Source organism: Crinia signifera, chromosome 1 (assembly GCF_055691185.1).
Source record: "Crinia signifera chromosome 1, ASM5569118v1, whole genome shotgun sequence".
NCBI classification, from domain to species: domain Eukaryota; kingdom Metazoa; phylum Chordata; class Amphibia; order Anura; family Myobatrachidae; genus Crinia; species Crinia signifera.
In genome coordinates this window covers 426039894-426146360 of record NC_139217.1, presented here as the reverse complement: position 1 = coordinate 426146360, position 106467 = coordinate 426039894, and the positions used below count along the sequence as shown (strand labels likewise).

At 44.4% G+C, this 106467-nt stretch overlaps 1 protein-coding gene across 2 annotated transcripts; it reads left to right on the top strand.

Moving 5' to 3' along the window:
• The first annotated feature begins 3842 nt into the window (after positions 1-3842).
• CERT1 (ceramide transporter 1) lies at positions 3843-105705 on the top strand. Of its 2 annotated transcripts, XM_083151932.1 has the most exons (18): positions 3843-4150; positions 11845-11979; positions 27690-27806; positions 67947-68054; positions 69556-69694; positions 76604-76687; positions 77113-77270; positions 82745-82837; positions 85380-85463; positions 86729-86821; positions 87410-87481; positions 90384-90479; positions 90596-90728; positions 90817-90887; positions 99088-99216; positions 99913-100042; positions 101784-101921; positions 103142-105705. In XM_083151932.1, exons 1-17 carry the CDS (start codon positions 4055-4057, stop codon positions 101909-101911), a joined length of 1866 nt encoding a protein of 621 aa, XP_083008058.1. In that variant the 5' UTR covers positions 3843-4054; the 3' UTR covers positions 101912-101921; positions 103142-105705. The 2 variants fall into 2 exon arrangements, with proteins under 2 accessions (XP_083008058.1, XP_083008059.1); XM_083151933.1 differs by lacking the exon at positions 87410-87481 and having other exon boundaries at positions 3844-4150.
• Positions 105706-106467: the final 762 nt, after the last annotated feature.

Genomic DNA, 106467 nt, shown 5'->3' with positions numbered 1-106467 from the left:
TACAGCTTCCTCCCATATGTAAGTCAAGACTACACATGTCAAATTACCTGACAGCGCCCCACCCTCCAAACAGCATAGGGAATGGCAGTCTCTCTCTCTCTCTCTCTCTCTCTCTCTGGCTAAATGCTGATACACTTCTTATTCCTTAGCAAAAAGCTGGATGCTAAATGGAAAATAACTAGAGAGCAAAGAACTGGAGAGCACTTACAAAGCCTTTCTGTCACCAAACTTTGGCGTTACCTAGTACAAATAGTCAAAATAAAACTGTGATAGTTTTGTATTGGCCATGGCTAAATTCTGGTCTCCCATCCAAATTTGGGGCAAGCATTTATCGTAAATTTACCAAAGTTTCTAAAAAAAAAACCACAAAAACAAAAACAAAGGTGATATTGCCCATAAAATAATTAGGTACTTGTTTAGTTTCACGGCGGCACTTCCCAGCAGATTGTATGTAAATCGTATGCAAATTGCATGTGATATTTGCATACGATTTTCATACAATTTGCATATGATTTGCATACAATTCGATCTGCGATGCGATTTAACACACCCCCACTATCCACGTCAGCCTGAAGCGTGGCGAGCGCAGTGTGCCCCGAGAGGGGACGCGGTACGCATACTCCTGACCTGTTCATACCCCCACTATCCACATCGGTGTGGAGTTGATCTTATAAAGTGTGGTGAGCGCAGCGAGCCACTGAGCCCGAAGCGTGGCGAGCGCAGCGAGCCCCGCGAGGGGACATGGATTACTTGACGTGTATTCTGCATCCCCTCGCGGGGCTCACTGCGCTCGCCACCCTTCGGGCTCACGTGGATAGTGAGGGTGTGCTAAATCGCATAGCGGATAGAATCGTATGAAAAACGCATGCAAATCGCATACAATTTACATGCAATTTGCATACGATGTGATCTGCTGGGAAGTGCCGCCGTGAAACTAAACAAGTACCAATAATTATATTTGCCTATGTGTTAACTGTCTGGAGGTGCAGAGTGAAAGCAGCATCAACTCAAACGCATGCCTCCCAACTTTAGTAAATCGGGACCAGCCACACCAAAGGTGGGACTGACCCGGAAGGAGGTGTGGCTACAAGTCCAGTAGGCATCACCTACAGGACGTGACTATCATCGCCTACTGGGCATCAATGCAAACTAAATAGGTGGTGACTTATTTAGGTATATGGGTTACAGAATGAATCATTTCCCCCACATACCCTAGAACCAGGCACAGTGCGCTCCAAAGGGGTGTGGCATATATTTACACCGTAACGCCCTTTACATGTTATGTCACAATCCGTGAAGCAAATTATACATTATGCCAAACACCGTAATGTCCATTACATATTATTCCACATGCTGTAATGCCAATTACAAATTGCCAATTACAAATAATGCCACAAACCAGAATGCCCATCACAAGTTATACCACACACCATAATGCCCATTACACATTATACAACAAACCGTAAAGCCAATTACATATTATTCCACATAAGTGCAGGTTATCTACAATACATAATCATTGTCAGGTGTTATATGCTTATTGCCAGAGATTTATTCTTCAATGCCAGGGGATACATACTTCTTGCCAGGGGTTAATTCTCGTTGCCAAGGGGGATTATGTGGTCGTTGCCCAGTGGGGATTACATGCTTATTACCATGGGGGAAGTTACATGCTTGTTGCTAGGAGGAGTCACATGCTCATTGCCAGGGAGGATTACATGCTTATTGCCAAAGGGTATTACATTGGATGTCACACACACAGGGATAGGGGTAAGAAGTGATCAGACACCAGGGAAATTGGAGTAGATGGGGTCACAGACACAGAGGGAAGAGGGTAGCAGGGGGCAAGGCGTCACACACAGGTGAAGAGGGTACAGGGGGTCAAACACCAGGGATAAGGGGGGTCACACACACAGGGAGAGTAGTGTACAGAAGGTCACACATACAAAGTAAGGGGGTCACACACATAGAGGGGCTGCTGGGTACAGTGATCCCTGGGCACTCACCAATCTATGGGAGCAGCTGCAGGGTGTCAGGGAGGCCAGAGGATCCAGGGACGGTGCGAAGGGGAGGCCAGAAGCAGAGCGCACCCCAAGAGGCTTCGGCTCTGTACCACAGCACTGCCTGGCATACAACAGGCCTGCTTCCTCTTTGGGGAGGGAGGTGCTGCTTCCAAGTTCCCCTGTGGTGCGGCTGCTGGGCGCCCTGCACTCCTTTACAGACACTAGAGGCCATGCCGACCTTTAGTGTCTGTTTCCTCCAAGGTGGTGTCCATCTTTGGAGTGGCCGTCACGGACAGACACTGCAGCACTGACTCCCTGCTGCTGCCGACACTACAGTCTGTGGAGGAGCAAGCTGGTCATTAGGGGGTGCCTGGGCACCCCCCAACCCCGTGCGCACACCTACTGTATGACCACGACACCAATTTTTTGTCAAGTTGGGGGTGTTCTTAGTGCTCCCTGAAGTGCTGAGCAGCCTCTGGCTCCCTTCCTGCTCTCTAGAGATGCCATGTACATCCGTATGACATCTGTCAACGACCACCGGTTGCTGTGGTGTGCAGTGGTGATTACTGGCTCCCCAAACTGCCCCCACACACTGTTTATGTATGGAAATGGGGGGAAAATCTGAATTTTTGCCTGTTTGTTCTGGCATCAGGCAAAATGGAAGAATTTGGATAATATTATTACCATTGTATAGTACTACCTCCCAAAATGTTGTCACCATTAAGCAAACGTGTCTGTAAAGGGACTTGGCTCGCTTTCATCTCTATTGGCACATTCCCGGTGCTCTCTGAGCTGCTGGCCATGCCCCTTGTCCTTCATGGGCAGATGTGCTAAACTTGAAAAGTGACAAAATGGAGAATGATAAACCATCAGCCAATCAGCTTCTAACTGAAAAAATGATGGGTAGGAGCTGATTGGTTGGTTGTTTAACACTCTACATTTGATCACTTTTCAAGGCTTAGTACATCTCGCCCTCGATGATTATTCTCATCAATTCAGTAAGAGACTGATGAGAGGAGCGATAAAGGAAAAGCTGATGCTTTCACTCGGCGCGTGTTAGTGTTGCTAAGCAATAACATGCCTCCCAACTGTCCCGCTTTCTGCAGGAACGTCACTTTTTTGGGGTACGTTCCTGTGTCCCACCTGGGGCCGACTGTGTCCTGCTGCAGGGTGGGGCAGTTTGGAGTCCCCCCTGTCACTGAATACGCACAGCATCTATTCATGCCGCCACAGCGTCGAAAATGGGGGCGTGGCCTCACAGGAGCGTTGCGAATATAGGCCAATCATAAGCCCCTCTAAGCCATGCCCTCAAATTTCGGAGCTGATATGGTAGGTTTACACCAAATGATTTACATTAATTCGCCATTGACAAAAGGTCGACATTGCAATTGTCGACGCATGACATGTCAACATGAGTTTTTCAAGGTGTTTTTCTTTGTGTTGTACTTTTTCATGCATTGCGATCCACGTGGACTAAAAATGGAAACAATAAAGTGTGCAAAGTGAACAAAGTGAGCCATTCGAGGGTATGTGCTACACTAATTAGGTATCCATGTTGACAGATGTCAACATTGACAGAAAATTATTATTCTAATTACAAAATGTATATATATATATTTTCTAATGATATGTTTTAGTTGCTACAGACATGACATGTGTTTTCCACAGGACACTTTCAAGGTTTCTTCCTGATATGGAAGGAACTGGTGCCAGGACACAATATGGCCGCTCCTGTCCACCTTCCCTAAACTTCCGTGGGCGGAGCCCGCCGACATCTGTGAGGCTCGTTGGGAGCGGTGGGTGTGGTCATGTGTAAATATTCCAGCCCCCCAGATACACGCCTTGCAGACAGGCCAGTGACGTCGGCAGGATAACATGGCTGCTGTGTGAGCTGGACAGTTGGTTGCTGCGATCCGTCGTCTGTGTTTATTTACATCCGGGTACAGTAGGGAATCAATCAGGGAGCGGGCGCAGCAGCAGCAGGTCTCGACGGACAGATCTCTATACCGTCCGTAGCGCTAGGTGTCGTGCGGAGTCTCGGGCTCCCGCTGATGTCGGATAATCAGAGCTGGAACTCCTCGGGCTCGGAGGAAGACCTGGAGACCGAGCCGGGGCCACCCGTGGAGCTCTGCGGGGTCCTATCTAAGGTGGGTACGCTGATGGGAGCCGGGTCTCATTGATGGGGTCTTCGCAGGTGCTCCTCCAGGATGAGTAAAGGTGCCCATACACGTTACAATTATTGTATACAATATTGTATACAATATCGCATCTCATCCGATCTCAGTTTTGCGATGACATCAGATGAGATGAGATCTAGTACAAAAAGTATGTGCAGCACGTACTTTTTGTACTAGATCTTATCTCATCTGATGTCATCGCAAAACCGAGATCGGATGAGATGCGATATTGTATACAATATTGTATACAATAATTGTAACGTGTATGGGCACCTTAACCTGTGACTCTACAGATGCAGGGGGACTGCAAGCCTCGGCTCTCTGGCTGGGCATGATGGGAGTGACTGGTTGTCTATATGGTAGTCTGTATCGCATGATCTACATGTAAATTTCATAGTATACTGTATATTTCAGGGAACACTTGCTGGTCCCATCACCGTGCAAGCCTGGTGGTGTCACTGTACAATGCTGCTAGACTGGAGGCTTGCTCAGGATCTATGGGATATGCATATGCTTCTATTGATTTCCTTGGAATATAAATCCTAAAATGTATTTTTTACCCTATTTTTTTTATTTTTTTTTTTAATTCTGTGCATGGCTCCAGTTTGAATCTATTTTAATAGATCTGATTTGAATGTGAGGACAGGTTGGTCCATCAAGTCTGCCCATTATCATATGGAAGTGGTCATCATGGATGGTGTAATGGTTAGCATTACTGCCTCACAGCGCGGAGGTCATGGGTTCAATTCCCACCATGGCCCTAATTGTGGGTAGTTTGTATATTCTCCTACGTGTTTGCATGGGTTTACTTCAGGTACTCCAGTTTCCACCCGCAATCCAAAAATATACTGGTAGGTCAGTTGGCTTCCAACAAAATTTAACCCTAGAATGGATGTGTGTACATGTGGTAGGAAATATAGACTGTAAGCTCCATTGGGGCAGGGACTGATGTGAATGTTCAACTATACTCTGTAAAGCGCTGTGGAATATGTGTGCGCTATATAAGTAACTGTTAATAAATAAATAAATAAGTGCTTTACACACTAGGGTTCATTTTTGCAAGGAGCCAATTAACCTACACACGTGTGTGTGTGTGTGTGTGTCTAGCATTTTGTTTATTTTTTTTGGATTGTGGGAGGAAATTGGAGGAAACCCATGCAAGTACAGGGAGACCATACAAACTCCACACAAGGCAGTGTGGTAGTAATGCTATCTGAATTTGCTTTGCTGTTCTGTACATACACATTGATTTGCTCTAGCTATCGAATTACGCTGACTATATGATAAGCTCCATTGCAGTTGTTGTTAACGATATTGGTGGTGCCCCCGGATGACTTCTCTAGCGCATACTCTCTGAATTGTATTGTTCCGTGACATCATCCGGCCCCACTGTACGTGTAGTTGCTGACAATATACTCAGATTTGAAAGCATGTTCATATGACAGGAGGGGTTGTTAATGATGTAGTGCGTATCCGCTAGATGATTGGCACCATAATATCTTTAATGATATAGTTGTCCTACTCATTGTTTAAGAATATTGCAGTGTGTACCTAGCTTTACTGTGAAAATAAGGTACCATATATACTCGAGTATAAGCCTACTTTTTCAGAACATTTTTTTTTTATGCTGAAAAAAGCCCCCCTCGGCTTATACTCGAGTGAGGGTCCCACTTGAGTCAATAAGTTTTCCCAGTTTTTTGTTGTCAAATTAGGTGCCTCGGCTTATATTCGGGTCGACTTATACTCGAGTATATACGGTACTTGGTTGCCCCATACTGTGTGACAATATTGTCCTTTTTGTTTTTGGTCTTTCTGATTTAAATAATTAGCCAATATCATCTGTTTGATGAAGTTGATGTAAAGGAACAAGTATGTTATGTCTCTGCAGAATAAATATATCAGATTCTAGCTGCTGTTAACAAATCGCACAAGTACAAATATTTTACAAGACAAAATCATTGATGTGGGAACTCTCAACTGAGGCAGGGTGCAATTTTCTGTTTCAGTCTGGAGAATGGAATCCTATATTTATTGTACTTTATTCTTAACAGAAATAATCATTGTTTTTGTGCGTTCACAATTTGTTGAGAGCGATTTCACTTGGTTTAGTAATAACTGTATGCGTAAAGAGTAGTGAAACACATGCTTTTGTTGCCTTCCTCTTCTACAGTTGGAAAGAATCAATGTTTAATAGAAGTCTTTGGAATTTCTCCAGTACACTTGGGTGTGTCTGTAATAGAAGCTCATTACACAGCTTAGACCCTATCTGAACATCGTGTTAAAATTTTCTACACCTCAGCTAAATGGAATTCTGATAGATTGTGACAGGGATCGCACATTTAATTGACTGATGTATTTTGAGGGAGTTACAGTAATATCGCCTAAACACCCAGGTCTAGCTGTGTATATCCCGATGACTGCTTACCAACTGTCCAGGAATATCGTCGTTTATCGGTAAAGTCAGTTTTGCAAGAAATGCCCTGGCTAGTTAGCATAGTCTTGTTCCAGAGAACTTTGCACAGTGAGTTGGGAAATATTTCCAACATTCATTTTCTATCCAGCGACAAGTTGAGTTGGGGTTTAGTTCTAGTGTGTCATTTACAATGTGCGTTATGAGCTAATAGCGTTGTTACTGGTTTGTTAAACAGTGATTGTGATGTCTCTGACAGGATATTTGTGTGAGGCAGAGGTAGTTGAGGATCCCCAGGAAGTAGTCACTTCCTTCCTGGTTAGTGCCTTGTAGTCTATTCCACCTGATTACTTTCCTAATAATACTGGAAATGTTTACTCAACCTCCAACACTGTATTTGCTAGGTTCAAACTGTAGCATTGTCGTTTTTCTTGTCAGGAGTTTATACTTGTTTTTGACTATTGTAATAACTGATATATTGGTTATTAAACTTGGGGGCACAAAAATGTATTTGAACTCTATCCATGCTTTGATAATATATATTAATATCTGCTGGACTACTGCGATTATTAATACTCCTTTATCGCAGTGGATATTTTAGATTTCTGGCTACGATTCCCACCATGGCCCTAACTGCGGAGTCTGTATATGCTCCCCGTACTTGCGTGTTTTTTTTCCGATTACTCCCGTTTCCTCCCACAATCCTAAAATCTATGGATAGGTTAATTGATTCCCAACAAAACAAACCCTAGAATGAATGTGTGTGTGCATGTGGTAGGGTATATAGTTTTGTCATCTCCACTGGGACTGATGTGAATGTTCAAATATTATCTGTAAAGCGCTGTGGTATATGTGTGCGCTATATAAATAACTGCTAATAAATATGCCCGCAATATAGGGAAACCTGCAGGGACATCAGTAGCAATTACCGCTGTACCTGTGAGTTACTTCCCTGGCATTTTGAAAGAGTTCTTCACATCTTTGAAAACTCATCGGCGGGAGACTGACACTGTGTGCACAATGTCAGTTTTTTGGAATCGGGGCTGGCATCTGACGCAGGCTACAAGAGGGGGTTCGAAATATTATTAGACTATATACCCTCTCTGAAGATGGCACAAACTCATGTGGCCAAACACTGACAGAATCTCTCAAACTGACTCTCAGCTCCCATGCCCCTCCAAGCTACGTGAGACTTGCCTACACTCACTGCATACACTTGATTTACTCGCACAACGTATTGGGCACCTTAAGTCAGGCTTTTGTTCCCAACACTCCAGAGATCGCATTGACCAAGGTAATGAATGATCTGGTTTAGATGTCTTTGCTGCTTTGGACAATGACCACTCTCTTCTCATACAAATGCTACAATCCCTAGTTCTTCAGGACACAATCCTTTATTGGTTCTCCTCTTTCCTGTCTAATCTATCAGTGTTCGTTTCTCTGAATTCCCTACATTGGAGTACAACAGGGTTCAGACTTGAGTACTCCACTTCTATTACTCTATACCACATGGTAGTGTGTGTGGGGGGGCATTGCGCTGTGGGGAGACCCATCGGGGTCACTATTGCGGATGGTCCAGCCACCTCTGTCACTACTGGGGTGTGCCTCAGCTGTTGGCGTCACTGATGAGCGCATAGGTGCTAGACTTTACCTTGTAATGCAAATAGATGTTGTGTGCCGGCAAGGGGGAGAGTGTTATTTAGCAGGGTAACAAGGGGCAGGGAACACTTTAGTCCTTTAAAAATTGGGCAGTGTGCATCACCCTGATGAAACAGCTTAGCGGGAACACTATCACGTTGTTGGGTAAACTGTTCGTTTCCGATTTATCACTCTACGCGGATGACAATCAAATCGACCTATTTTCCCTAGATTTGTCGCAATCTGTATTGGTCCATGTCCCATAATACCTTTCTGCCGTTTCATCTTGTCTGTCCTCTTGCCACTTCAAACTGAATATTTCCAAAATTAATATTTCCCCCTGCCAATTGTAGTTACCAACCTGATACTCAGCCCAAAACCACTGGTGACAATGCTGGGGTTGATGGATAGATTTGAGTATCATCCGCATATAAGTGTTACTGAAATCCGAAAGAGCTGATTAGTTTGCCAAGGGAGGAAGTATAGATTGAGAACAGCAGAGGACCTAAGACTGAGCCTCAGAGTTCCGCAAGGCTCAGTCTTGGGTCTTCTGCTGCCATGTATGTGCTGTCTCCACAATGCTGCCATATATGTGCTGTCTGCTGACTACACATGTGATGTGATGGCCTTCTGCAGTCACTTGCTGGGGTCCCGTAATTATTTTTATTGTCTAATGGGGTCCCAGAGCAAAATAGTTTGAGGACCCCTGCTCTATGGAATTGCCCTCCTACAAGCTGTAAGGGCCTATATACACTTGTTGATTTTGAGCTGAAAGCAGCTCAGTTTTTTTTTTTCTGTTTGTAATGCTTTTAGCTCAAAACTGCCTAATGCGTATAGATGAGCAGTGATGTGCACTCCCGCGTCCTCTCCAGCTGCCGCCATCCGTCCTGTTTCACAAGATGAGAGAACGGTTTTCCATAGTTTTCGACCCCTGTGAAAGTCGCTGTGTGTATGCACTGAGCTATTTTCTGGCCAGCAATTTGCACTTCATCACTGACCAAAAACATTCAATTAGACTCCTCTTCTCTAGTCTCCTACCTTTTCAAGTTTCCCAGAAAGCTCATCTCTTCAGGCCTAGCTTATCCGCTTCCAGAACTGCCCAAATAACCTTCAGATGCTATTCTACCCAATTACATCCCCTCTGTGCAGGCTACGCAACCTCATATTTTCTCTTTTATTCACTTTCACATCCTGCTGACCCCAGGCCAACATTTGCAATCTGACAGAACAATTAAGCAATAGGTAGCACCTATTCCTTGTGTTTCAATGCTTATTTCCCTTTTTATATTGTCAGCTTGCAAGCACGGTCTTCCTGACTATGTCTTTTTTTTTTTTTTTTTTTTTATACTGTTGTAATGTGCAATGGAAGCTAATTTATTGCATGCAAAAATACATATTAAACCATAGTTGCCTACCCTCCTGCATTCTGCAGGAGACTCCCTGATCTAACCGCAATCTCCCTCTCTCCCTCATTAGTCTAGCAATCTCCCTCATTTCACCTAGCCCACATTACACTGTTAAATTTTTTGGGAAAAAAGGAATGAGAGATAGATGCTTACATTGAATCATCAGCACCATTTCCCAGCACTTTACCAAATATAGTATGTCTTATTAACTGCTTTGGGGCTCATCTACATTTGGATATGTAATTTTAAAAGATTCCTCTCAGATGTAGCAGTACACAGCCACGCTTCTAGGTGCCACGTTCACAATTTCTTTTCACAATATTTCCATATGTGGAACTAGACACGCCCTTTGGGTAAGGCATGACATGCCCCCTCAGTGGGGCGCTGTGTAAAATTCTACTACCAACTATAATCTCCCTGAAACTAGTTTTCAAAGTAGGCAAGTCTGTATTAAACCAGTATGCAACTTTACACATACACCAAATTCAAATTGCATAATAACACAGCCAAAATAGATGTATATAGAACATAGGGATAGATGAATTATAACACTTCCTGCTTTGCCTCTTTAATGAGGTGAAGCAGGAAGGGACATTGACGAGATGTATTAACATCTTGTCCGCTGAAGTGGGGGAGCGCAAACAGGCCCACTCCGGTGATGTCTCCTTGAGCGTACCGCGCATCAGCTAACTCTCTCTTCTCTCCTCTACCCCCTTCCGGATCTTCTGGGCATTTGTGAAATCTCTAATCTCGCAAGGTCGCCCGGAGAAGAGGGACACCACTGTCCCTGAGTGGGCATAGGGCATCGCCACCCTGCAGCTGTTGCAGTCGATAGCTGCAGGAGGTGGAGAGGTCAGCAGCACTGACTCTTCATTCATTTGCCCTGCATATTGGCCTGTTATCTTTTAGATGGCAACGTCGGTATGGACAGGGGCACATAGCTCCCCTGTCAATTATCGAATGCCAATCACTTAAAATATGTGGTGGAGAAGCAGTATCAGCGCACATAGCGTACGCTGATACCTCTTCTCCTCCATAACTCATACATCTGCCTCATAGTTTACAATACTTAAGTTGTATCGGGGATAAGTGGTGGTCATGTTAAGAGACATGGGTGCCCGCAATGGAGAGATTACTTGTACATCTATAGACGTGAATATAGCCCTATATGACTATTGCAGTGTTGTCCTCTTGAGCGTTCTTTTGTGTTTTGTATATGTAATTGGTAACCTAAAGGCCCCCATACACTATGCGATTTTGGGACGATTTCATCCGATTTCGGCACTTTGTGCCGATATTTGGATGAAATCGGCCCAAAATCGTAGGTATGTGACATTTGATCCGATGCGCGGTCCCGTGCGCATCGGACCGGATCAGGGAGGTCGGACGGTCTGTACATACGATCACGTCCGACCTCCCTGTATGCATATGCCTGCCACTTGACAGGCATATGCATACAGACACCGGGGGAGTAGTGGGGGCGGCCAGCGGCAGCGGTAGTGGGGGCGGCCAGCGGCAGCAGTGGTGGGGGCGGGCGGTGGGGACGGGCGGCGTGTGCGGTGAGCGCAGTGTACTTACACATAGCAGCAGCGGCGGGGACGGGACGCGCAGTGGCGGCTATTATATTTTTAAAATACTTGTCAAATGACCGGCCGCTCTCTGATTGGCCGGAGAGCTCTCAGCCAATCAGAGAGCGGCCGGTCATTTGACAAGTATTTTAAAAATATAATAGCCGCCACTGCGCGTCCCGTCCCCGCCGCTGCTGCTATGTGTAAGTACACTGCGCTCACCGCAAACGCCGCCCGTCCCCGCCGCCGCTGCCCGTACCCACTACTGCCGCTGCCCATCCCCACTACTGCCGCTGCCCGCCCCCACTACTGCTCACCGCCCTGCAGCTCCCCGGGTTTTTTTTTACATGGGATAAATCGCATGCGATTTATCCCATGTAAAAATGGCACATCAAGTGCCAAATTGTATGTGAGCCTCCCGGGGAGCTGCCGGGCGGGTCGCAGGTAAATTGGGTCCGACTTGTCCCTAGGACAAGTCGGCCTAATGTATGGGGGCCTTAAGATGGCCGATTCGTGGCTACAATCGCTTTGTGCTGTTGAATACAAGCCTCTTTTATTATCCTCCCTAGTAATCTGTTGATCTTTGTATGTGCACACACTTCACTGATTTCTAATTTACATTTTTATTTAATTTGTGTGTAGTGGACCAACTATATACACGGATGGCAGGATAGATGGGTCGTTCTAAAAAACAACACCTTGAGCTACTATAAGTCAGAGGATGAAACTGAATATGGCTGCAGAGGGTCCATCTGTCTCAGCAAGGCTGTTATCACGGTAAGCTTTACTTATCCTAATCTGCATGTATCCGTGTATAATCAGCAGCTTTATGCCTTCTTCTAGTAGGAATTATTACCTGTTCTTTTGTCATAAAAAAAAAAAAAAAAAACCTAGGAATTTGGAGTTTGACAGATCGCTTAACAACGCCTTGTGTGGATCCAGACGTATCTTATTACAAAGATGAATTGATCATGTTACAATGTTGCGTATACAAACAAAGGTCCGCATTTCACAAACACTCGTATTGTTCCCCCTAGGAACTGTATTTGTGTTCTCCTCTAGAACAAGGATTTCTCAACCCCATTCTTCAAGGTCCCCCAACAGTTCTTGCTTTGTGGATTACTTAACTATGTAAGGATGGTTTAATCTATTTTGCTGGGTCAATAATTAGCCCACCTGTTTCCACAGGTAGAAATCCTTCAAACATAGGCCCTTATTCTGGTTCACTCGCAAACGCAAATTCCTTCTCAAATGGACAAAACCATGCGCACTGCTGGGGGGGGGGGGGGGGGTTGAAACAAATCTAAATCCCTAGGCACTAGTTACCCCCCCCCCCCCAAGAAGTGCACATGGTTTTGTTCATTTGATCAGGAATTTGCCTTTGCAAATTAACCAGAATAACTACCATAGTGTGTGTGTGTGTGTAGGGTTGTGGTTGCAAACCTCTGCGCTAGAGGAAAGTGAGGTATTTACATTTATAGTGCTCTTTCCTGAGACGCATACAGTAGCTTCTGATGCTTACTCAGGGTCTGATGATGCTGTGGGGGTGTCTCTGTGAAATATTTTGGTAATTTGAAGGTGTTTAACTTACATATTTGGGTTATATGTGTTTGGATGAAATATTTTTTTTCCCATCCATCAACTATTTTTATTCCTGCTGAAATTGTCTGCGTGTGTTTTGCAAAACTTCTCTTGCACAAAAGCGTCATTTTAAAAGATCCCTAGGAGTTGAATTTGTATTCTACTGGTCTGGTTAGTAAGATCTAATGCAGTTTACTAACCATTAATTTGGCTGCAGTCTTTTTATAAAGGCTTGTTAATGATTTGTATCCCACCTTAGGCTGGGTACACATTGCCAACCTGTCTACTGACACAGCGGCCAATTTGGTAAGCATTCATTAATTGGCTGCTTGAAATATCGCACAGCTAGGTGGGCATTTGAATTCACCCATCTATGATGTCTGTTGCTGCAGCCAGGGTCACATGACAATATATCTTCATTGACAATGCAGTATAACATTGCTGGCCTGCTCCAGGGGCTGCCAATCGTTTCGCTGTGGAGCAAAGCACTCCCACTCTAGCGTTGTGCCTGTGTAGAGGGAACCGACGAGTGGGGAGGCCAACCATGCATCCTAGGATCGGCAGTTGTACTTTTGAAAAGTCTCGCAATAGTGTAACTGACAGCTACTAATTAAGGATCTGATTTCGATTTGATGTAACCATCTTCAGTGAGTCAAAGCTGCACTTAAAACCTGGACCGCTGGACTGCCTTGAGAACTTCTGGGCGAAAATATCTATCTAATCCAGGGGTTCTCAAACTCAGTACCCTATAAAGTTCAGATTTTCCAGGTCACCTGGCAGGTGCACAGGTGCGTTCATTACTCATTGACACATTTTAAAAGATCCACAGGTGGAGCTAATTATCTCACTTGTTCTGTAAGGAGACCTGCAAAACATGCACTGCGTGGGGTCCCGAGGACAGAGTTTGAGAACCTGTGATCTAATCTATCCTAATCACAAAATCTCTAAAATCACAAGGACATCAATTTTGAAACTTGGCAGGTAGCTTCTCCTTAGGTCCCAGATGCTTGCTAAGAACAGCTTTGACAAATGTCACTGTCATCCACAGTAAAAAAATAAAAATCCTGCAAATCATAAATTAGCCGTTTCCTCTCTCATTATACGCCCGAAAAGCTGAGCAGGCTTCTGTCGAGTTCATGCCTCAATCACCGCCTGCCACCTAGAATGCCCGAGCCTGCCGTGAATGCTGACCGTCCACGAACACCGATTAAACTTTAACATTGGTATTCCTGCCCAGTTCAGTTTTAGTTCAGGTGTTCCTGGCTTGGCTACACGTCAGGACAGTAAAGCGTCGAAATGTTTACTTCAGATGGCCTTCTGAGTGTTTATTGAGAGTGCTGGCGCTGTTTGAGAAATATGTATGTGTGTATATACAGGACATGCATGCGCCAGTAGGTCGGCACTCACGTATTCAATATATATAATTTGCAGGTTCCCTCTGTGAAATTGCCACTGTCGAGGTATAAAAGCATACTCCAATTCGGTGGCACGCTGGTCAATAAAGTAGTCTTAAAGTCGTATTGAAGCCATATATATATTGCCTAATATAGATAGCGAGATCCCTCTCCCCTACAAATATTGTCACGTTTGGAACTTTGCAGGCTCACTAGTCGTGCCCTTCAGTTTATTCGCCAGACTATATGTGTCCCACCTAGGTAATCCTGCAAACAAGAAAGAAACCTCTAAACAATTTAACCTGTGCATGACACTCTCATAAGTTGTTATTGATCATCTATAGGTGGGTGGTTACAATTCTGACCAGGACTGTGTGTGTGTGTGGTTGATGAACTTATGTTCTAGAAGAGCCTTAAAGCAGCCCATACACGCTGCGATGCCGGGCTGTCCGTTCTGTGCTTTGAGGTGCGCGCTCCCGCGGTACCTCATCGCACAGTACAAAAAGTATGTGCTTGCACATACTTTTTGTACTTAGGTTTCATCAAATTGCATCGCATTGCATGCACAACGGATGCACATGCAATGCAATGTGAGCCGTGCTATTGAAGCCCACAACGCACGCACGCATCGGGACGTGTATGGGCTGCTTTAGAACTTAAATGATTGTTAAGGTGCCCACACATGCACCGTTGCCGGCGGTGCAATGCTGTACGATGGGGTGCGCGCTCCCGCGGCACCTCATCGTACAGTACAAAAAGTATGTGCTGCACATACTTTTTGTACTAGCTTTTTCTAGCATAGCATCGCATCGCATGCACATTGTATGCACAAGGCATACGATGCGATGCTATGTGTGCTAGTTAAGCCCACAACGCACGCCGGGATCGGTGCGTGTGTGGGCTCCATTAATCTTGTACAGCTGTGACCAATCCCAGTGCACTTCACTTGCATTCTACATCAGTATATAGTAGTAATGATTTGATATTTGGAAGCCAATACCTATATATCTTGGCAACCGTCTTGCAAAAGCTGTTAATGAAGTGCAGGGTTGGTATACAGCAGCTGCCACACTCTCTTGTCTTGGATTCTTTGCTCTGCGCTTTCTCATGACCGCTTCAGTAATACAAATACATCTCTCGCCTTATTTAATAACCTGTCACCATTGTTCCAAGTTTTTCTTTGTTGTTTTTACTGTTTCAATAGCTTGCCATTTCTTTCTCTTCCAACAAAAGTGGGTGGACAGTGCTGTGTTTTATATAGTGATGTCTCTCCATAGCACCATGTCCTGACCTTGAACAGACCACCCATTTCTGCTTTTCTCCTGATTAAATAACATACAGGCTCTCGCTTGAAGGTCCTCCTGCAACATGCTGCCCTAAAGTTACAGACTGTACGGTACTCTTTACCTAGAACGGCGACCATCGAATGCACTAAAAATCGGGTGCGATGCGATGGCCGCGATTTCCCATAGGGACCAATGTTAAAAATGAGATTGGACCCGATTTTAGTGTTCAATGCCCGCGATTTTTACATAGGAAACAATGTTAAATGGGCCACAGAGCCCAAATAGTCACCGTGAACTCTGAAATGGCCCCCATAATTGTTAACGCCACCCCACGATCAACGTCAACCCGAAGCGTGGTGAGCGCAGCGGTACGCGTCCTCCGACCTTTTCATGCCCCACTATCCACGTCGGCGTGGAGTTGAGAATAGAATAGTGTGGCGAGCGCAGCGAGCCACCGAGGCCCGAAGCGTGGCGAGCGGTCGCGGATACCTTCACAGTTATACGCGTCCCCTCGCGGGCTTCACAGGTGTCCGTGGCGACGCGGACACCTGTGAAGCCCGCGAAGGGACGCGTTTACCTGTGAAGGTATCCGCGTCCCCTCGCGGGGCTCGCTGCGCTCGCCACACTATTCTATTCTCAACTCCACGCCGACGTGGATAGTGGGGCATGAAAAGGTCTGAGGACGCGTACCGCCGCCCCTCGCGGGCTCGCTGCGCTCGCCACGCTTCGGGTTGACGTTGATCGTGGGGTGGCGTTAACAATTGTGGGGGCCATTTCAGAGTTAAAGGGCACTATTAGGGCTCTGTGGCCCATTTAACATTGTTTCCTATGGCCAAATCGCGGGCATTGAGGCATTTAACAGTAAAATCGCGGTCAATCACCGTTTTAACATTGTTCCCTACGAGAAAATCGCGGGCATCGCGTCGCACCCGTTTTTTATGTACCCGCGATGGCCGCGATTTTTGACCCCCGACGCCCGCGATTCCAATCGCGGGCGTTGTTCTAGGTAAAGAGTACCGACTGTACTAATTCCCTCCTTTTACCCAGATTGCCCTTTTATCAGGGGTATTCAACCTACGGTCCCACAGCTGCTGTAGAACTACACATCCCAGCATGCCCTGGCCATACTAGCAAAACTGTGGCAGGGCATTATTTATTTATTTATTTATTTATTAACAGTTTCTTATTTAGCTCACACATATTCCGCAGAGCTTTACAGAGTATAGTTGAACATTCACATCAGTCCCTGCCCCAGTGGAGCTTACAATCTATATTCCCTACTACATGTACACGCACACACAGACATTCTAGGGTTAATTTTGTTGGGAGCCAATTAACCTACCAGTATATTTTTGGATTGTGGGAGGAACCCGGAGTACCCGGAGTAAACCCACGCAAGTACGGGGAGAATATACAAACTCCGCACAGTTTGAGACATGGTGGGAATAGAACCCATGACCTCAGCACTGTGAGGCAGTAATGCTAACCACTACACCAACCGTACTGCCCGTAGCGCATGTTGGGATGTGTAGTTCTGCAGTAGATGTAGGTCCATGACAGCACTATGGACTATGAGGGTTATTCTGGCTCACTCGCAAAGGCACAATCACTCTCTAATGGACAAAACCATATGCACTGCAGGTGGGGCAAATGTAACATGCAGAGGGAGTTAAATGGGTGCCAGATGGGGTCCCGACAGTCAGGATCCCGACAGGCATTTACCCGACGTTGGGATCCGGACTGTCAAAACACTGACAGCCGGGTTCTCAACGGCCACCTGCTATTTTCCCTCGTTTGGGTCCACCACCCACATAGAGGGAGAATAGAATAGGTGGCGAGCCACCGTGCTGTCTGAGTCCGGACAGTCGGGATCCCGACTGTCTGACCCCTGTACCACACCCGAGTTAGATTTGGGTGTTTTATTGATTCTGTGCAGGGTAAATACTGGCTGCTTTATATTTACACTGCAATATAGATATCCATTTGAAGTACAAACACCACCTAAATCTAATTCTCTCTGCACATGTTACATCTGCCCCACCTGCAGTGCACATGGTTTTGTCCATTAGAGAGTGATTGTGCCTTTGCAAGTGAACCATAATAACCCCCTAGATTTCATGCTGTGGGTGTGTTCGGATTTTGAAGCCAATTTTTGCCTGTGAAATGTGTATTTTCATTTCCATTCATGGCTAAAGTGTCGTCATGTGACTCCAGTGGGTGGGGACCAATTTTGTTTCCCATTTCTTGGCATTAGTAACAGTAGCAGCCTTAGCTCTCCCTCCCTAATACCCCGTGTGACACAAGTAATGAATGAAGGATGTAACGGGTTGTACTAATGCGTGTATTAATCAAATAAGCCGTTTTTATTCCTCTGTTCAGAAAATTGTCCCTTCCGTAGGAGAGAACTTGGCTGCTCAGATCTATATAATAAAATAATTCTTGGGGTTGTGGAGTGTCACATGAGGACCATCTGACTTAGATCATATTTTAAGATTATCTTTCATAACAAAGATAAGACCCATAAGGACAGCTTATTCCCTTGTGACATTCTTTGCATTTCCAGAATGCTACACTCTCCCATTTGGTTTTTAGTTTTGTGTAATTTACTAAAGCATCTTGGCTAAACCCGCAGCTACGTTGCGTTCTGCTGTTAATCGTACATCGAGCGCAGATTTGCTGACTCCTGTTGACGTCACACGGAAAAGTGTAATTGCACAACTGTGGTAGGGTGGTCTCCTAATTAACATACATCATCTCTGGAATGGTTTAATACAAATTCATAGGCAGGAATCCAATGCTGTGGGGGAGCGGCGACAGTGAGCAGGGCTTCCTGCTCTCTGTCACCACTCACCCTGTCAGTATTCAACGCACCCCCCTCATACGCCAATTCCCCCTCGCTCCGTTTTTTGAGTGAGGGGAATTGGCGTATGCGGCTCCAGAAGCAGCGAGACTCGCGGCTAAATACAGCGAGTTTTCTGCATTAGCCGCGGGTCTCGCTGTTTTGGGGAATTCTCGCCGTCCTGTGCTCGTGGCATATTTCTAGCCATGTGCAGAGCCGTAAGGTGGTGTATAGTCTGTAATTGTCACTGTGCTTTACCCCAGAGACACCTCTACATACATACAGAGTCGCCTAGTATGATTGGTCAGTTGCCTTCTTAAAACAGAATTGTATTCATACTACATCTTCTGTAAACTAGGAACGATAATAAAATACTTGCTAAGGTCTATTCAGTAGGTTGCTCACCCGCTTCTTTGTCACATGATCAAATGTTGATCTCTTCTCACAGGTCCTCAGGCTTGGACTCTGGTCTTTAGTACACTGAAAATTGTCTAAAGCCAGCTATGAGCAAGTAGACTGCTTCTATTCAAGTTTTCTCACTGCATTGTCTTGAACCTACAGTAGTATGCCATGTAAACTAAAAGTTCATTTTTTATTTCCATCGACATAATCTGCATTGTGAAATATGCTGGTTTACGTATGTTTTGATGGCTTAGTTGTGGGGTGTATGTATGTATGTATGTTTTGATTGCTTAGTTGTGGGATGTATGTATGTATGTTTTGATTGCTTAGTTGAGTGGTCTGCGCTAGTGTGTTTGGTGATGCAAATGAATTATGCCAGTTACAAGCAGAAGCCTTAATCTAAACAGCCAGCAGGTTTCCAGTACCCCCTCTGTAGATGGCTCCGGATGATTACTGTGGGTCTTTCTGGTCCCTGAACAGAAGCTTATGGCTATAAGCAGTTCAGGTTGTGCAAAAAAAAAAAAATAAGTGCAGTGATGAATGGTTAACATGTAAATATGTTGTTTGTAGGTGTGACGTGGCTACTAAGCATGGAGCACGAGGCACAATTGCACTGCAGGAAGAAGTTACGACAGTTGCATGCGAGTTAGCTTTGTCACATGTTGTGGGAACCGCGTGGTTTTCACAATTACGGTCATGCTTCCTCTCACACTTGTGAAATACTGTTGAACATGACATAATTTTAGTGTGGTAAGTCTGGGGCTCTTTGGTTCTCTACAAGAGCTTTCCAGCAGCTGGCTACAGGGTACCTGACCATGCATAGTACCTGTTTTGCTGCTCTTCGTAGATCCACTAAGAGCTGATATTGCATAAACTGGTTTTACTTTGGTCCTGGTTTAATATCCCTCAGTTAACCTTGTGATTGTGTCTATAGACTATGGGAGTTCTTCAGACTTGGAGATGTTGTGTGTAGCAAAGTGCTGATGATCCGTACGCTGCGCAGCGCCTGTTATACATAAATGGGTCCTATGATGTAAGAGGCAGGACCCCAGAAGACTGATATTGACCATCTTCTCCCATGTGGGAGGCAATGAGCCTGTGTAGCAATGGCCTAAGTTTCCTAGATTGGAGGGAAGAGGCTGGCATTTTCGTGGCTGCTGTGACTGGCATCTTGTATGACCCCTTGTGGACTGAAAGCCACCCTATTATGTAAGTGATTTTAAACTCTTGTTACCACTGACCTATAAATAAATACATTAAATAAGGTATTTGGAAATACCACATCTCCTCCTGGTACCATACAACAGATTAATAGTAATTAAGAGTAATTCCCGACATTTGGGAAAAACATGAAATGGATTGGGTAATTTCAGTCCTTTTTTTTTAGGTTAGTCACTGCTTACATAATTGCGTGAATGTAGAAGTGCCCCCCCCTCCCCATCCCATCTACCATAAAAGAACGGTTTAATGTTTATCACAGGCTACGGCTCTAATAGGTTAAAGTGCACTGTGCAGATCTGCTTTGGTGGTAGTTATTCTTCAATCTGAAGCAGAGACTCGACTAAGCTGCTCATGTAAATATTTGCTCAGGCAGCTTGGAAGAGAAGTGTTGCTATTGTTGTATTGTGCCCCTGAATGCAATGCTGTAACTGCCGCTTCCAAACCTCTGAAAGCTTGACACCATGCCCTCATTGTGACTTCAAAAGGAAGGCAGCCTGCCAGTTCTGTCATCAGTGTAACTCTAGCATTCATGAGGTCTCATCGGCTGTGCTTTCTGCACAGTACCGAACTGCGAACGGCGTTATTGCCTATTAGCGTTTAACACCTGCAGTGCATGTACACATATTCCGAAGCGCTTTACAGAGAATATTTGAACAATTGCATCATTTCCTGCCCCAGTGGAGCTTACAATCTATATTCCCTACCACATGTACACGAACACAGACATTCTAGGGTTAATTAGTTGGGAGCCAATTAGCCTACCAGTATATTTTTAGGATTGTGGGAGGAAACCCGGAGTAAACCCAGCAAGTACGGGGAGAATATACAAACTCCACACAGTTGGGGCCATGGTGGGAATCAAACCCATGACCTCAGTGTGGTGAGGCAGTAATGCTAAACATTACACCATCCATAGTGCCCTGAAATAAAAAAAATAATGTATATGGCCACAGGATGACACATGGTGTTTGCATAGGTAGTCATTGGCATCTTTTTGGTACCACTACTTTGTAGATCTTCTACCAGCGAGTTTCTGAAGCCCCCCCCCCCCCCCCCCCCCATCCACTATGCAGACAAATCTTAAGCTACAAATATCTTCAGATCTCCCTTGAACTCATTTTTCACTCTATTTACTGATCAATTCCATGTTAAACCCCTGACCGCTTTAGATCAGATGGATCTTTGGTGCAGCACCAGGGATTTTTCATCAGATGCATCTGAGACTCAAGGCCCCCATACATTTAAGGCCCCCATACACTAGGGCGACTTGTCCTTAGGACAAGTCGCCCCCGACTTCCCCCTGAGCTTCCCCGGCTGCTCCCCGGGGGAGCTTGATTAGATTGGCACTTGATGTGCCATTTTTTACATGTGATAAATCGTCTCGATTTATCACATGTAAAAAAACCCGGGGAGCAGGGGGGGGGGGGCTAAGAGGTGGGAGCTGGTGGGAGCAGGGGGGCTGGGGACGCTGCGGGGGACACGTCTGTGTCCCACGCTGCGGGGGACAGCGTCTGTGCGGCGAGAAGGTAGAGGGAGCAGGGGGGGCTGGAGACGCTGCGGGGGACACAGGCTGCATAGAGCCGGGCAGGGGGAGCCGGCCGGGAGCTGTCAGTAATGAATAAAAAAAAAAGCCCATACAATGAATGGGCAGCCTGTGATTGGCTGCTGAGCGCTCTCTCAGCCAATTGCTGACTGGCTGAGAGAGCGCTCAGCCAATCACAGGCCGCCCATTCATTGTATGGGCTTTTTTTTTTTTTATTCATTACTGACAGCTCCCGGCCGGCTCCCCCTGCCCGGCTCTATGCAGCCTGTGTCCCCCGCAGCGTCTCCAGCCCCCCCTGCTCCCTCTACCTTCTCGCCGCACAGACGCTGTCCCCCGCAGCGGGGGACACAGACGTGTCCCCCGCAGCGTCCCCAGCCCCCCCCTGCTCCCTCCATCGCCGCGCCGCCCCACTAGGTCCCAAGTCGGGTGGTCGGACGTGCAGCAGGTCCGACCACCCGACGCAGATCCGATGCGCACGGGACCGCGCATCGGATCTGAGGGGACATCAAAACTAGCCGATTTTGGTCCGATTTCGGCCAGATCCGACTGATCTGGCTGAAATCTGACCAAAATCTGCTAGTGTATGGGGGCCTTTAGTCCAACTTGTCCTAAGAACAAGTTGGACCTGATTTCTCCGGCGGCTCCCCGGGAGGGGTCATACACAAGTTTTGTGTATGATAAATCGCATGTGATTTAATATGTGCAGGGGCGACGGACGCCAGCAAGGGGGAATGGAGAGCCGGGCAAGGGGGAGCAGGGAACTGCAAGTAAAAAAAAAAAGCCCATACGAATGAATAGGAAGCCAGTGATTGGCTGAGAGCTCTCTCGGCCAATCGACAATTGTTTAAGATTCGTATGGGCCCATTCACTCGTATGGGCATCCCCGCCCGGTTCCTCTGTTTCCACTGCCCGCCTCTCTGGTATGATTCGCAGCATTCCCAGCGCGGAGGCTGCACATAAGAGTAACAAATCTTTTATGTGCAGCCGATCATTTGCTTTCGTCCATTGCCAGGTTTTTGTTCCTACCAGACAGATGTGGGGTATTCACTCCCAGACGCTAATTCCGCGGGGTGAAAATAGCGACAATCCAGTGGCCATTTCTGACCATACAGTTTCACCTCCATAGGGAATCTGCAGGTGTGTGGTACAGGGATCCGACAGTCGGGATCCCAACATTCATTATCCCGACGTCGGGATCCCGACTGGCCGGACCCAGACAGCATGGCGAGCGCAACAAACCCCCTTGCGGCAGAATAGCCGGCGGCCGTTGGGAACCCGGCTGTCTGTGTTTTGACAGTCGGGATCCCGACATCGGGTAAATGCCTGTCGGGCACCCATCTGCAGCAGTTGAGTCCTGGCTGGGATTGAATACTGGTTTTATATCTGCTGTCATTCTGTGGTGTGTGTTTGTTTCTAGCCTCCAGACATGTAGTTCTACTAAGTTGCTATTCCATGGTCTTGGAATGGGTTATTGAGACTGTGGTTGTCATTATCTACAGATCCATCCCCCCTTTTTTTTTTTTTTTTACTTCACTCCTAATGGGGCCTACACACAAAATGAGTGTGCTGAGCGATCTGAACTATGCTGGATAGCTCAGGGTACACACACACACAGTGATGTGCTGAGCGCACCGCTTTCGCTGGCCCCTACACACAGCGATGTACTGTAAGGTTGTTTTCTAGTTTAGTGTTCACTCTAGGAGTGACACCGGGCAGGGCGCTGAGGGGCGGACTGGGCCACCGTCATGAAGGGGGCGTGCCCGGGCCGCCGCCGTAATGAAAGAGGCGTGCTTGGGCCGCCATTGTCGTCAAAGGGGGCGGGCTCGGCTGGCACAGTCATCAAAGGGGGCGGGCCCGACCCCTCCGAAGCCACTGTGCTGTCGGGGAAGCACCAGGCATCGCCGTCAACGGCGATGCTAGGGCTTCGCCGTGAGGCTGTTTTAGACGGGCAGGGCGCATTTTACCCTTTAAAAATCGGGCAGGGCGCAAAACAGCCTAGCGGGAACACTATTCTAGTTACAATGTTTCTCCCCCCCCCCCCCCCCGCAAAAAAAAAAAAGAGATCGGCAGGATCGCATGTGATACATTGCATGCGGACCTTTCACAAGGTATGTATCGCATGCGGCCCCCTGTTCCACGCTGTCGGGAAGGGGGTACAAATCAGACTGCAGACTGTGGTCCCATGCATACAGGGCCATGCATCTTACCTGGTGGCATGTCACATGGCATGGTAACATCCTATGTGGGTTGATTTTCTTAACCTGAACCATCAAAAACGGGGGGAAATCGGCCCAAATTGCTAGTGTATGGGGAGCCTTAAGACTTTACTCAAGCACTTCCTTAATGTCCCCTCTATTTCTAAAATAGAAACTACAATCCTTGTAAACTTCTTCAATAGTTTAATACTTGCTTATTTGTAAGAGTGAAATGATTTGTGCATAAAAAGCTTTCAGGATTCAATCTCCCACTTAAAGGCCCTTATTCAGATCTGATCGCAGTACAAATTTGTTTGGAAAATGGGCAAAACCATGTGCACTGCAGATTTGGGTGAGTTATTTTGTTTCTGTGCAGGGTAAATACTGGCTGCATTATTTTTACACTGCAATTTAGATTTCAGTTTCAACACACCCCATCCAAATGTAACAATCTCTGCACATGTTACATCTGCCCCACCTGCAGTGCACATGGTTTTGCCCATTTTCCAAACAAATTTGTACTGCGATCAGATCTGAATAAGGACCAAAGTGATGGGAGATCCACATGGCGATCAAATGTTTGTGTGGTACTTGTTTCCTAGCACAGCGCCCGATTTCAGTACGTACGGTACCATACTGAAATCGGATCGTATTGCATGTCACGTTATAATGGCATGCGATGCGATTTAAGTACCAGTCCCGCTCTCTGTCATTCCCGCCCCCTGTCAGATCCTCTCAGAATCATTCTGAGGTGATTTTCTGACAGGAGTGGAAGCATCCCTCAGAGCTGCTGGTGAACTATTGAAAGTTTATGAAATGGCTGCATCTATTAATATGTTCTTGCCTCAGACGGAGGAGACTATCGAATTCTTCCAACAGCACGATCTCCTTCCGCTGGCGAAGAAATGCGCACCCTATGCACCTCTCAGTGAAGGAGTGTATGTGGCGGTGTCATGTTAAAGCGTGCTGGCTGAAGGTGAGCCTCAGAGCGGCCCACTGGTGTCCAGGGCGCCGCTTATCCTTTGTCACCTTGGTGCGCTTTATCTATTCCTGGGCCCAGGAGCTCACCTCCATTGAATATTGTGGGCAGCAGCTTGATATTTCCAAGAAAACTGCGGTCTCGATAACCGCTGGATGCGGGATGCTTGCGCCATGGGCATTATGGCTCGGTGGAGCCGGCCACATTGTGGAGGTGGATGAAACCTTATTTGTGAAGCGCAAAAGTAACTTTGGGTGGACTTTACCACAGCAGTGGATTTTTGGTGGAATATGTCGGGAAACCGAACATTGTTTCCTTAAAATGGTGGCCAGACATGATGCCACCACATTGATGGAGTCTATAATTGAACATATTGAGCCAGGCACCACTATTTATACGGACTGCTGAAGGGCGTACAGCACTGAACAGCTGGAACTGGCTGGTTATCAGCACTTTAAAGTGAACCATAGGTTCAATTTCATTGACCCGGCCACAAGGGTTCATGCCCAGAATGTGGAGAGACTTTGGGGCGCATGTAAATGGCACAATAAGCGCCAAATAGGCACAGCACGACACGAGCTCCAATCCTATTTACAGGAGTTTATGTGAAGAAAGACATTGGGAGCTGAAAACCCATTTCAACGAATACTCCAAGCACTTAAGCTCTTCCCTAAAGATGATTGACGGATTTGCTTTCATGATTTTTAATAATTAATGTAATGGTTTTAAGTTGATATATTGTTATCATCATTTATTGTAATCAATGTGATTCTTCAATCTAATTATTTAAGTAAATTACAGTTATTCGTTAATACCTGTCGCCATTACTGTGTCAGCTGTATGATATTGCAGGTGTGAATGTGTTTCTAAAACACCACCACTATCCACGCCAACCCGATGCGCGGCGAGCGCAATGGAACACGTACTCCAACCTTTTCATACCCCCACTATCCACATCAGCGTGGAGTTGATCTTATAAAGTGTGGCGAGCCACCGATCCCGAAGCGTGGTGAGCGCACAAGAAAAACATGTCAAGTAATCCGCGTCCCCTCGCCGGACTCACTGCGCTCACCATGCTTCGGGCTCGGTGGATCGCTGCGCTCACCACACTTTATATAAAATCAACTTCACGCCAACGTGGATAGTGGGGTATGGAAAGGTCGCGTTCCGCCACCGCTCACCACGCTTCGGGGTGGCTTGGATAGTGGTGGTGACGCAAAAGAAACTCTTGCCGCTTGTACAATTAAATATCGGATCACATCCACTGTATGGTGGCATGCGATGCAATATTTCATTGTATAAGTACTCCTGTGTACTAAATATGCACATCTGATCATATGTCATAGCATGGGTGCTTATACAATGAAATATCGCATCGCATCGGATCGTACCTTGTCTGGTGCTGTCCTATCTCTAATGCGATATTTCATTGTATAAGCACTCCTGTGCATTTAATATGGACATCGCATCGCACGGCACAATACACGCTGTGCGATCCGATGCGATTTAACTACGGAGAATAGCCCTGTATGCGTACAGGGTACCGTGCGAGGAAACAAGTACCGTTTTTGTTTTTTGGCACAACGTGTGCAAACCCCCCCCCCATTGTCCAGCAACCTAAAGAGTCTACACTAATGGAAGTAATGTGAGGTTTTGGACTCCTAACAGATGACACTGTGCACCTTTCCGCGTTCCACTTCTGAAAGGCAACCATCTGAAATGTGTGGGCCTTCGGCTTTTTATGCCCAAGCAGGACAACAATTGCGTTGCTTTGTCTGGTGCCCCCATAAAATAAATTTAGTTGCCCCATAAATGTGTGGTGCGTCTGTTTTTTTTATTTTTTGAAATTACACTGCCGAACAGTGTACCTAATTCTAGGACACTTGTGCAGAATGCTATGGTATCACTTTGCCTCTGGATATGTAAAATCTATATCCCCCTCTCTCAAACTAATGCTGTGTACACACGGTGAGATTTAACATTAGATTTTGACTATATAGTCAAAATCAAATCGGGATTGCATGCAGGTCGCACAAGTTTTTAACCTTTCCGATCCCGATGCGCCCTCCAGTTCAGCACATATCGAATAGCGAAATAGACAGGGCAGCAATGACTCTGTAGTGCAAATCTAATGTAGATAGTATGAATTGTATGTAAAGAGTACAGGGTTAGCAAAGATTGCATAGCACTCGATTAGCAAGGGAATCTTATGTAGGGTACACACCAGGACGACCCGCTCACGATGCACATCGTGAGGGGGTCGTCAGTGTCTCGTCTGACCCGCTCACGGTGACACGGGGGGGGCACAACCCGCTCACGATGTGCACCGTGAGCGGGTCCGATCCGATGGCGACCCGCACCCGGCTGTATGGTCGTCATTGAGATCCTACCTGCAGCAGGTAGGATCTCAATAACGACCGACCGACCTGCGGGACCGCGCATCGGATCGGTATCGGTCCACACCAGGACCGAAAAGGGCCCAATCAGCACACAATCTACATCCAGTTGGTCGGAATTGGATCTAGATTGAGGGGATCGGGCCCTAGTCGTCCTGGTGTGTACCCAGCATTACTGTGTGTACACAACAATAGTGAGAAGCGCTCCTCCCAAGTGTGTAACATTTTAGCTTAGAGCAGGGGTGGGCAATAAATGTCCCTCCAGCTGTTGATGAACTAACCCTCCCAGCATGCCTTGCATCAGTTTCAGCATGGCCAAATAGCAAAACTAAGGCAAGGCATGCTGGGATGTGTAGTTCATCATCAGCTGGAGGGCCACTTTTTGCCCACCCCTGGCTTAGAGACGACTAATGTAGAAAATATATTCGTGGGACCAGTTCTCAGGTTACTTAGTTTTACAGTTGGAGATATTGGTATGTTTTCCATATATAGTCTAATTACAAGCTTTACAGATGTAAATCTTTCCAGAGTTGGCTGTAATACGATGACCAGCATTGACGGCATTGTATAGATCTGTTTATTTTAGGTTTAAAGTTAACTATTTCTTTTTTATAAAAAATATATATAAATATATATTTTTTGTCTTTTCAGCCGCATGAATTTGACGAATGCCGTTTCGATATCAGTGTTAATGACAGTGTATGGTACCTACGCGCACAGGATCCGGACCACCGGCAGCGATGGATATGTTCTATAGAGCAGCACAAGGTAGAACTGACCTGTTCATTATTTTATACAGAAAGTGATATACTGTATATAACTTTTAACGGCAATAATCTGCTCTTCTGATAAACATGATATTTATGCTTTAAACCAGGCATGTCCAACGTTGGCCCTCCAGATGTTTTGAAACTACACATCCCAGCATGCTTTGCAATAGTTTTAGCATTCTCTAATAGCAAAACTGTGGCAAAGCATGCTGGGATGTGTAGTTTCACAACATCTGGAGGGCCAACGTTGGACATGCCTGCTTTAAACCCTCTCATTTATTTTACTCCCTTTCAAACTAAATGGATTTCTATAAAACTTGCTTTTGGCACGAAGCTACTGCTTAAGTATTCCGTGGTGGTGGTGTTTATGACTGCATTGAAATACCAGTAATGGCACCCATCATTACAACTTATTTTGTCTCATTGTGGATTTTACTTCTTACCCCCAATGGGTGCATGGAAAAACACCATGTTGGGCTACCATAAATATACAGGTGATTTACACACTGTAAATAGCATTTAATTGGATCAACCTTTTACAGTTACATAAAATGACATTTGGGTAAACTTGGTGCATTGCTTGAAATATGTGGTTATTGGAAAGGCTATATTTTAAGCTACTTAGCTGCTGCTCAGCTGGAGAAACAGGATCACTCTCCTCCTATTTGGTAAAAAGAGGATAATGGACATTTTGCTTGCTAATTACAATCCCATTAGAAGCAGGAGCTTAAGTTTCAGCTGTTCACTGAAGTAGAAGTTGTTACAAGGTGTCTTGGGGTTCCCCTACCCACAATTCACTATCATAAGCAGCTTTAAAGTGTAATTGCTTATATTATAACTTTATTTTGTACATGAAGGTAGTGTTTAAATGTCATATTTTATTTATTAGGCATCACAAAGTATCCATAGCGCTGTACAAGTCGCGATGGCACTATTAACCAGGCATGTCCAAACGGGGGCCCTCCAGCTGTTGTGAAACTAAAAGTTCCATCATGCATTGCCACAGTTTGGCCTTTAGGGAACGCTAAAACTATGCAAGGCATGCTGGGATGTGTAGTTTTACAACAGCCGGAGAGCCACAGTTTGGACATGCCTGGTAAAATCGCTTACAGACCTACAGTACACAACAGCCAACCAGACGGAGGTTCCATTAATTTCTTCCAAACAAATACATGGAGCAACTGCTACTTTTTGCTGCACTGGCCCTTATGAACAGAACAACACTCCATATGTGCGCTGGGGCTCCGTATAGAAGTAGGGTTAGATGTTGTAGAAGGAACCAGGATCCATTGGTTTTAGGAAATTGGTAACACAACTAGAAACTATTCCGATTTAGGATTTAGCTTGCAGCTTGCCAAGCTTTCCCCCTTACGGAGTGACCCTGTTCTGGTATTTATAGCATGTTACTATGTGAAGATAGAAAAAATATACATGGGAAAGTCTAGAGTTAAAACGTAACCATGTAGATAATGTTCTAGATCAGATCACAGATATAATTAGTCAGTCGTGTTTTTTTTTTTTTTTTTTCAGTGTGCTTGAGTCTTTCTTGAAGTAAACTTTACAAGTCGCATACAAAAATTCCCTTTTAACTCAGAGTTTTAGGCATTCAGTCTTAAATGAATACCCAGCAATGTAGTTCTGTCCTAACCAGGATTGATCAATCTGTTGCCCTCACTGCCAAGCAATCGGATCACATGTAATACTCCTGCATTGCCAGCTGGCACTTCGCTGTGAAAAACAATTGTGTGCCTCCCCCCCCCCCCCCCAAGTCTTGGTTCGTCTCTCTTCGCTTACTCCCGACCACAAATACTTTGGCACACTGGTGCTAAAACAGACTCCTCATAGTCATGTGCAGATGAAGCATGTGTTCCGGTAATCCGCATTAACACTTTGAGTGCCAACATTGCTTTGGGGATACTCAAAATATCCGCTAAAAAATGCCAGCGTCGCTGACAGCGACTGTTCTTTTTAGTATAAATAAATATGAATATGGCCAAGTCAATTAATTGAAGTTTAGTTAAATATTGCACAAGAATGGTGATGAAAGCTAATTATTGACTTTTTGCACATAATATTTTGAAGAACTGTTAGCTTTCATTTGCAAGTTAACCTGTAACGAGGCCAGAAAACCCACGGCTTTCCAGGTATTTTGAAACTACAAGGATAGATAATTCTAGTGTGTGTGTGTGTGTGTGTGTGTGTGTGGGGGGGGGGGGATAAATGTATCTAACGAGTGGTATGTGAAGTGTTTATGTCCACCCTGTTATATTTATAGATGGAATAGGTAATGGCCACTATTACAGACACACAGAATTTGGACGAGGTGCTGTATACACTAGTAGAAATGTATTTAGTACTTGTTTAGTTTCATGGATCGGAGGCGCCGTGAAACTAAACAAGTACCATGTATTTTAATGGCTTTGTTCCCAAATGGCAAAGCCTTCTAGCTCCAGAATGGTCTTTGGGACATTTTGACATAAGAAATTGATGGCTGTATAATGGAGTCCATAAAGGAAGCACTTTCTATGAAATGGGCACCTGTGTGTTCTGTGTCCGTGTACTCTGCAATAGACAGCAGAACGTATTGGGAGAAACGCTTTGTTGTATATTTAGATGTCCTGCGAAGTACATAGTTCTGTCATTATATTACTGTTTATCGCAAATGGAAAATTTGCTTTAGGGTTTGTTTTTATTTTTGTACCTTTTATTTGGTGCTATTAAACCTCTCTGCATCTGCTTGTATCCCGTGACCACACAAAATAAAGCTGTTTCTTTCCCGGCAGTCTTGCAGCTAGACTTAGGTCACCAAGCTCTGCCTTATGCACACGTGCAGCACTGATGCATAGGAACTGGCCATCTTGCAGCAGTGTGGCTGCACATAACCACAGAAGCAGGTCTAGGTTCAGATGTACGGGTGAGCCATTAGTAGCAGTAGCCTGTGGTTCATGTGAGATGGAATTCCGAAACCAAAATGTGGTAGACACAAGTCCACTCTTGTTGCTCCTGGAAGTGTAGCTTTCTGGACACATATTGCCTGCTGGTATCTCCGTAGGCAAACCTGGCAGGGTGTAGCTTGCGCCTCAGGGGTAAATGTATGAAGCTTGGAGAAGTGGTATCTATCACCATAGATCGATACCACAGAAGTAGATTTATTAAGCTTGGGTAAGTCCTACCTGTTATTTTTCAAACCAAGCCTGTAACTTCATAGTTAGGAGCTGATTGGCCGGTGATACAAACCAGTCACTTTATCACTTCATCAAGCTTAATAAATCTGCCCTTCAGTCAGCTCCTGGCTATTAAGTTACATACTGGGTTTAAAAAGGGACAGTTAGGAGCTGATTGGTTCCCCCTATGTTATGTGCAAGTTGGTCTTGCACCAGCCAATCAGCTGCAATATGTAAATTGACAGTTAGGAGCTGACTGGCTGGAGCATTATCATCTTGCACATAACATTCTTTATGGTGATAGATACTACTTCTCCAAGCTTCATACATTAAATGTCCAAACTATGGCCCTCCAACTGTTGTGAAACTACAAGTCCCATCATGGCTTGCCACAGTTTTGCTATTAGGGAATGCTAAAACTATGGCAAGGCATGCTGGGATGTGTAGTTTCACAACCTCTCACCACAGTTTGGACATGCCTGTATTAAATGAAACAAAAATATAGCAGCAGAGCACATAGGGTTAAATTGGCTACAAATAGAAATCAGACACTCTGCACATCTGCCTATTTTTTATATTTTCTCTGTGGGTTTTGCATTTCTATGCTTTGCAATTTATTGTTGATGTACAACTTGGGTCCTATAGAAGCTGTTTAAAAGTTTATCCAACTGGCGTAGATGGAGAATTTGACCTGTTCTTCTTGTGATTGCTGTTCTTGCACTTTTGCTCTCAAGAAAATAAATAATATATTCAGTTTATTATGGATAACTGTTGCCAGGCATAAAAGGGGAGGCCATGGTTTCCTGGGTGTGCCTTGTTGCTAGCAAACGGTCACGTATTTAATACAATATGTTTGACAGAACCATATCTAACTTTTTCTCCTGAAAACAACATGAGTTCATTGTGGACTTGCAAACTGCATGAGCATGGTGTAAACTTGGGTCTAAGAAGAGCAGTCTTTTGGCACCATTCCCAGGTCTCCGCAAACTGGATGAGCAGGACCGTCTGGTGGGGATTAGGCAGACATGAATAAACTGGTGTTAATAAGAAATGAATGATTTTTAGTTTATTTTCGGGAATCCTATTGTGCCTTCCAGAGATTCATTGTGAACTCGCCTATGCTTGTCAACAAGCGTGTACTAATTTCCCAGCAACTTCCCATTCTATAGAACTGGAGTATTTTATAGTCTTCAAAACGCTTTGTGGGAGATTCATTAAAGGTGATGTTGGGATTTGATTTGCGGATGCTCAGCTCATCATTGCTCTTATAGTACACACCCGTACAGGGTGCATGGTTATACTAGCGGTGTGCTGCCTTTACAACTGCTTTAACGGCACATGGTCACTTTAAGGTCCATACACACTGGGCGATTTTTGCCCAGCGTATATGGACAGCGATGATTGCATTCATCTCTGGGGGGGAAGCCACTCAATGCATACACACGGAGCTGCTTTCTCCCTGCCCGGCGCCGATGGAGGGGGGAGGATGGCTTTGTATAGCGCAGAGCTTATGCAAAGCCGTCCTCAAAGCTGCTGGTTTTACCATCAGATGAGCGGCTTTCCCGGTGATGATAAGGGAGCGCGCAGCAGCGATCACTGCTCATCGCCGGGCCATACACACGGAGCGGCTTTGAGCTGAAAGCCGCTCAAACAGGCTGTTTGAGTCGCCCAGTGTGTATGGGCCTTTAGAGTCTAGAGTCAAATGATTTGACTGTTGCAACAGGTTAGTGAAAGTGCTGTGGAGGATGTCCACAGGCAGAGAATACTCCACATTTGGGCCTTAGAGGCTGCCCCACCCACATTTTTCCAACCCAAAAAGTATTTACTTTTTATATCACTGTATAGTAAAGTTTATTTTCCTAAACGTCCTCTCATTGTCTAATAAAAAGTTTTTAAAGGATAAATAAAATATGCAGGAGTTTAGAAAAGTCATCTGAACATACACCATTACCAAGTGCTTTGTCCGATGTGGAAGCGACAGTTAAGCCAAGCAGCTGATTTACCACTTTTGGCCTTTGGGTGAACAGTACCATTGTTCTTGTACTAAAATTGTTCTTGCTTAAATAATCACCACTCTGCTAGCTTTTAGTCCTAGATGACTGTTTTCGTACTCGTAAACCTTTGTCGACAAATGCTCCATAAAGTTGTGGAAATCGTATCCTAATCAATCCAGTGAATTGATTCCTCCCCTCCCCTTTTGAACCTCTGTACTGTGGGCACCTGTCAGTGTGTAAATCTTTCCGCAGCAGCATTCATTAACTACTAATAATCAATTTGGTGCTTTTTGTTGGCAGTGGGAAGGAGATGACGAAATTAGGAAGAGGAGAGTTTTCACACTCTCCAAACTTTATTTTAAAAAAAAACTGCTGAAATTTTAAATCTAGGTCTTCGTACAGAATTTATGTAGTATGGGATAAGTTTAGTTTTGTGTAAGAAAAAATAATGGTGGCGGGGTATTTTTGTGGGTTTTATATTCCTGGATCCTTCACTGCCCCCCTTTAAATTCATTATTTTATTTTGATCTTGTTCAGACATTCCTATTATAGCCACCTCCCAGACAGCCAGGTCAACCAAACGAGCACGGATAAGGTGGGGGAGCCCAATGTTCAGCTGGAGATACAAAAAGCATGTGATGAAGGGAAAGCAAAAATGAGCACATGCATGTTTTTTCTGATACTGTAAATGAAGCCCTGGGAAAAACGTTATCTACTATTTTTACCCTTCCTGGACAGTAAACCGTACATTGTGCGCTTCATATAGTTTTATTTATATATTATATCTAACCATGTACATATATGGTGAGAAATCTCCACAGACAGAAAAGCTTGTGGCATTCTGATACAGCAAGAGAACCGTTTTCTGGCTGCTGTATGGAGATTGTTTGTTTCTGTTTCCTTAATTTGTAGTTTTTGATACAAACACATGAGCATTATTGATCGGTGAAGTGCAATGTCATCCTGCACCATAAACAGCTGAAAGGTCTATAATGGAACAAATAGCTTCTAAAATGGCAGCAATCAATAGCTTCAGAGCTGCCTGTTGTGATTACATTCTGGCTTGCTAGCAATGAATACAAAGTATTGTGTGACCTGAGCATCCAATATGCATGTACGTACAGACGCAATGGCCCGGCGCACACACACAAAGATCCGTTTTTAGTAGTGTATTGTACACTGGCTGCTGATCTGATGCTAGAAGACCCATGTTGTGTACTGTAGTTCTTGTCTGTAGAGTCATGTTGTGTAGTTCTTGTCTGTAGAGAAGTTGTGCCATTCCACTCGCTCAGTATGTGAAGTGGTGCAGATAAAATAAACAGCAGTGTAAAGATTATCTTTCAGGACTTTTCCACAAGTTGAAGTAAAACAGTCAGCACTTTGCCTTGGGATTTTCCCTCCACCTCAGAATGTTATGTGCAAAGTGCATGACTGGATGGGTGCAGACCTTTGGTCAATAGCATGTGCAATTCTGCCTACCATGTTGTTTCTAGCCCTGACATAAATACTTGTCCATCCTCCCTGTGATAAGGTAGTTTGGATCTTAATTGGCTAATATTATCTATCCTCTCTCTCATTTTATGTGTGCTTGCTAAAAACTGGTTGGTAACTGATTTAACCGCTATTTGGCGATCTTTGCTTGGGTCGGTTGGAAAATTCGGCATGCATTCTACTTCAAACCATTGGGGCCATGTGTACTGTTACCTTGTGCTTCTCTGTCCTTTATCTACCACAGAAACTTTACAGAACTTCCTGTTCAAAATCTTTATTTATTCGTTTGTTAAACTGGCGGTCTTGTGATGTCATTATTCAATTTACAAATGTAGACTAATCAATTCAACTCTATCCTAATCTCTCTAATCTGTATAATCTGCTACAGACACAATTTAATCCCTGTTAGTCACTTCTGCTGAGGCTGCCTGTTTACAGGTTCTGATTATTTTAACAGTATGTGGTGGAAATCCTGAACTCTGGCCCACTCAGCTCCACCGTCTATAGCAGGCATGTCCAACCTGCGGCCCTCCAGCTGTTGTGAAACTACACATCCCAGCATGCCTTGCCATAGTTTTAGCATTCCCTAATAGCAAAATTATGGCAAGGCATGTTGGGATGTGTAGTTTCACAACATCTGGAGGGCCACAGGTTGGACATGCCTGGTCTATAGCATTAAAACCTAAGCATTTTCAAATAATTTTTTTAGATTTCCTTTTAAGAGTGTCCTACATGTAATAAATACATGGGGCCCATGCAGAGTTGCATTGAACTAGAGGTGTACATGTATCGGTATGCAGTCTTCCCCTTAGCCCTGTTCTTCTGCACATCTCTTCATAGCTCACTGTTCGATCAACTCTCCCCCATCTGAGCCCTGCCTGCACGCACCGCTATAGCCCCTTTACACCCATCTGATTGCAGGTGGAGAGGCAGACTGCTGTGTATTGCTGTAGTTCCGTATGCATGGTTAGATTATGTGCTATAAGAAAACTCTCAAGAAGCACCCTGCAAATAGTCTTACTGCATCAACCCCATTTTGTGTGTATACATTTCCACGGCACTATTATTTAATGCTGTCCTGAAAACAACCCCACCGAAAAATTCCACTGAAAGTTATGCTGCCCATACACTTAGGCGATCGGATTCCGAGTGCGATGTCCATCGCATCTTATGGTGCAAAAAGTGCCCCCCTTTCAGCACCCGATGTCGCATGCCATCTTGCAATGGCACATCAAGTGCTGGAAGAGTATGGCGGAGTAGCATAACGCTATGCAGTAGTGCTAGCAGGTGGCCAGGGTCAGCGCGGCAGCAGAATTTTTTAATTTTTAGAACACTGGGCAGTCCTCTGATTGGCTGAGCTCTCTCAGCCAATCAGAGGGCTGCCCAGTGTTTCAAACAATTCTGCCGCCATCGGTGGCCCCGGCCACCCACTAGCGCTCCTTCACAGCGCTAAAGTACCCAGACGGACATCATTCAGCCCAGATCACCCATACACACTGGAGTGATGTTAATGAAGGATGGAATGATCGCTGTCATTAGCGTCATCACAATCAACCACGGGATCGCATATATTGCGCACCATTAGCAATATACTATTCAGATCGTCCTCGATGGCATAATTGTGACCATTATTAATCTTATTTATTATTATTATTCCTGCTGTATCTGTTAGTAGTGTCGGAAAAGCCCAAGTACGCTACCCTCAAATGTTTTGATCTGTTTTCTAATTCTCAGTCTCTGAAGCTCAGGAAACCCCAGATACATTTCCGCAATAGAGGAGTTCCATCAGCCACAGCGTTAATTAGTATTTTGCACTTGCATTTGAAGGACACTGTAACCGCACTGTACTACATAGCTTTTTGCTCGATTACAGATCACACCTCAAAGAGCTTTCTGTGTGGATGAGCTTGTGGGAGTGATAGAGGAACACTGAACAAACTGCTGTGTTTAACGCTTCTGTTTGAAAATATTTATATTAATACTTACTCTAAAATATAGCATTCATAGGCCTATTGCCTTTTTTATGGAACACACATTTCCTCTGTGGGATAATGTCTCTCCTACCACAGCAGAAATATTCAGAAACAGCAGTGATGGTACCCCAGCAGTACAACTCTGCGGAGACTTAGTTCCAGCCCACCAATTGCCTCACCCATGTTGGCTTGTGACATTTTAATACATGGGAATTATTTATAGAGCTGTTGTGTGCTTCTGAACAATACAATAACACTGTACATTCATAGTCTGTATTTCTTTTTCTTTCGTGTTGGCCAGTAGTCTACTTTAAAGGAAATCTCAAAGTTTGGACTGATAGTATGATGAATAGGTCAGAGGCTAGTCAGTGAGTACAGGGATATGTGTTTGCTTTGATATGGAGGTGGGTAGAAAAGCCGGGTTGGAAAGGTTGGTATAGGGACTGGGTCTTTCCATAAACTGTAGTCTTTCTTCTCCAGTAGTCACGCTCACTCTCCGTGACCTGCTGTGACTTTCACAATTGGTCAAATAGCCATACCTGCCCGTCAGCCAGTGTTAATTTCGTCAGGGATATTTAATTTGGTGTTAGTCACTTTCCTAAAATTTGCCGAAATTAAGGGGGGTATTCAATCCACACCGCTATTTCCGACGGGGCAAATAGCGGCTGGCGCCTATTCAATGCTGTCTTGCCGACAGCATTGAAGAGGCAGATCGACAGAAGGCGCCCGACTGTAAAAGCTGTCGGGCCTGTTTTGCAGAGAAAGGCCGTGAATTGTTGCGATCATGGCCGGATCTCGACAATCCACGGCTTTTTGTATGCAGACCCGCCCCCTTTTCCTTGATCGGGCAGGCGGAACATTGAAATCCGTCTGGCGAATTTGCGGTCAAGGAAAATGGGCCAGGGTTATGGCTGTCTAGACAGACCGACAGTCGTGACCCGGGATTGACTACCCCCCTAATTGGCACATATCAGTCACATTTTTTTTATTTTTTATTTCATCTTCAAGTTTTTAGTCAGTGGATCTTAAATGATTTAGTCCTAGCTTTGCAGTTTATTAATAACGTAATGGATTTTGCTGAAGATCATTTCTCTATCATTCCCTTGACTAATTTGTATACCTTTCATTATGTGTTTAGTAATCTAGGTATCAAACAAGTGCAACACAAATGCTATTTCCTTCACAGCAGGTCATTTATTTTCTGAAAATATCAGTTCAAGAATAAAAAATAATCTTTTGCAGTCCAAATTTTTATTTATTTTTAACTTTTTTGCAATTAAAACAGTCTGGTTTAAATTAATTATATATTGGTTTTATTCAAAAAAATGGTCTACATTGAATGTTGAATAATGTTGATGTTCTAATTTTTAAAGTAGCTCACCATTGGATCCGCTACTAGTGCTAGGACTGTTGAACCTGTCCTAGATGTTGAACCTGAAAGGGTTAAAATAATTTAAATAAAAATACAACCTGCCTGAATACAAGTAAGTAGTACAGTACGAGTCTACTGCTAAATCAAATGAAGCTGTAAATATGCATATTATAATATATAGCTATTTAGCTAAAGGTAATGAATTGGCTAGCTACGTAAACTGACAGAGTGATTCTCATGACAAAGATGTTGCTCATCCGCAGCGTGTGTAAGTAAATCTAGGGCCAGAGGGGATGGATACAACTATAAAATACAGTATTAACCAAAGGAGCCCAAAAATCAATCACTAAAAAATGTGATGTCCTGACAAAAATCATACAGCATTTTTGTCTAGTCAATTTTAGGCATGACCATATGGACGAATATTTGGTCAATGTTTTCGTTATTAAAAAAATCCTGTCTTCGTTATCGTCACATTTTAGCCACAGAAAAAACCTTCATCTACAAATAGTTTCTCTTCATTTTTGTCGACGAAATGAACAGTGCCGACAGCCTATTACTGCATGTAATGGCAGACAGTAGTCCTTTCAGAACCAGCAACTTTTTTTATTTTGCGTATCTAAACCCCAAAAGAGGAATGGTGCTTATTCTTAGTTTACTGCTATTGCTTTTGTTGGTGGATACCTTGGATGTATGTCTAGTGACTGCTCGATGCCCCGGTTTATCCTGTGCTGAAGTGGACAGGAGTATAACGGAGTTGCCTACACTTCTGAAATGACTGTGAGGCTCCCTGGAAAGGTGGGCAACTCTCCCGGATACCGGCGGCAGCGTTAATTTCCCACGATGCATGGCTTTTTGGGGGAAGGAGTTGAGGCTAAAGATGCGAATCGCATAATTTAGCCCCACCCCCCTGTCTATGAAATGAGCAACATCTCCACTTAGTACATGTCCCCTCTGCTCTGATGCTGCAGTATCAGTACTGCTTTGTATATGAATATACAGCCAAAGGACACCGAAGCCTGCGTGAATTGGTGGGAAGGAATCCTACGTTCAGATGAGTAACTGCATTCCTGTATTAGTAGTCAGATGACCAGGGACAATTGGATTTATGTTGTTGGATGACTAATGCGAACTTTGTGTGGTATCTGCAAAGGGTGTAGATAAAGAAATCCCCTCTGCTAATCCTACATGCACAGGAGCTCTGTAGTGTGCTCAGTTACATGATTTCCCATCCTGTGACTCATGCTGGACACATGACACCATGCGGTAAGATTGCTCAGCATGTACATGTGCTGTTATTGGTGCAATGTACTTTGCCTTAGCAACGATAGTGAAGCGAGGTGTGGAGGGCGTCTTACAGTCTCAGAACTTCTGTGGTGGATAATGTGAATGGACCTGTAAATGCAGTGGTAAAGCTTGTTTATGTTTTTTCAGTCTTGAAGTATAAATGACATCATCCCATAATGCACCTTCCTCTAATCTGGCATTAGTGCCACCTTTTTCCATTAAGATTCAAGCAGATTGCAACAAGTATGTTGTCTAATGCACACAGCAAGCAGTGAAACTGTAGTTTGACCTTTTTCTATAAACATGGCACATTCTTTTCAGTACTTATGTTAGTGGGCGCCCACTATAGTTAGTACGCTCATACCCCCACTATCCATGTCGGTGTGGAGTTTATTTTATATAGTGTGGCGAGCGCAGAGAGCCACCGAGCCCGAAGCGCGGCGAGCGTAAAACTAATCAAATAGCTTAGTGGGCGACCAACTAACAGAAGTACCTTCTTTTCTTCTCTCTGCTGAGGGCATGTTTCATTATCTGGGTGTAAAGCACAACATAGACTTCCGCCTGTGCTTTTTATTTTATTTATTTATTTGTCCTAATTTAACCCCATACACCTAGCCAAGTCCTTAATGACCTTAAGACCCGCCACTAGGCAACATCTTCAAGCTGTCGTGTTTTGAGAGGATTATTACCCATCAGTAAATTTGACTTTGGACTGAGATAAAGAGATTAAGAGACAGACTAAAAACAAAGTATCTATGCTTACGGCATTCCCTTTAAGTAGAGCCAGTTCTGTTTTTGGTTCGTAAGCTGGTTTATTAAATAAAATATGCCCTTACCCTTGTCTGTCCAAAAAAGAAGCTCCTTCTCCTACACTGGCCCATATTCAATGCAGCTGGTGAGGGGGTTATATGGCGGGGATCGCAGAACACAAGCGATCCTCACTGTTAAACACCCGCTCCGGCCGCTCACTCTTATTTAATGTTCCGGGGAATCCTCGCTTCCCCCAAACAGCGAGGCGCGTGGCTAATGCAGGGAGCCCGCTGCATTTAGCTGTGAGTCTCGCTGTTTCTGCGGCTGCATACAGCGATTTCCCCCTTGCTCCAAAAATGGAGTGAGGGGGAATCGGCTTATGCAGGGGGTCAGCTGAATACTGACAGGGCGAGCTGTGGCAGCGAGCAGGAAGCACTGCTCGCTGTCACAGCTCGCCCCCAGCATTGAATACACCCCACTGAGTGAATGAGCTAAAGCACAACACTCTGAAACATGGGAATAAAGCACTGAACATTATCGAAGTCGAATGCCTGGTACACACCAGAACGATTGAGATTGGGAGCAGATCGGTAGACAATCATCTCGCAATCTGGTGAAGCACACGATCTGCTCCCGATCTGATCCCGATTGGTACCCAGTTGAAGGGGTCATTTTCAAATCCTACCTGCTACGAATTGGATCGGAACTGGCCAAATCGTTCTGGTGTGTACCCTACATAATAAGTGTCGCCTATATTCCTAACCTCATATATTGAGTCGGTTCAGGGCTCTATGATCGTACCGCAGCAAACAAAGGGCTCATCATTCCGAGGGACTAATTCAAATGTTATCTTTGCCGGAAGCGCCCAATGTAGCTATTCAAATGTAGCTTCATTTGGACACTTCCTGTAGCTGGCATTTTAGCTTATGCCGCCCTGAGGTGGTGAGCTGCAATGCATGGTCAGTCGTTTGAGTGGTGAAACTGGACTTATTGCTGCACGCCCATTTGTTTGGTCAAGTTACGCGGTATGTGCAGCTAAACCTGACCTTTTAAAGAATGCAAACAGCATGAGAAAAACTCATCAATTGAAGATCGCAATGCAATCTTCCATCGTTGTAGACAGGAGATCGGGCACAATGTATCAATTTTAATATGGCCTTAAGAGTTAGGATAATAGGTGGGTTTGTATGCATAAAAAATAGTTGAAAGTATTCTTACTGTGGAAAACATGCTTCAAAGGAAGTGTTTTACTAGTTTATTTTTTTATCAATTAACAAAAGGCAAAGTGAATAAACATGATTGCTATGAATCAAATCCGTATTTGATGTGACCACCTTTGAGTCCAAATGTAATGGCCTCCAAGTTCGTAGGCTATTACACTTGGCCGCTTGCCTTTAAAACCATATCAGTCCTTCGTATACTTGAACACAGTTTTTTTTTTTTTTTGAAGGCACTCGACGGGGAGATTGTTCCAAACATTTTGGAGAACTAACCAAAGATCATCTTCTGTGGATGTAGGCTTGCTCAAATTCTGTCTTTCAAGTAATACCAGACAGACTTGTTGTTGAGGTCAGAGCCCTGTGGGGGCCAGATCATAAATTCCAGTCCTTATACATTGATTATAGTTCTTAGTGGCATTGGCTGTATATTTGAGGTCATTGTCCGGCTGTGGAATAAATTTGGAGCTAATCCGACGCCTCCCTGATGGTGTTGCTTGATGGATAAGTACATGCCTGTACTTTTCTACATTTAGGACACCATTAATCCTTATCAAAACCCCAACTCCATTTGTTGAAATGCAGCCCTAAATGTCCACCTTCCTTCATTGTTGCCTGTCCATACATTAGTGTACTGCTCTCCAGCCCTTTGGTGAACAAAATTCCTTCTTTACAGCCAAATATTACACATTTTGACTCCCCAGCCCAGAGAACCTGCTGCCAACTTCTGCACCCCAGATCCTATGTTTGTATGCACAGTTGAGACTCTTGTCGAAACAATGCCATCGTAGGTATGGCTTTTTGGCCGCAATTCTTCTGTGACAGGCATGTCCAAACTAGACTGGTCTGCCAGTTGTGAATGTATGTCACAACCATAGGCGCCGAAACCGTGGGTGCTCTGGGGCCCGAGCACACACGGCCACGGCCGGAGCTCACCCGCTGCTCGCCGTTGGGGATCCTGGCAGCGCCGCATCGGGGTCCCAGCAGCGGATATGCAGTCAGCAGGGGGGGGAGGGGGGGGGGATGGGAACTAGTAGCTGTATTAATATCGCTGCTAGTTCCCATCTGCTGCGGTGCTGCCAGGATCTCCTGCCTACCTCCATCCAGGACTGGGGGGAGGGGGTGGCACCCACCGGCATAAACGTAAGCCGGCGCCCCTGGTCACAACTTTTGATTTTTATGTAGCGTGCCACATAATAGACGCCTTGCCCACTACGGCACCTACAGTCCTCAGCCGTGCACGTTTCTATTGTATTTCCCTCAACAACAAAAAAAGCTTGAACCGTACATCTTGAAACCCCAGTCTGCTTTAAAATCTTTCTCTGGGAAAGACCTTGCTGATAACTGCCTTATGTCTTGTTGCTTTGCTTGCTGTGGTGTATATGACCTGCGATATGAACCGTTCACAATCTCGCCTTTTGTAGCGAAGTTTGGTTTTCTCAGTCAGTTTTACACCTCATATGCAGGTGTTTTGTTTGTTTTAATTCCTGACTTTGCTTTAACCTACGTATGAAAATGATCATGAATCACCTGCTTGAGTGCTTAAACATACATCTGACTATAATCCTACAAATTCTGACTGCCTTCAAACCGGCATCAATGTTTCTACATCCACTTGCAAAGTGTCACACAAAATATTAAATTTAGATTTCTGTTCAATCACGTTGCATTTTGTTAACTATGCCCCTTTCAGACTGCACTAAGAAAACGGTATGTTGCCGATTTTATTTATTTTATTTTTTTTTATTTTTTTTTAAACTGTAATATGTGCAGAGTGATTTTACAGTTTCCCAAAAAAAGGTTTTTGGAAACGGTAAAAAAAGCAGGGTCCCATCCGTGTTTTTTTTTTTTTTTCTATCTGAACGGGTCTGAAACAGTATTTAGGACCCAGCCAATAGTGGTCCGCTCTGTGCATATCTAATGAGCGGACCACTATTGGTCCCCTCCCCACTTGGGCAGCGCAGGAAGGGAATGATTGTGCTGGGGCAGGGGGTCCCTGCAGTGTATGTTAGATCAGTGACGGGGTCCCTAAAGTGGATGGGAACTAGTAGTACTAGTACCCCCTGTCCCCAGCGCGATCATTCCCTTTGCGCTGCGCTACCCAGGTAGGAGAGGGGGGGTGATGGACGGACGGCGAGGCGGCTAAGGAGAAGCGCCAGAGATCTTATGCACTGTATGTGGCATACATTAGATTAGCCGGTGGCTGCTCTGCCCAGGAAGGAGAGGGGGGGAGGGACGGGGGGCGGCTAAGGAGAAGCGCCGGGAGCAGCTGAGCTCGTGGAGACCGGGAGGAAGTTCGGTAACTGCTGGTGGCCGGAGCCCCGTTCAATAGTACCAATGTGGATGGACTGACAGCCCTGCACTAGGTACCCTGCAGCCTATGCTTTCACACTGCAAACCTGCTTTAGACCAGGTATTTACATGCGATGTGAAAGGGGTTTAACTTGCCCTGACCAGTTTTAAAAAACATTTGAAATACCTGGTCTAAGCAGGTTTTGCGGTGTGAAAGCAGCATTAATAACCAGAAACCAGCACTTCTATTTTTCAAAGCATTCTTACTTTGCAGAATTTTTCCTACACCTGCCTAAAACTTTTGCACAGTTTTGTGTGTCCGCCCTATATATACTTACGTACATATAGGGTTCATTGTAGAATCCTGCACCTCTCAAAACATGTGTAGTTTCTTTCCTGCCTTTTGGTGCTTCTAGCACAGACTGATCTGTATTGAGGTACAGACCTGGAAATGCTAGAAGTATCACTAGCAGAAAAACAATCCAGGAAGGGAAGAGGAACTGCACGAGTTTGGACAGGTACGGGGCGCTAGAATGAACAATACATCCATTTAATTGTTTAAGCATTCTGTACTAACAGGGGTTGTTCAACTACCACGATTATCGACAACATAAACATACAGCGGGTAAAATAAGTATTGAACAAGTCAACCTTTTTCTCAGTAAATCTATTTGAAACATTCGCCAAATGTCAGCAACAACTTGTGCAGGCCACACATGCAAAAAAATCAAACCATAGGTAATAACAGCTTTAAGATGCCTCCTGTATGGAAAAATGAGTTGCATGCACTGGCAGCTGCAGCAAAGTTTATATTGGGGTGCTGTAGCCACTGCCATTTCAAACTGCTTCAGTGGCAGTTGGTGTGACTCCCCTATTTGAATTTTGTACTGTACTGCAGCCCCCCTCTGGAGCTGGCACTGGTCACCTGCATTGCTCAGGTGTGATTTTTGGCCCATTCTTCCACACAAACCATCTACAAATCTTGAAGGTTCCGTGAGCCTCTTCTATGAACTCTGACCTTTAGTTCTTTCCATAGGTTTTTCAGTTGGATTCATGTTAGGTGATTAGCTGGGCCATTCTAGTAGCTTTTATTTTATTTCCATGAAAACAGTAGTGTCCTTGGCTGTGTGTTCGGGATCATTGGGCCTGATTGCAGGACAACTTTTTTCTCCAAAATGGGAAAAACTATGTGCACTGCAGGTGGGACAAATCTAATGTGCAGAGAGTAAAGTCCCGTACAATCAAAGCTATTTTTCAAACTGAAATCTAAATTGCGTTGTATAAATGAAGCCTCCACTATATACCCTGCACACAGTCAAAATAGCTCACCCAAATCTAAAGGAACATACATACTGGACGATTTTTCACAGGAGGCTATGGAAAGCTGTTCACCCCATTGCTCATTTGCTGGTGATACCAGCAGATGAGTGGCAGTGGCTGGCGAAGATGCGGGAGAGTGGAGCATTGCGCATTGCTGCCCTGTACATACTGGGTGTGTTCAAGTGGTGGCATTAGGGGAACACCCAGCATTTATGGACGTCCCCATGGAAGCGCTGGGCGTTCCCCCTGGGAATGCAGGTGTGGCGTTTACTGCTCTGGGTGGGCAGATGAAGTCACATGTCAGTTCCCGCCCCATCTTTGGCAATCAGCGGCAGCCATAAACGTCAGTTCTTATTTCCAAAGGGGAGAGAAATCATTTGATGGTCGGAGACATCGGCCGTATTCAAGGGGATATGTTCTCGTACACATTGCATGCTAGTTTAGTAAGGAGATGCTGGTGGGGTGGGGGGTGGCATTAGTCAGGGCTATGATTAGCCACTCGCTACGTTGCTTAGCAGGCAGTTCTGAATCCAGCCCTTTATTCTCCCAGTATTTCACAGGCTTGTCCAAAGCACTAGCAGTCCTCACTTATAAGTGCACATAAAGAGATCACTCAACCTAGTGAGTAGCATGTCATTCATATTCATGATACAAATGTCAATCAACCACTATCTAGTATCCAAGTACAATTTACTAATAAAAGTATTCGGACCTAATCTTGATTATTGGTTCCCCCTTAGATTTAGTCTTTTGTAGCCTTAAACTGCGAAGTGTCAGTTTGTGTAGCGCGTATATTAGCAGTCTTATGTCTGTGTGTGCGTCATTCTTCCATCTGACTATGGCTCTTAATCTGCTTTCCTCCAGAACATCTGATCCTGACTGACTTCCTTTTACCAGATAGATTCACTGTAATCGGAAAGTGCTAATGAACACACCAGCTAGCCAGTGGCTTCCAGCCCTGAGTCATGCCCTCTCTTGGTATACAGTATAAATGTGCGGAGGAATGTGGGGCTACTGTAATCAGGCCGGCTTTATCAGGACCTGGCATAGCATTACATGTGTACAGAGGACTTGTGCTGTTCTGTCTTACTCCCATATCTATGCATTCGTTATAGAGGCCTCTTGCTGCTAATTTTAGTTTACAGTATGTTCTTGCTTGACTCCTATTACTAGTCATAATTTATCATCTGGCTATAGAGCAGATGTGAACACTCCCTTTTATACTGTTTTATCTATGATTCCTTATTAAATACAACATCAACTGAGATACTATGGACTGACGTATCTGCTTTAAATAGGTCTTTTGATATCTTTGCCTCCTGTTTACACAGTGCCAACCATAATGTGCAGTGTATACCGGAACTTTGTAGGGAGTGCACAAATGGGGAGAACATGGAAACTCCACAATGATGGAGTTCTGTACTAATATGTTACATCTATTGAAGATGTTGCTATGGGCAACCAATCAGAATGCACTTATGTGTTAGCACCTTTTAGAAGATAAAGTACATTCTTATTGTTTGCACATAGCAACATCCTATTTTCAATAGAACCCTCATCTTCATAAATAAACCCCTTGCAGTACCTTGTTGGAATCAAGCTCATGGCCCCAGTTTTGTATGGCAGCAGTACTAACCACTGTGCTGCCTCTTATGATGCTTTTCAAGCCCAGCTGCAGCATTCCATTGGAGTCTTAACATTTTTAGAAGCCATCCGTATCCTTTTGAATGACGGTTCTTTTTGTATCTTTTATGTTTGAAATGTTAACTGTAATGCGTTAACTGTTTCCCTGTATTCCATGGGAAACTTTGTCACCTCCTGAAGTTATTTAGAAGTTGGATGCTGCTTTATAGAGAGCTCGTTTTAAGCGTCATATATTACTATACTTTATTGTGCTTACTAGTTTCATCATTTCTTGTATTTTTATGTATTTTAATGGGATTTAGTTAACCTTATTTAAAGAATGATTGGTTGACCTGTAAACCTGTTATGTACTTTGCCAATAAATTAGTCTATATGCCAAACTTTTTGATGGCATTGTGAAATGTTTCAGGTGTACACCACAGAAATAATGGCCACAGCTTTAACTACAACTTCGCTTCATATGGTGCCCACACACGGTAAGATGTGTGCTAGGTGCGATTTGCACTGTATAACTACGTTTGACTACGCTACAATAGTCTATTAAAGGGTGCATGCAATCTAGTTAAAAAATAAATGCACGGTCATACTATTTTGCCTTGCGATATTGACTGACACAGTGCATCACAAAGGCAAATAAACGCGGTACGGATTGAATTTGATGCGATAATCGTACTGTGTGTGGGCACCATTAATCTTATGTGCTGCATAGACTTGATGTCTTCAGGAAGGACTACACTCTCAGTAGCTTTTGTATACTAGGCCGTATGTCTGCGGTCAGTTGAATTAATTCAACAAAGTTGAAACCGGCACAAATTATGTACAGTAGGTGACTGAACTCAAAAGTAAAGCTGTCATATCTTCAGATGTTGGAGTGTGAATAAGATGACTATTGCTAAGGGAGATGCAGTTCTATTACCGGCACATGGGATGCCGGATTAATGTCACAACATCGGCGCCGGAACGTCCACATGGATGAGGAAGCCGGAATCCTGACCGTTGGCATCCTGAACGAAAATATGCTGGGTGGGTTAGGGCCAGGCCAGGAAAGGGGTGGTGGTCAAGGGGGGACTTTAAGATTAGGCTGCGGTGAGAGTTAGGCATTTAGGTATTGGGGGGGGGGGGTTAGATACAAGCTGGGAGGGTTAAGTTGAGGCTACAGTTTAGGCTTAGGCTTTAGGAAGGGTTGGTGGGAGAGGGTTAGGTCAAAGAGCCTTTTGTCACTATTCTCCTTATCAGGATGCTGGGGTCGGTCATTTGACCAGCAGCACCCCGCACCACCAGGATGTTGTATGTATCCCATTTCTGGGCATACCTGTCTCTGCATTGGAGAAAACCCCAACAATTGCTTTGGCAGGCCAATGATGCACTTCTTGGGTAGTGGTTCAGGAAATATATCAATCACGATCACTCATTCTGTTCACATAGAGAAGTATATTCAATGGTTGCTGACTGTTCGATGTCACCGCTCGCACGGTCAGTATTCAACTGACCCCCCCCCCCCCTGCACACGCAGTTTCCCCATCGCTAGGTTTTCGCAGCGACGGGGAAACGGCCACTAAAACAGCTAAATGCAGAGGGCCAGAGAGATTTGCAGTCACTTGCTAAGCAATTTGAGATTTTGATGGCATGCACTAACTTAGCAGGCGATAGCAACGTGCAGTACTGAGCATCGTAGACGCTCGGGGTATACACACGGAGAGATCTGTGCTTACTTCTAAGCAATTTAATCAGAGCACAAAATCGCACCGTGCGTATACCCCTTTACACTTTCAGATGAAAATCGCCTTTCAGCTGTGTTTGTTTTATCACTCGGTTATCTGGGAGCAGCATCAACGATAACCTTTTGGGTATATTGCGAGGGGTGTGTGTATGGTAACCTCTATTTAGATATTTGTTTTGGGGAGAGGGTGATGTGGGGCGTTGCTTGTGCTGCAGGTAAAAGTGAATCACTTGTTTTTATTTTTGAACGTGTTAAATTCAAGCTTTGACCGATAGTACACTTGACTCGGTGTGGCTTTTAGCTTTCTTACTAGTGCCATCTAGTGTTACATACTGGTGTGACATACTAGTAAATCATACTCTCTTTATTTTTATTTTTCCCCCCTTTTGCTGAACCATCTACAGTATGATTATTTTCTGTCAAAAAAAGCATACAATAGTGTGACAAGGAGTCCTGGATCCTGTAGCCATATGCTCCCAACACCTTATTTGTGCTGTTTGTTTTTTTGTTTTAATTTACCCTCCTAATGATGGGTTTTTAGTTTTTACAGTGTGCCTTTTGCCAAGGAAATCCTCCGTGAACAGGGCACTAATTTTTAAGAAATTGATATCTAATTGAATATAGATGATGGCTAATCAAACGAAAATATTTTATTTCTATAGCGGCAGCATATTCTGTTGTAGTTGACGATTAGGAACAGAACTCTAGTACAACAACCCTTTTGGAACGGCATCCGAGAGGTAAAAGGGCCCTTCTTGCAGGAGCGGTATGATCTCCCTGTCATTAGACCGACATCAGACTGCCGGGACTCCGACAGGGAAGGCGAGCACTACGAAGACCCTTGCAGGCTCCCACAAGGGAGAATAGCCCTTGTAGGTCAGGATCCTGACTGTCTGGCTTTAACAGTCAGGATTCCAACATCGGTCTACTGACTGTCAGAATCCGGACTGTCGGGAGGTCACCCGGCACCCCCTGCTTAAAAGTTTACAGTCTATCAGCAGATGGGTGTTTGATACATGAGAGTAGCTCCGTTATGGATAATTTGGTTGACACCAAAAGGTCAACATGCACAAGCTGGACACTGACGAAAGGTCTACACAAGCAAAAGGTGGACATGAGGGTTTCAGGTGTGTGTGTGTTTTTTTTTTTTTTTTTTTTAGATGTCCTTGTCAACACCTGAGAACATGGACCCCTGATTAGTGTATTGTGTATGGCTCTTTTCTCTGTGTACTTTATCGCTCCCAATTTGGAGTCCATAAATAAAAAAATTGAGAGCCATATCCTAGTTCATGTGTCAACCTGAACATTGAAGGCCTATTATACAGATACCTGGTAGCTCATATTGCAAATTAGTCCGGCCAGATTACAAAGGTTTTTTTGAACCAGTCTCACAGCATCAATGTCTTGTTATACAGCCAAACGGATTTCATTTTGGTTTGGGAAAATCTGGCTCGTAAACATTGAAGCTGGCTCCTAGATATTAGCAGTCTCTGACTATGCATAGAATGAGTATTGTTTAATCATATGTGAACTAGTAGAGCCAAGCCAACAATAGATGAGAATTGTCCTGGTTATTCTGTGCTAGCACCATCTGACCACAGCAGGTCTAGACTGTCCTATGCAATCCCTTCATGCCGCTCTCGTCCTATGCAATCCCTCATGCCGCTCTCGACATATGCAATCCCTTCATGCCGCTCTCGACCTATGCAATCCCTTCATGCCGCTCTCGTCCTATGCAATCCCTTCATGCCGCTCTCGTCCTATGCAATCCCTTCATGCCGCTCTCATCCTATGCAATCCCTTCATGCCGCTCTCGACATATGCAATCCCTTCATGCCGCTCTCGACCTATGCAATCCCTTCATGCCGCTCTCGTCCTATGCAATCCCTTCATGCCGCTCTCGTCCTATGCAATCCCTTCATGCCGCTCTCGTCCTATGCAATCTCTTCATGCCGCTCTCGTCCTATGCAATCCCTTCATGCCGCTCTCGTCCTATGCAATCCCTTCATGCCGCTCTCGACCTATGCAATCCCTTCATGCCGCTCTCGTCCTATGCAATCCCTTCATGCCGCTCTCGTCCTATGCAATCCCTTCATGCCGCTCTCGTCCTATGCAATCCCTTCATGCCGCTCTCGTCCTATGCAATCCCTTCATGCCGCTCTCGTCCTATGCAATCTCTTCATGCCGCTCTCGTCCTATGCAATCCCTTCATGCCGCTCTCGTCCTATGCAATCTCTTCATGCCGCTCTCGTCCTATGCAATCCCTTCATGCCGCTCTCGACCTATGCAATCTCTTCATGCCGCTCTCGACATATGCAATCCCTTCATGCCGCTCTCGACCTATGCAATCCCTTCATGCCGCTCTCGTCCTATGCAATCCCTTCATGCCGCTCTCGTCCTATGCAATCCCTTCATGCCGCTCTCGTCCTATGCAATCCCTTCATGCCGCTCTCGTCCTATGCAATCCCTTCATGCCGCTCTCGTCCTATGCAATCTCTTCATGCCGCTCTCGTCCTATGCAATCCCTTCATGCTGCTCTCGACCTATGCAATCTCTTCATGCCGCTCTCGTCCTATGCATTGCCAGATGGAGTAATCTTATTGGGTTTTTACTTACACTCAACTTTTCCCTAAGAGTGTTGTATTGTACAATGTGCGGTGACTGCTAAGATACCCTGGGTGTATCCAGAAAGCTTAAATACAGACCGTAAAACAGTTCGCCATCAGTCCCCCTGTATTATCCTATGAACTACACAGGCAACTTTGTCACTGCGGTTCGGTCTCACACATGGCTCTTGGAGAACACTGTGCTACTTTTGTGTAATTAAATTGTCAGAGATTAACTTCTCACATGGTTAAATTAGCATTTCCTGCTTAATCACTTGGAAAAGAAACCAACAAAAACCACGCAAATGAGTTATTAATCACTCATCACATCCGTCAGTGGATGAAGCTAATCCAGGGAGTTTCACAAAGTTGTACAATTAATATATAAACAGTGCATTTTGATGTGACACTTGGCCTTCATTAGTAAACCTTGATGTGAGGCATAATCCAGTTAGATAGTGGCTACCATGATTTTCCTGTATGCAAGCTCTCAACCGACTGTACTTGCTGGTTTTCTGTAACCTGTGTGCAAGCTCTCGGCCTACGCAATTTGCTGACTTTGTGCGGAGGACATTGGAGGGGATGCTTACGGATATATGTTGGCAGTATAATATTGACCAGCGACATCCCAATTTGGAGAATCTTTGCAGGGGCTCCATGGGCACCCTAACCCTCACTTGTAGCATGCTGTCTTTTATCCTCTCCTCTAGTGCCTAGCCCTAACCAACCCCCCTTCCCATTTCAGCAGTCTAATGATGCTTTCAGACCGCAAAACTGGCTTTGACCAGGTATTTTAAAATGTTTCTAAAAACAGGTCTGCCAGCTAAAACCCTTTTCACACCGCATATCTTTAAACGGTATTTCAGTGCAGGTTTTGTCCCTTCACAACACTGAACCCATTTAAACCCATAGAAAACAGTGGATGAGAAAAAAAAAACGTGTCTGAAGCGTGTAGGACCCTGCTTTATAACCGTTTAGAAATACCAGTTTCATAGAACCAGTAAATTCAGTCTGCACCTTTCAGACTGCACAAATTGCCGTTCTGAAACCGTTAAAAAAAACGGCAAAATACCGGGTAAAAAGTGGTCTGAAAGGGGCATAAAGGTGCCCATAAACGGTACAATTGCTGGGTGCAATGAGATGCTCGCTCCCGTCACACATCTCATCGCACAGCACAAAAAGTATGTGCTGCACATACTTTTTGTACTAGATCTAATTGCATCTCATTTGTATTGCAAAACCTATGAGATGCAATATTGTATCAGGGTTCGCAAATACTCGCTATAGCGAGTATTTTACTCACTTTTGCATAGCGGGGACTCATTTTTCAAAGATGGCTGCGTCCCCTGGGACGCGATCCGCCCGACCCGGCATTTCTGTGGAGGAGTTATCCTCAATAGCTGACTCTGTGGTGATGCGGCAGCGGAGGAGACCATCTTAAAGGCCAACAGCATGCCGCAGGGCGGAGTCAGTGCTGCGCGTGCAAACGTGTTGGGGGTGGAAGCGGCGGAGTATGCCACGCAGGACACCCGCTGCCGCTCCGCCAAGGAGACCCGCTGCTGGGAGAACGGCAAATCTGCTGTATTCCTGCGTGCTGAGCACTTCAGTGTGCGTACCCCCTCCTGGAGCTCCGGGTCCTCTTGACCACCATGACCGGGTATGTACATACCATGTGGGGGCAGGGGCTAATGATGGGAAGCCAGTGACACTATCTGTGCTGTGAAGACTGAGGAGGAGGCATGCTGGGGGGAAGGGAGAGGCCATTGCTTAATGATTGCTGGGATGTGTGGGAGCTTATGGGGTGGAAAGTGAAGTGGTGCCTGTGAGCCTGCGCTGTGAGGCAGCTGCTGGATTTTTGTTGTGGGACTGAGGTCGGCTCAGGTGTTATAGAATGACATGATGTGGGGGACTGACACTGCATAACTACCGGGGATGCAGCGGCTATGGGAACCAAGCTGCCCCCCCCCCGTCACTAGTCACTGCCTTAAACACGCGCCACTTGCACCGGAGACTATCCCCCTGTCTGCCAAAGGCAGCAGCGGCTTGCAGCCCCTGCCAGCCCACCAAGTTCCGCATCCGGATGAAGCACAAAATGTGCTCCCCGGCCCCACTGAAGAAAGCACTACTGCGAACACGCTCCTCGTCCAGGGTCACCCATAGGGCAGACCAGCAAATAGGTACTTCTTCTATTCCTGTTCGTCGATGGGGGAGGCAGGCCTCTGGTCCCTGTATGTGTGTCAGTGTGCCTTTACAATAGTGTGTGTCAGTGTGCCCCTAGACCCTGTACAGTATGTGTGTATGTCAGTGTGCCCCTATACCTTGTACAGTATGTGTGTATGTGAGTGTGCCCCTATACCTTGTACAGTGTGTCAGTGTACCCCTAGACCCAAGTACAGTGTGTGTGTCATTGTGCCCCTAGACCCTGTACAGTATGTGTGTATGTCAGTGTGCCCCTATACCTTGTACAGTGTGTCAGTGTGCCCCTAGACCCTGTATAGTATGTGTGTATGTCAGTGTGCCCCTATACCCTGTACAGTGTGTGTGTGTGCCCCTAGACCCTGTATAGTATGTGTGTATGTCAGTGTGCCCCTATACCCTGTACAGTGTGTCAGTGTGCCCCTAGACCCTGTATAGTATGTGTGTATGTCAGTGTGCCCCTAGACCCTGTACATTATGTGTATGTCAGTGTGCCCCTAGAAGACCCTGTACAGTGTGGGTCCCACAGCGCCTAACCCTAACCTTGCCTACCCTTAGTACCTAAACTCTCCTTCCTCAACCCCAACCTGCCCCAGCATACTCGCATTCAGCATCCTGGCAGTTAGGATCCTGGCGCCTGTATCTACACTGATGCCAGCTCTGATCTCCTGGCAGTAGTCAGGATGCCGGTGTTGGTACTGACGTCATTTTGTCCCCCCAAAGCAGTACTGCTTTACAAAACAGTTTTACCTTTCTTTCTGTTTAAGTTGTTAGATATTTAGAACCTTCATTTCTGTTGGGACCCAGAAAAGGTCCGGTAGGACCCCAGTTTTTATAAGTGAAGGGTCCCAGGGACCCATGTTTTTTGAGGGTTCTCGCGAACACTGTGTATACAATAATTTTTTTTTTTTTTTTTAAACATTTTTATTGATTTGTCACAAATTATTCCACAAACAAGTAATAGTACAAGCTTATCACAAAATTTGAGCATTTTTTTTGTTTCACAGGGGTTCTGGGTATAGGGGTATAAGAGGCTTTGGTATAGTTCATACAGTTCGAGATGTATTGACAGGTATCGGTCTTCTCTTTGTTACTGGCCAATGAAGGCGGTGTGCTGATGCTGGCAAATAAGGAAGCGTTTTTCTTAGTAATTATACATTTCAAAAATAAGGATAAAACATATGCATTTCTCCATTATAACCGCTATTATGTTGTATCTTTCCCCCTTTTCTCCTTGTCCTCGATCGTATAGGCTAAGTAACCGCCTGTCTTCAGAAAGGAGGTCTCCCATTTGCTACCATCTCTAGATCGTACCATGTGGTGTTTTTAAGGCTATTTCTCACCGCCTCTTTCATTTGTAGACTAAGGGTCAGTATATAAGGCAGCCATGTGTTAACAAATTTGCTTGCTAGTTTCTCCTTGTTTGTCATTGTTTCCGTCCAATCCATTGTGAACAAGTGTTGGATTCTAGGGTGTAATAGTGATTGCGGGATACGTGTAGTTTCTACCCATTGTGAAAGAATGGTTTTTTTCCCTGCTGCTGCTATTTTAAGCAATAAATGCCTTGTCCCCTTAGTTAGTGCCTTTTTATCCTGCCTGGTGTAAATATTCCAAAAGGCCCATTCCTTATTTATCTTGAATTGTATATTCAGTTGTAAATTTATGTAAGACTGTGTATCCTCCCAAAAGTCTCTGACAATTGCGCATTCCCAAAGGCAGTGTAACATGTCCGCGTTTGGTTCTTGACATTTAAAGCAGTTAGATGTGTGAGATTCGCCAGTCAGAAATTTTAGCTTAGGTGTATAATACGATCTATGGAGAATTTTTTGGTTCATTTCCATGAATGTGGTGGCCACTAAGAGTTTATTCATTTCTGCATATGATGAGAGGATTTTTTCCATTGTGATGTTGGGAAAATCTGCTTGCCATTTTAAGAGACCTATTGGTGGAGCGGTGACGTCTAGTAATTTTCGGGATTTAGAATATATTTGTGATGTGGTCAGTGTTGTCAGGGTGTGTCTAACTGCTGAGTCTAGGTCATTACTTTTGTCATGGTTCGTTAGTTCTCGTAAGAGTTTGGTGGTATAACTAGCTACCTGTAGATACTGGAATAGCGGGATAATAATATTTGGATATTTTTCTTGTATCTGGGTTCTAGTTAGGAGTTTCCATTGAGCCAGATCCATGAACTGGTATATGTAGCGTAGTCCTTGTCTGTTCCATTCCTGGAAGCATGGGCGTGTGTGGTAGGGGCTGAAGTTGGGGTTTCCATTCAGTGGCAAAAATAAGGACTTGCATGTATTTAATTTCTTGTTGCTTCGAATTGACCTCCAGGCTGTGCATGTTGTATTTATTAGGATGTTCTCTCTTAAATCTTTCTCTAGTGAGTTGGGGTGTGTATGCAGTAACATCACTAGATCTTTATGCGGGCTGAAGGTTTGTTCTCGAGATCTATTGGTGTATATGTTTTTACCTTTGATCCAGTCAATTGCTATTTTATAATTGGCTGCCAGTGCATAGCTTTTTAGGCATGGCAGGTTCACTCCCCCTAGATCTTTAGGCTGTTGGAGTTTGAACAATGATATTCTTGCTTTTTTTCCCCCCCATATGAAAGCGGATAGGGCTTTGTTAACTAGTTTGAGGTCTTGTTTCCTAGGCATTATGGGCAGTGTTTGTATTACGTATAGCAGTCTCGGGAAGGTTATCATCTTATACAGGTGGCACCTGCCTATGTAAGAGAGGGGTAAATTTTTCCATTTTTGAAAATCTTGATAGGCTTTGGTGAATACTTTGGTGTAGTTAAGTTCATATAATTTTTCAGTTTCAGGGTGTATAGTTAAACCTAGGTACTGTATTGTGTTTTCTGCCCAGGTGAATGGGAACGTGTTTCCCCATCCTTGTTTGGATCTCGGTCCTAGGGCTAATGCTATCGTCTTAGTGTAATTTAGTTTAAACCCTGTTACATTTTCCAACCTGTTGAATACTGTTATTAGTGTGGGGATGATTCGTTTGGGATTGGAAAAGTATAATAGGAGGCCGTCCGCAAAGGCTGAGAATTTGATTGTGTCTGTGCCTATCTTGATACCTGTCCAGTCAGGTAAGGAATCAAAGTAACGTAGTATGGGATCTAATGCCAAGTTAAAAAAGAGCGGCGATAGTGGGCACCCTTGTCTCGTCCCTCTAAACAGTGTGAATTGCGTAGAGTTTAAAGAATTTATGGTGAGGGATGCTTTGGGGTCTTTGTATAGTGCGTTAAAAATATGGATAAATTCCGGGCCGAATTCCTGGTGTATGAATACTCGAGTTAGATGAGACCATGAGATTCGGTCAAACGCCTTGTCCGCATCACAACTCAGTATTAATTTGTCTAGTTCCCTTGCCAGTTTGGTGTGCGTCAAGGCTGCGATAAGTGTTCTGATGTTGTTCACCGAATGTCGATTTCTGACAAAACCTGTTTGCGCAGGATGGAGGATGTCTGGGAGAATTAATTGCAATCTTTGTGCCATTATTTTTGAGAATATTTTTAGGTCTTGATTCAATAAAGAGATGGGCCTGTATGAGGAGACTTCTGTTGGGTCTTTGTTTGGTTTAGGGATTAAAATAATTCTGGCGTCATTGAAGCGGTCTGGTGCCATGTTTCCTTTGAGAATGGAATTGTACAAGTTGTGTAAATGCGGTATGAGTATAGGGGAGAGCATTTTGTAGTATGCTGCTGATAGGCCGTCTGGACCTGGGCTTTTCCCTAGTGGTAGGGAGGAGATGGTTGTGGAAATTTCCAGTTCCGTGATAGGAGCTGTCAGTTGTTCCCTGTCTGTGGGTAGTCTCTTTTTAAGCTTGGCCTGAGTCAATAACAGTTCTCCGTCACATGTGTCTTCATAGGGTGTCTCGTATAGGGTTTTGAAATAATTTATAAAGAGCTTCTCTATCTCTTTAGGGTTTGTGGTATTTTTTCCAGTGTGTGTTTTTAATGTTGTGATATGTTTGACATCTTTGGCTGCCTTAGTCATTGTCGCTAGTAGTCTTCCTGGCTTATTTCCCCATCTGAAGTATTTATTTTTTTGGAAATTTATGTCCATTTGGGCTTTCTCTGCACATAATATGTCATATAATGTCTGGGCTTCCTTAAATGAGTTTTTATTCTGGTCATTTGGGGCGTCTATAAGGGTGGAGTAGGCGTTTTTAACCCTATCACTAGCCTGTATGAGTTTTTCCCTAAGTTTTTTCTTTTGGTGACTGATATATGAAATGATGTGCCCTCTCATTACCGGTTTTGATGCCTGCCATAAGAGATTAATGTTTTGGTCGTGCTCTTTGTTGTCTGTGAAATAGTTAGTTATGGAGTGGTTCAGGTGTCGCTTGAAATCTGCTGAATTTGCCATGTAATCTGGGAATTTCCAATTAAAAGAAGTGGGTTTGGGGTTCGTAAGTTGCATTGTGAACCATACCGGGGCATGGTCCGAAATAAGAATATCTCCTACTTTGGATGAAGTGACTTTCTGGAATGAGCCAGTAGTCTAACCTTGAGGAGGTGTTGTGGGGGTGGGAGTAGAACGAGAACTCCTTTGAGGTTGGATATAGAAATCGCCATGGGTCAGTTAATTGGAAGGTGTCTGTAAGTAATGATAGACTAAGCGGGGGTCCCCTTCTATGGTCCCCTCCCCTCGTGGCATCCAGCGTTGGGTTCATTACCACATTGAAGTCCCCTCCAATTATCAGTGTACCCTTTGACCAACCTTGTAGGTGTGAGAATATGTCAGAGAAGTACTCAGCGTTTCGGGTATTGGGTGCATATATACATGCTAGTGTGAAGCATTCTCCTTCAATGGTCACTTTCAAAAACAAAAATCTGCCATCTGGGTCTGCCCACTCTTCTGTGATCTCATAATTTATGTATTTACTAAATAAAATCAACACCCCTCTAGATTTTGTAGTGTATGAAGCGTGTTTGAATTCTTTTAACCAATTACCCCTTAGGACGTTTGGGTCTCCAGCTTTCCAGTGAGATTCCTGGAGAAAGACTACGTCTGGTTTGTGTGTTTTCAAGTGGCCTAATATTTTTCTCCTCTTCAGTGGCGTGTTTAACCCTTCGACATTCCAAGACAAGAATTTAACAGTTGACTTAGACCTATTTGTATCATTTGCATCCCCGTTGTTCGCCATATCTATCCTATACCTTTTCTATGTTTTTCCCCAACAGTATGAGCATTTGCAACCTTATAAGTCCCTCCCCTGTCCCAGCCTTCAGGAGAGAAACATGTCTTCTTATGTTGTGTGGTATTCTGTACCCCTTGTTGTGGTAACAACTTCTTTAAGCTTGTTTGAATATATCGCCTTGTGAAACTTGACATAACCTGTGTTGGTGCTAACAATTTTTTTTTTAACTGAACCCAAATTGAGGGCCGAATTTGGCTCCTCCTATTATTAAGTGTACGAAAAAGATAAGAGTAATTAAACCCATTTTTCCTAAACGATTCGGTGTTCTCCCCGAACCTTAGTAATGTAAAAGATAACCAGATTAACCCTAAGTGAACGATGCAACTAACACAGTCCATCAATCTTATCAAACGTCCCTTCAACATTCCCATTTTCAGGAGCAATTATGAACGTTATAGTTACGGATTCTCCAGACATGAAGGTCTCAACCGGAATCTGCTTCTGGCGAGCGTGATCCAGTCGCATTCAGCGACTGTATGAAGTTCTTTGCTGGTTGTTCTTCGTCGAAATAGATTGGCTTATCCTTGTAGATGACTCTTAGTTTTGCCGGATACATTAAAGCGAATTTTATTCCACGGTCAAATAAGTCTTTGCAGATCGGTGTGAATTCTCTACGGCGTGCTGAAACTTGAAGGGAAAAATCTTGGAAGAGTAAGATTCTGGAATCTTCATAGAGTAATTCTTTCTGCTTCCTGTAGGCTTCTAGGAGTTTCTGCTTGTCTAAGTAGTTTAGCAGTTTGAATATGACTGGTCTTGGTCTTTGACGTTGTGATGGGTTTCTTTCCGGGCCGATTCTATGGGCTCTTTCGACGATGATGGGGGCGCCTTGTGTATGAACATGAAGGGCCTGGGGCAGCCATGTGGTCACTAGGTGCAGTAGCTCTCTGGGCCTCACCGACTCGGGGATCCCTATTAAACGCAAATTATTACGTCTATTTCTATTTTCCATATCTTCCATTCTATCCTGTAGCGCCATTGTCATGGATACTTGATCATTGAGAAGCGTTTTTGTTTCTTGCAATTCGTCTTCTAGTGTAGAGATACGTTCTTCTGCCTCGTCTAACCTGGTGGCATGTTGCTTTAGCTGGTTCACCGCTGATGTGATGGCTTCTGTGAGCGGGGCCAACTTAGCATCTAATAGCGGGGAGATAATATCAGCGATTTCTTTTGCTTTTTGAGCTGATGAGGAGTTTCATGGTTGCGAGGCATCAAAGTCTGCTAAGGGGTCTTGTGGACTAGGTGATTGGTGTGCCCCTGGAGAACTTGCTGTCGGTGGTTTGTCTCTCTGTTTGCCCGAGTTTGTGTTGGAGCCTCTCTGGGCCCTTTGTGATTTTGCTACATATTTTTCCATGGCGGGTGCTGTTTGGGGGGGGTTATTAGGGTGCCGGCCTAGTTTGGTATCTTTGGTAGTGTTAGGAGAGCTGTTCCACCGGACTCTGTTTCTTTAAGATCGGTGTTGTCTCAGTGAGGGTTTAGGCTGGGCAGGGTTTTCTGCAGCTCCCAGTTGCCTTTTCAATTCTATGTCTCTCCCTGTCCAGGCCTTTTCAATTCTATGTCTTTCCCTGTTGCTGTAAGAGACCGGGCTTGCTGGGGCACTTCTCCAGCTGTCAGTGAGGGCTTATTAGATCGTGGGGATCTGCTGTTCTATTCAGGCTATAGGCTTATGTTGCCTGTCGGTGTCTAGCCCCGTGAGGTGCAGGTGTCTCTGTGTCGCTTAGTGTGCTCCGGGCCTGCCCAGGACTCCTTTCATGCGACTCCCCCTTCAGCCCCCTCTCACCTGCCAGTTGCAGTGGCTCTGCGATGCTTTGGTCTCCGGCAGGTTGCCCCGCTGTTAGGTTGAGTCGCTGCTCTGCTGTCCGCCAAGAGCTCCTTCTCCTGTTTCAAAGATGGCGGCGGTTCTCCTCTGTGTCTGCCGCGATTATTGTCGTGCGGCTTACTGGAGGGGAAGGACAGTAGTCACCACTTGTCTCGTCCGGATTTGTGTGGTGAGGGGTCGTCAGGGAGCCTGTTTCCCTGCTCCGCGGTTCGGGGGGGTGAGGGAACCGGCCGTATCTCCTTCGTCGCGCCGCTCCCAAGATGGCGGCGGCTTCCCTCGTCGCGCTTCTGCAAGCGCTTGGGTCCGGTGTAGTAGGTGCGGTGGATGGCCGGGGATGTCTCCCTCTTGTCCACCTGTATCTCCCGCGTTGTTGGGCGCTTGTGTCGGTGCCGGGCGCTCGGTGTTGTCGCTGTTCACCGAGGCTTCAGGTAACCGTCACGGAGAGCTCTGCTAAGACGCGGCTTCTTCTCTTAGCCGCCCACCGGAAGTCTTGTATACAATAATTTTACTGTGTATGGGCACCAGTACACTTCTCCCCCCCCCCCTTAACCTTTATTAAGTGTGTGTGTTTCCAAGGTAAGCATTAAGCTGAATGAATACTGGGCAATATATCACCCTTCATATGTAGGGGACTGATGCCACCGTTTGGTGGGAAAACTGAAATGCCCGCCCAGCTATGATGTGAGTATTGAAATATCAACTGGTTGATCACCTGAATCTGCCTCTGTTGGCTTTAGTGTGTACTTCGCTTTACAGATGTAGGCACACTCATCATTGCCATGCCAATTACCACGTGCAGCATACATGGCTGTGGGCGTGATTTCAATCACCTTGCTTATGCATGTAATTTGCTCCCACAGCTAATAGAATTGCATTGAGGGTGATGGCACGGCGTAGCCTTTATACAATGCCGATGTGTCTTTGGCAAGCCAAACCGGTACGAGCAGCCCTGGCGCAGCAACTATGAGTGTAGCTATATCTGTACTTTCCATTTACCTTTTATCTGACCTCGGTCGTAGTTGTGCTGATATCTCACAATCCAGAAACGAGGACTAATTGTTTACTGGAACTTTATGGACTGCTCTATTTTGTAGTTGTTTGATATCTATGGGTCTTTGCGGACAGCCTGTAATTGTCTTTTACATATTATACGATTTTGGAAGTGAAGAATCTCTACTGGGTAATCCTATTGTGTGTTCAGCCTGCACTGTGCCATCTATCAGGACTGGTCAGCTGCTCTTGACTGACCGGAGGGCTGGCTCTCCATTTGCTCTATCTGGGTGTGCCAAGTATGCAGTCTGCCAAGAAAAGCACAGATGCTGCAGCATATGGCAATTGGTGACATGCAGTATGCCTGACGTGTGCTGGACGAGCAGCGCACAGCTCATTCTACTGAGAACTGAATGGTGGCAGTTCTACATCTTTGATTAGTCTTTTATTTTTTTTGGAGACTTGAGTGTGCTTAACAACATTTATACAAATAAAGTACAGTCTTTGTGTTTGAGAAGATGGAGCTGGAAGGGAGATCCTAAGCCTCTCTGCTCACTTTGTGCCATGACTCTGGTTGCCATGGGGATTGCGTAACATTCGAGAAATATTAATCACCGATCATTAATGATATTTAGCAGAAATCTCACAAAGTATGACCAATGCTGCTCATAGCCCTCCCGTTATTTGCTATAACAATGATTTTCAAGGGATTGATTCATTTATACATTACATCATTACATTCAGAAGAATACAAATTCTTCTGAAATACATTAACTAGAAAGAAATCCACTCAGTATGAAATAATAATAATGGTTTGGCTTGTGTTAAGGTTCTGATGACTGCGGTCTCTCTGCTAATTGTTTTATGTGTTACACAGTATACTTGCTAGCCGCGAGTGATACACAAACCAGTGTGTGTGTAATGAAACAAATTCAATGCCGAACTGTTCTTTCGAATCCTAGTACGGTACTAGATGATGGCTATGGGGACGTTTCTCTGATCAACTTAAGGCCTCCCATGTATTTGTCCGATTTGGCCTCTTCACATGATTTCAGACGGATCGGGCTGACAGGGTGAAAAGTAGCCAAATTGGATGTGTTTGATTTCTGATCCGATGCGCGGTCTCATGCTGATCAGATCAGGGCCGGAAATACTATGTGCAGCACATAGGATAACTCCTCATTTGGACCCATCAGGGGTACATTGTAGGTGCGTTTTGGCACCTGTGATGTAGCTCATCCAATTTCTCTTGGACTACTCCAGCAGCTCCCCATGCGATTTATCACATGTAAAATGAATGTGCCAAATCGAATGGAAGCCTTTCAGGGGGGGGCTGCCGAGGGAAGGGGCGGATGGTTCAAGGGAAATTAATGGGACTTGCCATTCAGACACGTCATAGTATTGTACGGCAGCCTTACACATGAAACACATTTTGTTGTTCATAAAGGCCAGTATTCAATGAGAAAAATTTGCCTTGTTTTATGTCGAGTTTGTGCTGTTTTCGCGTTGGAAGGAGCATTTTGCTTTCCAAAAGTGAACCACCCTATTCAATGTGATATTTTCGCCGTCTTTTTAAGTGATTTTCTCCGTGTAGCAATTCTCCATCTTTTCATGGAGAACTGGAATGTGAACTTTTAAACTAAAAGTTTTTGTTGTTTTAATTTTGGTGTCAAAAAATCAGGATTTTTTTTCTGTGAAGGGGCATGTTATTTTCATTCATGTGCTTATAGCACATGAATATATATTTAATTAAAAAAATATATTAAAATTTTTTTTTTTTTTTTTACACAGAGCAGCCAGCAGGGGGCCGGAGCTCTCGAGCCGCTCATTAGATATTCATATATTCACTGCATCCGATCATTACATATGCACGATCGGGTGCAGTGAATACTGGGTCCCCCGCTGGCTATAGGGGGGGCAGCTTGTGCTGCCTGGGTCCCGGGGAGCCCACCTCCCCTCCACATATGTTCTGGGGCAGCCAGGGAGACTTTAATCTCCCTGGCTGCCACCGTCCCCCGGCTTCCTGCCAGCTCCCTGCCGCGGATCCTCGTCCGCTGCAGGGGTTGAGACTCGCCGCGAGTGTCGGCGAGTCTTAACCACATTGAATAGTGGGAGCAGGAGTGGCAGCGAGCCCTCCAGAACAGGGCGAGTGCATGGCGAGAGAAAAAATCTCTTGCCATGCACGGAGAATTTTTCACGTTGAATACTGCCCAAAGGCTGCACTGATCTAATATTTCCATTGCATCTTGTTTGTCAAGTGCCATTCACTACAGACAAGATTGCCTATACAAATGCATGTCCAACCCAGGTTTCTCAGTATGGTTCCAGCCCGTCAGATCCTGTTTACACTGCACCTGGTTATTTCCAGGTCCGCTCCATTTTTAGTGAACCTGGTATTGCCTGCATGTCATTTGCACCTACCTCTCCAACACATGGGATATTAAACTCTGTACTCCCACTGGCCTGAAAAGTTTTGTGGCCTGTGTAACTCAACCCCCAGTCGTCTGTGATACATGCTCACTTTTGACTACACTGTTAATTAGGCGGCAGGGCAGGGGAAGTCATGGACTATTGTTTACCAATGTTGTTCAGTGTATACGGTCTAGATCGTCAGTCTGAGACTCCAGTAAACTCCAAGGGCACATCACTGACAATTTTGGCCATTGAGCAAATCTAGTGTGTGTGTGTGTGTGTGTGTGTGTGTGTGTGTGTGTGTGCTACTTTTTGCTTGCTTTTATTCCTTTTTATAATTTGTATCTTGACTCTGTTCGCACACAGGCTCCTGTTATTCTGCATGTGATCTGATTACGGCTTTCCTAGTGGAAGAAATGTTAAAATCCTGAATCGTTGCTGATTTTATAGGCAGATGTTCAGATGAAGGGGCATTGTTAACGACCGGCAGGAGCATACACCAATAACGATATATTGGATGCACACTTTTAACGATATGCATGATAATATTTTGAATTAGATCGTTATCATGCATTTCTTTGCAAATATCCTTAGTGCAGTGGTTCTCAAACTCTGTCCTCAGGACCCCACACAGTTGACGTTTTCCAGGTGCACTCATCACTCACCGACACATTTTAAAAGATCCACAGGTGGAAATAATTATTTTCACTTGAATCCGTGAGAAGACCTGCAAAACATGCACTCTGTGGGGTCCTGAGGACCGACTTTGAGAACATGTGTCTTGGTGTGTACCCGGCTTTGTTATATTCAGAAAGCTGTATTCGCTGTGTTATTTCTGCAGTTGTGCTGTATCTGACTACCAATTTGCCCACCATAATTTATATTTCAACTTGACTTTGGGCGGTATTCAATGAGGCAGAATCGCCAAGTTTTATGGCGATTCTGTGTTTTTTTCGTGTGTGCCGGCGATTTTTGGAGCTGAAAAAGCGAATCACCCTATTCAACGACCTCTATTCGCCGATGACGACCGGTGAATGAAGCACCAATCGCCAAATGTTATTCTCTACAAATCGCCGGTTTTTGTCTATAGGAATTTTCATGGGGATTCGCCGGTAGTCGACGGGAATCACCATGAATCGCCAAAAGTGTATTCAATGAGAGGTTGGCGATTCTTATTTCTTGTTTCATATCGCCGTTCCTCACCGAGTGTCCCTCGTCATCTTTTTATGGTGAACTTTTATAGGAACCTGTGAAATAATTGGTTTTAAGTGTTCAATTTAACTCTGCAAGTGTAATGTATTATTATTTGCTGCCCTTGTGTGATGTGATGGTCGTAGAAGTGCTATACAAATATATATTTAATTTTTTCTGGTATTTTTTTTTTCTCCCACAAAGCACTGTTCTTACCCATGGTGCACCTCACTTACCCATGATTCTCCTCCCCACCTCACTCCTTAGTTTGGCGTTTGCGGAGATTACACAGCTTTTGCAGTCTGCTGTATTGGAATCGTTTTTTCAGGGTAATTTGCATTTTTCTTGCATTTCACTGCAATTTCTTACAGTACTGAAGCTGTTTAGGGAAACGCCGGATTGGCTGAGAATCGCCGTTGGGGGCGGCGATTCTCAGCCACGTTGAATAGGGTGACACAGCTAGTCCCGGCGACTCCCGACGAATCCCTACGCTTGGCGAATCGACGTAAAAAAACCGGTGAATGGCTGGCGAATGTAAAATCTGAATCGCTGTGACCAACGATTCAGGTCATTGAATACCGCCCTTTGTCTCTGGTGTAATTGCCGTTTTTATCACTTTGTTGTAATCTAATGCCGTGTTTTTCCATTTTATAATAATGTTCTGCGGCCCTTGTAATCCTGCTGCTGCTGCTGCTGATGATGTATGACTTGTATGCAGAATTGTAGCTACTGATCGTGGAGTGTTTTCCCATGAGCCTCTGCCGCTGTTGGAATTATTGACCCATTCCAGCTTGCAGAGCGATCAAGACTTGCATGTTTCCCTCGTGTCCTCTGATTGTATTTTAGAGGCCGGACCTCCCTTCCCCTTCCGAGCATCGTAAGGGCTGGGCAGGGCTAAATTTGCAGTCTAATCTTCATTTGCCTGACTATTGGAGAGAAAGCAATATGGATGGATGTGCACGGATTTCTAAAGTGCTGGAGAAGGTGACGCAGTGCCGCAGGGTTTAGACCGGTAACCAGATTTGCAGGAATGTCCTGAATATTGTGCCCTCGGTTGGCGTTAGGCAGTGGCCAAGTAACTTCTCTTAATATCTAAGATCTGTCCCCCCTGGCGACCTCAGATGAGCATGTTTGTGCTGCCCGCTTGGTGAAACATCTTGGCATTGATGGAGTTAAGTTGTTGGTCGTCCTGCCAGTTGTTGTTTCTGCATGGTTTTAAATCTATTGATTCTCATTTCTCTGAGCACTTTCCTGTGGGATATACTGTAGCTAATGATCTGCTTTACAAACCATAAGTGCAGCAGTAAAACCTATATATCCAGTATGCATTTATAGTACCATCCGTCTGTCTTGCTACTGTGTGGTGGCCTTGATGGTCTAATGTCATTGACCACGGTGATCCTGAGGTTGTTAATCCCTTCTCCAATATCATCAAAATTATTCAAAATATGAGCTAGTGACACCTTTTTGTGCTTATATTGTATAAAATCCATTTAGGCAATTTGTGTATATAAAACCTAAATGCATTTTGTGTTTAGACTTTAGCCCCATCCACGTATGGTTTGCAATTATTCCAAAATACTTCTGGTCCCAAACATTTTGGGTATTGGAGACTCGACCTGTAATGCAGTCCCCGTCAGTATACTGCTTTCTTGACTGGAGTGGGTTAAACCATGGCCACCGTTTAATAACTGTAGAGTCTGCATGTATCCACGTAAATCTGCTTACACTTCTGGTAATCCTATCAAGAAATTGGTGAGTTGTATATTTTGCTCAATAATTGTCTATCTCTTGAGTAAAAGAACAGGGTAACGGACCTGGTTAATGTGTTCACGATGGACGTATCGGCTGTTTTGGGGTGGGAACTGATACATGCTTAAGATTCAGTTTCCTGCCTTCTAATGCATTCAGTATTTAAGGGAGTATCTACAAATCAATGGAATGTTTGCTGGTGATAGCATACACAATTCTATTCTCATCAGGTCTATAAGTTATTTAGGCTCTTTAGAGACCATATATCACATATAATCAGTTTGTTTATTTTCCATGCTATTATAAACTACTACTACCAGTTACATTTGATAGGTGCCAGCCCACACCATAGTAGAGTGATGATGTTTTTGATTATAACTATGCTCTGTAAAGCACTGCGGAATATGTATGCGCTATATAAGAAACTGTTAATAAATAAATAAAATAAATAAATCTCACTTCATGTAGTAGTTGGTGGAGCATGGTGTGTATTAGTTAGTGCTGATCATGAAGGTAGCCCATATAGTACATAGACACCGGCTTTAATTTTTTAGTTTAATTAACTCTGTAGGATTCCCCCCCAAAAAAACTGATCCAGTAACACTAGAAGAAAGGAAAGTGCTTTGACTATTTTTATCCCATATTACTGGTGCGTAGTAACTCGTGTTGATGTGACGAGGCTTATTGTAGAAGTGTCAGTATAGAATATGATCCCCGGAGTACACACTGGGTAATGTAGAGTAGCAGAAGTGGTTACTTCATCTTCCTTTTATAGCAGTGACCTCATCATAGATCTCCGGGATATTGTGTACAGAATACGGACATTGCAGAGGGCTTTCTTTTTGTTAATAGCTTAGAGGTTTTATTTTAACTTTTTTTATTTTTGTCTACTGTTTTCTTTTTCTCTTACATTTGCTTAGTCCTGGTTTCCTGTAGGTATAACATGAAATATTTTTTGTTTTTAAGATTTCAACATTTTACTCATTAAAGTATAGTATGTCTTTCCTTTTGGCAAATACCTCCACAGCATTGGGTGTCCAATAATATATTTACTTCCATGTATCCTCATTGTGGTGCTTGAGTGTGGGCTTGACTTTTTAAATTGTTTAGCCACATGGAATCCATCACACTTGCATGACTGTAACTTTGTCCCCGGTAAAAGCTACTCACCAATACATTGTTATCTGAGGGATAAAACGTATGTGCATGCCATTCTTGCCTACTCTTCTGCAAGTTGCATGAGACTCTACTTATATGTATTTAATCTTCTGCATCCCACCCACTTCATAGTGAAGTGTGAAGATGAGACATTTTTGATTCTGTGGTCCATACAGAGGGGCGGGGCTAAAGTACATGAAATTGCATCATTTAGCCCCACCCACAAATCACAGCAGTTTGTCACCAAAGTCTGGCCTAGTGATGCCTTAGTTGCTGTTTATACCAGACTGTTCAGACCCACCTCCATCTCCTCATAGTTCACAACTGTTATGGCGGCACGGTTCTGTCAGGTTTGCATGATTACGTTTTTTTTTTTTTTTCATGGCCACTGTACTTACTGCCAGTGCAGAGGCATTGGAGTTCAGTCTCGCTACTTATTGCCTCCCTGTACTTACTGTATTTGGGATTATACATTGTTTGGGGTTTTTTTTCCCACCCACATAAATTTTTTTCCATTTGACAACCTATTTTATTCTCACTCTTTTAAAAGCAATGTCGTCTTTTTGTTTCCTTTCTTAGTCTGAATCTGGTTATGGATCGGAGTCTAGCTTACGGCGGCATGGCTCAATGGTTTCCCTGGTGTCTGGAGCAAGCAACTATTCAGCTACATCCACCTCCTCATTCAAGGTCAGACTCTGATCTAATTTGTTTTTTTTTTTATTTTCCTACTTCTAACTTTAGAGTCCAATGTTCTATAGTTCAATAAAAAATAGAAAAAGAATGCATTAATACGAAAGTGTTTTTAGATGTGTTTAAAAATGTATTATTATTTTGTCTTTGTATCTTCTCTATGACCGCCTGTGAGAAGTGATGGCTTAGGTTTTCTCTACGACATGTTTTACCAGTTCTCTTAGTTTTTAATGTCATTCCAATCTTTCACACCATACTGTAGTTTGGGTTCTTCATTTATACTGGAAATATTGCAAATTTAAGTGCTCTTAATTCATCCCTAAAAACAGCAGCTGCACTAACGATCTGGGAAATTCATGCTGCTTGGCTCACTGAGGGGTGAATTTATGAAGCTTGGAGAAGTGTTATCTATCCCCATAAAGAACGTTATGAGCAAGGTGATAATGGTTCAGCCAATCGGCTACAATATGTAAATTGACAGGTAAGAGCTGATTGGCTGAACCATTATCACCTTGCTCATATTGCGGCAGATGTATTAAGCCTGGAGACAGAGATAGGCTGGAGATAAAGTGAAATGAGATAAAGCACCAGCCAATCAGCTCTCATCTGTCATATTCAAACACAGTTGATTGGCTGGTGCTTTATCTCCTTTCACTTTATCTTCACTTTATCTCCACTTTATCTCTTCTCCAAGCTTAATACATCTGCCCCAATGTTCTTTATGGGGATAGATAACACTTCTCCAAGCTTCATAAATTCACCCCTGAGGAGGGATGTTGCAACAAGTACTGTACAATGAATAATATGTCTGGAAAAGACAATTTGACGTTGCTGTATTGTCTAACAGCAGGGGGATCCTGTGACCAGACCATACAGCCTGCTTCAAACTAATGCATTTAGGGGGTTATTCTGGTTCATTCACAAGGCTGCGAATTTGTATTCTTGCAAGTCCACCAAAGCCAGCCTTCCCTCCCCTCGCAGCGTGTGTTCGCACGCACTGGCTGCGAAGGGATGTTTTATATAAACATCCCTTCGCAGGCTGCGGGGGAACACTCACATCATTCGATGGTCGCTGACCATCAAATGATGTGAAAGGCACATGCACATCTAAGGTTGCCCTGAAGGGAATTCTGAAGGAAGTGGGCGGGCAGCTGACATCCGGTGATGTCAGCTGACCGCCCACGTCACCGGGAGATTTCCGTGGGAATGCCCATGAAACACGGGGTGTTCCCATGGGCGAGTCCCCCAGCCTGCCACCCCACACCAGCAATGTTGGTTGTGTGCACCCGGCAAACCGTTTGTTTGCCGTGGCCGCATACACCCTGCGTCATGTGCAGAAATGTGTCTGTGCAGATGCCAAACATCGTCCCCATGCGAACGAAGGGGCCGATGCGAATGGACCAAAATAAGGTCCTTAGCTCTGAAAATGCTAGCGAATTAAATGCCACTATTTTTTATTATTTTATTAATCCAGTATGTGCGTTTTTGTTCTGTGCAGAAAGGACACAGCCTGCGAGAGAAACTTGCTGAAATGGAGACGTTCCGTGACATCTTGTGTAGACAGGTGGACACTCTGCAGAAGTATTTTGATGCGTGCGCAGATGCAGTCTGTAAAGATGACCTTGAGAGGGATAAAGGTAGAGCATTACTCAAACGTCACAATGATTGCATTTTATTGTAACCAACCACTGCCTCTGGTACAGTACACACAATGCTGCTATGATTATTTGTGTAACCACTTACCGTGTGAGAACATGGCTTGTCCTTTTTAAAAGGCCATGGAGCTAAGGGAGGGCAACTATCTAGCTTCCCCCACTGGATATACCCAGTGATGCAGATTGGTCACACAAGTCACTTTAGTTTAAGGAAATCACTCCCCAACTGTGGCACCTGGAAAATTTGCAGCACCATCATTTGAAAGAGGGGAATGCCTCTTTTGTTATCAAACTATATACCCTCAAATACCCTGGAATCCAGGGACGGGAAGATCTCGAATGTCAAAGGGTGCGTGTGGGGTGGAGTGGGCTCTTAAATGCTGTGTCCTTCAAGTGTGATAAATGTAAATTTTCTGTAGATGGGGGCACTGGGCACTACTATGCTGGTATAAGTATGTGGTGCTCCCAGAGTAGCTGTTGTCTAATAATCGCCAACCAATCTTACCTAGTCCTATGGAACCCTCCTAAGCTGCTGAGAGCACATTTTCATTGTCCCTTACGCCAATTCTGGGCCACACTCAGTGGGAAAACCTTGTTTGGAAGAGAAAAGTCTTATATTTTGCTTCTTAGACTGTAGAATTATAGAGGTATATGTACTATAGAAGCCTGAATGAGTCAATGCACATGTATGCACAATGCTTAGAGATGATAAAGGCTCCTTCAGTAGTCGGTTGTAATAAATATCAAAAGTAATTTGAGCAAGAATTCCCACTAACTCCTAAATCCGGATATGCTGTAATCCAGGGGTGGCCAAACCGGTCCTCGAGATCGAACAGTTCATGGTTTCCAGGCAACCTGTGGTTGTATAGTAGGTATGATTGCAGCATGTTTGAAAATGTGACAGTAATGACTGCAGCTGTGCACCAGCCATGTGATCTGGAAGGGTGTGGATCGTATTGTCGACTGCACTTAGGTCGACATGGGTTTAGGTCGACAGGTTGGAAGGTCCACTTTTGAATTTTTTTTTACTGTTTATTTTTTTTTTTTTACCCGAATGTCAACACAGTTGACATGGACACAGTTGGAAGACAACCGCAGCCCCTTGTTCACTATGCTTCGGGCACACTATTTTATTCTCCCACCATGCCCTAGTGCAGGGCTGGGCAACATCGGCCCTCCAGATGTTAAAGAACTACACATCCCAGGATGATTTGCATTAGTTTTGCTATGTGGCCATGCTGAAACTGATGCAAGTTATGCTGGGATGTGTAGTTCATCAACATCTGGAGAACCGGTGTTGCTCAGCCCTGCCCTAGTGGATGGTAGGGCATGAAATACTGCATGTCGGCTCAAAAAAACAGTAAAAAAAAAAATGTTGACCTTCCCACCTGTCAACCAAACCCATGACCTTCCCACCTGTCAACCAAACCCATGTCGACCTTGTCCCCTGTCAACCCAACGGTGTCGACCTACTGACTGTCGACCTAAGTGCAGTTGACAATACGACTGTATCCCATCTGGAAAACGTGGCCCATTGGTGGATCTCGACGACCCTTTTGGCCACCCCTGCCGTAGTCCATGATTGTAACTTGAGTAGCAGATCATTGCTTGCTCACAATAGTTCCTTTCCGCAATTCTGTATGTCTGCTGGCACTTTGAAAAACAGTTTTACGGAGACCTCTGATCTATTATAGCTGTTCTCAAAACCTATTTCATCACTAGACTGCGGTTTACATCAGAGGAGAATAGCTGATTGGGTATTTATATGCCCCCTTGCCACAAATGTCAGTCTTTCCTTTCCAAGTGCATACATCTAAACTAATTTGTATAGATGATGAGGAACGAGGAAGGCACATTTTGGGAGTACTGTATTAGAAAAAAGTTATTGATGATACAGTATGACAAGTGAAAAATGTAAAAGTGGCCTAAGGACAGGGATAAGAATAGCAAAGGGTTAATATTGTGACCTTCGTGTCACTTTTAATGGATGGAGTTTAAAATTGAAGGAAGAGAAGTGAAATGGACCATGTGCTTCTAGTGTGTTGCCACATAGCCTTTAATAATGTTTCTATGCAAACAGAAGGCAAAGCTGTTCTGTTAGCAAATATACTTCTCTCAGCAAGTAGAAGCCACTTGATCTATTTCATAGGCTGACGTTTTATTCCAGCCTGTCATGAGGCTTGTGCTTCTTTCTAGAATTTGATCTATGTTGTAGGACCGACAAAGCTGATATTTTAGTCTTCTCTTGGCACATAATTAGCTACATGCATTACCCGGTTTACCAACCTATTCGGCATTTCACCCTGAAAGATCGCCTCGTGCTATTGGTCAGAACCAGTGGATTGTCTCCCTGCCACATTGGTAATAGGCACATTTGCCATACGCTGCACTCACTTACAGATCAATAAGTTCTGTTAGTATCCAGAATATGGATTTATCTAGAACATGTCAGTCTATTTCTAGATCCTTCTGGTAAGTGCATCCGTCATACTCCATTATCTGTAGAACTGAAATGTAGCTGGCTCTCCCCATATGTTCTGATGTAGCAAGCATTAAAGGTGGTATGGATCAGTGGATAGACAGCCCTTAGGTCGACACAAGCATTAGGTCAACATGGGGAAGGTCGACAGTCAAAAGGTCGACATTGGGCTTTTCACAGTTTTTTTTGTCCTCAATGACGACATGGACACTGAAACTCAGCACCACGTCCCCTCGCTGCGCTCGCAATGCTTCGGGCTTGTGCCTTGCTATGCTCGACACACTACTTTATTCTCCCACCATGCCCTAGTGGATGGTAAGGCATGAAATAACACCCTCCGTCGGCACATGTCGCTTCCAAAACAACCCGTGAAAAACCCATGTCTACCTTATGACCTTGTCGACCATCCTGCATGTCTACCTAATGCTTGTCGACCTAGTGACCGTATCCCATTAAAGGGATAATGGGTATATAACATGCTGGTCCTGTCTAACCGAAAAAAATGAACTTTCATTCTCACTATACAGAGACCGACAGCAGAATTCCATTGGTTTGGGTGCCCATTAATTTATTGTGCTGGTCGTGCCCCAATGCGCTGGGTTAGCCGTGTCCAGCTGGTTACATTCCGAGCTTGAGCATTAAATTGTCAGGAAGCTGCAAGAAAAATGTGGGTGGCCGTTGCATTTGAGCCCTGATTTTAAGCAAACCTGCGTATTCTTGCTAATAATTTCCGAACTCCTGGAAAAGTTTTGCAGCAATCTTTTTATTTATTTTTCTTCATTTAATTTTGTTTTACGTTTTTTTTTTTTTTTAAATAAATAAAATATGCAGGGCAGAACCTCTAACCGTGAATCATACGGTTGTAAGGTGCGTACACACGGGGGAGATATATTGCTCAGAATATATTGCTGAGCAATATATTGCTCAGTGTCTCCTTTTCATCAGCGACAGGAGATGGTCACTGATGAAAGGGAACCTCTGCCGGCGGTGCTGCAGAGGTAATCAGCTGGTCGCAGGAGCAAGCTCCTGCGACCAGCGATTAGAATGGGGCTGAAAACGGGGGCGCGCATCCGGTGATTTATCGCCGGGGCACACTCCTATCACTGGCAATATGGTCGCCAGTGATTTCAGTCCCTATCACCCCTGTGTGTACACAGCTTTAGAGGTTTTAAATAGCACAATATATTACTAATATGACTGTTTTCAGGTGGGTTTCTGCAAATAATAAGGGCGGTATTCAATGTGAATACCTGCGAGGTGCAGCGAATCCTTTTTTGGATTCGCTGCACATTCGCCACGTTCCGGAGCCGGCGGGCTCCGGTATTCAACGAGTCAGGGGCAGCGAGCCCCTGACTGGCGAATATGAGCTAATGCGGCGATTGCCGCAGGGAGCCTGAGGACGGTGCCAGGCAGAGAGATGGTAGTCTCTCTGCCTAGCCCAGACCTTTGTGGGGGGTTAGGTGGGCTCCCTGGGTGCCAGGCAGCACAGGCTGCCCCCCCGGGGGTGCCAGCAGGGGGGCGTATATTCACTACACACGATCGTAATGATCGTGCAGTGAATATATGAATATGTAATGAGCGGCTCGGCTCCGGCGCCCCCTGCTGGCTGCTGTGTAAAAAAGCAGCCAGCAGCTTACAGCACATGAATAAAAATAGCATGCCCCTCCTCAGAATAAAATTCCTGATTTTTTGACACCAAATGTAAAAAACAAAACACTTTATTTTAAAAGTTCACATTCCACTTCACCATAAAAAGATAGCGATTGCTACTCGGTGAATCATGGCGAAAAAAACCTTCAAATGTATTCGCCATGTGGTCATTGAATAGGGTGATTCACCGTTTTTGTCAGAAATTTGCCAAACAGCACAAATTCGCCATAAAAACCTGGCGAATCAGGCTCATTGAATACCGCCCTAATAGTGTAGATCATGGGTCTTCAACCTGTGGCCCTCCAGATGTTGTGAAACTACATGTTTCAACATGCATTGTCGCATTTTTTCCTATGAGAGCATGCCAAAACTGTCAGGGCATGCTGGGACATGTAGTTCTACAACACCTGGAGGGCCACAGGTTGAAGACATGTGGTGTAGATCTTGGACAGATTTGTAGGAGTGTTGCACTAATTAACATTTTGCAAACTTCTCTTAAAAGTACACTGGATACATTTTTGTGTCTTCCAAAATACTGTACACGCTTTGTTTTGCTGGAAAAGGCTTGTTGTCTACCGTTTTTCCACCATTACTACAAAATGTAAAAAACAATTTTGACACTCAACTGGCTATATTTTTTTTTTTCCAAATTTTAAGAAAAAAACACTCACATTTCTGTCTTTTTAACCTCTCCCAAATACACCAGATTTTTTTTTTTTTTTTGGCACACTGGAACTAAGGCACATTTTTTTGGCATAGATTTCTTTTTCTCCTGCCCTTTAGTCCCTCAGAGCACTAGTTAGAGAAAATCAGAAGGTGCACTCTGATCTCTGCACCCGTGGCAGGGTCCTGGACTCTAACTTAAATAGAGGGGGAAAACAGCGCTTTGTTGAGGAATTATTAAATAGGTTCAAGGCATGAATTGATTCACATAACATCTATTACTAATAAACCAATAACGTGAATAATCTAAATATACCTTTAAAACATGAATTGCAGTAATAGTAAAATCATACATGCATACACCCCTCTCGGATATATTGGTCAGCAGCTGATGGCGTCCCATTCCTATTATTACCTCTTGTGCAGGGACACAATGACATGTGGAGATATTGGGTGAAATGTAATAGGATGAGAGATTCAGAAAGTGAGAGATTTGGGAAGGGCAAGGAAGAAAAAGTATGTCTCTACGTGGTGCACCTATAGAGATTCTCACGAATAAAAATTAACTTTTATTGATAGTCTAGAAAGGCGAAATATAAAAACACACAGACACAACATATACGCAAATGTGTTTATTTGCGTATATGTTGTGTCTGTGTGTTTTTATATTTCGCCTTTCTAGACTATCAATAAAAGTTAATTTTTATTCGTGAGAATCTCTATAGGTGCACCACGTAGAGACATACTTTTTCTTCCTTGCCATTTATGTATATCTTCTATGTCCAGTGGTAGCACACCCATAATGAGTGCCACCTGGAAATATCCAAAGAATACACTCACCTAGGGGTCCACCCATTATCCTCGATATTAATGAGGGTCCTGTGCGAGTAGCAATCTCTCCTCCTTGTATCCAGAGATTTGGGAAGAAATCTCCATTTTTTTTAAAAGCGGCAATCATTTACACTGCAAAATCAAACTGGTTTTGCAGTGTAAATGATTGCCGCTTTAAAAAAAATGGAGATTTCTTAATAAACCTCTCACTTTCTGAATCTCTCATCCTATTACATTTCACCCATTAAGTCCTAATCGTAAAAGCCTTTCCGCTGCACTAGTCCCATTGGTGCTCATGCTTCAGATAGAGCAGTGTTTTTCAACCACTGTGCCGTGGCACACTAGTGTGCCTTGAGCTGTTCTAAAGTGTGCCCCCAGATCTAGGGATGCTCAAAGCAGTTTACAGCCACCACCAGTTCAACTGTTATTTACTGGTCTCTTCTTTTCATGTAAAGAGCCAATGTATTTTATATTTGTTACCTGTAGGGTCCATTGTGATTGTTTTTTTATAGGGGGGACCAATAGGTTTGTTTTTTTCCTGTGGGGGCCAATGTGTTTTGCCCTATGGGGATCTCATGGTGTGCCTTGGCAATTTTTAAATCTTATTTAGTGTGCCGCGAGGTAAAAAGGTTGAAAATCACTGAGATAGAGGTTTCTCTGGAGTGCTGATGGAGCTTGGCAAGTGAACATCCTTGAGTTTACAATGAAGCCATGAGGTCTGGTCTGGGTTCTCGCCGTTGCTGCTGTTCTTGTTACTCCAACTGGGGGCAAGTCTAATTCTGCATCTTTAGGGCTTGTGTATATAGTCCATGCTTTAAGGACTTATATTGTTTTTGTTTTTAAGAGTTTAACACTTTTAGACTTTTAGCACCTATGCTCCTTTGCGAGCACTGTACCCACAAGTCATTACTGCAGTGTGCTGTCTGCAACAGGTCTTCTGTTTTACGGACTATAGAAATCATCAGAGTATATATATACTGCAAACTTCTCCTCTTGAGAGAACAGGGAGTCTGGGAGGGACATCCCACCCTAACCTCCTGGTAGTGCTAGCCTCATAGGCACATACACACAAGGGCTCTGTGTATGATACTGTAACAGGGTTGGTGACTATTTAATAACTGCAGTAGAATGACATGTTTGTTTGCTGGTTGCTTCTGTGCTATTGTCTTGTATACAGTGTACTCTGCTTTTATACAGTACAATTGTCCCCGCTTTGCCGGTATGTACCTGATATGACAGCCTATACTTATTTACTTCTGCTTGTGTAGTGCTTGAAGATGATGAAGAAGATTTCCTTCAGAACCATGCAGACGGAGACTATATTCACACCAGCAATGGCAATAGAGAAAAAGGTAAGTGCTTTCTATTTTTCCCTTTTTGTTTCTGATTTCTGTTCATTCTTTAAAACATATATTACTGTTTTTTAATGGTTTACACAATGTGCTTATATATAAGTTTAAATTTTTTTATGTGTCTTTTTTTTTTTTTTCAATGTTGACGTTTAGTCATTGGGAACTTAGTAAATTTATAGTTATTAAAGATGTCTGCTTTATTGATGTTCAGAACACTTACCTACTAATCCTGTTTTAAAGATCTTGAGTAAATTCATAACAGTGTAAACTCTTCAGCCTAAAAAAATCACTAGTTTTTATTACTGTACTTTATTTTGGTGTGTTTTTACTCCAATGATCTGCACTTGTTACTTTTCCTAATAAATGTACAGCCTTTGCGGCTAATGTTAGTCTTATTTTATAGAATTGGTTTGTCTTTTATTCAGTGTTCCCACATGTGACACCCAAGGGAATTAATGGTATAGATTTTAAAGGAGAAGCCATCACTTTCAAAGCCACCACGGCTGGGATTCTAGCCACTCTCTCACATTGCATTGAGCTTATGGTTAAACGGGAGGACAGCTGGCAGAAGAGGCTTGATAAGGTAAGGTGGACCTCCCTGTTACAGATGCATGTTGCCCTAGTGCACACAGAAAAGGATCTAGAACAATAACTTTATGCGAGCATGTATGCATAATACAGCTCTTGTCATTTCTTAGACCATCAGATACTGTATAAGCACTTAATTTCGCGAGCTGTAATTTTCGCGATAATGCCGATATCACTGATTTCGCGGGCTAAAAATTTCGCGAATAACTACTGTGCCTAATGTAAATAACTCTGTTGCATACAGTAAGGCATTTTACTGTAAGAAACTTTCTTTTGTACGAAAAATATTCCCCCTTCTCCCCATCGCTCTAAAAACAACCCGCGGTGCTTACATTACTACTGTACTGTACTGTATCAACTTTGACCTTGGCTCAATGCGTGCATTCCACCCCAAACAAGTGAGAGAGAACGTGCCATCAGTGCCTTAAAAATGTGGAAATACCTGTACAAGATGACGGATAAGGGAGAGAAAATTCCTATAGGAGCTCCGCCACCGGTAGGACTACCGGATGCAAGAAACGCTAAGTCCTTAGTTGAAGCAAAAGAAATAATATCCTCTAATACGGAGGTTTCTACTGCTTTGAAAGAAAAACGTGGAGCAAAACGTGGGCAGTATGCAGTTTATGACGAAGTGCTGAGGTCCAAAATAGGCCGATATGCTACTATGAACGGAAATTCTGCAGCAGTAAAACACTTCACCTCTGAACTGGGAAGGCCGGTGAGTGAATCAACCGTTCGCAGCATAAAGAAACAGTACATTCAAGCATCGGAAGAAGGTAAAGCCGATGTAACAACTTTACCACACGGTAATCGTGGTCGCCCCTTAAAACTTGGTGATCTCGACGCAAGTGTTCAGACATATATACGTAAATTGCGGATTGCTGGTGGAATAGTGAACCGCACTATTGTTATAGCAGCTGCAAAAGGAATTGTGAAATCACATGATCCCTCTCTTATAAACTCTTTTGATTTGAGCCCGAGTTGGGCCAGATGCCTGCTGATAAGAATGAACTTTGTCCGTAGAAAGGGAACCAAAGCTGCGCGAAAACTGCCCCCAGACTTCCCAGCTATTCGCGACGAATTTGTTAATCGTGTTCGTACAGTGATTGACAAAAATGTTGTTCCCCCTGAGATGTTCCTTAACTTCGATCAGACAAATGCAAAGTTTGTGCCTACATCTGAATACACATTGGAAGAACGTGGTTCAAAACAAGTGTCCATAATCGGCAAGGAAGATAAAAGAGAGATGACTGTTTTGTTAGCATGTTCCCTTTCTGGAAACCTACTTCCACCACAATTGTTATATGCTGGAAAAACAACAAATTGTCATCCAAAGTTTACATTTCCCGTGGACTGGGATGTGTGGCACACCGATTCACACTGGAGCAATACTGACACAATGATTCGATACATCGAGAATATTCTTGTACCTTATTATGACAAGCAGAGAGAGCTTCTCGGGCTAGTTCCAGAACAACCTGGTGTAGCATTGTTCGACGTTTTTAAGGCACATCAAGATCCTCTTTTTCTGGCTGAACTAGAGAAGAGGAATATTATTCCACTTTTTGTGCCCGCTTCCTGCACAGGAGAGCTCCAGCCTTTGGACTTAACTGTAAACGGCGAGTTCAAGCGTTTGCTCAAGAATGAGTTTATTGAGTGGTATTCTAATGAGCTTAACTTTCTAGAGGAAAAGGAATGTGTGGACCTGCGAATATCACGACTAAAACCGATTCATGCTTCTTGGCTTGTGCGCACATTTAACGGTGTTGAAGCCAAACATGAGTTAATTTTGAATGGCTTCAAAAAAGCTGGTATAAATGTTGTCAGTGAATGAGCAGCATTCTACAATACTGTACAGTAGTACTGGTATTACAGTACAGTAGTTCTATTGTTTTTCTTCAAGTAATACTGTAGTTATATTCAAGAAATAGTTGTAAGTACTGTATTTAAGAAATGCTTGTTCTTATTTCTTACAGTATTTAAGTACAGTAACTCTAACCATTAAAATTTGGTTACTGTAAGTGAAAAGTGTCGGATTTTTTATTACCGCATTTATTGAGGAGGGGGAATATTTCGCGTGGCTTAAATTTTCGCGATCGCGGGAGGCTCGCGAAAATCGCGAAAATTAAAGCCTCGCGAAAATAAGTGCTTATACAGTATGTATATCCTTCTATCCTCTGCTTTTAGGAGGTTTTTTTGATCACCACCAAAAAGTTATTTAAAAAGCAGTGATGTGGCCAATAGCAACCAGACTAGATTTCTCTTATCTAGTACATTCTACACCAGGCATGTCCAACCTGCGGCCCTCCAGATGTGCTAAAACTACACATCCCAGCATGCATTGCCATCATTCTAGCATTCCCTAATAGCCAAATTGTGGCAAGGCATGCTGGGATGTGTAGTTTTAGCACATCTGGAGGGCCGCAGGTTGGACATGCCTGTTCTACACTGTTATGGTATAGCGGATCGACGTTTACTAGATGACCATGTTATGGTCGACCACCCTTAGTCAAACCCGACTAGTTAAACGCCTAGATAGCTTATCAGTCTAAATCGAAAGTGACGGACGTTAGACACCAGTGTTAGAGTGACTATAGCATGGTCAACTGTCACCTGGTCAACATGAGTTGTTGTTGTTTTTTTTTTGTGCCGAATGTCACAGGGGCCCCCGTGGACACTGTCAATGTCCTATGTCTCTGTGCTCTCCATGCTTCGGGCATGGTGCCTCTTTACACTCAGCACACTATATTATAATGTTACTCTGTCACTTGGATAGTAAATTCGACCTGTAACATTCGGCACCAAAAAAAAATAATCATGTCGACCACGCTACCAACGCTGGCGTCTAACTTCCAGCACTGTCTGTCTAGACGTGGTTGACTATATTTAGGTGTCTAACTAGACTGGTTCGACCAAGTGTGGTCGATCTAGACATCGTAGATCTGCCAACCGGATTCCGATCTACACAATGTTAACCAGAATGTGATTGGTTCCTGGGATGTCACTTGGGTTGTCACTTTAAGAAGATTGGCTAAATCTACTAGCCCTTTGTCTCTTGCCATGTAATAAAAAATGTATATGTTGGGAAGGGGGCATTGTATTGCTACAATTGTACCATTGAAGTCTTATTATGGTCCTAGAGAATAATGAAATCTGGTCCGTAACACAAAAAAGTAACAATCTGTGGCTACGATCTAATCTGACCAATTGCATTTGTGATTTCGGTACTTATGTAGTAACTGGGCTGCCGATTTTGAAATCGGGTCCATCGCATCGCATCGCACCCGACCAAATCGCATGCGATGCGATGCGATGGACCCGATTTTTCCATAGGATTCAATGTTAAAATGGACTGAGTCCATTTTAACATGGAATTCAATGGGAAAAGGGGTCCTTTTCATACCCCTACTATCCAAGTGGGCATGGAGTTGGATATAAACCTGTGGCGAGCGTAGCGAGCCACCGAGCCCGAAGCGTGGCGAGCGTAGCGAGCCCCGCGAGGGGACACAGAATACCGTCCCCTCGCGGGGCTCGCTTCGCTCGCCACGCTTCGGGCTCGGTGGCTCGCTACGCTCGCCACAGGTTTATATCCAACTCCATGCCCACTTGGATAGTAGGGGTATGAAAAGGACCCCTTTTTCCCATTGAATTCCATGTTAAAATGGACTCAGTCCATTTTAACATTGAATCCTATGGAAAAATCGGGTCATCGCATCGTATCGCATCGTATGCGATGCGATGCGATATCGCATCGCATCGCATCTGATTGTATGCCTTAACTTAAGGCATACAATCAAAAAATCGGCAGCCCAGATACTACATAAGTACCGTGATTTCAGTTGAAAACTCCTAGATTATACAATATGTATTATGTTGCTATAGTGTTTATATTAAATCTAAATGTTGTTGGGTTTTCATTTCTCATTGGTCACTTTCTAGTGATCGTCAGCATTCTCATAGGGTAGGAACAGTAGGCTGAGTGTACACCAGTCAGATGTATGTCTATATGGGAGGGCTAGGATCTCATAGGCTGCTGGTAGATAAGTCGCTGATGTGTTATCCATGTAACTGCTGTGTGTCTGCACTTTGCACGTCTGTTCCACCTACACTCACACCTGATTAGAATCATTATCTAAAACCTAATGTAGATGCGCACCTTACACATTGTGTAACTTCCACTATATGGCAGGACTAAAGGGCACTAATACTACTTATGCAATACCTTTTTATTGAGGATGCCCTAGATGGAGAAAAGTATGTCGGGAAGGATATTAAATTGGGAGTAGACTAGAGAACCATGCCGTATGGGTCTCTATAGCAGGTGGGTGGAGGTGATGAGCAATGGCTGGTATAGCAGACTAGATATTGAGTAAAGGACCGAGTGTGCAACACTAATGCAGCAGCAATTTGTGACATAACTTGGCAAGAGAATGTGATAATCCTTTGCGCACTTTCTTTTTTTCTTTTTTTTTTTTTTTTATAATGTTTATTAATTTTTGCAAAAATAACATACACAACATTACACACAAACAACCAGTGCGTCGGTTACAATCTGTAAGTATTATTTCATACATGATTTAAAATTCACATTTAAAAACAGATTTACCCGCAGCACTTTACAGACCCATACATTCCTTGTACATTGGATTACCAGTGTTCTGCAGTCATTAATACATTACAGGTAATAATACACATCACCATCCTTTACTATTTATCCTCACTGGATAAATATGATATGATTTTTAATATGATATACAAAATACCGTTTACAGAACAAATTCAGTGGGTTTAATCTGTACAATTCCACACTTTGGGGAGTATCCAATAAGCTCAGATGTGTTTTCATCTGGTAACAGGCCCTTTTTTTATCATTGAAAATGGGATCCGGGATAAGTTCCCGATTCCATGTGTTATTGCAGCTCCAGTGGCTACTTATCAGGGGCTATGCTTCACAACATGCCTCGAACATAGTATCCGATAAGTGACGGTATCATGGGATAAGGGTACCGGCATCAGGGGTGAAAGGATAGCCATCGGTCAAAGCTATTAGCAGCAGTAAAGCACCGCTGCTAACAGGATACTCCCCCCTTTGTATCTAGAACAGTGGTTCCCAAACTGTGAGCCGTGGCACCCTGGGGTGCCTTGGGGGACTTGCAGGGGTGCCCTGAGTTGGTGGTCTAGGACCAATTCAAGTTATTTATGTCCATTATAATAGTGAAATTGTGGACAAACAGAAGTGAACCCTGTCCATTGCCACATAACTGATCCTAAGGAGGAGATATAAACACAATTTATACAACTTAATATTTGTTTCTGACTTTCTCAATGAGAAACCTTCAGCCTAAGTGTTCCGCAAAAACATTTCTGATGCTTTGGGGTGCCGTGATTCAAAAACTTTGGGAACCCCTGATCTAGAAGGAACATCCAATAAGATTTCCTGTCACAGCTGTTTATCATTTCTACCTGCAGGAGGTTGAGAAGAGGAGGCGAGTAGAGGAAGCCTACAGAAATGCGATGACTGAATTAAAGAAAAAGTCCCACTTCGGAGGACCAGACTATGAAGTACGTGACTATTCCTGAGGTCCCCTCTGCAGTCACCATGATCCCGCTTTATTTTGCAGCTTTCTTCCATTTTTTTTTTCTCAAATCGGGACCTGCTTTTATTAAAATTACTAACGTGACCATTACATAGTTTAAGGTTGAAAAAGACTGTCCATCGAGTTCAACCTATATTAATTATAAGTCCGTAATTTTAAGCTAGATGACCCCATATTTAGTGACCAATGTATCATTGACCTGTCCCTTTACTGTACATTACCCTGAGGGGTGTAACCCTATCATTTTTTTTTTTTGTCTAGCCCACTTCTAAATGTATTTATTAAGTCTGCCAGCGCTACTGCTTGTAGTACAGTTCCAAACTTTAACTGCCCTGACTGTGAATAATCCCTTCCTTTTGGAGGACCCAAAATCTCCTCTCTTCTAATCTCAACGGGTGCTCACGTGCCCTATGCATAGTCTTGAAAGTAAACGGAACTCCTGACCGTTCCCTATACTGACATTGAGTTGGTGTTTTTTTGTTTTTTTTTCCACAAGCTATAACAGTAGCCGGTTTGCCTTGGCATCACATTTTTCACATTGCAACTGACCTGCCCAAAGGACTTGGGTGTGTGCTATGTAAGGCAGGCATGTCCAAACTATGGCCCTCCAGCTGTTGTGAAGCTACAAGTCCCATCATGCCTTGCCACAGTTTTGTTATTAGGGAATGCTAAAACTTATGGCAAGGCATGCTGTGATGTGTAGTTTCACAACAGCTGGAGGGCCATAGTTAGGACATGCCTGATGTAAGGAGACATGAGCGTTTAGGTATTGCCTGGTAACTGAGCATTGCCTTATGTGCCTTACATGTGCATGCATTATCTGAATGGCTGTACTTTTTCCTATTTTTATTCTATGGTTTTTGAAATTGCCTTTTTTTTTTTTTTTTGTAATCCATTGCTGGAAATGTAATTGTATTGCTGGTTGTAGGTTGTGTTTTTAACAAGAATATAGTAAACCACTTCCTTTCTGAGCATCAACTTTTTTTTTTTATATTGTCTTGTATTGGCCACAAAGTATAATTTATAGAACTTGTTTCTCTCAATATATTTCCAGAGTACAGATAAATAAAAATGTGGTTCTCTAGGGCTTAAACTGTCAGTCTCTGTATGTCCAGCTTGCTAGAATTTCATATAGTTATAGTGGGACTTCTAGTTACTCAGACCACAAAAAAGTGTGGGGCCCCCTTATTACTATACACCATAGCACTACAGTTATTACCTACACCCCTGGTGCAGTTGGTGTAGTTGAAATAATATGGTAATTTAATATTTATTTTTGCTGGCACAATGTGCAGTAGGTCCCAGCTTGCCCTGTCAGGTTCAATTTAGGGTCTCTCAGGGCATGCTGGCACTCTGATTACCACAAGTGTCTATATGTCCTGACAGCAGGTGCTGCTGTCACATGTAGTGCATCAGTGAACAAACTATTACAAGAAAGACACGCACCGCTTCAGGCAATAGGTCAAAGCAACCTTTTTGTTTTCTAACTTTTGAGTTGAACTCTACTGTGATCCCTATTTGTTTGTAAAATACACACTGGGCAATGTGAGGGCTATTTCTAAGCGATCTGACTAGATTGCTTTGAAATTAAGCATGGATTGGTCCATGTGTATGGCCCCAGGTGAAGGCGATGCATGCTCTTGACTGCATGCAGTATAAATCTAGTCATCGCCAATGTTTTCTCACTGGCCCCCATGGATCGTCAGCGCACATCACTGGTGCATCTCAGGTGTGCAGCCGTGTGTGCCCAGCGATCCGTGCTTAAGCACATCGCTCAGCACAGCCTCCCCCTTCGCTCAGTCTTTATTCCCCTTTAAGGTGTACAGTTACTAAATACAGATTCTAAATATAGATGAGACTAAATGAAGAGGCGTTGTCCTACATCTAGCCTCCATTCACCAGGCATTGTGTAAAGCATTACTCTGCTGAATTAATTGTCTATGTTACTTTTGTACATTCTGTCTTCCTGTAGACCCAATAACTCATCTGCATACTGCAGGGATCTAGATTGATTGACTATAACTTTATATTTCTATCTAATGCTTTCTAGTTACAGCTGAATGTGTATATTTACACCAATCCTACATGAGATGTCAGGAATGTGTATTACAACCACACATGCTGTATTTCTTGTCATGATCTTCAGCATACATTCCTGTTTAAGCTACAGGTCATGCTCTATATCAGGCCTGACCAACCGGTGGCTCTCCAGCTGCTGTGAGACTTCACATCCCAGCATGCCTTGCCACAGTTTTTTCCTAATCGCAAAACTGGAGCAAGGCATGATGGGACTTGTAGTTTCACAACCGATGGAGAGCCACAGGTTGACCAGGTCTAGTGTTATGCTAGGATTCTCCTCCTCACCTAGTCGGCGGCAGGGTTTCTTCTGTCAGTCTGATTTCTGGTTTCAGTTGCTGTAGGTACGGCACAAGAGGGAAACCACTGTAGTATACAATAAATGAGCATATCCTGGTGCGAAGTCCTCATAATTCTCTTGTGTTTGACAGGAGGGTCCCAACAGCTTGATTAACGAGGAAGAATTTTTTGATGCCGTGGAAGCTGCTTTGGACCGACAGGATAAAATTGAACAGGTACTTGTCAACCTATTACTCCAGTGACTGGTGCTTATGTTAAATATGATTTAATCAGAAATTTACCTAGGAGCCCCTTAATTGAGTCATCTTATACCAAACCATTCCTTATTCTGTTAGGCTTTTTTTCTACTTTACTTTTTGTTTAGAACTTAATGTTGGTGTTTCCACCTTAATGTTTAGACTGAAGGTGACATTGGGCCTTATTCTAGTTCACTCTTTAGGAGGCAAATTCCTTCTTAGCTGGACAAAACCATGTGCACTGCAGGGGGGCAGATGTAAAATGTGCAGATAGAATTAGATTTGGTGAATTATTTGTGTGCAGGGAAAATACTGACTGCTTTATTTTTTACACTGCAGTATAGATCTCACTTTGAAGAAAAACCCCACCCAAATCTAATTCTGTCTGCACATGTTACATCTGCCCCACCTGCAGTGCGCATGGTTTTGTCCAGCTAAGAAAGAATTTGCCTCTAAGAGTGAACTAGAATAAGGCCCATCATGAGGTGCTGCTTGGGCAACTAGGGTTAAGAACCTATAGTTCAGCTGATTCTGTAGGCGAGGCACGAGTTCTGGGTTCTAGTAAAGCCTCAGCTTTGTGTTAATGTCTCATTTAATTTATCTGGAATTTGTGTCCTAACTCTGGGGCATGTGAGCAATGTTACATGCTACTGAGCGGTGTAGAATTCCCATGGCATGCAGGCCTCAGCCAGAATATCAGGAAGTGGAGATCTCCTGTTGCTCCTCTTGCCCATTTTCCGTTCCCTTTGGCTGTCTGTGTGTGCTCATCCTGCACACTTTGTGCTTTCCAGGAAGGATGATGTGAATGGGGGAAAGTGAGTTTTAAGCATGGAGCAGTTATATTTAGCCTTAAAGATATATTCCACACTTATTTTCTTCGTATTGTTAATAACAATAAAATTTTCCTAGTTCTCCAGTTACAAACTTTATATAAGCAATATCCAATCTTTTCCTCTTTGTACTCTAAAATGTACTGATCCGTTACCTTATAACTGACAAGTATGTGAATTAGGTGGCTGAGAAGAGGAGCTTACTGGATGTGCTGCAGTCTGTAAGTTGACAAATGGTTTTCCAGCTGAGCACATGGAAACAGTAGATCCCTGTAAGGATGCAGTAATGCATAATATAGATGACTTTCTGTCACCTAGAGTAAATCATTTCTTTAGGGGCCCGTTACTGAATCCTGAAAATCAGGGTTTTCATTCTTGCAACCAAAGCCAATTACCTTACTTATGTTGTTTCAGTCCCAGTCAGAAAAGACCAGATCGCATTTATCGTCCTCTTTATCAACAAGTGATGCCTTCAGTGGGGCGGGAACTCACCGGTATGTTCGAGCGGTAAGTACAGATGATTGCTTTTTCTTACATGTACTGGATTGTTCTTTTGCGCATACCATAGCGGAATTAAATCCATATTCTCTGTTGTGGGAAGGAGAGCTATAGAAATTTGACTACATTTTATAAATAAAACAATGTTGCAACGAAAACTAGGCCTGGAAAAAGTAAAGGGCCAAATTTTAATGGTGCTGAGATTTCAGCGATATACATGTTGAGAACACAAAATCCTTTTAAATCACAGCTAAATTGCTGGATCCTTGGCAGTTGCCACAACTCCCAGGGTATTACATTTGGGCCTGTATAATGTTGTTGAAGATAAACTGTACTTTGTTCTGTCATAAGTGTAATCCATAAGGAATCCTTCATAAGTATTTCCCTGAAAGTGCTAGCCGCAATACATCACATTGCAAACCTTTCATTTTCCACATAGAGCCTTCTAGTGTAGTGTTGTACCTGCACACCCACGGCCTCGGTTTAGTAGGAGTAACAATGGAGTACCGCTAGGGTGTTCTGTCTGTGGTTCTTGGTTGCTTCCATGCCGGATGCTTCTCACCTCTCCTCACCTGATTTTTCTTTTGTCTATGGTAGTCCCCCTGTCCTCCTCCTCCTCCTCCAAATGATCTAGTCAGTACTGCCGATGATCACAGATTCCGGAGCGAGGTACTGTATTCCTGCAGGAGCAGGACACCACTTGCTCTTGAATCCTTTGTAAACCCTTTTCTGAATGTCTTAACATTAAATTGCATCCCTAACCATTAACACAATACTAATAACGGTTTGTGATGATTTTCCAGAGCCTTTCTCGCTCTCTACATCATGAGCTTGAAACATTAACCTGAATTGATCTTTAAATAGCATAACATGAACAGATTAGTAAATGCACAGCGGTGCTTGGTGTTTGCCATGTGTTGTGGTCAGTAGAGGGAACGCTGTATAGGTGAGTGATTCCTGTATAGACGAAAAGCAGAGGCTACATTTACGAAGCTCTTTAAATATTTTGGCAGGATGATTCCAGTTTATTAATCATGTATAACAAATTTTAGTATTCCGTGTGTTTGTCTCCTAAAACCTGTCTAGTGTTACCATTGTGTATTATATTAAATGCAACCATTCTATTTAAGTGCATGCCTTTTTTAAATCCTTTAGCCAATAAAAATGGCACCCCCTCTACCCAGATGGAGGAGAAGTAGAACGCATGTTCCATACTCTGACTGCATGCCAGGCAGCTATGTGCCTAGTTCCTCATTGTGCTAGTGGTCTATTGGCCAGCTTGGTTAGCATGTTAGTCAGGGTAATTGGGGCACTTTGCATGTACTTATAGTATTGTATAGATACTAGTTACCAGCTTGTCAAATGACAGAACAAAATAACAGTGATGTCACACCATGCAAACCCTAAACTTGAATTGCTCAATCGGACACCATCTAGTGGCAGCAGGTGGGCATATCACTTGAAAGCTTGCTATAGATGTGAGGAGCAGCATTAACCTATTTTTAGATATATATGGGTATAGTGTTCCTTCTAGGAACCAAATAGAGGGGGCGTGACAGGGCACGGCGACGTCACCAGAGGGGGGCGTGTCCCGGGCCGCCGCGTCACCAGAGGGGGCGTGTCCCGGGCCGCCGCGTCACCAGAAGGGGCGTGTCCCGGGCCGCCGCGTCACCAGAAGGGGCGTGTCCCGGGCCGCCGCGTCACCAGAAGGGGCGTGTCCCGGGCCGCCGCGTCACCAGAAGGGGCGTGTCCCGGGCCGCCGCGTCACCAGAGGGGTCGTGTCCCGGGCCGCCGCGTCACCAGAGGGGTCGTGTCCCGGGCCGCCGCGTCACCAGAGGGGTCGTGTCCCGGGCAGCCGCGTCACCAGAGGGGTCGTGTCCCGGGCAGCCGCGTCACCAGAGGGGGCGTGCCCAGCCAGCCGCGTCACCAGAGGGGGCGTGCCCGGCCATGACTACGTCACTGAGCTGCCGGGACGTAGCCATGGCCGGGCAAGCCCCCTTCAGCGATGCGACGGCGCGGGCACTCCGGCGGGACAGACTGCAGGCTGATTTAGCGGGGCGCTGCTAGAGGGGCAGGGCGCATTTTGCCCTTTAAAAATCGGGCAGGGCGCAGCGCCCCGCTAAAACAGCCTAGCGGGAACACTACGGGTAGATAGATAAAGATGTCGGCGACTAATTACTGTGCTGGTAAGGTTGATTAATACATAAAAGTATATTAATTTAGATGACAGAAAAAGTATATATGGACAATGGTATACATACGAAAAATACAAGGATAAAAATACAAAAGGATAAAAAAATGTGTATAAAATATAAAATTTTATATATATATTCTCCTAAAATCAATAAATAATCATATAAATATAAAGGAGATTACTTAACTCAGGATGGAAGGAGATTATGGTCTTCCAACGCGTTTCGTCGATGTGACTTCGACTTGATGAAGTCACATCGTCACATCGACGAAACGCTTGGGAAACCATAATCTCCTTCCATCCTGAGTTAAGTAATCTCCTTTATATTTATATGATTATTTATTGATTTTAGGAGGTGTGTGTGTATGTATGTGTGTATATATATATATATATATATATATTTATTATACACTTTTTTTATCCTTTTGTATTTTTATCCTTGTATTTTTCGTATATATACCATTGTCCATATATACTTTTTCTGTCATCTAAATAAATATACTTTTATTTATTAATCAACCTTACCAGCACAGTAATTAGTCGCCGACATCTTTATCTATCTACCCACGTTTGTTAAGTGATATACCATCACTCATCTTTAAAGAACTGGCTGACACCCTCTATCTAATAAGGGAATATTACTGTGGCCACTATAATCTCACCTTAGCACAGGTGGCGCCGCTCATTCAAAGTACATAGATAGATTTATTAGTATTAGATTATTTGATCAGTACTTACATATTATGCCGATATTGTAGCATTTATTGTCCATGCCCCAGTTAACCTAAAGGTGCCCATACACTAGTCCGACCTGGCCCGATTTTCACCCAATGCCAAAAGTTCAGACCAAATTGGATGTATTTGTCCTCACTTTCAGGTCCGATGCGCGGCCCCGTGTGCATTGGACCTGATGCCCGTCCGACCTCCGACTTAGATCCCCCTCCCAGCAGTGGGGAACGCATGCGATCCTGCTGTCCGGGAAGGTCCTGGCCGGTTCATGGGGGCAGGTGGCGGGGGTGTTGGATGGCCACCACCGCTGGAATACATTGCAGTAGTGTATGGCCACCTTTACACTCTTATTCCCTACATCAGTTACAGCTACTAGGGTGAGAATTACATTGTAACATGTTTATGAATGCGGATGAAAACTGGAGCAAACCAGAAGAAACCCACATGAGTAACATGAGCCCTGTTTGGAATAAGACCCATAGACCTAGCACTGTTGGGCAGCAATACTAGCCAATGTGCTGCCATGCAGCCCATAAATTACAAAAATTCCTTGGCTATAGCTCATGTTTAGGTATAAAATGCTTCCCAGATAATGAACATGGGTAGAGCCCATTGTGTATATATCTTCAATGTGTTCCTATGTTGTAGGTGGAAGAGATGGTACAAAACCACATGACTTACTCACTACAAGATGTGGGGGGCGACGCAAACTGGCAGCTGGTTGTGGAAGAAGGAGAGATGAAGGTAATGTAACTCTATACTTGTCTCCTGACTGGTGGGAGCTGTAGTGGGCTTGTCTGGGGACATGTTGGTGTTCTTCCATCTGCAGGTTATTGTAATACAAATCCAATTCATTGCAGGTTTATAGAAGAGAAGTGGAAGAAAATGGCATTGTCCTTGACCCACTAAAAGCCACTCATTCTGTGAAAGGGGTCACGGGACATGAGGTCTGCCAGTACTTCTGGAACGTCGACGTACGCAACGACTGGGAGAGTAAGACCCTTTTTAATTGCTAAATGTTTGCTTTGCAAATGTCTTGTACAACTTTTAGTGACTGTCTTTTGTACCAATCTTCTTACAGCTACCATTGAGAACTTCCATGTAGTTGAGAAATTGTCCCAAAACGCAATCATTGTATACCAGACACACAAGGTACCATTTACCACATTCATTTGTGGAGGGCTTATGCAACATTGATGAACTGTTTTATTTATTGCTAAATCGAGCGTTTGCACACATTTAACATAAGAACCATCAGTAAATAAGAGATCATGAAATATATATATATATATATATATATATATATATATATATATATATATATATATATATATATATATAAACGAAGGGTTAGGCGGGTGGCACTCCAGTAAATAAAGACAATGGTCACGAGCTGTGTTCCAACGTTTCAAATGTTATTTCAACATTTTTCATCAGGTATATATATATATATAATTTATTTATTTATTTATTAGATGCGAGTATTTCTGGTTATGTTAAAGCATCTCTAAAATGCCCAATTGCCATAATTGGTGAGATAATGAAACGTCTATAGGACTGCAAACAGTGCATGTTTTTCAGATCTCCTCACATAATCAGAAGTTATATACTTGGCTCCACCTGTTCTGCTTATAAAATGTGTTGGTGAAAAATAATTACACCTGTGCACCTGCTGAGTGACTGTGAACTGTTTGTTTGGGGACCAGGGGACTAAGTTTGAGAACCAGTGGGCTTTATGATGCATCTAGTGAGAGGAGTCTGAGCGCCATCTAAGAATTATTATTTTAGAGGGGCGTGGCCTAGCGGTAGATGGTGTAGGACGTGTGCCTGCTGAGCTCCTGACCTAATCATCCTGCAAACACTGTCTGTCGCCGGGGAGAACCTCTAACCTCCTAGGGACGGATGACCTACATGCCCCTGAGCAATTTGGCACTGAAGTGGGGTGCCTGCGCTGAACAGAGCGGCCTGTGTCTGGCTCGGAAGGAACAGCTCCCTGCTGAACGCGCTACTCGGCGCCATCTTGGGACTGAGAGGGGAGACGACGGCTGCTGCGGCTGCAGAGACTCACCACGCAGGGCTATACGGACGGCGTCCCTCGTGCTCTGCGGTGCCTGAGATACCCCCCGCCCGCTCCGGACATAACATCTCTGTCCGGCGGAGGTCTGTGGAGGAAGACTCGCTGCTGCAGGCGCGCAGACGCCCGCCACGTGAGAGAGACGGCGGTGGCGGAGGGCGCTTCCCCCTCCGGCTCTCACCTGAGACTGTGGAGGTGCGGGAGGAGGGAAAGAGGTAGAACGACTGCTGCAGACTACAGTTTTGGACGGGTGGCCTCCCCTGCCTGGCCGCCGGCTCCCGGAGAACATCCAAACCCTGCGTAACAGTGAGTACCCCAGACACCATCTTGAAGAGGGAAAACTGAGAGGCCCAGACGCCCTGCGCATCCTACTGAGACTCTGAGGCTAATAAGGGGACCCCTACTCCCCTATTACTGGGCCATAACAACGGACATAGTTGCTGGGGAAGCCTTTCCTGAGTATTTACCCCTCTGATTGGCAGCTTACACATGAAGGGAAAAGAACTGCTGCTACACAGTGTGCACCTTCCGCCATTTTGTGAGCAAGTAAGCTATAAAACGCCTTGTGATACTGAGGCTGCCTGCTGGTGAACGACATCTATTTGACTCCTTATATACATATCTTTGAAACCTGCTGAATTGTGTTTAAGGAAGGGGGACCTGGCCTGCCCCTGGGAGCAGTTTGCTTTCTTTACTGGAGCATCTACCTTATTGTTAGCACTCCTTACTACAGGGGTTGGTGACTGAATACACTGAGTGACACGTGTCATACCCCTCAGACCCTCTATAGGGAATTTATACTTGTGCCTCTCCTGGGTGTGCTCCCTGTCCACGGGCTGCCGTGGTTAGCTCGGACACCTGCTGCAGAGGATCGGTTAGTGCCCTCCTGCCTGCTGGAAGATACCAGCCTGCTCTATGTCCCGCAGAAATACACCAGCTGCTGCGGCTAAACTGGCAAAATTTGCTAGACAGGACCCCACACCGCCCCCAGCTGAGGTCCATTCCCCCGAATCCAACATGGCGGAGCCACCAGAGGTCACGCTGGCACAGCTTCTACAGGCCATTACTGATTCAGAGAAGAGGCTGGCTGGTAAGGTTGCAGAAGTTAAAATTGATATATCCTTTATAAGACAAGATATGCAGAAGCTGAGAGACAGGGTTGAAGAGACTGAGACCAGAATCTCTATGTTGGAGGATACCACTGCGCCTATCCCCAACCGCCTCTCCACGTTAGAATCCCAAATGTCAACCTGCCAGCAGAAGCTGACGGATATGGAGGGGAGGCTGAGGAGGAATAATGTACGATTTGTGGGCCTCCCTGAGAAGGCGGAGGGTACGAATCCTGAATCCTTCCTCGAATCTTGGTTGACAACCCTGTTTGGAAAGGATGCCTTTACCCCACAGTTTGCAGTGGAGAGGGCGCACAGAGTGCCCACGCGTCCGCTGCCCCCTGGTGCTCAGCCTCGCACATTCATCGCAAAATTTCTGCATTACAAAGACCGTGATGCGGTTCTCCGACTGGCAAGAGTGAAGGGTCCCCTTGAATACGAGGGACAGCGAGTGGCGGCCTTTCAGGACTTTTCTGTGGAAGTACAGAAGTCCAGGTCACAATTCACTGGAGTGAAACAACGTCTACGCACCCTCCAACTGAAATATTCAATGATTTACCCGGCACGGCTGAGGGTAGTTGCTGGCACCCGTACCCATTTCTTTGACACACCCCAGGCTGCTTCAACATGGATGGACACACAGCCAGCCCCACGGGAGCTGCCTCCCTGAACTCTCCCTCCCTTTGATGTGTCTACTGAAGTTTGACCAATATGCTTACAACCTTCTCTTCTCTTTTTCACAGGCGCCTCACATTGATAATGTCTGAAATGTAAGGTCATGTTGTCTAGTAATGTTAGCTAGAAATAATTACAAAGAGGTATTCTCTCCTACCTGACTAAAAGATTATACTTCATGGTCAGGAGTAACATGTTCCTTAGGTCATAAATAGTAGCTGCCCCCCTAAGGGTCTAGTTTTTTCTTCTCTTTCTTGATTTAAGTTAGTTGAAACGTCTCCTTAGAGGAGTCGATTCGGGGTTTGATGTTAGGGGAACAAAGTATACCTATGTTTGGGTGGGTATGCCGGGTGGGTTGGAATTTTTTTGCATATGTTAGTTTTTTTATTTTTCTTGAGGTGTGTACATTGTTCCTATATATCTACTCCTGGTTACTGAATGGAATGGGAAGGTGTGATGCGATGCTCTTACTGAGTATCGTCTCCTTCTGCCTGATATTTACCCCGCTGCTGTACAATGGTAAAAGTTTTGGGATGGAATGTCAGGGGTCTTAACGACCGGGTTAAGCGTACATTGGTGATGAATCAGCTTAGAGCTCGCTCCCCAGGAATTGCATGCCTCTTTGAGACATATCTTGTGGGCAGTCGAGTGCTGGCACTTAAAAAACCTTGGGTGGGGTGGGCTTTCCACTCAGTTTTCCACCCCAATTCTAGAGGGGTTTCGATTTTGATAAATAAAAGCATGGGTTTCAGTTGTCAAAAAGTACAGGTCGATCCTAGGGGATGTTATGTATTCCTGGCAGGCACTCTGCACGACTCCCCCCTTGTATTGTTGGCCATTTATAACCCCCCTCCATACCAGCCCACCATAATTAACAAGGCATGTACCTTTATGCAGGACTTCCCCACATACCCAGTCATTTGTGTTGGAGATTTTAATGCTGTAATGGACGAGTCACTGGATAGGTGGAGACCTCTACCTGGTGGGGGGAGGGGCGGGACTACGTCCTTTGCGCGGCTTGTCGGAGAGGTGGGCCTAGTAGATGTATGGAGACTAAGATATCCAACGGCTAGCTGCTTTTCATGCTTCTCGGGTACACATGGGGTTTTTTCGCAGATTGATATGGCCCTGATATCCAGGCGGCTGATCCCATCTGTGAATGCCATTGAATACTTGCCCCGAGGTGTCTCTGATCACTCCCCGGTATGTCTTGAGGTGGAGCTGGAGGGCACCAGGGGCGCAAAGTTCTGGCGCTTCAATCCCTTCTGGTTGACGCAGATGGGGGCGGCCTCTGAACTATTGGCATTATGGGAGGAATTTTTTGAAAATAATCCTATAGAGGGGGACACCCCACTGGTCTGGGATGCATTTAAGGCGGTATTGCGGGGCTCACTAATTTCCCGGGTTGCGCAGATTAAGGTTTTTAACAGAAAGGAGGAGACCGAGCTGGAGAGGCAGAGTACAGAGCTTGAGCAGAAATATCTGACGTCAGGGCTTACAGCTGACCGTGTGGAGTGGCTTGTTGTCCACAAACAGTGGTGCGAATTGCTGCTGGATAAATCCAAGCGGCGTCTCTTGTTCCAGTCACATGACTTTTACACACAAGGTGACAGATCAGGCAAATTCCTGGCTTACTTAGCTAGAGAAAATCATCCTCCTACAGTTGTACATAGTGTGCGACAGGATGACGGTACGATGTGCACGGGGACCCTCCCAGTAGCAACCGCATTTTGTAAACATTTTGAAAGAGTGTATGAATCCCGGGCAACCTACACCCCAACAGAACTTGCTGACTATCTAGATAAGATAACGACTCCCAGTCTAAACGCTGACTCCAGGGAATTCTTGGAAGGCCCCCTCACGTTGGAGGAGATTGAGGCGGCAATTAAGGCCTTCCCCAACTCTAAGACCCCCGGGGTGGATGGGCTACCTATTGAACTATACAAAACCCACATAACATTCTTCGCTCCCAGATTGTTGACCCTCTATAATCATCTGCTGAGACAAGGATCTCTCCCTGCGTCTATGGCGGAGGCGTTGATAGCCCTTATCCCAAAACCTGGTAAAGACCCGTTGTCACCTGACTCATACCGGCCCATCTCGCTACTGTCCACTGATGTCAAAATACTGGCTAAATTACTGGCAATACGTCTAAATGCGGTCGTGCTTCAGGTGGTACATGCCGATCAGACCGGCTTTATGCCTGGCAGATCGACAACCCTCAACCTACGCCGCCTTTTTACCTATTTGCAGTGGGCCCGGGAGGGAATGGATGACGCGGTAGTAGTCTCCTTGGACGCAGCCCGCGCCTTTGATTCGGTAGAATGGGAATATTTGTGGGAAGTCTTGAGCAGGTTTGGAATAGGCCCAAATTTCCTATCGTGGGTTAAGCTACTGTATTCCGGGCCGACTGCCCGAGTGATGGTCAATGGCTTCACCACATCCTCCTTTAACCTGGGCAGGGGTACCAGACAGGGGTGCCCCCTGTCACCCCTGCTCTTTGCACTGGCAGTGGAGCCACTGGCCTGCTATATTAGGACATCCCCCCCTAATTAAAGGATTTCAAATAGAAAATACAGAGGAGAAAATTGGACTATATGCAGATGATATGATCTTGTACCTGTCTGATATGACCTCCTCCCTTCCGGCATTACTTACCCTCATGACAGAATATGCCAGATTTTCAGGGATAGGTATAAACTGGGATAAGTCAGTGGTATTCCCTCTACTCCCTACTACACAACGGCCCCTGTCCTATAGATGCCCCCTACGCTGGTGCACGCAATTTAAATACTTGGGTATCCAGGTCTCCCATTCCCCTGCTGAATTTGTATCCCTGAACCTGACCCCGCAGATTGACCATTTACGACAGAGAGCCCGCACCTGGCAGACACTTCCACTGTCAGTGACGGGTAGGGTGAATCTCGTTAAGATGACAGTCCAGCCCAAATTTTTGTATATTCTTCAGAACTCGCCTGTTTATATACCTGTCTCCTACTTTCAGCTTATAACCAGACACATGGTCTCCTTTATATGGGGGGGCAAACGTTCTCGGGTGGCGGCTAAGACTTTATGTCGATCTAGATATGACGGAGGCCTGGCACTCCCAGACCTCAAGTTATATTACTTGGCAGCGCAACTAGCCCAGTTAGCTGAATGGGTCACACCAATACATCATGGGAACCTGCCCACTGCCTTGCTACGCAGGGCGACTCTGTCATTCACACCCCTGCAATTCCTCCTGGCCAAAACCACGCTGGGAACACTTCCCCCTATACTACAACAGGCCCACAGGGTATGGGCGACGGTGGGGACCATACGGGGGGATCCGGTTGTGGACTCCTCCACCCCTATATGGAGAAACAGAGAGTTCCCCGAACTCTGTAAATTAAGATCGGGCTCAGACTGGACCTCCTATGGGGTCTCTGAATTGGCTCACCTTTTTCAGGATGGAACACTATACTCTTTTGAGCAAATGGTAGCTAAATATGCGATACCAAGACAGTACTTCTATAAGTACCTGCAGCTTAGGCATGCAGTGGGTGCACAGTGGAGAGGGAATGTGCCTGCACTTGCTGTATCCCCAGTTCGTACACTGGTTAGTGGGTTGCCAGACCGAGGAAAAATCTCTGCTCTGTACTCTCCTCTCCTTACCTTCTCCGGGGTGGACCAGCTGGAAGGCCTGCGGGCTAAATGGGTGGTGGATATAGGACCTATTGAGGATGAAGAATGGTCTCATATGTTGGGCTCACCCAGAGAGGCCACGGCGTTTGCACGGTTTCAGCAGATTCAACTATATATCCTGCATCGAGTCTACTGGACTCCACATAGACTAAAGAGGATGGGGGGCACTGGGTCCGATACATGTCCCAAGTGTGGGAGCCCAGATGCGGAATTCTGGCACTTACTGTGGCAATGTCCACAGGTACACTCCTTTTGGGAGGCTGTCTTGTCTAGTGCTCGGGATACAGGTGTGCAGGTCCCGCTTACTGACCCCCGCATTTGTGTCTTTGGACTGGAATTGGAGGAACTGCTTCCTAAGTATCATAGAATCTATGTAAATACCCTGTTTACCTTGGCCCGTGTGTGTATAGCCAGGACTTGGATGGGTTCTTCCTCCCCGTCACACGCTATGTGGGTGGCTCTAGTCAACACTACCATATCCCATGAAAGATTTATGTACACCAAGAGGAATTGCTTGAAGAAATATGATAAGATCTGGAACCTGTGGCAATCATCAGCTCTGTATCTGCGGGACCCATGTCAATGATTCCCTGTGCCCCCTCCCCCCCCTCCTCTTCCTCCCGCCCCCCCCCCCCCCCACCTGTCATTATAGAACCGATAAATTTCTGCTTATGTTTAGGGCTCGGTTGAGCCCCCCTTAGAGAATGTAGCTTCACATTCACCTGGGTACCTTTGTACGCAACACCGGTCACGATCTATATCCAGTACTACTGTGAAAATGACTATACCTAATCACTGTAAATGATATAAACAATAAAAAAAAAAACACTTGATTCAAAAAAAAAGAATTATTATTTTAAAATATTGAATTTTTATTAAGGGATAACAGTATACACATTGCAATCCAATACAAGTCCATCAAGTTATCAAGCAGTGTCTAATGTGTCCCAATATATAAGCAAGAAAACCGTAAGACAAAACAAGGACAAGACAAACAGAAACAAGAAGTGGGAGACCAGGAGAAGCCATACTGTATATATCGTAAGAACAATAGAATATGAAATGATCCTAGACCAGTGACGGCTAACATTGATACTCCAGATGTTGTTGAACTACACATCCCAGCACGGCCTGCTACAGTTTTGCTATTTGGCCATGCTAAAACTGATGCAGGGCATGCTGGGATGTGTAGTTCAACAACAGTTGGAGTGTCAAGGTTAGCCGTCACTGTCCTAGACCGTATCTGATCCAGGGGAATGGAGTGACGATAGACCAACGGTATCAGTAGTTAAGGAGGAGTGACATTGCGACTTATGGTAATCTGTCCACTTAAACCATCTCCTAAAAATGGAGGAAGCAGAGGAAGAATAAGTACAATTAGCCACTTCAAACAGATTGTGCTTATTATGAACCTTGTCAACTATGGGCTGGGAGCTCGGAACTGAGGTAGATTTCCATAAATGTCCAATAGACTATTAGCCATGGGTCCTCAAACTGTGGCCCTCCAGATGTTGTGAAACTACAACTCCCAGCATGCCTTGCCACAGGTTTGCTATAAGGGAGTGTTAAAACTGTGGCAAGGCATGCTGGGATTTGTAGTTTCAAAACATCTGGAGGGCCGGCAGTTTGTGGACCCATGCTATTAGCAATGAAGGTATGTCTGAGAATGTATTTATCACCACACGGGAGATGAGGTGCATGATGGAACAGTGCAAACAGGGGTTCAGCATAAACTTGAACTTTCCATCTAAGCATTTTTACCCTGCACATGCGGGAATGGATGATCAATGAATATCTATGGTTGTTGCAGAGAGTGTGGCCGGCTTCCCAACGCGATGTCTTGTACTTATCTGCAATCCGCATGATTCCAGCTGCTAGTGAGAATGAAACGGACACTTGGATTGTGTGCAACTTCTCTGTGGACCATGACAGTGCTCCTGTAAGTATACTGCTTTCTAGGATGTGCTGTGGACAGGAACAGTGTGTGTAAAGGCCCATACACGCTGGGTGATTTTGAGCTGATGCGCGCTCCCGAATCATTGATGTATTGCCAGCAGATGAGCGGCGGGGAGGACGGCTTTTCATAGTTCCCTGCCATGGAAAGCCATCCACCCCTGGGAAAATCACTAAGACGGGTGAAAATCACTTAGTGTGTATGCACATTAAAGGGGTGTACACACGCTTTTGATTTTGACAGGTTTTCGATTCAATTTTGCTTATAAAAACAAAATCGAATCGAAATCGGTTTTTAAGACTCTTTTGATCCACATTCGATGCACGCTCCCGTTGTCTCTATTTCGAAAAGAAAAATATCCTGTACAGGCAAGGAAATATCAACTTCAATCCAGTAAATCAAATGTGTACTCTGTGCCTTGAATGCAAATCGATTTCTAAAAACAAAAGTATAGATCAAATGTGAAATTGAATTGTACGCAAAGGCCAAATCCAACTGGATGGAATCGACAGTAAATCAATGCGTGTTAGCGGGATTACTGAGGCTCTGTATGGATTTTGCAGTTTTTGGTTATAGATGGAAAGGATACTAAACGGGGACAAAAGCATTGCAGCTGCAGTACAAATTTTAAATGTGCCAAATTTTTACTTTTTGTGTTTTTTTTACTGATTGTATTATTAGCTCAACAACCGGTGTGTTCGTGCCAAAATCAATATCGCAATGATCTGTCAAACACTGGTTAGTCCACCGGAAGGCAACAAAGACATAAGTAGAGACAACATTCAATGCAAGATTACCTATGTTGCTAATGGTAAGACCTTCCTTTTTATTTTCCATTCTGTCTTAGCTGGTAATTACTGCCGACATAGGCTTAATAACACTTCTGCTAATTCAGTATGTAGTTTCCTGTCTTTTTTTTTTCTTTTTAACACATCACTGACTAAACCATGGACAGTGCAGGTAATAACTGTGCTTTAGGGTTACATAGCTGCATACCGGATATACACACAAAGAGGAGAAGCCAACTGTCGTCTTATATAATAGCCCAGATCTGTCACTCTTTGAGTGTGTGTATAACGCTGGGCGGAGTCATAGGCTAATAGCCTATCAGCGCCTTTTGGACTCGGCCCACACACAGTCACAGTGAGGCACCATAGTGCTGCCCGGAGTCCCCCAACCAGGCTGCACTGGCAGACACCCACTGCCTCCCCATGCTGGCCTATATGCTAATAGGCCACCTCCAGCGTGTCTCTCACCCCATCCCCGCTCTGCAGTCAGGCCAGTAACGTAACATTTGGGACCCGCCCCGAAAGGCGTAGCTACATGCTGGTGGTGGCCGGTCCGGAGGCAGGAGCAGCACCATCTACACATTATGAGTAAGGGATGTGCACCCATAGCACCAGCGCCCAGTTCCCCGCTCACCCCTCCGCAGCAGCGGAACTGCCTCCCACTCCTCCCTTCTCATCTGCAGCAGTGCATAGTGTTTCTGTCCTCTCCCCCGTCCGTGCCGGCAGGATCAGTAGTGCCAGAAACGGACACCTGCCAGTGGAACTATACCCTGTCCTCAGCATCACCGGTAATCACATGCACCCCTTATATACTATTAACACTCCTGTGCTCACTGACTGAGTCGACTTTCTGTCCATGTTGATATTTATTATATGATTTTAACCACGTCTGCATCATAACTATCAACATGGACATTGACTGCATATTCTCAAAAGTAGGATGTTAAGCAGAGGCAGATAACTACCTAAAGTCCAGTAGCATTTCATAATGTATGCGTTTACTACATGTATGCTATTTGGCCAAGAAGTCATTACTTACACCCCTTTCACACCAGAATGCAGTGGCTTACCCAGGAAAATGGTCCCTGGATCAAGCAGGGACACTCCTGGGTTGGCCCCTTTCACACCACCCTAATCCCTGCATTTTTTGGTGTGAGGGGGGCAGCGGGGTCCAGACTGCGGGGATCCGGGCAGCGGCGGCTGGGTGCTTGTAGCACTATTTGCCGGCCAGCGGGGCAGGAAGCGCTGCTGGATTTGAAAACGTATTGAAAAGACTGGCCGGATGCTCTCAGCCAATCGGCATCCGGACAGTCTTTTCAATATATTTTTAAATCCAACAGCGCTTCCTGCCTAACCGCCACTGGCCATATCCCAGCATTCTGAACCCTGGACCCCTCTGCCCGGCTAAGTTCCTTTCACACCAGCCAGTAACCTGGGCTGGTCGCGGGAGCAACCCTGCTAGCTAGCAGGGTTGAAATCCCGGCAAATTTTCCCAGGAATTTGGCCCGGAACCTTTCACACCAGTGCTAGTCGCGGGTTGTTCCCGGGGACAACCCGGGAATTTTGGCTGGTGTGAAAGTGGTGTAAGTTCTATATCAGATGCAAATACTGTATTTGGAAGCATTGTCTGTCACGAGAAGAATCCTCATTTTCATTTTTTTTTTTCCGTATGATATTGAAAACTTGTAGTATTTTAAATACAATTAACAGATGTCATTATTATATACTGACTTGTATTCCAATAATTGTCGTTGTCTTTTGTAGTGAATCCAGGAGGGTGGGCTCCTGCGTCTGTACTCCGAGCAGTGGCCAAACGTGAATACCCCAAGTTTCTTAAAAGGTTTACTACATACGTGCAAGAGAAAACCTCAGGGAAATCTATATTTTTCTAACCATTGCCAGGTGAGCGCAGCTTCTGTACACTGTAAATACTGACACATGAAGCGCAATGTAGCTTATGTAACCTATGATCGTGTGCTACACCAGTCCGCATGAAATGAGACCAGACCGTTCCTCAAGATCATTATTTCACTGAAAGATTAAGCCAGACCTTTTTAAATATTAAATTGCAGTGTACAGAGCCATAAAAGATACAGCTCCTCTGTTAGAGAGCAACAATCTATTTGGCTTGGATATGGTACAACATACAAAATGACACAGAAAAAATCTTGTCAGTCATTTTTTCTGGTGAGCCTTTTGTCCCTGTCGATCATTTGGGGTTGCCATAATGACGTTATATTTTTACTGTAGGTCTATGGAACCACACCCTTGTTATATTGGCCTAATTCTGAGGAGGGAGTACAGTAAAAGAGCAAGTAACTGTGCACCTGGGCAGACCATGCTGGTATGCAAATACAATACCAGCTGCTTCTGCCTGTAGCCCACTAATATTGGACAGCTTTAGACTAGGGATGGCCATCAACCACCGATGATTAGAAATCATTGATGGTTTATGGCCGTTGTCAAATAGTTTTGCCATCAATGGGGGAGAACCAGATGATTTCCCAACATCTATGGCAAGCTTAAACTAATAGTTTCGTTTTTGTTTTTTCCCCAAGGTGCTTTGACATGGAGCATAGCTCCGCCCCTGACACCTGCAAAGCCCCGCCCCCATATTTTGATTAACCCACAGGCCGTTTAATCAGAGAAAATGGATGATCATCGATATGTAAAAACATTGATGGTCATCCATTAAATAGTTATACACTATCGATGGCCAGTTGCACTTTTTCCATTGATAAATATATCCCACCTGCAGTTCAGCATCATTTTATCCAGGTGCAGAGTTATTTTCTCTCTGTTGCTCTACGCCCACCTCAGAATCATGCCCTATGTGGTCAGGTGACAGCGAAATTCGTTCAGAGGAACTAAAATCATGCCTTGTCAAGGTACTTGGAAATGTTTTTATTTTATTTTTGTCCATTGATGGTTTATATGTAGGACAGTGACGATAGATCCGTTTCTGCAAAATAGGTCACATGGCCACAAAGGGCAGTGTGTAGCCCCCAGGACGAAGAGCCCTATTGATGTCCCTGATCTCTTACCCACCCCTGCTGGAGAGAGAATGAGTCTTCCCCTTGTGCAGTGTGCTGTACTGAAGCTTGCTTTCTTTCTCCGCACAGTGAAATGAAGAGGCAGTGAGAACATTCCACATTGGATGACTGTGAATTACACCTCCAAGATGGAACTTGGGATCTTCAGCCTTTTTACATATTGTCCTGAGGAGAATGAAGAGTCTTACACAAGACCGAATTGCAAACACTAGCTGTCTTCTGCTAGGCCTTCTCGCTGAATTAGAGTGTAAATTATAACTACATGCTGAAGAAGAGATTTATATATATTTTTTTTCTTTCCCTTTTTCTATTTGCTTGCTTCAAATGGTCAGGGGGAAACAATTACTGTAAGGATCGAGGCTTTAATTTTCTACAACCGTAAACAGCTTACCTACCATAGGCCTGTAAACGTAATAAAGCCATAACTATCCTGTGTTTCTGTCCATGTTTTAGGTTGTGATGTTCATGGACAGAAACACAAGGGTGTTTTTAAAGGTTGTCTGAAAACTGTTGGTTAAAGGCTGTTGGGGTTTGTTTTTGTTTGTTTTTTTGCTAGCTTCTTGCTAGCTTTTGTGGTGGTAATAACTGAGGGCTGTTTATAAGCTATGTCTTTGCCTTTCCTTGTAAAATTCCAATGAAGATTTACAACGTCTGAAGGAGTTCTACAGTGTAAGAAAGCTTTATTTTTGTTTCTCTCCAGAAATCTATATATTTCTATTTGTATTTTAGTTGTGTGAATAACTTGGAGCAAAAATTTGTGTTCTATTTACTTTTGATCCAGAAATTTGCAGATCTGTTTCTTGAGTAGATAATCTGCTTAACGACACCTGGGTCCTCACTTCTTCCTTACATACAAGCCCTTACGGTGTGTTCTTCTTCAGTTGGATGGATTCTGGGTTTTGCACAAGCCTCTTGCTCTGGTGTGACTTGAACATTCGTACTTAGGGCTCCTGTCTTACCTCTGGGACCGGTTTGTCAGCTGAGACAGATCGAGTCGCTGTGGGCTAGTTCCTCATACTTCAGCCAAGTCACCAGGGCCTGGTAAGCAGGTTGGTGGACTATTAAGAGAGTCTACAATATGGCTGCTTCCACTGTTTGTAGGCGATGGGAACACTTTCAATGTTGCGAGAAGACAGGCTGTAGACCAAGAGAAAGTAAGCCTAGTTCTCAAGCAGTAACAGCTGCAAATCTTTTTTTTTTTTTTAATGGCCATAAACTTATATAACCTTGTCCAGAATAATTCTGAAAGACTCAAAGCTGCTTCTTCTTTCTCTTTATATTCTGCTTGAATGATCGTAGAAAGTAAAATGTATTTTAGAAGTTCTAACTGAAAAATATTGATTTGCACCAGACACCGTTTTAGAATGTCCACAATACAAGAGAAGAAATATAAGTAACATGTCATATGTTACATTGCTGGGGAGTGGACTGAAAGCTGTTGAACATTTTACGCAGTCGTCGCCTTTTTCTGACTTTTTTGTTAATATTTTTATGAATTGGGAAATAAAATGGTAACCTGTATATTAGTGAATGTTTTGTTTCATGGCCATTGAAAGGAAGAGCTGTGAACTTTTGCATATTGAGGTCTCTTGTTAATCTATTTGTTTAATTATTGTTGAATGACAATCTTGATTTTTACAGAATATAGAGGACTAAAGGCTTTGGAAGATGGGTCTTTAGTTCATGTTTGCAAATCTAGTGGTCTCCTGGTCTTCAGTGCAGATAGTCTTTAAAGTCACATTGTCACCGAGTGGTGGCCGTATACTACCCCACAGCCTTCGGTCTGTCTTCTGTACCCTTCTGTGTGTTCTGGCAGTGTTCCTCCTCTGCAAATGCTGATTTGATGGTAGTTCAAAATTGAAATCGGAGTTATGACCTCACGTGAGATTTGCCACAGAAAATAAAAAAATGCTCCTGACCAGGTTGATGGTGATGTTGATGTTGCAGTCTATGATAATCACCATGTTTGCTTCAGTAAATTTTGCCACCCACCTGAAATTCCTCACATGGCAACAATACATTAGGAATCCTAACGCACTTGTCCATTCCATTGATATCCGTCTCTTACATCCGTTACAGATTTTTTTTTTTTTATCGCCAGAACTTTATAATCTACTGTAGGAGGGAAATGTTCTGTCCACGCCATGCTGGGTAATTTATTAGTTCTATTCCAAACAACGCACATAAACATACATTGCCTTACCACTACAAAGCTCTGTTCAAGGATTGATCTAGAAGTGCCTACGTGGTAACAAGCAGATGACCAGAACCTAGGAAACTATAGTATAAAACTTTTCGATAAAAGAAAAAAAAAAAGTAATCAAATACCAAATCATTAAATAGCCACTTACCGGTTATGGAAAATGGTTCTAAATATGAATGTTGGTTATTTTTAGTTGCTATCGTGGATACAACTTTGGCACGCCGAGTGATGGAAAAGCCTTCTGTGCATTCCACTACAATGCATTGCAAAGCCGTTCCAACATTTCATGTGCTGAATCTGAAAGCTTTATTTTAAGAAGGCTTATGAGAAGTTTACAAAACAATATATAATTCTTAATATCATTAGTTGCATTTGCACTAAATGTGTTGTACTTTTGCTATTCTGTAAATAAACGTATTACACTAAGATACGTCTGGCATTACTGAAATCATTTAATTATGTAATATTCTAGGGTAAATTATTGGTATGGTTTTAAATTAATGCATGTTGGGTGATGTCTAATTTTATAATCAACCCAAACATACATGGCACTCAAAGTCTGAATGGAAGTCATCCAGTTCATATCTACATTTAGGGCGGTATTCAATCCCCGGTTCACAACTGCTGGGCCGGCCCGACAATCGTGACCGTGTCCCGTTCTCGGCCCGCTCGACAGCATCTCGGTCGGCGAGATTCAATGTCCTGCCTGCTAAGTGCCGAATAGGGGGCGTGGCCGCGAGAAACAGCTGCGGATTGCTGAGATCCGGCCGTGAACTTGCCAATTCAGCCAGACTGCTTTTTATTGTTCAAATATTTTATTTAAGATTGAAAAGCACAACATTAACAAGTACATCGGATACAGAGTTAACAAAGGACCAGGTGGTTAATAGGGGATAATATAACAGAGCCGATGTCAAACGAGGTCCATGAGGTAGACCTACTGAAGTAAATAGAGTTAAACCGAAAGAGGGGTGGGGGAGCATGAGGGGAGGGGTATAAAGAAAACGGGTATGATGGGGATGCGGAAAAGGAGTGGGGTAGCATGTCGGGGCATGGGATAGAGAGGTATGCGGCGGTGGTGGGAGAGGGCAGGGAGGGAGAGGAGTAGGGGGGAGGGAAAGTGTGGAGAGGAGGCGTGAGGGGAAGGTGCTGGGGGAAGTGAAAAAGAAGGGTGAGATTTAAGGGTGGAGAG

Coding starts and splice junctions, on each gene's coding strand:
- CERT1 (XM_083151932.1), top strand. CDS start 4,055: ATGTCGGATAATCAGAGCTGGAACTCCTCGGGCTCGGAGGAAGACCTG. Junction 77,271..82,744: donor GGCAGAAGAGGCTTGATAAG/GTAAGGTGGACC, acceptor TTCTACCTGCAG/GAGGTTGAGAAGAGGAGGCG. Junction 90,480..90,595: donor TGGAAGAAGGAGAGATGAAG/GTAATGTAACTC, acceptor AATTCATTGCAG/GTTTATAGAAGAGAAGTGGA.